General features: G+C 38.1%; 3 protein-coding genes and 1 pseudogene across 7 annotated transcripts in view; 2 read left to right on the forward strand and 2 right to left on the reverse strand.

The window, feature by feature from the left end:
• Positions 1–208: 208 nt before the first annotated feature.
• Positions 209–91,321, forward strand: ZDHHC2 (zinc finger DHHC-type palmitoyltransferase 2). Of its 3 annotated transcripts, none has more exons than XM_015144810.3 (13): positions 209–327; positions 50,386–50,412; positions 51,894–51,988; positions 61,018–61,138; positions 62,731–62,800; positions 63,527–63,559; positions 70,815–70,935; positions 73,108–73,240; positions 78,589–78,715; positions 79,060–79,152; positions 83,852–83,964; positions 85,789–85,863; positions 88,857–91,321. In XM_015144810.3, the coding sequence occupies exons 2-12, from the start codon at positions 50,391–50,393 to the stop codon at positions 85,827–85,829; spliced, it is 969 nt and encodes a 322-aa protein (XP_015000296.1). In that variant the 5' UTR covers positions 209–327; positions 50,386–50,390; the 3' UTR covers positions 85,830–85,863; positions 88,857–91,321. The 3 variants fall into 3 exon arrangements, with proteins under 3 accessions (XP_015000296.1, XP_015000295.2, XP_077799174.1); XM_015144809.3 differs by lacking the exon at positions 209–327 and adding an exon at positions 23,029–23,386; XM_077943048.1 differs by lacking the exon at positions 209–327 and adding an exon at positions 48,377–48,488.
• Positions 16,727–17,422, reverse strand: LOC114680191 (large ribosomal subunit protein uL6 pseudogene; annotated as a pseudogene).
• A 7,118-nt stretch (positions 91,322–98,439) lies between the features above and the next one.
• Positions 98,440–115,465, reverse strand: CNOT7 (CCR4-NOT transcription complex subunit 7). The gene is made up of 7 exons (NM_001266847.1): positions 115,322–115,465; positions 113,682–113,893; positions 111,644–111,837; positions 105,828–105,989; positions 103,320–103,464; positions 101,033–101,143; positions 98,440–99,481 (listed from the first exon to the last, which is right to left on the reverse strand). The coding sequence occupies exons 2-7, from the start codon at positions 113,796–113,798 to the stop codon at positions 99,353–99,355; spliced, it is 858 nt and encodes a 285-aa protein (NP_001253776.1). The 5' UTR covers positions 113,799–113,893; positions 115,322–115,465; the 3' UTR covers positions 98,440–99,352.
• A 107-nt stretch (positions 115,466–115,572) lies between these two features.
• Positions 115,573–144,179, forward strand: part of VPS37A (VPS37A subunit of ESCRT-I) — a 49,980-nt gene continuing 21,373 nt past the window's right edge. For 2 of the 3 annotated variants that reach the window (XM_015144813.3, XM_015144812.3), the window contains exons 1-5: positions 115,573–115,991; positions 134,750–134,824; positions 137,070–137,184; positions 137,665–137,765; positions 144,018–144,179. The exon at positions 144,018–144,179 is cut by the window's right edge and continues 64 nt beyond it. In XM_015144813.3, coding sequence (XP_015000299.2) covers positions 115,867–115,991; positions 134,750–134,824; positions 137,070–137,184; positions 137,665–137,765; positions 144,018–144,179 — 578 coding nt within the window. In that variant the 5' untranslated portion in view covers positions 115,573–115,866. Of the gene's footprint in view, positions 115,992–134,611; positions 134,659–134,749; positions 134,825–137,069; positions 137,185–137,664; positions 137,766–144,017 lie in introns of those variants that run through there. The other variant, XM_015144814.3, reaches the window with a different exon arrangement.

Below are 144,179 nucleotides of genomic sequence, written 5' to 3' on the forward strand. Positions count from 1 at the left end.
AGACTATTTTGTAAGACTAGTGTGCCTGCGTCTTCAATAGCCACACTTAAATTCCTCTTCTTTATAATTTTTAAAAACCATTCGTATTGGCTTATCCTTTCAGATGAATATTAGAATTGTTTTATCTTCTCCAAATGGGATTTGTATTTAATCACTTTAAAATTATAAATTAATTTGGACTGATTGACAATTGTATTATGGTTCTCCAGAGAAACAGAACCAATGGGATGTACATAAAGAGATTTATTATAAGAAATCGGCACATGTGATTACGGAGGCTGACAAATCCCAGGATCTGCAGGGGGAGGTGGCAAGCTGGAGACTCAGGTGAGCAGACTTTATCTTTCCTGTTTCAATCCTAAAGCCTGAGAACCAGGAGAGCCCATGGTGTAGTTCTAGTCCAAAGGCTGGCAGGCTTAAGATCCAGCAAGAGCTCATGTTTCAGCGTGAAAGCAGTTGGGCAGAAGGAATTCTCTTAGAAGAAAGTCAGCCTCTTTGTTTGTTTGTTTGTTTGAGACGGAGCCTCCCTCTCTCTCTCTTGCCCAGGCTGCAGTACAGTGGCACAATCTCAGCTCACTGCAAGCTCCGCCTCCTGGGTTCACGCCATTCTCCTGCCTCAGCCTCCCGAGTAGCTGGGACTACAGGCGCCTGCCACCACCCCCGGCTAATTTTTTGTATTTTTTAGTAGAGACGGGGTTTCACTGTGTTTAACCAGGATGGTCTCAATCTCCTGACCTCATGATCCGCCCGCCTCTGCCTCCCAAAGTGCTGGGATTACAGGCATGAGCCACTGCGCCCGGCCGAAAGTCAGCCTTTTTGTTCTCTTCAGACTTTCAAATGATTGGATGTGGCCCATCCACATTAGGGAGAGCAGTCTGCTTTAGTCTACCAATTTAAATGTTAAACTCCTCCAAAAACACCCTCACAGACATACCCAGAATAATGTTTGACCAAATAAATATCTGGGCACAAAATGGCCCAGTCAGGTTGACACATAACGTTAACCATCACAACACCTTTATACTATACCATTTCATTCAGTGGTAATTAATTGAGTTTAGTTATATATTCTTCTTGCAAGCCAAGATTTATGGGTTTCATTATCCAAGTCATGCCTGCTTCTTACAATTATGGTCTTTCCTAGAATATGCATACCTATTGTTGCTTTTAAGAATGGACAGTTGGCTGGGCGCGGTCGCTCATGCCTGTAATCCCAGAACTTTGAAAGGCCAAGGCGGGTGGATCACAAGGTCAGGAGTTTGAGACCAGCCTGGCCAAGATGGTGAAACCCCATCTCTACTAAAAATACAAAAATTAGCCAGGTGTGATGGAGGGCACGTGTAGTCCCGCTATTTGGGAGGCTGAGGCAGGAGAATTGCTTGAACCTGGGAGGTGGAAGTTGTAGTGAGCCAAGATTGTGCCACTGCACTCCAACCTGGGCAACAGAGCAAGACACTGTCTCAAAAAAAAGAATGGACATTTTTCTCACTAGATTTTCTGTCTTATTTTTGTTGGTATACAGAGAAGCAGCTGATTTTATTTGTTCAACACTTAACTCTTGGTAGTTCTGAAAGTTTTTCAGTGGATTCTCAGGTTTTCTGGTGGGCAGTCATATTACATGCAAACTAGGGCAAATGTGTCTTTTCCCTATCTACATTATTGCTTCTATTTCTATTTCCTGTATTATTGCATTGATCATAGCTTCCAGAAGAGTGTAAAATACTAATAGAGGTAGCAGAAATCTTTTGAATTCCCGTTTTAATAGGATGACCCCTATAATCCTTCAAATTAACATTTTGCTGTTGATCGGAAGAAAGTATCCTTTATTTCCTGGATTTGGAAGATAAAGGAATGAGTGTTTAATCATCTAAAATGCCTTTCAGCACTCAGTGATAAATTGATTATATCATTTTTCCAATTTGATCTCCAGATGTAATATATCTTTTTATAGGCTTGCTATATTAAATTATTCTACATTATTGTAATAAACTCAAATAGATCATTCTTTTCATTTTCTGGTCTTGGACAAGTTGACTTCTCTATGTTAGCTTCTTCATCTATGAAGTAGAGCTAAAAATTGTACTCACTGCATGTTACAGGACATAGTTGAGATAACTCACATAAAGTAAATTCATATAAAATGCCAAGCACAGTGTCCCACACAACACATAGGGTATGTTCAGCTAATATCATCATCATTATTATTAACCAGTAGGCTGCAATATGGTTACAGTAGGGAAAATTCTATTTCCCTAAGAGTTTTCTTATATTCATGAGAGGGACATTTCTCATATATTTTTAAAGAAAATAAAATAGGTATTTTTAAATTTCTATGTATGGACAGCAACAATAAAAAAGTTATTTTTCATAATTTCATTGTAAAGCGATGTTGTTTGCTTATACCTATCTCCTTGGGTTAAATACTAAGTCCCTCATACAGTTGGGTTGGGTTTATGCCCCTGTGACCAGTGCAGTTGCACAAAGCCCCATGTCAGAAGGGCCCCACACATGGGTTATAATCCTCCGCAGTCACCCTTTTGAAATTCTTAACAATTTTTAAGTCAGTGGGAAAATGGAGTTTGTGCAGGGGAATAGAGCCTCTGCTCACTCACAGCTCTCCTTCCCATTCCCTTCCCACCTTCCTAGGATTCTTGGCTACCCTCTGCCTTGCCAAGGGCCTCACCCTTGCCAAGGGCCTCATCCTCCCCACCCTGTCCAGCTACTGCCTTCAGTCTCCATCCCCTAACAAGGGCCTGGGTACAGGTATAGATAGGAATCGGGTAGGACATACATGACCCAGAAAGTCTTCAGGCAGAGTATGGTGGAAGCCATTCTATCCTAGGCTGACAGTGCCATGGTGCATAGGCTGTAGCGAACTGGGTACTACAACTCAGTGGAGATAAACCTCTTTTTTTTTGGTGGGGGGACTGAGTCTCACTCTGTTGCCAGGCTGGAGTGCAATGGCATAATCTCAGCTCACTGCAACCTCCGCCTCCTGGGTTCAAGCGATTCTCCTGGCTTAGCTTCCCAAGTAGCTGGGACTATAGGCATGTGCCACCACGCCCAGGTAATTTTTGTATTTTTGGTAGAGACGGGGTTTCACCATGTTGGCCAGGATGGTCTTGATCTCTTGACCTCGTGATCTGCCCGCATCGGCCTCCCAAAGTGCTGGGATTACAGGCATGAGCCACTGCGCCCATCCAAACCTTTCTTTCACTCATCTTCAATCCAAGTACTTAAGGGCTTCTAGCCCGAAGGTTGTAATACCCTTGGGGTTGCCCGTCTACTGTAGGTTGGGTTATCAGTGCCATGAGGTATCAGTTATGTAATTTCAGTGATTCCACATAGGAGTTAAATGTTCTGATATTTGCATTTAAAACTGGCATTGCCCAATATAAGCAATAAACATCATACTAATTTTTTTTCTCCCCAGTGCCTGTGAAAATATTGTATTAATTTTTTTTTAATTTGATTTACTTGGAATGACATTAAATAGCACATAAAAAACCCTATGACAAGTTGAGAGAAACCACAGAAGGAAGGAAAAAGGTTTATATTTAACACCTTAAACCACACTATTTCCTGCCTTTTTTTTTTTTTTAAACTAAGGGCCCTGTATTTTCATTTCACACTAGGCTTCAAAAACTATGTAGCCTATCTTTTCCTGGGATACGGAAATTTGGGCCAGTATGCAAGTATGTCTAAGTTTGGATAAATACAGGATGGTAAGAAACACATAAGGGAAAGAGTAATATTTTCTTTTCTTTTCTTTTCTTTTTTTTTTTTTGAGACAGAGTCTCACTCTGTCGCCAGACTGGAGTGCAGTGGTATAGTCTCGGCTCACTGCAACCTCCAATTCTCAGATTCAAGCAATTCTCCTGCCTCAGCCTCCCAAGTAGCTGGGACTACAGGTGCACACAACCACACCCAGCTAATTTTTTGTATTTTTAGTAGAGACAGGGTTTCACCATGTTGGCCAGGATAGTCTTGATCTCTTGACCTTGTGATCTGCCCACCTTGGCCTTCCAAAGTGCTGGGATTACAGGCATGAGCCACGACGCCCAGCCAAGAGTAATGTTTTCTATTACATGGAAGTGGATTTTGATTTTCTCAAAATTATAATGGAGGAAGGAATATTAAGATGGTAAAAAGGCTCACGATACCAAAGACGTCACCCACATAGTGATAAACTCTGAGAGAATTTGATGTTTAAAGAGTTATGATTAACTGTCTCATCGATTTCTTGACTTTCTTTTTTTTTTTTTTTTTTTGAGACGGAGTCTTGCTCTGTCACCCAGGCTGGAGTGCAGTGGCCGGATCTCAGCTCACTGCAAGCTCCGCCTCCCAGGTTTACACCATTCTCCTGCCTCAGCCTCCCGAGTAGCTGGGACTACAGGCGCCCGCCACCTCGCCCGGCTATTTTTTTGTATTTTTTAGTAGAGACGGGGTTTCACTGTGTTAGCCGGGATCGTCTCTCGATCTCCTGACCTCGTGATCCGCCCATCTCGGCCTCCCAAAGTGCTGGGATTACAGGCTTGAGCCACCGCGCCCGGCCAATTTCTTGACTTTCATCAGTAAGAATTAGGGACTCAACAACCAAATTCCAAATAGGTTTGCGTTAAAAAGGGTGTAACTCCAGCAGAATGTAAATGTATATAAAATAGATAATAGCAAGATGTTATAATGTTTTTATTTTGCATGAGGCAGAAGCTATTTGGGGGAAAAAAATTGGGGCTTTAAAGAACACAGAACATACCTTCAGCTGTCATGGCAGAGTGGTGGAGCACGAGGAAACAACCGTGACAAGCCAGCTAGTCTTGGAACAAATTAGGGAAGGAAATGATGAACAACAGCTGCAAAGAAAAAAAATGCAAGAATTTGCAAAGGATGTCCACTTTGTCTTTAATTTACCCAATGCTGGAAAGAATACTGGTCACCTCACTTTTCGGTAATAAATATACATATCATCATCTTCAGACACAGAAAAATGAGAAATAATTGTTTAGAAGTGACTGAAATGGCTCTCACCTCCCATACTTCATTATCACACAATGTCTTGCTAGAGAGGCATTTTCAGTCCAGATGAATATGTGCTTGATTAGAGCTTTTCCAAAAGCAAATTGTCTGAGGTTCTCTGTACTGGATTTCCTGGTACCAATTCCTCATTAAGGTGATTCATGAATTTTTTTTCAATTAGGTTCCTATGTCTTTTTAAAAATCAATTTGGTGTCTACCTTTCAACTAAATGAATGAGCCAGTGTATCATTCAGACAGGTGTGGACTTGCATAACTATAAAGTTAAATGAGCCTTGCATAGAATTGAGAAAATGGGCAAGGATTAAAAGTGGAATCCGAACAGGAATAACTATTTCAAAAAGAACAAATTAGAAAATATGAATAAACAGGTGAGCTACATGAGCCCTTCCATTAAGAATAGCATGTCGGGTAAGCGTGGGCTCTGGAGTCACACTTTTCCAAGCTCCAATCTTGGCTGTTTTGCTAACTTCCTTTGTAATTAAACAAGGTCGTAACACTTTCCACCCCTAGCTTTTTCATGTGTGAGATGAGATCATGATAGCAGCTGTGTCCTTGGGTGGTGGTGAGAATTAAATGGGAAATTGCCTTGAAAGCACCGAACTGAGCACATAGTAAACATTTAATAAACGTTAGTTACTATTATTCCTGAAATAATACTATTCATTTAGAATCAGCTTATTAGTAATCAATGCTAACTTGACCTTAACGATTAAAATAAAGATAAAAATTCATGGGCTATCAAAACATATAATGTGGTACTCATTATTTAAGTGGAATGAAGACAGTGAAAAGATGTTTTTTCAAAATTTCATCTGGCAAATGCTGCCAAATAGTTTACAGCAATCCTATATATTATTTCTATACCTCATTATCCTGTTCCATGAGGGGGAAGAAAGGATGTATTTTAATTGTTGTGACCACCTTCATCTATTGAGGTCTCGATTTTTCAGGCACCTCCTTCGTTTTATTAAATATTTTATGCTGTGCATGTAAAATATGTAGTCCATGTAACCAGGGATATTTCTGTCCACTAGTTTTCCTTGTTCCTAAAAACAGAAATGAGGAATGCCTACGGCTAAAAAGAAAAAAAATGTCTTCCTGTCAGCAGCTCCTTCTGCTGATATATCACCGATGCCAAATTATATATTCACATAATTTGCATTTTCCCACTCTTAGGTTCCTCTGTTTTTTAAATCATTAGGTCAAAAGCTAAAATACATTCCTTTTTATAGCCGAAAATTGCTCCTGCTGTTCAAAGTCAATTTGAAAGATTTGATCATCAGAAAAACATGTGTGTGTGTATATATAATTTCTCAATTTGGCTTCAAATCCCTACTTACTTAGTACTGCCACACAACAGCCTTTTTTTAATGTAAGATTTTCCTTTAAGAAATGGGAATCAAGCTTTAGGGTATTTATTTATTTTTTGAAAAGTGCTGTTTAATCCTGTGCTTAGCATAGTGCCTGGTATTTGAAAGATAACCAATATATATTTGTTAAAAAATAAGTGAATGAATGTGTAAGTGAATGAATGAATGAATAAGCAAAGTAAGGCATATCGAGCCTGAAGGGTTGATATTGTCTGCTTGACTTTTCCTTTACTGCTTGACACATTTCCTAACATTTTCTGCCTCCTAACATTAAAACAAATAAATACAATGACATACTTGAGAGTTTTCTAGTAAGGTACATGTCCCAACAACTAAAAATCATCTCCGGCTGGGCGCGGTGGCTCACACCTGGAATTCCAGCACTTTGGGAGGCCAAGGCGGACGGATCACAAGGTCAGGAGATCGAGGCCATCCTGGCTAATACGGTGAAACCCCATCTCTATTAAAAATACAAAAAATTATCCGGGCATGGTGGCACGCGCCTGTAGTCCCAGCTACTCAGGAGGCTGAGGCAGGAGAATTGCTTGAACCCATGAGGTGGAGGTTGCAGAGTGCCGAGATCACACCACTGCACTCCAGCCTGGGTGACAGAATAAGACTCTGTCTCAAAAACAACAACAACAAAAAGCATCTCCATGAGATGGATTTTTTTCTCGGGTACTAAATGCTGATAGTAGCTAACATATAGTCATCACATATATTATGCATATAAAATGCTTAGCATATGTATACATACATATATGCCAGACAGTATGCTGAGCATTTTATGTACATACTCTTATTAATATCCTCAACATTCCTATGAGAGAGTAGATAATATATGCCCCAGCTTATACCTGAGGCATAAAGAAGTGAAATAATTTCCCTAGGGTTATATAGCAATAAATATAAAACCAAGACTCAGACCCAGGTTTGCCTAATTCCTAAGCCAAGCTCTTCACCACCATGATGAATTCCTGACTGTGATGCAGGAATACTGGGAAGTAAACAGAGGTGGCTTCTAAGCCATGGAAGAGGTGCCAGTGAGACTGTGGTTTGCTGGGAAATTTAGGACTCTGAGCAAGTGCGGTGGAGCTGGAGCAGACTGGGCAAGAGGCATCAGGGAAAGACAGAGTATTAAAGTGAAGAACTGGGTTGGGGGAAGGCGTATTATTGACCTATATCTAGGGTCATATAATTTATCATCCAAACCAGGACACTTTTGAAAGTGAAAAGGGACTCTATTCAGAACCACATCAAGACAGTGCTACAAACTGGGACTATCCAAGCTAAACTAGGACACGTAGTCATCTTTCCCATGTCCCTCTCTTGCTAACTTATTTTTTCCTTTTTTTCCTCTCTTTTTCTCTTCTCCCTTTTCTCTCCCTCTTCATCCTTCATGTGTCCCTCACTGGCTCTTTGCATGTCTCTTAAATGGCAGTAATTTGCTGTGATTAACTGGAGTTGGGATGCTCTTTAAGTGCCTCACATTTGAACTGAGTTAAACAAATGCTCCAAAACAATAGTTCCATTGTTGCTCTATTATTTATCTATTGATGCATTGCAAATTACCCCAAATTGCAGCAGCCGAAGAAAACAAGCTTTCATGATTTCACACAGTTTCTGAGTCAGTCAGGAGCAGCTTTGCTGGGTGATTCAAGCTCAAGGTCTCTGGTGAGGATGCAGTCAAGCTGTTGGCTCACACTACAGGCATCAGAAGGAATGACTGCGGTTTGGAGGACTGACTTCCAGAACACTCACTCACATGGCGACCCCCATCCTCTGCTACACGGCCCTCTCCGTGGGTCTGCTCATGACAGGGCAGCTAACTTCTAACAGGGCAAGTGATGTGAAGCTGAGGAGGAAGCCACGGTGTCTTTTTATGAACCAGTCTTTGAAACTGCCCACTATTAATTCTGCTTTATGTTATTCATTAGAAGTGAGTCACTAAGTGCTATGGTCTGAATGTTTGTGTTCTGCCAAAATTCATATGTTGAAACCCTAACCCAGGTGATGGCAGTGTTCAGGGGTGGAGCCTGTGTTAGTCCATTTTCATGCTACTGATAAAGACATAAGACTGGATAATTTATAGAGAAAAAGAGGTTTAACGAACTCACAGTTCCACGTGGCTGGGAAGGCCTCATAATCATGGCAGAAGGCACAAGGCATATCTTACATGATGGCAGGCAAAGAGAGAATAAAAGCCAAGTGGAAGGAAGTTTCCCTTATAAAGTCATCAGATCTCGTGAGACTTATTCACTACCATGAGAACTGTAAGGGGAAACCGTCCCCAGATTCAATTATCTCCCACTGGGCCCCTCCCACAATACGTGGGAATTATGGGAGCTACAATTCATGATGAGATTTGAGTGGGGACACAGCTGAAACATATCAGAACCTTTGGGAGGTGATTAGGTCCTGAGGATGGAGTCCTCATGAAAGAAATTAGTGCCCTTATAAAAGAGGCCCCAGCAAGCATGTTGGCCTCTTCTACTATGTAAGAGTCCAGAGAAAAGGCATCTTTGAGGAACCAGAAAGCTGGCCTTCACCAGACATCAAATCTGCCAGTGGCTTGATCCTAGACTTCCCAGCCTCCAGAATTATCAGAAGGAAATTTCTGTTGTTTAGAAGCTACCTAGTTTGTGACACTTTATTATAGCAGCCAGAATGGACTAAGACACTAAGTCCACTCATCACTCAAGGGTAGGGGATTCGCCTTCTTGAAAGGCGAAGTATCAAAGAACTTGTGCACATATTTAAAATCATCACAGCTACATAGTTTTGCAAACTGTTTGACTCTTTGATTTAATTTTACTTCTGGGGCCCTGTCCAAAGAAAACAACAAAATAGAAAGGGAATGTTAGATGAGCCAACTTATTTATGGTATGTTATACCAGTGAAAAATTAGAAAACACTTACATAATTAGCAATAGGGTAATGGTTTAATGAATTATAGTACTTCTACAGAATAGAATACTATGCAAACATTTAAAAGTATTCTAGACTGGGCATGGTGGTAATCCCAGCACTTTGGGAGGCTGAGGCAGGAGGATCACTTGAGCCCAGGAGTTGGAGGCTGCAGTGAGCTATGATCATGCCACTGCACTGCAGCCTGGACAACAGAGCAAGATCCTGTCTCAAAAAACTTTTTTTTAAAATTTTAATAAGATAATTCTGAAGCCTGTATAGTAGCACGAAAAAAATGTTTGTAATGAAATATTTATGAGAACACAAAATTGTGTGTAGGCTATCATTTCAGCTCTAAAAAGAAAACACACAAAAAGAGACCAGATGGAAACAAGCTAAAATAACAATGGTTGTGCTAATTGGTAAAATCATGGGAAGATTTTGCCTTTCTCTGTTTTCAAAGTTTCTACTCTATAACTGTTATGTATTGTTCTGCTATATATAATTTTGTTATTTTTTATTTTAAAAGAGATAATTAAAGATAATATTGACTTTCTAAATAAGGAATTTAGTAGGCTTTTTTTTTTTTTAGACAGAGTCTTGCTCTGTCGTCCAAGCTGGAGTACAGTGGTGCGATCTCTGCTCACTGCAGCCTCTGCCTCCTGGGTTTGAGTGATTCTCTTCCCTTAGCCTCCTGAGTAGCTGGGACTACAGGTGCCTCCCACCACACCCAGCTAATTTTTGTATTTTTAGTAGAGACTGGGTTTTGCCTTGTTGGCCAGGCTGGTCTGGAACTCCTGACCTGAAGTGATCTGCCTGCCTCAGCCTCCCAAAGTGCTAGGATTACAGGTGTGAGCCACCACGCCTGGCCAATGAGGTATATATTTTTTTCTATTCAGCAAAAATAGACTGTACTGCGATTGACAGGCTGTGGGGGTGTTATATTAGTAAGAGAAGAGATGATGCACTCAAGCGTGGCAACTGAGAAGAATTTAATTAAAGGAAACTGACAGAGTGTGGTTGAGCACCCTTGGGAGTTAGGTGCTCACCCCCACCCCAGGCCTGAGGGACAAAGAGAGACAGGTACTGTATCCCACAGAAGCTGTGATCTTCGGTGTCAGGCTGGGGGAGGTGGAACGAACGAACATCCTCATATTCTTGTCTGGCCTCTGATCCACTGCCTACCTTCCACTGGTTGAACCAACCAAAACCCAGAACACAAAGGAGCCCTAGATCTTAAGGGGTGAGCCTTCCATAACACAAAGAAGGGTGGAGAAGGCATCTAGAGGCGCAAATGCAAATATCCAATAACGGGACTGTGCTACGGAGCTGGACCATGTGCTGCTTTGATGAGAAGATTCCAGAGCTCTTACTTACAATCTGTACCTTTATACTAAAAATTTACATCAGCAGTATTTGAGGAATATATATTTTGGCATCAAAACATTCACAGAAACATGTCCAGGTAACCCACTAATTAAGGATGATTGCGCTTTTAGACACAAACAGACTGCCTGTGGTTTAGGTCATGGCATTTCAAACTGATTCTTGTATCTGAATATATTAGGTTGGTGCAAAAGTAATTGCGGTGTTTGCCGTCAAAAGTACTGGGATGGGCCGGGCATGGTGGCTCACACCTGTAATCCGAGCACTTTGGGAGGCCAAGGAAAGTGGATCATGAGGTCAGGAGTTCCAGACCAGCCTGGCCAAGGTGGTGAAACCCCATCTCTACTAAAAATACAAAAATAAGCCAGGCGCGGTAACGGGTGCCTGTAATCCCAACTACTTGGGAGGCTGAGGCAAGAGAATCGCTTGAACACGGGAGGCGGAGGTTGCAGTGAGCTGAGATCTTGCCATTGTGCTCCAGCCTGAGCAACAGAGCAAGACTCCATCTCAAAATAATAATAATAATAAAAATTCAAAAAGTACTAGGGTTACAGGTGTACGCCACCACTTTAAAAGTAATGGCAAAAACCACAATTACTTTTGCACCAACCTAATACACATCTCATAGCAAGTGTTATTTAAGCAGAGACAGTGTACAAACCAGTAGGACATCTTCAATGATACTCACACCAGTGGACCTCCTGACAGAATTATCCCCATTCAAATAAAAGCTGTAGAAGCAGACATTTTCTTTATCTGTACTATGAACTTCACGAAGGCAAGCCCCTTGTTTTTGGTTTGGTTGGGCTTATTTTTTTGCACATCATATAACCATCGCCTAGCACAATACCTAGAACACAGGAAGTCATCCAAATGTGTTGAATGGATGAATGGATGGACCTGTTAAAAGACTTTCGCATGTTGCTTTCCCTGTTTTCTTGTTTGGGAAACAAGAAATGTCTCAGGAAATGTTGGAAAATTTAAGTAACTTGCTCAAGCTCAAACAGCTAGCAGGTGACAGAAGTATAATTCAAACGCAGATGTTTCCGTTGCAACCCTCCGAGGAAAATCAGACTCTTACACTGGTAGTTCAGTTATATTTCTAAATATCTAGCCTGAAATATGACCATTCCTTTGCAGTGCAAACATGATAAAACTTTATCTTCTCTTCACTGTCTCTGGAAACCAATTTAATGTTCTTCCAAATGAGACCATTTCATTATATAGTTGACATGAAAGTATTCTTTTTCTGTGTGAGAGAACATGATGGTAAAAATAACCCCACCCACCATTGCCTATTTAAGATGGAACTTCTGTACCATTTTTTTAGTCTATCAGCAGTTGTCTAGAAGCCGGTACTCTTTCCAAACCCCCTCCCACCTCCAATCCCCACTCAGTAGGAGGATGGTTTTGTTTGCCATACTGCCTAGGAAAGGGGGTGGCCCTGTATTTAGTTGTGCAGAGGAACCAGATGTGCTGAATGGCCTGCAGTGCTCAGGACAGCCCCACACAATGAATAACTGTCATGCCCCCAATGCCACAGCATTGTAGCCCCTGAGTGATTCTTCTGCTTTTTCTAGGTTAGATCTTTTACTCAAGAATATCAACTATCCTGGGTATACTTTATATATATATATAATTATTTATTTATTTATTTATTTATTTTTGAGACGGAGTCTGGCTCTGTCGCCCAGGCTGGAGTGCAGTGGCGCGATCTCAGCTCACTGCAAGCTCCGCCTCCCGGGTTCACGCCATTCTCCTGCCTCAGCCTCCCGAGTAGCTGGGACTACAGGTGCCCGCCACCATGCCCAGCTAATTTTTTGTATCTTTAGTAGACACGGGGTTTCACCGTGTTAGCCAGGATGGTCTCGATCTCCTGACCTCGTGATCCGCCCGCCTCGGCCTCCCAAAGTGCTGGGATTACAGGCGTGAGCCACTGTGCCCAGCCACTTAATATTCTTTTAATAAAACCTAACCATGACATTTTACTTGGTTCCTGCTGTGAATTTTAAATTCCTGGGCTTAGCTTCTTTGATGAAGCCTGCCACGCTTGGAGTCTAAGAGATAACAAGCTGATCCTCTTGTGCTCGTGGTGATGTGGGAGGAACAGCAGGCTGGACCTCAGGAGACCTGGGTTCTTGGCTTGTCCACATAGCTGTGTCACCTTGAACAACTCGTCTAATTTCTTCGTGATCCTGTATTCTCATCTGTAGCATAAGAAAGGATGCACAGAATGAAATAATTTTTCAAAGCCGCAGCCCTAACCCTCTCCGATTAGCTGCAGGGCTAAGCAAACCAGAGCCAAACGAAAGAGTTGCTGTTAAACACTCAAAGGAATGATAGAAGGATCAAATCCCCAAAGAAAACTTCAGATGTGACCTCAGTTAACACCCAAATGGGCTGGGCTTATGTACACTCTGCTGAAGCAGAAATAACCATTCCTACTTCCCAAATCTGTGTCTCTTTTCTGCATCTCACTTGGAGGTCACAGTCTCATGAAGGTTGTAGTTAACGGTAGATGTGGTGGCCAAAGACTTTTTTCTTCCTTAGTTGATGGTGAGCCCCATGGAGTGTGATGGGCCCATTTACCTTGAAAGCCTTTCCTCTGGATTTCCTTTCTGCAGATTTTTCCTTTCCAGAATCTAGAACACCTGCTCCTTCCTGTCTTTCACATCTGTTAGCTAACTGGTCTCTGGGCCTTTCCTAGAATCTGTTTCTTCCTCTCCATCCCTCTTGCCATTGTCCCAATTCAAGATTTCATTTTTTTTCTATTCTTTTTTTTTTTTTCTTATCAAGACAGAGTCTCCCTCTGTCTCAGAGTGGAGTGCTCAGGGTGGAGTGGCTCACTGCAACCTCCGCCTCCCAGGTTCAAGCAATTCTCCTCCCTCAGCCTCCTGAGTCGCTGGGACTAACGGCACCCACCACCACACCTGGCTAATCTTCATATTTTTAGTGGAGACAGGGTTTTGCCATGTTGGCCAGGCCGGTCTGGAATTCCTGACCTTAAGTGATCCACCCGCCTCAGCCTCCCAAAACCAAAGTGCTGGTGTTCCAGGCGGGGATTTCTAAGCTCGCTTGTTCTAGTCGGTTGTCTGTTTGGTCTTAGATTGTTTATTTTTCTTTTGCTTCACTTTATACACAGGGCACTGACCCCTGCAAACAACACTTCCCATGCTCTCATACTATCTGGCTTTCAGGTAAACTTGCATTCTCTCTCTCCTCTTTCTCTCGTCTTTCTCTCTTCTCTCTCCTCTCTTCTCTCCTCTGTCTCCCTCTCTCTCTCTCTCTCTCTCTCTCTCTCTCTCTCTCTCTCTCTCTCTCTCTCTTTCTCTTTCTCTTTCTCCTCTCTCTCTCTGTGTCTCAGGCTACGTCTGTAGTAGTGGCTAAATCACCTCCATGGTCCCCAGCAACCACCAGGCGACCCATCATTCATCTTGGGCTGCAGTGACACCACCTTCCCTTTGTCCTTCCAGCCCTGGAGGTGGCAGTGACTTTCTACAATTGGTCATCTTTGTGTTTGTTTCCCCTCCTCCTAATTGTTCATTCAACTGCTCCAACATCTTTGAATTTTATTTCCTATTTTAAATTCCTCCCATTGAAATCCCTAGTGTGATATTTTCTTCTAGTTCTCAAAATGCGCCTCTCAGGAAGAGAAGGCATTCCCTGCACAGGGAAACCATCCTTCCTCTCTCCATGATGCAAACTCCTACATGTTTTTTAAGCTTTAGCACAAATTCTACTTTTCTCTCCAGGCTTTCCTGACTATTCCAGGCACATTGAGTCACTTCTCCTTCGCTGCCAATGTACTTATTATTGCAGTGTGCATTTATCTTATTATAGAAAATGTTTGCACATTGATCTCCTTACTAGACCAGAAGCTCCTTGAAGCTAAAGACTAAATTTTTAATTTGTGTGTGTGTGTGTGTGTGTGTGTGTGTGTGTGTGTGTGTGTGTGAGAGAGAGAGAGAGAGAGAGAGAGATAGAGTTTCACTCTTGTCGCCCAGGCTGGAGTGCAATGGTGCAATCTCGGCTCACTGCAACCTCTGCCTTCTGGGTTCAAGTGAGTCTCCTGCGTCAGCCTTTCATGTAGGTGGAATTACAGGCGCCCACCACCAGGCCCAGCTAATTTTTTGTATTTTTAATAGAGACGGGGTTTCACTGTGTTGGCTAGGATGGTCTTGAGCTCCTGACCTTGTGATCTGCCTGCCTCGGTCTCCCAAAGTGCTGGGATTACAGGTGTGAGCCACCACACCTGTAATTTTTAATTTTTAAATTTGAATATCACCAATATCTGGACACATGGCAGGCAATTAGTAAATATTTGTCAAATAATACACTACAAAATTTTGAAAAATTTCTAGTCATATTTAAGCAGCCTCAATAGGGTCATGATTCTGAAATTTTGTAAACATCAGATACTTTAGCTGTTTTACAATGAAAACAGTTATAACTGACCTCTTTATAAAGAAAATAAATTAATAACTTTAACTGAGCTAGATATTTTATTCCAGTGTTGGTAGCATCATACAATTCATTGCAGTGCTTACTGATTTTTAACCAAATAGTGGAATACTAATGTTTTAACTTTAGTTTCAGTCATTGGAATTTGCATTCAGGTTTGTGTATTCATATTCCAAAACGCTGCTTATTAAACAGTCATCATAAATTTCTATAATTAGGAATAGGTCACTGTTGTTACCACTGGAAACACACACAGACATATATATATGTCACGTCATATATATAGTCCAATTTACCTTTTCTCCTCATTAAAAAATATTTTAGAACTGTGTAATTTCTACACCATAATTAAATCAACATATTCTTTCAACAATTCGCAAAGTGATTATGCCAAGTTGTCAAATCTTTTATGATTCCTGAAAGTTAAAAAATGTCATCTTTGACATTTTATTGAATTAAAAAGAAAGCTTAAAGGAATAAAAATGTATTACCCAAACCTCTTATTTTTATGAAAACATAAAATCCCAAATCTCTAATCATTGGTATTCAGATCCCTCAACATCTATACTGAATGTTTGAAAAACAAAAACAGATCCGGTCTCATACTCCAGATATAAAGGTTATTGATATTCCACTAGCAACCTAGCATTTCACATGACATGGCCCATTATCAAAAAGACTGAAATATGAGCAAATAGAGAAAGGTTTTATCAACCAGTGAAATAATCCAAATAAATTCAGAATACACACTGCCTATCACTTGAAAATAATAACTCAAAGTCTTATAGGACATGATTACACTGGATAAATTCTAGTGATGGAAGAATCCCTGATGATAAAACTTTTCTCCTACAAATCCAAAGCCAACATGCCTTTTTTTGTTAAATGCCGTCATTAAATATTTATTCTTTATTTTGCCTGCTCTTTTTGAAGGCCAGAGAAAACTGTGGTTAGACTTTTTTCCTTGTACAGTTACAAATTGTAATTAAACTTCATGTCCAACTTACATTTAAAGTCTTTGACAATACTTGGACATACTTATTAAAATTAAATATTAAAACGTATTTGATGTATTTTCTTTTCTTGCTTTTTTTTTTTTTCCTCCTGGGGAGCGTGTCTTGAACCAGAGCCAATGTGGGTTTCCATAGACCGCTGGGCAAGACACGTTGACTCCACCTCCACTCACATCTGCGGTACAGAAAACCCGACATGACTTATCTAGCGTACAATTTGACAGAGACAGAACTGAATATAACCAGTTATTCTTCAGGTGCCCCCAGTGATTACCTGCTCAACCAACAGAACAGAAAGGGTCTTAATGGCCACTAGATAAAGAGACCATTCTGTGTTTCAAGGCTGGAGTTATCCAGGAATAAAGCTATATCTTCAAGCACTGTTGGTTTAAAATCTAAATTTAATATTTAGCTTTATGTAGAGAAATTTGGACCGAACATTCTAAGTTTCTCCGTGCATGTACTTTTAAAGTAATCACGTGTATATAAGCCTTGGGTTGAAGAAATCTATGTATAGTGTTTTTTCTATGATCCAACTGGTACCTTATTCTTCTTTTTTTCCCCCAAATCAATAGGTCTTTTATTGCATCATTTAAATATCACAAATAGGTCTTAGGAATCATCCGGCATCTTGTTTCTGTAGCTGGAGAACTCTTAGGTCTTATTCAGCAGCCTGCTTAACTGTTCCTTTTTCAGAGACATAAATACAATCCACGCATTTTCTGATATCCTTGTTTTTATTTAATTGTCGTGGCTGGCTGAATCAAAGCAGCCTAATTTGCAACAAGATCAATGTCATTTCCTTCAAGGGTGAATTCATCTTTCTGGGCTTGAAATACTGAACAAGCAACACCCGGCCTCCTCCAAACCCTGTAGATTTATTTTTCAACCAGGAAATTTCGGATCTCAACCAGAGACCGATTCTTCTCGATAACGACATTGATGGAGAAGTGAGTACACACAGAGCTCATCTTGTAACGGAAGCCCAGCGCAACATCCTTGACCATGTCCTGTGCATGACTACAAATAGTGCAGACAGCAGCCCATTCCTTTCTGTTCCCCCTCCATTTTTTGTCAATCCCGGAGCCTCATTTTTTTCTTTCTAAGGAGACTGAGGTCTACACTGATGTGATTGAAGTCCCTCTACAGGGTTCCTCTAGGGCCCTTCGCAATTACTGGGCATCCCTTTGAAGTGATATCTACATTTTCTGGAATATGGACAGTCTGGTTGCAGAGAATGGTCTTCATTCTCATGGTAGACACAGCGAAAAGGTGGTTCTTTACTCTTTAGATTCATCTTCAAAGGAAGAAATCTAGTACCAAAAACGTAAAATTGTGTTCAACTTCCTGTTACCTCTCATTTTTGTTTCTATACAACAGTGAAGGGATTATTACATAGGGGACTTTTTGTTCCTTACATTTACAAATATAAAGCCTTATGAATATTCAGACAAGATAAAACGTCTAACCAATTCTGTCCAACAGAACTTTCTTCAGTGATGGAACGTTCTAGATCTGCAGCATCCAGTACAGTAGCCACTAGACACATGTGGCTACTGAGCATTTGAAATGTGGCTATTGCAACTAAGAAATTTTTAATTTCATTTCATGTTAATTTCAACAAATTTGAATAGTGGCAACAAATGTTGCTAGTGGGTACTTATTGGACAATGCAGGTCAAGAGAGTGATTTGAATGGCAACAAGTAAGCTTCTTCACTCCCAAATTCCTGTATCCCTATTTCTCTTGGTGCCTTTGTCTCCTTGAGCTGAAACTGACTCTTTAAGCAATGAGATGCAGAATGAAATTAAAACTACGTGCCAGTCAGAGTTCTTGGTTGTAAACACAAGTCAACTCTAGTTGACTTACATAAAAAATGTTTTGCAATTATATGGGCACTCCTCCAAAATCAAAAGGAAGCCTGGCAAGTCAAGCTTGAGCTGGAACAAAGGAAGCTGGTGCATGGCCAAGATCTTGCCACCAAGAACAGTCAGCCCACGATGCCATTGCTGGTCTTACCATCCCTGGACACTTGCCACTACACTGCAGAATTCTGCTGCCCTTGGTCACTCTCTGCTGGCTGTTCAGCTTTCAATTCCACAATGGCCACTTCTAATAATCTGCAGTTGAACTTGGGTCATTGTATCACCCCTTAGAGATCCACGGTATAGCTGTGTCAGTCCATTGGAAGGACATGTCTGCTTACCTTTTGGGTTCATAAACAGTGCCCCTCCGCATTTAGGGGCAAAGAAGGGAATTGGTGTAAGCAAAAGTATTTATTCCAATGAAAATTTCCTGTTTTATTTCCAAAGAGATTGACTTTAGTGCAAATTCTAAAGAAGTGGGCGCAGAATCAGAACGATTTGCTATATAGAAAAATGTTTTAAGTTTTTAAAATTTTTTGAATATGGTTGGCATTTTTATTAATCGTTAGCCATTAAATTATAATATAAAAATTGTATAATTATAACGTAACTTTTTGTTGTCTTGAGAAGGAGTTTCGCTCTTGTTACCCAGGCTGGAGTGCAGTGGTGTGATCTCGGCTCACTGCAGCCTCCGCCTCCCAGGTTCAAGTAATTCTCCTGCCTCAGCCTTCTGAGTAGCTGAGATTACAGGTGCCCGCCACCACACCTGGCTAATTTTCTGTATTTTTAGTAGAAATGGGGTTTCACCATGTTGGCCAGGCCGGTCTCAAACTCCTGACCTTAGGTGATCTGCCCCGCTTGGCCTCCCAAAGTGCTGGGATTACAGGCGTGAGCCACCGGGCCTGGCCAATTACAACATAATTATAATTAGTTACAATGATTTATAATTGGTCATGAAGTTATAATTCACATTTATAATTGCCTTGCTTAAGCTAACGGTTGATACTATTGAAATCTATGGAGCATAGGTGAAGAGTGCGGCACTGCTTAGTGTGTGCCTGCCATCTAGTGGCAGGACACATTAATGCTACCGTGGAAGCCCCAGTGTGCCTGAAAGGCAGGTTTGCCAGGAACAGTTTGCTCCACTTTACATTTTCCCAATGTTTCGACCCAATCAACTGTATACAGAGACATCCTGAGGCTTTTGAAATTATCTCCCATTTTATTCAGTATAATTACAGCTGAATTGCAAACATAAATCTCTGAGAGCCAAAATATATCTAAGCATTACTTCATTCCTACATTCCCTAAGCACGATTCCTTTTATTTTACATTATCTCCAGAAACACAATGTGGTTTAGTCATGCTATTATTCTCCCATAGAGAATGTTTTGACCACTATTATAAACATGCACATTGACACTGGAGTCACTGATGTCATGGATTGCTGGCTTCTAAAGAGCTCTTCTCCCCTAAAAGAGTGATAAGATTAAGTTTGAGAAAATAATGAAAGAGAATCTATCAGTATTTATGCAGACCACTCTAGTAAGGATGGGAGAGCCATGAATAAATAAGACATAGATCCAGACCTCAGCTTCATTGCTTCCAATCCTTGTAAGATTTAGAACTCCTTGAAGTGTTTGTGAAGTATCATACCCTCTTAGCAAAATCAGGACAATCAACGTCTCATATACATGAGACTAATACGACTGACCTCATATTTAAAAGATAAATTCTTGTTGCAATGTTGCCTTCTAAGAACCCTCCCAAAAGGAAGGAGTAAATATCCAGCAGTGTCCTAATAAAGTTTCTGGTAGGTGGTTTGGCTGAAAAGCTTGAGATAAGGTTGGTGTAGGCGACATTCAGGGGGATCTGTGCTCTCTAGAAGCGGGTGCGTCCATGCCTTCTTGGGCTTGGCTAGCATGCTATGTTTGATTCATACTATGCAAGGGACTATGTTAAAATGTTCATCTGGATCTGGAAGCAGAAGGAAGATTAACAGTGTTAATCATGAAAGTAAGGTAGACTTGAGGTTTGGGAACTCAAGAATTTGGGGGACTGGGCTGCAGGGAGAGGAGGGACGTTTAAGATTCCTGGGCTGGGCACGGTGGCTCATGCCTGTAATTCCAACGCTTTGAGATGCCGAGGCGGGTGGATCACAAGGTCAGGAGTTGGAGACCAGTCTGACCAACATAGTGAAAATCCGTCTCTACTAAAAATACAAAAAATTAGCTGGGCATGGTGGCAGGCACCTCTAATCCCAGCTACTTGGGAGGCTGAGGCAGGAGAATTGCTTGAACCCGGGAGGCGGAGGTTGCAATAAGTTGAGATCGCGCCATTGCCCTCCAGCCCAGGCAACAGTGCAAGACTCCGTCTCAAAAAAAAAAAAACAAAAAAAACCAAAAAAAGATTCCTTCATGGGGCAGGATCAGTTCTGGAATTTTGAGAGTTGAATGACGTTGCTAGACCCCTGAGTGCAAGGAGCATACAGGCGGAGGCCTAGTGAGGATGGAGTCATGGTCATTAGGGACTGGGTGAACCCAGCAAGAGTCTTTCTCCCGTTCTCAGTCACTCCCCTCACCCTCCTTCTTGCCTGGCTGTCCGCTCGCCTCTTCTTTTCCTTAGCGTTGCCTTCTTCCTCCTTTGCTGTGGCTGGCTTTATTTTTCATAAATGGTCATATCAGTTTAATCACAGTTATACATGAAACGTACAATTTCTTATGCTTATTAAACATCTAAATTAAAATTTGTGAGTTGAATCTTCTGTATTTCTAAAGAGTAAGTCTCTAGCGAAGTTTCTTCTTGTCTACAACCTTCAAATTATTTTTTTTTGTTGTTGTTGTTGATGTAAAGTCCTAAAGAAAAAGAAAATAAATCAAAGGCTCTCTATACCTCAAGATAAAAGTTACCTTTCCACTCTCATCAAAGCCCAGTATCTAGAGACTGGCTACTCACCAAAGAGCTTACATTTGTGCATGCGTGCTTACGCCTAATTAGAGACTACGCAGAGATCAATCCTGCTATCTTGTGGCTTTGGAGATGTTTCTTCCTACTCCATCCTTTTTTTTGTTGTTTTAAGATAAGAGAGCTTGAAAAAACCAGTAAAAGTAGTATCCTTAAAATGGCAATAACAGAAAAGGTTGAAAATATTTCCCAAATATTTATTACAAATAGGAACAATTAAACAACATCTTAGATGAGTAATAAAAATGTAGCTCCTTCAAAGATATGGTATCTGCATACTTTTCCAAAAGGGTAGAACATGTGAAAACTGGGCAGAATGCTATTCCGTTTCCGATTTCAAAAGCCTGTAAGACTGTGAGAGGAGGAAGAGCACAGGGCATTGTCGCATTCAGGATCTACAGAGGCACTATTTGCAATTTCTCCACTGTTTCCAGTATGAAAAATCCGACCCCTTCCTTTTCGTTCCTTGATCGTCTCTATTGACCTTCAATCACTGATTTGCTTCTCTTTGTGAGGGTCTTTCAGTCCCAGGAGGAACTTTTAATTCCTGTTTTTTACTCTCTTTTGACTTGGGGGAACACAGGATTCATATCCATGAAAAACATTAAGGCATCCAGAGAAGTTATATTTTCATATTAATATACAGAATACCCAAAAAGAATATCAAATGCTAAAGCAAAATCAAGTGATTCACTGGGAAATAATGTCTCTCAATTATTTAAAGTCCCATAGAAACTTGACTGGCATTTTCTATGCATTTTTGAAGAGAAATGGAAAGAGATGTGGAGTGTGTGTGTAACGTAGTAGCTATTTCAGGAGAGATTAGCTTGTTGTGTAATCCAGTCACAGAAAGATAATCGCAGACACCAGAGCTAAATTTCTTTGACTGAATTCATGTAAATCAGTTTTTTTTTTTTTAACTTCTATACATGAATAAGAAGTAATTTCATTCACTATGGTTGCTGTGTGGTGTAAATACACATATTCACTAATGTTAAGAAAAATTGTGCCTATTATGTATAGTAGTGATGCACATAATTTACATACACTCATTGATTGAAGTGTTTCCCTGTGGGATCAGGTGCGTTCATAATCAGATGAAGGAAAAGCAAAGTAGGCATTTGTCTATTTTCCATTTCATGAATCGTAAAATCAGAGGTTTGGGCTACCTTTAGGTTCCCTTACGGTGTTTTTTGGGAACCGCTTTGGAATAAGCTATCTGCTAAGTTTGGAATTGCCACCACGAAAGTAGTGACGAGCGGGTTGAGGAAAAGAATAAATACTTGGTGGAAGGAACCACCGTACTCCAGGGAGGGGACAGTGGGAACGGCCCCTGTCACAGTCACTCAATCACTTATCCAAAGAATCAACATTCTCAGAGCAAAGAACTTGTGTTTCTAACTCCAGAGGTGCCTGGATTCACAACCAAATATGCTTCTTCCTCGCTCTCCACAGCCCCTCCCATGCCAGACGCCGGCTCGGCACCCCCTCTTCGCTGTGCATTTCTGCTTCCCCCCAAAGCCCGAGTAGTAAAGGGAGGCTCCTCGCGGCCCCCGCGGGCTCCCAGGGACCCGCAAGTTGAAGCGCGAGGTTTCCACGCCGGCTGCGGGGACGCGGGCCTCCGCGCTGCAGACTTTCTCAGGGCGCCTGGGTCGCGGCAGGTCCCGCGCGCAGCAGCTGCTCCGCCGGCCTCGCCTCCGACCCCAGCCCTGCGCCAAGCGCAGCAGCGCCCGCGACCCAACTGCCCCGAGTGCCAGGCGCCTGGGGAGGGGCCGCCGCTGCCCCTTCCGCCCCGGGGGCCAGCGCCGAGCAGCCGCCGCCTCCCCGGAATCCAGAGGCCGAGCCGGAGGCGGCGGGGCCACGGTGGGAGCCCCCGAGGTGGCCCGAGCGAGGGCCCCGGATCCCCGCAGAGCCCGCCCGAGGGCGCAGCCGGCCACGCCAGGGGAGGCGGCCGGGCGGCGGGGAACGGCGGGGGCGGAGCACAGCCTCCCGACGCCGCCGCCTCGCCGCCCCCCTCCGCCTCCTCGTCCTCCGCTCGCAGCCGCCGCCTCCGCCGGGCTGAGGAGCCGGGAGTCCGCGGCGCCGGCTCGGGGCTGCGGGATGGGGAGTTAGCGCCACGGCGGCGGCAGTGGCCGCAGCGCACCCCGCCGCCGCCCAGGAGCCCGTCCAGGCAGGGGTGCCGGGCGCGCCCAGCCCGCCCCGGAGCCAGGCCCGCGGGCGGCGGCGGAGCTGGGCAGGTGGATGCGGCTGGAAGATGGCGCCCTCGGGCCCGGGCAGCAGCGCCAGGCGGCGGTGCCGGCGGGTGCTGTACTGGATCCCGGTGGTGTTCATCACCCTCCTGCTCGGCTGGTCCTACTACGCCTACGCCATCCAGCTGTGCATCGGTGAGTGTGCCCCCCGCCGCGGCGCCCTCAGCTCAGCCCACCCCGACGGTCCCGGGACGCTCAGCCGCGCCTCCGCTCTCGCCCCCCGGATGCGCCCCTGGCGCCGCCAACCTGCCGCGTCCCGCCGGCTCCGCTGCCGAAAGCAGCCTCGGGCAGCTTCTTCCACGCGCACGCCCCTCGCCCTCCCCCCCGCCCCGACTCTCGGGTTACGGTGTCGCCTCCGCCCCGCACTCGCCGCCGAGCCTCCCGCCGCCTTCCGCTCACCGCCGCCGCCCCGGCCACACCCCCTAGAGGGGCGGACGGTCCCCAGGACCGCGGTGGACAGGGGAGGCCGAGGCCGGCGAGGTGAGCCGGGGGCCGAAGGGCTCCGAGCTGGGCCCGGCCCCGAGCTGCGCCAGACCCGCGCGGGGGTGCTGGCCTCGGCGGCGGAGCTGGATCCCTTGCTGGTTGGCGTCAATCCACTCGTTAAAAATTTGTGACAGCGCTCGGGCGTTTTTGCTGCTTTTATGATTTGAGGATTGCCAGTTGGACACTTTTCTAGTTAAAAAGGATGTGGAGGAGGTGAGCTACTAGAAAGTATTTTTGAGGACATGTGCATCACACTAAACCATAATTTAGTTGTTTGAACAGTAGGGAGAGAAAAAAAGAGGTGATCGTCTGAGGTTTTTTACATCCAGAGAGCCAGGTGGCTCCAGTCCGAGTTCTAGGTTCCTGAATTGGTGGGTAGGATACTTCTAATGCTGAAGATTAAATTTTTTTAAAAAGTTGATTATTATGCCCAAGTAGGGAGTACAATGATGTCACTTAATGTAAGCTGGTTTCTACCTACAGAGGTTTTATGAAAACTGGTCTGGGTTATCAGAAAAAGATGTTAAAGCAGAGAATGACGTTTCTGACAGTGACTTGTGAATGCTTTCTGTGTTTGGTGCTCCACCTAACCAAGTGTCTATGTTTTTGCCCTACCAAGCGCTAGCTTTGGGTGGGACAAGGGAAAAGATTAAATATTGGCCTATTATATTGAATCTTCACAACCTCAGCATTTTCAAAGCCTCAAGATTCAGACATAAAATCTTGTCTGAAGCTATCTGACCTCAAAATGTTGCTCCTTGTGAGAAAGTGTCATAATGATACATCAAAATAATCACTGATGTAAGTTTTAAGAGAACCGAGACTAACTTTTATTTTATATGGTTTTGATAGCTTTGCAATTTGCTATTATTACTTTAAGGGATTTAGAAACAAGCTTAATAATCCAAAAAAACCTTGAGTCTGTTAGGAAAAGATGAGGCTGTACAGGCATCATCATGAGAATGCATTTAGGTATGTGGTCGTCAAGTCATCTAAAATATATAGGAAAGGACGTGTGGTAAATTTTGTATTGACTGTTAATATTGAAATAGCTTGCCTTATTGAGATAGACTGTATATGTTACATAACTGTTGGGAACCTTGTTGTATTTCATTCCTTCATCCTCTTAAAGACAATGAACAGTATCATTATAACCTGCAAAGAAGGGACATGCTAGAAGGGCTTCATTATCAAAATAGCTTATTCTCCTGTATTATCACATTAAGCTAAGACGCTTATCTTGGCAGTGTCTCATGTCCATTTAGAGGAAGCATTTGAAGGGAGAGAGAGCTTTTCTGCCCGTTAGAAGGATGTCTGCTCCTAGCTGAGGTGCTACATGGCAGGCCTTACTATTATATTGGGTAGACAGGTGATGGAGAAGGAAAGAAATGGAAAATTGCTATTATATATGAATCATGTGTTTATATGTACTTTCCGTGAATATAAGACAAATCTCGAGTGTCCATAAAATCCACATCACTATTTCAGTAAGTGACGATTTGACTAAGAGGAAGAATGCTTCTTTTAAAACTGCCTAATTGTCATGGCCTATTATTGATACCTTACCTATCACTTCTTGTCCCTGCCTGCCTGGCGCAGTGCCTGTCTGCCTGGCCTGGCGCAATGCCTGCGACATTGAAAGCAACAGTAAGTGGTCTTGAATAAACAAATAAATGATTCAGAGGCAATAGCTCCTAGGTTTTCAGAAAGTAGCTTTTATATGTTTATTGCTGTAGAAACAAAAAGTAATTGTTATGAAAGATCCAGATCCTAGAGTCTAAGAAGGAAGAACAAGTTGAAGCTGAATTTGATTCTAGAGACCATGGCAGTTTATGAGTGGCAAGCTTTGCATAGCCTTGGTTGAGTGGGAAGTTGAAATTAACTGTACAGTTTCCTCATAGGCACTGGGAAAGATGGCGACTAGTGTGACTGACACACAAAACCAGCCCCCTTTCCTTTTCACAGACAAAGCAAATGGAAATACCAGCCCCCACCCCACCCCCAGCATTAATCACATCTCGGACTGCCCTGCCTTTTGAAGATTCTTTTCCTCTTGGAAGTTGCCATTTACAAGCAGATTTTCCAAATGTCTTGCATAAAACATTGGCCAAGGTTGGGACCAGAGTGTGGGGGTCGGGTGCTGGGAGCTGGATGAGGTAGCAAATGGAATAGAAGAAACAAGGTGATTTACCCTGGTCCTCCTTCCACATCTGCTCTCAGCTAGGGATGACCCTGAATATAAATTATTCTGTGCCCTTTGCTGAATGAACTGCAATTTAGGAGTAGTGCTTATCCTGGTATCCTTGGAAACTGGAGATAATGATTCTCATTACAGTTAGTTTCTATATTTAACAACGTGGATGTATGTGGCTCTCTAGGCACTTTTTCAGTTAGCATAATTTTTGCTTAGTGTTTGTATTTCATAAAAATAACCGCTCTTTGTGGAATATGTGTATATGTAAAATATATGGGATGTACATATATTGTGTGAGAGTCAAGTATTTTTGGTTAAGTCAGCTTCCTATTCTGCCAAAGAAAAGATCACAAAAGACAGTTCTACTGCTAATCCTTTGGACCACGTTTATCTTGTTTGTTGATTAACAAGGCTCTTCTATTTGTACTCCTCCCCCTCCATCCTTTCCTTCCCTTACCACTCCTTTTCCCTCTCCCCTGTCCCTCTAGTCCCTCTCTCCACTGCTGGCTTCTTTTGTGTCTTAACTGTCTTTGCTCTCTTTAGATAGGAGGTTGATTTCCATCAAGTAAGATAAACTCGAAGGTAACATTTGTAAGGGGAACTTCAGGATGCGCTATGGGAGGGAGTGAGGGTGGTCTGCATCTTTCCCAGTGCCATTCAGTCAGCACACGACATGGTTTGGGTATGTTTTCACAGATCCCTCAGGGCTGCCGCTGTGTTAACTTTACTTGAAGAAGGGCACTGAAGTTTCCCCTTTTAAGTGCTAACGTTTAAATTGTTTTAAGTATTTCATACCATTTTCTTTATTTCAGATTTACTGAAAAGTGTCAGTAGTACACAAGAAACTTCCACATACCCTTGTGTAACCAGTTCAATTCCCATTTTTCTAAAATGTATTACTTTCCTGCTCCTTAGGCAGGTGCTATGGGACATTTATTATGATGTTGCACTCACATGGTTCTGAGTTTGCGTATGGTTTTAGTTACATCATTTTAAACAATCATGAAGATTGAAAAGCTTAAAGGTCATCCAGGCTAATCCCTCCTTTATTTTTAAATGAAAGAGTTAAAACTAAATTCCACAGTTGCCACAAGTTCAATGTTCTTCCTCCAAGTTACCTAGCGGCGGTGTCAACTATGACTTTAGCTGCTGTGATGTGGATATCCAGATGTCTCCTTTTCCCAACAAACCCCTCTCCAAATCTCTCAGCCCAATGAAGTTATTCAGCATCTCTTTTTAACTTTATTATTGTTTACAAAGAGTTGACAGAGCTCTGCAAATAAGCCAGCAGTCTTTACACAATTTCAGAGTTTTAAAGGGCTTTGTAGTTTGGGGCTATATAGTAAATATTTTTGGCTTTGCAAGCCATGTGTTCTCTGTTCCAGTCACTCAGCTCTACTATTGTAGAGAGCGGCCATAGAACAGACTTTAACAAATGGGCGTGGCTTTTATTCAACAAAAATATTTGGCCAACCTTGGCCCTTGGGCAATAGTTTGCTGAGCTTTGGAGTACGTTGGAAGTTAGACCACTGGGCTGTTGAGGTTTTACTCACAGTTTTGCTGTCTTTATTAATAAACATCCCTCAGCAATGATTGCAGCCTATTATATTCCACAGTAATTATAATACCTAGGGATCAGTTTGAGAGATACGCAGCCATGTTTTCATTCCTTTAAACAAACAAGCAAACAAACATCCCTAAAAACAAAATACATAAAGCCTCCCACTTGGATTCTGTGAAGTTATGACCTTCCATTCATTCAAGGCCACTGCAGGCTCCAGGATAGAGTCTGCTGGGGCTCTCGATTGTTTTCCACCATGAAATGAATTTGAGTTGCACAGAAGAACGTATGTATTCTTGTTATTGATTTAAACTGTCACTTTATATTATTAATATCTTGATATTCCTGATACTTAAACTATTACTTTAAAAACTGTGTAGGACAATGAAGCCTTTTTTACAAAAAAGGACAGGCAGTAGATCCTGGGAATACAGATGTTCTATTAGGTTGATGCAAAAGTAATCGTAGTTTTTGCCATTACTTGGTTTTGCCAACTGTTTTAAATGTTAAAATAGTGTAAAGGGGAATATAAGGCACATCCATAGAAAACTGATGCATGTAAAACATTTAATGCCCAAATCACCTTAGAAGTGATTACTGGTTGGCCAGCACGGTGGCTCACACTTGTAAACCCAGCACTTTGGGAGGCTGAGGTGGGAGGATCACTTGAGGTCAGGAGTTTGAGGCCAGCCTGGCCAACATAGTGAAACCCTTTCTCTACCAAAAAATACAAATATTAGCCAGGTGTGGTGGTGCCTGCCTGTAGTCCCAGCTGCTTGGGAAGCTGAGGCAGAAGAAATTGCTTGAACCCGGGAGGCAGAGGCTGCAGTGAGCTGTGGTCACGCCACTACGCTTTAGCCTGGGTGACAGAGCGAGACCGTCTCAAAAAAAAATTAAAAAAAAAAAAAAGAAATTATTACCTTGGGCATGATGATTCTAAATATATTAGTTCTGTGACTTTTCTTGATATTGTTGAATATTTTAAAGGTTTGAATTTATGTGAATAGGGTGATAAAAACTCAACATTTCTTCAAATTAAAAATTCAAATGGATAAAATATGATGTATTCCAAACCCTTGATCTGTGCTGCCGTTTTAATTTAATATAAATGGTCAGGTCGGAAGGGGAGTCAGAGAAAAGACTCTGCTTAATGCTTTCTTGGCTCCATTTAGTGTGTCAGACACTTCCTTTTCTTTTGATGTACTGGACGATGCGGCATTACTATTTGCTATTAAACCCTATTAGAGAGAAACATGTAAGGCAATTAGCACAGTCTTAGCATGTACAGATGCGCAATAAATGTTGAATGAATTAATCTCGTGGTTTCTACCTAGTCTTATTCAGTTGTATAATGCAAATAAGTGAGAGGACAGGATCTAGGGGTCAAACCTCAGTTTAAACTGAGGCTTATTGTAGAAAAGTTTGCTTGCAATTGCTTACTAAGAATGTCATCCCTGCCGTTAAATTGGTACTTGCAGGAATGTTTCCAGTAATTAAACAGAAGCTGACGGGATGGTTTCTTAAATCAAGATAATTAACTGTCTCTAGAGAAGGTGTGTTTCCATGAGCTTAGAAAGAAGGCAGCTGCTTAAGGGCTTGAGTAGGGTTCATTCAAAAGCATTTACTTCCCAGGCATTTCCCGCCACAAAAATGATTTAAAAGAGAACTTAATAGAGATCTTTTCCTAATAGCCAAGAAAAAAAAAAACACAACCTCTGGGAAAAAACCCAAAACCAAAGCTTTCTAGCTGGCTTGGGCATGAGGAGAGGGGTTGCCCCCTTTCCGGATGCCGTTTCCGCAGCAGAGTGGTAGGAAAGCAGAAATGGAAAGCAAAACGTCTCACTCTAGACATGTAAGTGGGCTGCCGAGCCAGTGGAGAAGGATAAACAATGAGGGAGGTATAAAGAGCTTTTGGGGGGCACCTAAGTAGAAGTGAATTTTAAGTCAAGTTACAGATCTGACCACATATATTTAGTGGTTGACGTAGCCTCAGAGTAAGATTATAAGCAGCAGTGTTTGCCTCTGCTATGAAGTAGGAGGTTGTTTTAGCTCCCTCGCTTCTTACCCAATGCTCGGGCCACTTTTACTCTGCTCTCAGCCCAGGGCCTGTGACCTGGCAGGTTAAACTGGGCGTGAATGCAACTCTCTGACTGCACGGCGAGCCTGGAGAGCTTAGCTTAGAAATGGACAGAAACCAAGGGCAGGTGGGTGAAGTGGAGCTGACGTTACACCCGAGGAACGGCCTTTGGAAAGAGCTGCTTCCCTGGCAGGGTCATCACAGAGCACTGGAACCACCACTGCTCCCCCAACCTAGTAACAGCGGGTGCAGTGTTCCAGCCTGGGCAGTGTCCAGCTGGCAGGGCTGAGGTGGTTGCGCCCACATCTGAGGCTGCATGGTCCAGCGAGCTCAGGTGTTTGATCTTTATTCGTTACCGTGGTGAGAAGTGTGCTAGCCGGAGAAAAAAGACAAATGTATCCCAGAGATGAGTATATATGGGGGCGAGGGGTTCTCCATGAGATGAGTATATATGGGGGCGAGGGGTTCTCCATGAGATGAGTATATGTGGGGGCAAGGGGTTCTCCATGAGATGGTCCTCATTGATTTTCTTGTTTCATTTGTTTTTATTTTTTATCTTGATGGAGAATTTGTGATTTTCCTTCTCAGAAAAATAGAAGCATACTTACATTTCATAATTTATACTGCTGATTTATACCACGGCGTTTTGACAGATGTATCACATCACCCAGCCTTCTCTTCTCCAGGAAGCGATGGATTCATGGGCCCCCTGAGACTCTAGCACTGTTCGTGATGAGTGTAGAAATTCTGTCTTGTCTAACTTGCAGAATGACAGATTAGAATATGGCATAGATTCTTAATGCTGTCTGTTGGGAAAACAATATTCCAAAGATCATTAGAAAGACAGTTTTAATATTATGTGGAATTCTGTTATTACATATTGCCATTTAGAAATACTACAGAGAATTTATAATGAAAGCATAAAATAATTGAATGAGGTTTTTAATAGTCCATTAGAAAATTGTTGAAAATTTTTTCCTAATTCCTTTAAGGGAATTTTTTTATAATTGTCTTGATTGTTGTTTCAATCAAATGCCAAAAGCGAAAAGAGTGAAATTATCAAGGCAGGGGGTAGGAGGAGGGGTGCTAAGGAGGAGGTAGATGCTCTGATTTCTTAAGAAGAATAGGATAGCTGTAAAGAAACCAGACGTGATTGCTTGAGAATTTTCCTTTCAAAATGATAATATCACACTTTATATCATTTATGTAGCATTTTTCCTAATTTGACGTTTTGTCTGGCTATGACTTTTAAATTCAGTTATAAATATTAGTTGCCTGAAGTGTTATAAAATCCATTTTTGTTTGAGAGATACTCATAAGTGAAAATATATGCTGCATTTGTCACCTTAGCACTTGACTCTAAAGTGCATCCTTAATGGTAGTTCATTCGAGGTATGTTATTGATTGGATTACATTTTAAAAATGCCAATGAATAAGTGCTTTTATAGTTGGCTGGGTTTTATTTCTTTGCCAGTACTTCTTTGTGGTATCCTGAAGTTTCTCCTCATGTGAAGTGTACAATTAAGCATTCCTGCCATATTTAAATTAATTAGGCCTTTTATTCCCTAGCATTGCCGCCCCAGAGGCACAGAACGGTGCGGAGGAGTTCATCAGCAAAATGTACACCAAACAATAATAAAAAAAACTTTAATTCTTTTAAAACCAAACATTCAAATGATAAAAGAGTTTCAAGGTAGTTGTCTATCTCCATGATCATGTTATAAAAGATATAATCCTTATAAAACTAAGGTCATATAGTGTCAAGAATTTTATGTGATTATAACTCAGAGAAATTTGGGAAACCAGAATGGCTTTGTCATGATTACCTATTTTCTTATGTACAGATAACATTAAATTCTGTCCCTGTGTTTATTGCATTATGTGAATGGATTTTCATCATATTTGAAGGGTGTGTGTGGAGTAGGGTGACTTAAAATTCAGACTGAACTATATCCCTCAACCCTTTGGATCCCATGAGTCCTCTCAGAGAGGTAGTAGCTGAATTGAAGTATGGCTTTTCACTAGATTTGTAGGGGTGTGAGGAATGGTGTGATTTGGCATTGTGTTTGTAATGTACATAGCCTGTTGGCAGTATTTTAGTGGGAAGGACAGTCCAGTCCGGAACAGCCGAGCTGGAGCTGTGATGAGGGACACCTGAGGCCAATTGCAGAGCATGAAAAAGATTTCAATTATGAGCCTCAAACTGAAAGTCATAAGCTTGCTCCAAATTCCAGGGGCTAATTTGTGATCAAGTTATTACTAAGTGGGCAACTCCATGTGACCTGTTTTAGGAAGAAAGGCAGTCAGGGATTTATGTACTTAACTATGACTAGTGATTAGCCAGGGCATCTCCAGAGAGGTCAGTAAATGGGAAAAGATATAGGGCAGGGACCAGTTTGACTTAATCAAGGTCTTAATTACAGCATATTTTAATAAAATGCAACTTATTCCAGAACTGGTACCTACTGAAAATTAAGATATGCAGAACAAAGAACTGTATGCCAGTCAAAGAGGGAGGAGGGTAGTGATTCACCGTAGCCTCCCATAAACTTGCCCTTTAACAAATCCAAGAACTGAATGCATTTTAACCATCCGTAATTCACTGGACACCCTATTAATTTATTCGTTCAAAAAATATCTATTGACAGATGTTGGAGCTTACATTTCTTATTAGGGGACAGAAAACGAATAAAAAACGTAAGTACATTAGATAATTTGTTAGAGGATCATCAGTGGCATGACACAAAGCAAAAAGTAGGGCAAGAAGGACTGAGAATGCCAGAGGAAGATTTCAATTTTAAATACGGTGACCAGAGAAGGAGAAGGACTCATGAAATTTAAGCAGAGAACTGAAGGAGCTGAAAGATTTAACCATGCGGGTATTGTGGAGAAATGTATCTCAGGCCAAGGGACTTTGATTTACAAGCATAGAGGCAGGGGTCAGCCCAGCATGTTTGAGGGAGAGCAAGGAGGTCATTTTGGCTGAAGTGTAGTAAGCAAGGGAAAGGGAAGTAGGTGATAGGTCAGAGATGTGGGGAGAAAGCAGAGATCTTGGAGGGCCTCAGGCCAGAGGCCACTGTGAGAACTTTGGGTTTACTTGGAGTGACATGAGAATCCACTGCAGGGTGTTGAGTACAGGGGTGATGTGCGGCGACTTAGATTTGAAAAGATCTTTCTGGCCACTGTGGACCTAGGCTACTGCATCAATCCAGGTGAGCGATGATCGTGTCAAACCATGGCATGGGCATTGGAAATGGTGAGAGGTGATCAGATTCTGGACGTATTTTTACAGTAGCAACAGCAGAAGTTACAGACAGATTTGAGTTGTGTAAGAAAGAAAGGAGTCAAAAAATTATTCCATTGTTTTTGACCCAAAAAACCGAAAGGGTGATATGCAGAAGGCATCAGTTAGGTGGTGTGGAGGGTTGCATTAGATCTGGAATGGAAGTGCTGTCGTGAAATAGAGATGCTGAGTGAGCGGTTGCACACATGAAGTTGGCATTTGGGAGAGAGGTATAGAATGCGGGAATAAATTCGGGAGTCTTCGGCATATAAGTGGATTTAAAGACTTGGCACTGGGTACATTTGTTCTACTACATGTGAGAATGCAAATGAGCAGAGAAATGGACCAAAGATGACCAACACTGAGAGTTCAGGAGATGAGTAGGATCAGGAATCAAAGAAGACTGAGAAGGAGCGCCCAGTGAAGGAAAGGAAAACTGAGAGAGTGTGGTGTCCTGAAGCCTGGGGAGGAAAGGGTATCAAGGAGGAGGGAGGAATCAACATTGCCACATGTACTGGCCCATCAAGTGGGGGAGGACTGAGAATTTAACAGTGTGCACATTGAACCCTTGTTTTGAACTTATTACTGACTCTGATGACTTTCAGTGTAACTTACAAGGTTACCAAAAAGAATCTCGTATACCAGTGTACGAGTTGCTGGGATATCTGAATTAATTCAATCCAAATTTAAAAGACTTTACTCTGTTAGGCAAGCTTAACTTTTCTTATTATCTGAAAATAATTTACAGAAAATTTCATGAGCGGTAACCATATCTGGTTTATGCACCCTTATAGCCCGGGTGCCTAACATAAATATTAACACGTAATAACATTTGGGACGTATGTTTCTTGGATGAATCAAAGGATGAGTGCCAGCTGAACTTGTTCAGTTCGAACTGAGCAGGGTGGACATCTCAAGCAACAAAGAATGTTGAATCCTACGTGAGGGGATTATGTATTTTGGCTTTTTACTGTTTGATCATCCAGATGTTTATAAACAAGCTGGTAATATTTGTATGGTTTCACATATAACAATAAAAAACCTTTTTTTCTTTCTGGACATTAAAATGTTATCTGTAATGAGAATTTAGACGATAAAATTAATTGTAGAACTCACTTGAAAATTTAAAAGATAAATTATCTTTATAAGTGTAATAGAATAAGTAATATCCTCATATATCTATAGTTAAAAAAAAAATAAGAACAATTTAGAATGTAAAATTTTTGCCCCAGTGTACTTATAAAATAACCACAAAAAAAAGTGAAATGCATTTGCAGGAAACACTCCAACAGCATTTCCTAGAGATAACTGTAGTCCATTTTAGTAGTTTTCAGATAATTAACCCCCACCCGCCCTTAATGTGCTAAAATTGTTACCCTTTTTAGATTTAAAAAGACCTTCTAACATATGTTTCAATTTTCTTTTTCCTTGTCTCAGCTTTCTTAGAGTATACCTAATATAATTTAACTCTGATTTAAGGCAATATATCCAAGATAGATACACGTATCAAGCTACTATCCAAGACCCTTGGAGTTTGAGGATTTTACATTCTCTTTCATCTATTTCCTGTTGACTGGAAAAGGTCAAGGAAGACTGGAATTTTGGCTGGGCATTCTTTTGAATCTCAAGCACTGATAATCTGGGGAGACTCATGAATGAGCCACTTAGCACGCAGAAATGCCTAGCTAGGCATACACAGCTCAACAAAGCTTTGTTTTTCTCTGCTTATCACTTCGGTTATTTTTTTGAGATATTAAACAACAATGAAAACTTTTCAGCATGGAAATGACCAGAGGTGAGAAAACTTTAGATAATGTTGATTTTTAACTTAATTTGTGGTTTGAGAATAAGCTCTAGAGCAGATGATTATTTTATTTTTTATTGTGGTAAAATATCGATAACATAAAAAATTTCCATTTTAACCATTTTTAAGTATACACGTTAGTGTCATTAAGTACATTCAAAATGCTGTGCGATCATCACTACCGTCCGTTTTCCAACTTTGTCATCTTCCCAAACTGCATTGCTGTGCGGTTAACACTAACCCTCATTCTCCCAGTTAACACTAACCCTCATTCTGCCCTCCCCGACCCCTGGTAGCCACCATTCTACTTTCTGCCTCCATGAGTCCGACTGTTGCAGGTCACTCCTACGAGTGGAATCATACAATATTTATCCTTTTGAGTCTAGTTTATTTCACTTATATAATATCTTCAGAGTAGCATATGTGAGAATTTCATTTTTTCAAAGGCTGAATAATATTTCATGGTATGTGTATATCAGATATTGTTTATCCATTAATGGTGGTTTGAGTTGTGTCTACCTTTTTGGCTATTGTGAATAATGCTGCTATGAACAATGTATAGAAATACCTGTTGGAGTCCCTGCTTTAAATTCTTTTGGTAGATACCTAAGAGTGGAATTGGTCAGTCATCTGGTAATTCTGTGTTTAATTTTTTGAGGACACCATACTGTTTTTCTGGAGCAGATGATTTTTGATGGAAGTGTCATTCCAGAGAAACCTATATATGCCCTTGTAAACATGTCCAAATTTGAAGGTCTCTAGAGGTATCCATGAGATGTATCAATGTCACTGCAGCAGGTTTTTGGTTTGTTTTGATTTTTTGTGTTTTTGTTTTTACCATCTTGCCATTTCGTGGTTCAGCAGAAAAGCCGATGGGCAGGGGATTGTGAAGAATCCCGTGTTGCCCATATGGTGGCCTTCATTACTGGGTAGTGTGTTCCTTATGAGACTGCTGGTCGTCAGGCATGCCCAGGGCAGAAAACTCGAGAGCCTGTGGCTTACTGTGCATAGGCAGGAATTCAACAACAGTTTTTGAGTAGCCAGAGAGTCCAGAGCACATAAATGACAGATGGAAATTTAATCTTCAAAGAACATATTAGCAAGTGGAAGTGGTATGCAAACTGGTAAACAGGAGCGGGTGAGGAGGAGGGGGAAATATGACGTGAATGCATCGTGAATGTATGGTGTTAATCATGAACTAGATTCTGATCCACAGCACAGGGACTGAACATGGTTTATAAATGAAGAGCGAGGTTTTTGTTTTGCCCAAAGACCCAGAGTAAGTGAAATGATTTTAGTGAGAGAAAGCATAAATCCATACGTAAAATTAGGGGAGAGATACAGGCGGGAAACCTGAGATGCTGCTTACACATTGAGCAGAGGAAGAGGCTCATTCCAAATACTGATGACTGGATTCTTCAATTCCTTGCATAATTTTTTTAGAACTTCTCACTTACGTTAATGAATACATCTCGTATGTAAGCAGGTGGTACTTGTATAACGTTACACTATTAAAATATGTTGTGTCTTTAAGCAGTAGTCTTGGAAATCTTTCAACTGTGGGTAGCCAGATAATGACAATGTCAAATTTATTTTGGCTGTGACTGAATATACATACTGTTTCAGCAATTGCTGTCAGAGAGATTGGGCTCATGCTGTAGGTGAAGGCAGTGTTGGGCGAGAGTATGATTGGCTGCAAATAAGAAGGGAAAGGCATTTTATAATTCCAGCTGGGATCAAAGAAAAATTGTGTATGTTTACTTTATGAATGTATGACAGTGAAGTTACAGAAGAAAATGGTGCTTCTCGATGACCCGATACTGAAGAGTGAGCTAGTGAATAGCTGGATACTCTTGAATGTTTTAATGGATATTGTGACCTAGTGCTATCGTGCAGCAGTTACTGCTGGTGCTAGTGTTGGTTTAAATCTTTGAATTCATCTCTTCAGGTGTGCTACTGGAAATTTTATTCCAATGAACTCATAAATACAAAGGTTGGAATTACATCCTTACGTAGTCTCTTTCTCTGGAGAGTTGTAAAGTACTCATAAGTGTCAAATAGTTTTATGAACCTAGAAATAATTGGTTTAATTTTTAAATGTGTTACGTGTGCGTGTACTCTGGTCGTATAGCACTCAACATATAGCTCCTAACCCTGTGAGATGGTTTTAGAACGTTGCCTGTTTCCTTGGAGATGCAGAAAAGACGCATTGGTTTTTCTGCTTAATAAATCAAATAGCTAACGTTTGATCATGAAAAATAAAGAACTCTCAACATTGTCCTCTATGATACTTCTGAGTATACCAGATAATAAGAAACTGATCTAAGGACATTAAAAAATACTCTATAAAAATTATTTCTACTTGATTGTATATATTTTTTAAATGATGAAATAACCAATATACATGTGAAAATATACATATACCGTGGCAGCCACCATTCTACTTTCGGTCTCCATGAGTCCGACTGTTCCAGGTCACTCCTATGAGTGGAATCATGTGAGACTTTTTGCATACTACCAATAAATAAATACATCCACACATGTATAAGAAAGCTGACTGTTACATTGGACAAAATAATCATTGAGGCACTTCCAAGTCTAAAATTTTGGTTCTGACTAATAAGGGGAGTATTTCAGGACATGAATCTCTAGTTGCCATTCGCCTTGATCATAGACAACCATTATGTGAAAAGTAGGCAGATCTTTGTTGAGGGTGTTGATCCACTGTAGACTTACATGGTTCTAAGGAGTCAGTCATGGCCTTGCTGGTCTTTCCTCAAGAAGGGCATCTGGAATTGGAAAGGAAGGGGGTGGGAGCTGAAAAGATTCAGTGACTATAGGAACTTGGAGTTGAGTTGTAGCCATGTGTAGAAAAGGAAGGACCCATACAACTGTATCTAAACAGGAGAAGTAAACTTAAACCTGCTCTCAGATCTGCACAGCTTGCTGGCACTGGGAGCCTCTTCTATTTTAATCTGAGACAGGGATTATAGGATTCCATTGAGTAAGCTTTGAAATGAGGACACTAAGATCAGGGGACCAGCCCTGAGATCAGATTTCCGTATTTATCTACATTGCTTAGTGCTAGTCAGTGATTCCGAAATTGTCGTTCCCTTTGCCAAGATGAAAGTGGCAGTGAGTTTTTCAAGGCCATCATTATGAGGTGATGTCTTTATTCCTTTTTCAGAACCGATAGATTGAAAGACCCACACATTGCTAATGATTTAAATACAAACTTTCAGTAAATGTTTACCCAGCCTTCAATTAGATAAGTTAGATTTTGCACCATCTGTTTCTGTCGGGTGGAGCTATTTAGAGCAATGATTTGGTCATCAAATTGCTACAGAAATGATGTTGAATGCCACCACGTGTGACAACATGGATGAACCTGGAAGACATTGGGCTAAATGAGAAAAAGCCAGTCACAGAAGGACAGATGCTGCATTATTCTACTTGTATGAGGTATCTAAAAAAGTCAGTTAAAAGAAACAGACCGTCTGGTGGTTGCCAGGGGCTGGAGGGAGAAGGAGATGGGGGTGGGCTGCGGTTCAGTAGGTATAAAGTTTCAGTTGTGTTAGGTGAATAAGTTCTAGAGAGCTGCTGTACATCCTTGTGCCTATACTCAACAATACGATATTATGCACTTACAATTATTTAAGAGAGTAGATCTCAAGTCTTCTCAACGCAATAAATTATAATAATAAAGAAATGATGTTGCTGATTGGGTGGGGAGAGAAACACTTATAACCTGGAGACTTTCATAAATGTAAGGATTAAGAGTTACCATCCAGGACAGATCCATGTTCTGTCTCCCTTAATGTCATTGTCTCCATGTGAGGTATGTGTTTTAGGAGTGTGCCTGTGTAGTACAAACTGGAGTAATTATCATTCCTCCTCTCTTCTGCTGAGGATGGAGGTCAGGAAGCCCCTATTCCATCTCTTATTCCATCTCTTAACTCTTTCTAGTATCATCATTTTGCTGTTCCTCTAGGAACCCAGAGCCCTGTTCCTCCCCAAATTCTTGAAGTGGGATGCTTAGGCAAGTCCGTATTCAGGTACTATCCTGAAATATGGCCAAATATTTGAATTTTTTGTATCCAAAGTTTGTAAAATTATATGTTTGCAGAGGTTTTAAGTTGATTGGTGGAGCAAGGGTGACAAGAAGAGGACATTTTAAACCCTACTTTCTAGAGTGACCCAGATCAGAAGTAGCAGGGAGTGGCAAGAGTATCAAACACAGACCAAGAACTGGGAGCAAGCAAGGAAGGGAACGGCTGCCCAGGACAAAGCAACCCAGTGGCTGGGAGGCATCCGATGTCACAGATCCTGGGAGGCCACACAGAATCCTTGCATGAGTTTTGCGGCCAAACAGGACCATCTGTAGATCCTATCATGAGTTGGGTGACTTTAGAAGTCATACCGCTGTGAGACTGTCTTCTCAGCATTTGAAATGATAATAATACCAACCTCACAGATTGTTGGAAGGTTTAAATGAGATCAACATTGAAAGAATTGAGCACAAGGCCGGGTGCAGTGGCTCATGCCTGTCATGCCAGCACTTTGGGAGGCTGACGCCGGAGAATCACTTGAGCCCGGAAGCTGGAGAACAGCCTAGACAACGTAGGGAGACCGTATGTCTACAAAAAATAAATAAAATTATAAATTAGCAAGGTATGGTGGCATGCACCTGTGGTCCCAGCTATTCAGGAGGCTGAGGCAGAAAGATTGATTAAATCTGGGTGGTCGAGGCAGCGCAAATTCCTGGCATAGAGAGCGTTCAGCAAATGCTCCTGTAAAGCTGCAGTCTGATTTTGGAGGATGCTGCAAGCTGTATTCCGTGCCTCCAAAATTCTTAGGTGAAAGTACTGAACTCCAGGACTTCAGAATGTATTTGGATAAAGGGTCCTTAAAGAAATAATTAAATTAAAACGAGGTCATCAGAGTAAGCCCTTACCCAACATGACTTGCCGTCTTTAAAAGAAGAAATTTGGATACAGAGAGGCATCGAGGGAAAAGACGTGAACATGCAGAGAGTAGGTGGTCATTGCAAGTGAAGGAGAGAGACCTAGGAAGAAACCAACCCTGCCGACACCTCAATTTGAACTCCATTCTTTTTCTTCTTTTTTTTTTTTTTTTTTTTTAACAGGGTTTTGCTCTGTCTCCCAAGCTGGAATGCAGTGGCGTAATCACGGCTCATGCTGCCTCGACCACCTAGATTTAATCGATCTTTCTGCCTCAGCCTCCTGAGTAGCTGGGACCACAGGTGCATGCCACCATGCCCTGCTAATTTATAATTTAAAACATTTTTTTAAATTTCCGTCTTCTAGAGTCCAGAAATGTGAGAACAGAGATTTCTGTCTAGGGCACACAGTCTGTGATACTTTGTTATGACAGCTGTAGCAAATACAGGTATTATCACCAAAGACTTGGAATGGGAGGAACACCTGATCTCATAGCCCAGCAGGTAAGGGAGGAAAATCAGGGCAGCCTCGGGTCTGCTGTGCTGGAAGGGAGATGTGTTTGGATGTTGCACTCAGTAGGCTTCCCTTAACACAGAGTCACTAGTTTTTGTTATATTGTTAATGATGTTATGCAGAAGCTTTTGATGGCTGATCTAGAGGCCAAACCACAGAAAACGAATATTTTGGATCATAACCTACCCTTAAGAGACTTCCCATACCTTGGTTTATATGATTTAACTTAGTATTGTTCATTTTTGTGTTTGGTATTGCGCAATTCCTTTTTTTTTTTTTTTGAGACATAGTCTGGCTCTGTTGCCCAGGCTGGAATGCAGTGGCATTATCGCAGCTCACTGCAGCCTCCGCCTCCTGGGCTGAAGGGATCTTCCCACCTCAGCCTCCTGACTAGCTGGCTTCACAGGCGAGCGCCACTGCCCTCAGCTAATTGTGGGAGTTTTTTTGTTTGTTTGTTTGTTTTGGTAGAGACAGAGTTTCACCATGTTGCCAAGGCTGGTCTCAAACTCCTGGGCTCAAGTGATCCAGCTGCCTTAGCCTCCCAAAGTGCTGCGATTACAGCTGTGAGCCACCGCGCCCAGCCACATTGTGCTAGTCTTCAGGAAAAGGTTGCCAGTAATTTCTGGGCCATTTTCCATAGTTCTTTGATAATTTCTAGCACATAGTTTAGCTCCGTATAACTGTTTAGATATGTGTTCTGAGGTAGAGGCTGGGGAAATTATCAAACGCCATAGGGTGTTGGCATAGGACCAATGCATGCCAGACCCTATTAGAATCTAGACGGGGAGTAGTGGGTTGCGGGTATGGGTGGGGTTGACAGTAAAGGAGCTCTGGGAGAGGTAGGGCAAAAGTTTACAAATTTACTGGTTTAGTTTTTTCTCATTCTACTAATTCGCCCACATTGTAATTTATTTGCATTTTTCTGCTTATTCACCCTTAAAAGGTCTTCCAGCAGTTTATTCCTAACAACCTGGCATTTCACGATGCAGAAAATGTTAGCATTACTACATGCTAATTATTCTCTATGTACTTCTTCCCTTAGATTGTTAATAAACTGTTAGCACTAAACTTTAGGGAACTCCTACTCTTAACATGTCACAGTTTAGTGATGAATTTATCCTCCATATTTGATGAACAGTCCTAAATAATGTGCCAAATTCTATTCTAGGTACTTTTACCTTCTAGTTTAATTCTCAAAAGAGCTGGGTGAGATAAACATTGCGATAATGTTCAGAGAGTCTAAATAACTTGTTCAAGGTAAAACATCAGACAGGATCAAACCTCAGTGTGGGGCATGGAAAAGAAACAAATAGATGAAAATACAGGTTATGTGAGATGCTAAGGGAGAAACAATGTATTGCCGTAGCGATTGCAGGGTCTAACCAGACAGGAAAAGCTGGTATTTAAACTGCAACCTGAAGGATGATAAAGAATGAGCCAGGCGTGGAGTCAGGTGTGGAGCTTTTCAGACTGGGCAAAGACGCTAAGGTTTCGTGTGTTTTCGAAACAGGAGCTCAGTGTGGCTGCAGCTTAGTGAGCAAAGGGACTAGTGACCAGAAGTGGTCTTGGAGGACAGGGAGGAAAAGCCAGATCATGCTTGACCACTGAGGCTGCAGTAAGGAGATTGGACTTTATTTTACTGTAAATTGAGTGCAAAGCCATTGGGAGGGTTTTTAGTGAGATGATGTCATTGAATTGCGTTTTAAATTAGATCATGATTTTCTTACTGCAAAATGAGTTTTCAAGGAACTGTGTGGGGATCCAGTGAAGAACTCAATTGCCTCGCCCCTTGTTTGTGGTTAGACTGTTAGGAATATCGGGACTGGCTTATATGTTAACTGAGAAGGTACAAACTGAAAACCATGTGTTTGAGATTCAAGTTTTGCACCATTGAAGCCTTTATCCTTAACTGTTGCTTCTATTCTGAAGCTGCTTGTCTTGTCCTTGACAAAGCAGTTCCCGCTAATTTACTGATCAATTTATTGTTAGAATGACTTTTGCCTTAGGCCTTTAAAAGTCAAGACTTTTTCCCCAAGAATACATCAGGGTAGGATTTAAGATAATTTTGTAGCCAGAGAAACCTTCAAGATGAAGTGAAAATTTTTGTTGAAACAATAAAATTAAAGCACCACTTAGCTGAGTGCCGTGATCAAGATCACACACATTGGGAGGATTGGGCTGGAGTCCACGTCTCCCACCACCCAGTTCACTGGCAGTGCAGAGGATCAAGGCAGGGTACAATGTTAGCTTGGTTAAGATGTAAAAAAGCCCAGAGTGACAGAAGCATCATGCACAAGAGGAAAGAGGTGTGAGGTGAGACTGGAGAGAAAGGCAGGTGCTTAAAATCACAATGACATATGAGGACGGCAAAGAAAAAAAAAAAGAAACAGTTTGATAAAGACTTTTAAAACTATAAGTAGATAGGTTATAGAGAAAATAAATTCAAAAAACGTAATAGGAAGAAAAGGGTATGGTCGCAATTAAACGGAGAATGTTAACGTGAATAACATTTGTCTTGCATGTCATTAAATAAGGTCTGGAAGCAGTGTCATTTTTTATCTCTAATACACTAAAAATGAACCGGAGATTTTTGGAAAGTAGCTAAAAGGACAAAGGATTTGGCTTCAAGGGGTTCCCCTGGCCAATTTTGTCGAATAATTCACTATGAATTTGACAGACTGTTTCCAAAAGAAGAGCATAATTAATTCTGTTAGAGTAATTTGAGTACAGAAAATTAGCTTAGGGAGGGTGTTGGTGACCTTGACACGAGTGATTGCAGTGGAATGCTGAGGAATTAGACCAGTTGGAGTTGAACGAGGAGGTAAAAGGAGGTTGGGGGTAGGGACAGTGATTTTGGATGATTGTTAAATTTTCCTGTGAAAAGGTCAGAAAGTGGGATGGGCAGCTAGAGACATGAAGTCAAGGGACAGATTTTGTTGGGAAAGGAGATGTTAAAGCATGTTATAAAGATATTAAAGCAGAAAGTATTTTTGTCATAATGTTTTAAATATGAGCTACTTATGTGAATTAACTGAAAATGTTTTCATAAACATGTTTTCTCAGTTAGTTTTTATTTCTAACTAAAATATCACAAATGCTAAGCTTCAGCATAGAGGTAAAATCTTATTTACCATTTTGTTCTCAACAGTGTAAGCATGGTATAGTCAATTAATGTTCCTCAGTAAATGAGTTAAAGATAAACAGAAAAAAAGTGGAGCTTGGCTATAAAATTATCCTTAAGATTCATTCGTTAGAACCAAGTCTCTGTTTTGGGATGTGTGTGTATGTGTGTGTATGGTATTCTTCACTATCAGATATCTTAGCTGAAGGTAGGGTGTACCTGTGTCAGAATGAATCTGGAAACTGCATAGCAGTTTTATATTGAAAAGTTACTGTGTGAGCAATAAAGGTAAATTATTCTTTCAAAGGAGAGAGATTGAATTTGAAGACAAGAAAAAGAAAATTCAGATTAAGAAAATAAATTTTAAAATCACAGCAATATAAATTTGCAATAAAATATGCCAAAATCACATGTTTAAAAACACTTACGTAACTGTTCTTTGCTAATTCAAAGGGGGGAGTACACTTTTTTGTCTGTTATGAAGATGTAGTTTGGTATCTGAAAGCTTTAATTTTGGATGTATTTGTGAATAAAAGTTCAACTACATTTAAGTTACCATCAGTTTACTGGGCTGCTGCATCTCAATAGATACCATTTAGGACAGTAACACTTTATATCATAATAAATAATCTTTGAGATGATCCCCTGCTTTTAATCCAGGTTGAGTTTGAATCACTCTAGACTAAATCAGTTCTAATACAGTATATACATACACATGCACACATATCCTATTAAATGTCTTTCTGTGGAGAACCCTAATACATAGAGGCTGGACTACTTTCTTTATAAAGGGCTAGACAGTAAATATTTTAGGCTTTGCAGTCCATACTGTCCCTGTCTCAGCTACCTAACTCTGCTATTGTAGCACACAGGTAGCCATGTGAGTGAATGGATGCATACATGTTTCAATAAAACTCTACATATAGAAACAGGCATCTAGCTGTATTTGGACCAAGGGTTCTAGTTTACCGACACCTGGATTAAATGATTGCTTGATAGTTCAGTCAAAAGAGATAAGGGAGGTATACATTTGAAAGGATGTTTCATTTAAGCCAGGTTGTATTAAGAAGCAGTTTGTCATCCTTTTCTATATTATTGGTTATTACTTTGACAGTCTCACTCTTTAACTTCAGTTTTACCTGTTTTATTTTTACATAAGCATTTCTTAAAGAACAATTAATGCTGTAACAAAAAAAAACTATCACTCTTATCAGTCTTACCAATTCTAAACTGAGGACTGACTAGTTCAGCCTTTTTATCAAACAGAGTTGTCCTACTCTGTTTCTTTCTCTCTTTTTTTGAGACAGGGTCACACTCTGTTGCCCAGGCTTGAATGCAGTGGCAGGATCACAGCTCACTGCAGCCTCAACCTCCTGGGCTCAAGTGATCCTCCCACCTCAGCCTCCTGAGTAGCTGGGACCGTGGGTGGCCACCACTTTGCCTGGCTAATTTTTAAAGTTTTTGTGGAGATGGTGTCTCACTATGTTGCCCAGGCCAGTCTCAAACTCCTGGCCTCAAACTGTGTTCTCACCTTGGCTTCCCAAAGTGCTGAGATTACAGGTTTAAGCCACTGTGCCTGGCTCTCCTCTGTTTCTTGTAGAAATGATTAGTGGCGGTGGAGGAGGTAAGCATAAAGCGCAGCCAGAGAATACAACTGGTGACCCAAACTACAAGCTGTGTGGTATTGATGATGTTTCTACATTTTAAGATGAAATTCTTTTTTCTTTTCTTTTTTCTTTTCTTTTCCTTTCCTTTCCTTTCCTGTCCTTTCCTTTCCTTTCTTTGCTTTTCTTTATTTCTTCTTCTTTTTTGTTTTGAGAGACAGGGTCTCGCTCTGTCGCACAGGCTGGAGTGCAGTGATGTGATCATAGCTTACTGCAGCCTTGAACTACTGGGCTCAATCAGTTCTCCTGCCCCAGTCTCCCAAGTAGCTGGGACCACAGGCAGTGCTGCCACACCCAGCAAATTAAAAAAATTTTTTTTTGTAGAGACACAGTCTCAATATGTTGTCCAGGCTGATCTCCAACTCTTGGCCTTAAGTGAGCCTCCCAATTTGGCCTCCCGAAGTACTGGGATTACATGCATGGGCTGCCCAGCCCAAAATGTGATTCCTGAAGGCCATAATTTTACTTTGGGCAAACAGGAACATTATTGGTAACTACAGTAGTAATTTACCTTTTTCACTTTGTCTCTTCCTATATACCATCAGGGCCAAGAAAGTGCTGTAATTCCCACAATTAATCACAGAGGAACTTGAAGTTCTGGAGGTATATTAGAAGATTAGAAATTGCTAAAGCAAAATATTATCATTGTAGGACATGGACCAAAAAGAAATTAGGCTAATCCAAGATAAAACCAGGCAAATAAGTGTTTGAAATTAAAATTAAAATTGTGATTCACAGTGTTATGATTGTGTGTATTTAGATGATGTGAATGATACTATCCACAGATGTAGGATTGGTAAATATTTTAGTGTAATAATAGTAATGCTCTTAATTCCCAGGAATAAACTGCACCTGACTTCTTTGGGGTGAATATAAGATTTAGGTTTTTATTTTTATTTTTTTAAAAAGTAATTGTTTTTATTCATTAAGTTAAACAGTGCTTATCCAAAATAGATTCACATTTAAGTTCTCAAAAGGACTAACTGGCACATGAAGATCGAAGTTTTAATGTCTCATCATTACTCTGTTAAGAATGAATACCACCTTATTGGTTTAAACAAGTTTCTGAAATGATACATCCGTATAAAAAGGCAATTGACTTATAAGATGATTCAGATTTACATTATTTTTCACCTCTTATGTTCACTCGCAAAGTCTATTTTTCAACATTTTGCAATTAATTATTTCAGGAGCCTGTACAAATATTACTTTTCTCTTTGTAATTTTTCTTCATTTTTTAGCCCCCTTTCCTATATGTTATACATTACCATTAATATTATCGAAATGAAAGATTATATATTATAATGGTACATTCATGGGGGCTTACTATACACCGGGCACTATGTTAAGTATATTCTTTTTTTTTCCCTTTGAATCCTCACTGCAGCCCTAATGCTATTGCTGCGGCGATCACCCTCACTTTGTAGTGGAGTAAGTGGGATAGCTTGTGTGAGCAAGCAAGTGGCAGAGGCAGGGTTGGACCTTGCCTTCTTTATCCCAAGCCGTTGCTCTTTGGCGCTGTTAGGCTTAGTAATAGTCTCTTTTCCAATTTGACAAATTCAACTATAAAAAAGTACAGTACTGAGGAAGAGCCAAAACCAAGGTGGGGGTGGAGGGAACCCTGTAAAGTTACAGACCCTTTCTGTTTTCAAAGTTGCTTGAAGCCCAGTTGAAGCAAGTATCTCCCTCAACCTTTTCCTTTTAAAAGGGACAGGAACTATTTTGTCTTCTCCCTCTCTGTCTCTTTAGAGGGGCATTTTCTTCATCTCACGGAAGAGATTACTTTCGCTTTTGTCAACTATGAGTTGAGTTCTACAGTGTGCTAAGCTAACATGGTAATAGAGATAACTTTTCTCTTGAGTTTTCCATGCCCACACACACACACAAAAATACATATGTCCGCTTTGATATACCACTTTTATGTGATTCAGATTAGTTGTCATGGTCTGTTTGTCTAAGTCAGTCTCTTACTCACATTTATGGGGCAGATGCTATGTGTTTCAAAGAGGAATTAATTTTAATATGATCCAGCAGAGCTCGAAGTTGTAACATATTTGTGACATGCAGGAAATGTTTAAATTGAAAATAAAAGAATTTCTAAGGTAGAATTAATGTACTACTCATTGTGACTTTGAGAATAAAGCTCATTTGCTTTAGTAAAAACTGAGTAAACCTCACTTTTCTGTTGACTAAAATTGAAGTAACTATTAATTTATCTCAATATGTGATTTAAAGGAAATGGGATAAAGAAGGCTATGCAACTCTTGAAATTTCTGTATGGTAAAATTGGAGAATAAATATCAGCATCACTGTTAACCAAACTGAAATTCTGTCTGTGAAGTAAGAAAATTAAATAATCCTGAATTAAAACTCAAAATCCACATAAAAACCAATAGTTATTTTTAGAAGATCTGTCCCAATTATGTTCAGTATTGCTATTTAGTTTTTGTATTGTTATAAATAAATGTATTATATTTGATTACTATCTATATTGTTTCAAAAATGAGTCTCTATTTTTCATATATTATCTTTATATACATATGTATTAGAAAAGTGTTTGAGGCTAAATTTGAGCAATCTTAAACAGTAACTTTTGAACAAAAATATTTGCATTTGACAATAACTTTGTATGTGTTTTTACACTGTGAGAAAGGAAACTTTGAACTTGACAACTCTGCCATTAAACTGAAAATTACAAGGTAAATCACTAATTTACTAACTAAGTAAACATGGTTGAGAGAACATTCATTTCCTGAGTATCACAAAGCAAAACCTTGTATAGTCTATATCTGTTAATGAAATAAGTTAATTTGCAAACTTTGATAATGTTACTTAACCAGTGGCAAGTGATAAAAAATGTTGCTAGTACTTATTAAATCATTTAAAATAGCTATATGCAACTTTATTTGTAGTATACATAACAGATATGAGATTTCTGTCCAGAATACATAAAAGGCTCTCAATAACTAAGTAAGCCAACAGAAAAATAATCATTCACTTAGAAGAGAAAGGAAATCCCAGTCATCATATTTTAAAAATAATGCCAAACTGCACTAATAATAATGGTAATGAACGCTAAAATAATGATTTTTATTTTGGCCTATGATGTTGACAAATATCAAGCAGGCTTATGTTTACAGGAAATTGAACAGGCTCATAATCTTGGTGAAAGTGTAATTGGATACAGCCTTTTGAACTGTTCCATTCCATTCTACAAATGTTACAGAATTATTTACTATAAGCATGTATTTATGTATAAGTTGTGTACTTTTTTAAAAATAGAACTTCTGTGGATTTTGAATTACATTTAGGGAAAAGCAAGCTGTGAATGGCAAAAAAAAAAAAACCTTAAAAACAAAGTCTTTGAATGCATATCAAGCTAATAAAGTATTGGTCCAGGTCAAAAAGATTAGCAACTCATACCAACTACACCTTTCCTTCTGTTTTTTTTCGAGACAGAGTCTCGCTGTGTCGCCCAGACTGGATTGCAGTGGTGCAATGTTGGCTTACTGCAACCTTCGCCTCCCAGGTTCAAGCGATTCTCCTGCCTCAGCCTCTGAATAGCTGGGATTACAGGTGCATGTCACCACACCCAACTAATTTTTTGTATTTTTAGTAGAGATGGGGTTTTTGCCATGTTGGCCAGGCTGGTCTCAAACTCTTGACCTCAGGTGATCCATGTGCTGGCCTTGGCCTCCCAAAATGCTGGGATTACAGGTGGGAGCCACTGTGCGCAGCCCCCAACTATACCTTTTTTAAAATGTCATTTTGTTTTACAGTTTTCAGTTCTCTCAACTCGAGTCAGTGGAGTAGCAAACACATTTTTATGAAAGCACCAGCACCTCTGGAATGGTTAATAAGGGTTGTTTGTATATAAATGCACAAATGGAGTCAAATTGCTTTTCCTTTCCTTGGATTAGCTCCCCTGAAGGATTGGAACTTTTGATCCGGAAAAGAGTTGTCAATTTTGGAGCGCTTTTGAAAACAGGGTAGTCCGTGTCTAGAGGGAAATGCATAGCTGGGGCAGTAGGTTCAGATATTAAAAAACAGACTTGCCTCAAGCCTTTCCTGTGCCCTCAGCTGAGCCGCTTCAGGGATTCGATGGGAAAGCAAACTGACTAGCCTCTGATTTACAAGCGGGCTTGTAGAACAGGCCATTTGTGAGTCACAGATCATCCACGCCTGCCTGTCTCATTCTGGAGATCAGAAATGTTAAAGGGAGTGGAGAAGCTAGGAAGCATTTACAGATGCCACATCTAGGTTGGTAAGAGATCTGGAAACCATATATTAGTTGGTTTAAACTAGAACGTTTAAGGGGGACACAATAACGTCAAGTATGTGAAGATTTGTCATTTAGATTTTCTGTTTATTGCTATGGTTTGGAAGCCTTGATATCACAGGCAAAAGTCACAAAGCAGCAAATTTCAAAACACTGGAAGGATGAATTTTCTTATTCTTAGGGCAATCCAATAATGGAACGGGCTGCCCTCCAAAAAACTACAGGCTCCTGCTAGCTCTAGAAATGCCTGAACTTATATTCAATAGCTGTCTTGGGCAGGAGATTGGTTGGACTGTGCAATCTTCAAAACTTCTCACACTACCCTCTGGTTCCAGACTTCAGAAGGCGGTGGCATTTCATTCCAGCACCAAGTCCTGAGATCCTGTGCCATTTTGAAAGCTGAATAAGGACAAAAATATACAGAGTCAGACTTGGTACAGCTGAGATAGGGCAAAACTTCCAAAGACTCTTGTACAAAGAGAGAGACCAAATGGGAAAACACACAGACAATACAAAAGGCATACAAATGTCTCGATTACTAAATACAGCTTCTCGTTGCAGCTTGCTTTAGCACTTGTGGCCCCTGTCCTAATCCATAATACCTGCTAGCTTGGAATATTTACAACAACCCCTGAGGAACGGCAGTTTCCCAGCACTGCCTGGCCTCTCTCTCATTGTGCAATAGGGAGCACGTAAAATCACTGTGCATAAGCATTTGTACTTTTAGAAATTAGGGGGGGAGAAAGAGTATCTGCTGCGGACACAACATTTTATTCTTTGTGGAAAGCTCACCAGGTGGTTGCCAATGTATCAAGAGCAATAAATGCCTGTGGAAATGTAATGACCTGGAGAGCACTGCTTTTATCTGAACTCTATAGTTGGAAGGAAAACCAATCAACCAAATGATACAGAAGAAAGACCCCCAAGGGGCACACTTGACAAGTTTTGTTCCGCAGCGCAGGAGCCAGGGCTGAAGTGTGCAATGGAGGCATGGCTGATTGCAGCCTCCAGCCTTTTCCTCCACCCTCTCTCCAATCTGTGCTCACCTCTCCTCCAAATAAAATTGAGTAAATGTTTAGAGAATGTTGGTTTGAAGGGAAGCCAAATTATTAAGCTAGTTAAATGCCTTATGTCTGTGTCAAGCCCTGTTTGCTATAAGCTTCATATAACCTATTACATTTTTTCTATTTCCAGTGTCCATGGAAAACACTGGTGAACAAGGTAAGCTAGATGACATTAATGTTATAGATTTTTAAAATAATTTGAAAGAAACAATTGTATTCACTTAGATTTGGTTGGGATTAATAAATTATTCTTTGAGAATGTGAAGACAAGCTAGAGTTAAAGATATCTCATTTCTCTTAAGTTTGCAGATTGAATTCTGTCAGACACTTGGCAAATTCTATCCTGAAATGGCTGTCATTGTGCCAGAGATTCTTAAGGCTTTGAGGTATAGGGATATCAACAATTTCCTTTCGTAATTTGGACTATTAACTTGTAACTGACTCACCTACATAATTTATGAAAAGTATCGTGGGCTTTAGTCATCTCACACTGATTTAAGTGCCTTATTGAATAATTCAAATTTTTAATGATTCTGTAAGTATCATCATTCTTTAGAAAAATTAAAAATTGCTATTAAAGTTTTAAAATGCCAAATATGCTATATTTAAATTAGCATATTTTGTTCAATGATGTCTTATAGAATTAAATTGTGTATTAATGTATTACCCAGAAGGAATCATTATCACCATATACAAAATTAATATTTAAAATTTGGGCTGGGCACAGTGGCTCACGCCTGTAATGTCAACACTTTGAGAGGCCAAAGAAGGCAGATCATTTGAGGTCAGGAGTTCAAGACCAGCCTGGCCAACATGGTAAAACCCTGTCGCTGCTTAAAAAAAAAAAAAAAAGAAAAATACAAAATGTAGCCAGGTGTGATGGAGCATACCTGTAATTCCAGCCACTCAGGAGGCTGAGGTAGGAGGATTGCTTGAGCCCCAGGGTGCTCTCCAGCCTGGGCGACAGAGTGAGACCCTATCTCAAAAAAAAAAGGACAGAAAAGAAAAGAAAATTTTGCATAGTATTTGAAGACTTTCTAACACCACCCAGAATGTGTTTATATGCATTACTGAAAAAAAGCATTCAGAACACTTTTTTAAAACAATTGTCCCGTGTGATAAATAAGACACTTGAACTCCCGCTTATCCAGAGGTTCTCCTTTTAAATATGTTATCATTACACCAGCTTTGACTAGAGCCAAGGAAATAAGCAAACAGCTTCTCAAGTAGGAACTGCCTTTGTTATCTATGTCATTAAAGCAAAGTTCTTAAAGCCTGAGTGCTTTAACACTTGTTTTTAATGCAGTGTTTGCTAATTAAAGTTGCAGGCGTAACTGCCTTATATTTACAATTTAGAAAAGGTCCTTGTCAGTGATTTTGCCAATAGATGGTCTGTCTACAGATGGGAGGCTTTTATTCATGGGCATAGATCTCATTATGCATTTAGGAATTTTTTTTAAAAACTCTTGGCTTTGGAAATCATTGAGTTGTGTTTATTCTAGTGTGAAGTAAAGGAACTTTCATAATTTATTATAATTGGTAATTTGGTTATTTTAAAACAAGCAGATCTTTTGTGAATACCATAATTTTAGTCTGTATTTGCATATTATAATGATAATTATGTTTCTCTCATTTTAGTTGTGTGCCTGATGGCCTATCATCTACTTTTTGGAATGTTTGTCTGGTCTTACTGGAAAACTATCTTTACATTACCAATGAATCCTTCAAAAGAAGTAAGTTAAAATATTAACAAAATTATTCTAAAGATAGAAATCAATAATACTGATGTATTATTGAAGAATGAATTTTATTTTTAATGTTGCACACTTATTGAGTGTAGTGACTTTTTAGATTAAAAAATTAGTATGTCTTAATAAATACTTGAATTTTCACTTGGAAATACTATTTTTCACCCGATGAGCACTGCATTCTCTGTATTAAATCTGTTATGAATTCCATTTCCACTTTACAGTCATACATCAGGATGGATGGATAGGTAGACAAAGATAGATAATAAAATAGAGCTGGAAGGTAGACATAATTCTGTGATAATTATCATATTAAAGGTGTATTAGTTGGTTCTTAGCCACCAGAAAAACAATAACAACAAAATAATGGCTTAGTTAGTTTTCTCTGCATTGAAAAAGTCCGTAGCTAGTCCACAGCTTCCAGGTGCCCACACTCCTTCTGTCTTGTTTCTCTGCCACGTGTAGCCTCCATTTCCAAGGCCCCCTCTTGGTCTAAGACGGATGCTGCAGTTCCAGCCATCGCATCTACATTGCAGCCAGCAGACTAAAGAAAGTAGGAAAGAGGAGAAGTAAATGTCCTTCTCTTCAAGAACACTTTCTAGACATTCCTGATGTCATTTCCGCTTACATTTAGAAGTTAGTTATATGGCCACATCTACCCACACAGAAGATGGGAGTGCAGACTTTCTTCTCGATGGCCATGTTAAACATGAGAGAAGAAGAGAAAGCTGGTTACTGAGAGACAGCTAGCAATCTCTGCTCCAGAGGGTTTTAAGTAGAGTGATGGATCAGATTTACGTGTTGAAAAGATCATTCTGTCTGTCTGTGGATCATTCATCCTGGCTAAACATTCTTGGGGCAAAGAATTGTGTCTCACTAATTTTTGTGTCCTTGGCAGATAGCCCAGTACATTGTTGAATAAAAATATACTTTGCTAACAGTGGTATTGGTGTAGTTTTAGTAAGCCAAGGTAAAAAGAAAAAAAAGAAAAAAAAAAGCATCACTGTAGACAGTTTCCTGAAGTAATCAGTTTGAAATGAAACTTTGGTCAAAAAAAGCCAATAAATATGCTATTTGGCTTGGGAGAGGATAGTAAAAACCAGATATTTGCACAGAATTAATGGTATGCCTGGCTTAGAATGCTCTATCTATCTATCTATCGCCTGTTTTTCTTCTATTCTCCACTTCTTTTTCTTTCCCAGTCTGTTTTTTTTCTTTCCTCCTACCACATTTGCTTCTTTTCCATCATCTCTCTTACCTTCATCCTGTCCTTAGTAGTAGGTTGGAAAAAAAATACTAACTTCTATCATAGGTAATCTCATCCACTCTGGTAGTTTACATACAACCTCCCTATTGATAACTCCCAAATCTATTTTGAGTTCTAAACTGCCCCTTAAATTTCAAACTTATGTGCCCCCTGCCAAGCATAGCTTCTTAATAATTCCACTGACACCTCAAATACAAAACATCAAAAACAGGAGTCATCACCTTCTCCTTCCCCAGACTGTGACTCATCTCTTGCTTGTGTCAGTTAATGGTCAGTTTATCACTGCTCTAATTCTGGGTCTTCATCGTCTCCCTTGTCTGAGACATTGTATTCTTCTCCTGGTAATTTGGTTATTTTAAAACAGATCGTTTGTGAATACCGTAATTTTAGTCTGTATTTGCATATTATAATGATAATTATGTTTCTCTCGTTTTAGATCTGTGCCTGATGGCCTGTCATCTACTTTTGGCCATGTTTGTCTGGTTATACTGGAAAACTATCTTAAGGTTTTCTGTTTACAGCCTTGCCTACCTTTCCTCCCCAGAACCCCGCATAACTTCATCCAATACCCTGAAGCTGGAGTGGTCCACCTAAAAACCGATGTACCGCCTTCCCTCTACTGCTTGTGTCTATTGCGATTCCACATATCCCACAGGGGAAAGCTCAGTCTGTCCTGCCTAGCAATAGCAGCTCTTATCTCAGTTTCTGACTTTCCACTTTATACTCTAGTAGTTCTTAACTGCACGTAGTTTCCTGTGTACAACATGGCATTATTTCCTTTCCAAAATATTCTTACCCCTTTCTCACTGAAATAATACATTTTTTTTCCATTCCTGCTGGCAGCTCCTTCTTGGTCTCCTTTGCTGGTTCCTCTTCAGCTCCTAGACTGCCAAAGCATGGGAATGTTCCAGAGCTTAATCCCTGGACCTCTTTTCTTATATATCTGCATTTATTCCCTTGTAGATTTCGTTTATTTCTCTGACTTACTGTGTCACCCCAGTACTGCAGCTCTCAGATTAATATGTTAGCCTGGTGCTTGCTAATAAACACCTGACACATTTCCAGCTACCTATTTTCACATCTAATAGAAATTTCAGGGTCAACAAAACTGAAAACAAACTTCTCATTTCTTGTTTCATTCCCCAGTTCTCCTAGTCCTAAAGTTTTCTTATCTCCGTAATGACGATTTCACTCTTCTGTTCAGGCCTGAAACATTGGTGTCATCCTTGGCTATGTTTTTTCTCTCAGATGCCACATCTAGTCAATCAGAACATTCTATACCGTCACCCTCAGGGTATGGCCACAGTGTGAACTCATGTCCCGCACTAGTCCCTGCTCCCACCCTGGTCCAAGCCACCGTCCTCTCTCGTTTATACATTTGCAGTAGCCTCTTAACAGGTTTTTGTTTCTGTTTTTGTTTTTGTTTTTGGCCTCCTCTTGTGTATTTTCAACACAGTAGCCAAAGTAATCCTTTCAAAAGACAAGGCAAATCTCTCACTTTTTGGATGTCTTTTTACAAATGATACCTTATCATTGAGGCTATCTGTGATGACTCAGCATAGAATAGCAACCCCCCAACCCTCGGTATTCCCTGCACCTTACCTTCCTGGATTTTTCTCCTTACCATTTACCATCATGCAACACGCTCCATATTTATTTGTTGAATACTTTTAAAAATACACCATCACTAGAATGTAAGTTCCATGAGGGCGTGAAATTTATCTTTGTTCACTGCTTCATCACCGGGGCCTAAAGCAGTGTCTGACCTGTAGAAGGTACTCAGGAGATATTTCTTAAGTGACTGAAAGTGGGGAAGAAGTTATGCATACAGAGGCAGGTTTATTTTTATGGCTTTGGCAGGAAGTTGAAGTGACTTCTAACTTCTCTCTAACATTATATATGACATCACTGGCTAACAATGAAGAGGTAAGTGGGTTAATTAAGGGTTGGGAGAGTAGAGAAGGTTTGAAATAGTGGATTGGACAGAGTGTCAAAAGGAAATGAAACAAACACAGAAGAGAGCACACAGCATTGAAGGAGCAGTCAAAACTGATGACAGTCAGTGACATTATAACAGCATCAGGCTTTGTTGCATGATTTTTCTACAAAAGATATACCTTATTCATACAACTGTGTGAGATAGATATTATTTTTTACTATTTTACAGATGGAGCCATTGGCTTTGAGCAGGAAATAATTAAGGTATCTAGTGCTACTGTGTGGGAGAGCTAAGTTTCAGACAAAAGTCCTTTCAACCCTCAGGGACACTTTCTTTCCACTACACCATGCTCTAGTATGGAGAGTAAGCACAATGGGGTGTGAGTGCCCAGGACTTCAGTTGCAGCATGGGGGAAAATATAGCAAAAAATTTTGTACATATGATTTAATATTTGTATTTTTAAAGTTTTGTATATGAGGTACATAAGATATTAGCTGATAAAGTATATACCAATACACGAACCTGGGAGGCGGAGGTTGCAGTGAGCTGAGATCGCACCATTGCACTCCAGCCTGGGCGACAGATCGAGACTCCGTCTCAAAAAACAAAAAGAAAAAAAGAATATTACCAATAAATACTCATCTGTTAGCAGCGTGATCTCGCATAATTTTTTAATTTTTTGCAGTTAGGGGAACATGATCAAAGGAGTTTGGAGACTACTGTTAGGAAGAAAGAGCCCTTGTTTGGTGGTTAAGAACCTTAGAATATTGCCTTTATAAAATGCAAGGTCTTGGGCTATTCTTTTAATTGATCAGCTGTTAGAGACCTCTCGCTTGTAAAATGAGGGTCCTGAACTTAGAACATGTGAATTAAAATTTGCCTTTTTCATAGCAAGATTGTTAAAGTGATAATAGTTTTTCATTGGTAAGGTTTTCTCCATGTAAAAGTAATATAACTGCACTAAATTATATTTTGAAAATAGAGACCAGGCAAAAAGAAAAAAAAGAGAACAATCCATTACACCAATTCAAGCACTTTACATTCTAAATTTCTTTGTAATTAAAAAAAAATCGTGAGTACCTAATAGGTATATATATTTATGGGGTACATGAGGTATTTTGATACAGGCATGCAATGTGTAATGATCACATCAGGGTAAATGGGGTATCGATCACCACAAGCATTTATATTTTGTGTTAACAAATCCCATTATACTCAGTTATTTTAAAAAGTACAATTAAATTATTATTGACTGTAGCCACCCTATTGTGCTATCAAATACTAGGTCTCATTCTTTCTTTTTTTCTTTTTTTCTTTTTTTTTTTTTTGAGGTGGAATTTCACTCTGTCACCCAGGCTGGAGTGCAGTGGCACAATCTCAGCTCACTGCAACCTCCGCCTTCCGGTTTCAAGCGATTCTCTTGCCTCAGCCTCCCGAGTAGCTGGCATTACAGGTGTATGTCACCACGCCCGGCTAACTTTTGTATTTTTAGTATTTTAGTAGAGACGAAGTTTCACCATGTTGGCTAGGCTGGTCTCAAAACTCCTAACCTTGTGATCTGCCCACCTCGACCTCCCAAAGTGCTGGGATTACTGGCGTGAACCATGGCGCCTGGCCCTAATTTTTGTATTTTTAATAGAGATGGGGTTTCGCCATGTTGACCAGGCTGGGTCTCGAACTCCTTACGTCAAATGATCCGCTGGCCTCGGCCTCCCAAAGTGCTGGGATTACAGGTGTGAGCCTCTGTGCCCAGCCTTATTCATTCTTTCTAACTTTTTTGGTTTTGGTACCATTAACCATCTCCACTTCTGTCCCAGTTCCTCACTACCCTTCCCAGCCTCTGGTTGCCATCCTTTTATTCTCTATCTCTATGAGTTTAGTTGTTTTTATTTTTAGCTCCCACAAGTAAGTGAGAACTTGCTAAGTTTGTATTTCTCTGCCCTGCTTATTTTACTTAACGTAATGACCTCGAGTTCCATTCATGTTGTTGCAAATGATGGGATCTCATTCTTTTTTTTGTGACTGAATATATTCCATTGTGTAAGTAAACACCACATTTTCATTATCCATTCATCCATTGATGGACACTGAGGTTCCTTTCAAATCTTGGCTATTGGAAATAGTGCTACAATAAACATGGGTGTGCAGATTATCTCAACATACTTGTTTCCTTTCTTTTAGGTATACACTAACAGTAGGATTGCTGGTCATATGGTAGCTCTATTTTTGGCTTTTTGAGAAACCCATTGTAGTAGTTCTAATTTACATTGCCACCAACAGTATACAAGGGTTCCCGTTTCTCCACTACCTCACCAGCGTTCGTTATTGCCTTTATTTTATTTTATTATTATTGTTTGAGACAAGGTCTTGCTCTATTGTCCAGGCTGGAGTGCAGTGCTGCAATCACAGCTCACTGCAGCTTTGACTTCCTGGGTTCGAGCAGTAGTCCCGCCTCAGCCCCCTAAGTAGCTGTGACTATAGGCATACATCACCATGCCTATCTTTTTTTATTATTATTTATTTTTTGTAGAGACGAGATTTTGCTGTGTTGCCTAGGCTGGCCTCAAACTCCTGGGCTCAAATGATCCTCCCGCCTTGGCCTCCCAAAGTGCTGCGATTATAGGCATGAGCCGCTGCACCTCCCCTTTGCCTGTCTTTTGCATAAAAGCTATTTTAACTGGGGTGCGATATCTCATTGTAGTTTTGATTCGCATTTCTCTGATGGCCATGGATATTGAGCATATCTTCATATTACCTGTTTGCCCTCTGTGTATCTTCTTTTGAGAAATGTCTATTCAGATCTTTTGCTCATTTGTAAATTGGACTATTAGATTTTTTCCTATAGGGTTGTTTGAGCTCCTTATACATTCTGGATATTAATCCTTTATCAGATGGGGAGTTGACAAGTATTTTCTCCCATTCTGTGGGTTGTCTTTTCACTTGGTTGATTGTTTCCTTTGCTGTACAAAAGCCTTTTAACTTGATGCGATCCCATTTGTCCGCTTTTGCTTTGGTTGCCTGTGCTTGTGGGATATGACTCAAGAAATCCTTGCCCACGCCAATGCGTTGGAGAGTTTCCCCAATATTTTCTTTTACTGGTTTCGTAATTTGAGGTCTTAGATGTAAGTCTTTAATCCATTTTGATTTTTGTGTAGGGCAAGAGAGATGGCTCTCATTTCATTCTTCTACATATGAAGATCTGGTTTCCCCAGCGGCGCTTATTGGAGACTGCCTTTTCCCCAGTGTGTGTTCTTGGCAGCTTTGTTGAAAACGAGTTTACTGTAGATGTGTGGATTTGTTTCTGGGTTCTCTCTTCTTTTCCATTGGTCTACCAATACCGTGCTATTTTGGTTACTCTGTGCAAGTGCTAGTCTTATGCCAGTACCATGCTATTCAGGTTATTCCCTTACACTAAACTCTGTAGTGTAATTTGAAGTCAGGTAATGTGATCTTCCAGTTTTGTTCTTTTTACTCAGGATAGTTTTGGCTGTTCTGGGTCTTTTGTGATTCCATATAAATTTTAGTATTTCTCCTCCTTGGGAAGGCTTTCCAGGTTAGGTGTTGTGATCTAAGCTGTATCTGCATTAGGAGGTACCCCAGTCCTAGTAATACTGTGGTTCTTACAGACTGGTAGATGTGTACTGCCTTGGTGGTCTTGGAGAAGATTTAGAAGAAGTCTCTGGATTACCAGGCAGAGACTCTTGTTCTTCTGCCTTACATTCTTTTAAATAAACAGAGCCTCTCTCTCTCTCTCTGCTCAGCTGCCAGGAGCTGGTGGAGGGGTGACATGGCATCTCTGTGGCCAACACCACTGGGACTGTGCTCAGTCAGACCCAAAGTCAGAATAGCATTGGGTCTCGCCCAAGGCCCGCTGTGTCCACTACCTGGCTCCTCCATCTATGTTCACTCAAGGCTGAAGGGCTCTGCAGTAAGTAGGTGGCAAAGTCAGTTAGGCTTGTGTCCTTCCCTTCAGGGTGGAGAGTTTCCTCAGGCCCTGGGCGGGTCCAGAGCTGCTATCAGTGATACAGATACTGCAGACAAAAACCTTTCTAGTTTTATTTTGATATTCAGAGTGTACCTGTTCCCCGTTTTTTAAATTTAATAGTCCGTCAGTGGCTTATTAGCATTTTTTATTTTTCTTTAAGTTCTGGGGTACATGTGCAGAACATGGAGGTTTGCCATGGTGGTTTGTTGCACCCATCAACCCATCGTCTACATTAGGTATTTATCGTAGTTCTATCCCTCTCCTAGGCCCCTACCCACTGACAGGCCCTGGTGTGTGATGTTCCCCTCCCGGTGTCCATGTGTTCTTATTGTTCAACTCCCACTTATGAATGAGAACATGTGGTGTTTGGTTTTCTGTTCCTGTGTTAGTTTGCTGAAAATGATGGCTTCCAGCTTCATCCATGTCCCTGCAAAGTACATTAACTCATCCTTTTTAATGGCTGCATAGTATTCCATGGTATGTATGTGCCACATGTTCTTTATCCAGTCTATTATTGATGGGCATTTGGGTTGGTTCCAAGTCTTTGCTATTGTGAATAGTGCCGCAGTAAACATACGTGTGCATCTGTCTTTATAGTAGATTATTTCACTGACATATCACTTTTTAAAAGTTTTTTAAATTGTAAAATATTTCATGCATATTATTGCATATATACAAAAACATATATATAATGCACTTCTTAAAGAATAATCAAGTGAAAACATGTGAGCAGTCACTGAGCCAGTATGTCAAACACTGTTCACATTTTCCATCTCTGCTGTGCGTCTGTCAGCTGTTTCCCTTTATTCCTCAAAATGTAACAACTATCCTGCATTTTCTATTCCTTTTTCTTTATAATTTTTTCACATGTATATGTATCTCTGAACAACAATGTATATGTTCTTTAGCTTGCTGGTTTTAAAATTAGATGAATGGAATCATTGTATATATGTTCTGGAAGATTGTTTAATGTTCATTATATTGAGGTTCTTTGCTTTGCTGTACACAACTATAGTTTATTAACTGTTAAATGCCAGTACTATTCCATTATTTGAATATATCATACCCCAGTTTATCGATCATCCTTTTGATGGATGGACATTTGAGTTGTGTTTAGGTTTTTTATATTTCAAGCAATGATACTGAGATTTTTCTTGTACATGTCTCCTGACACACATTTATAGAAATTTATACAGGGGTGTGTGTGTGTGTGTGTGTGTGTGTGTGTGTAAGATATATATTTATATGTATATTATTAAACAGGAGCCAAAATTTTATTTTTCTCAAATATTTTAAAATTAGCTGGACCAAATTGTCAGTATAAGAAGTAAAATAAATAATTAGACCCTTTAGAAGTGCTGTGGGAGATTTCATGTAAGGATTATCGCTAAGTTAAAACTCACTTAAATAAGAAAATATGCTTAATGGATTTTCTACATTTGTTCTTAATGATCTAAATGAAAAATTTATTCATTGAGTTTTATTTATTCATTGGGCCATTTTATCTATCAGTATAACTAATATTTTGTTGGAACTCTGTGGTTTATAAGCATTTTTATGTACTCTGTTCCTTTTGAGTTACACAAACACCAGAGGAAGTAGGTATAATGGTATTATGATTACTAGTATTATACCCTTTTACTAGATGCATAAGTGAATGACCTGTAAGGTGAACAGACTTGCCCAGATTTCAAACTCTATTGTCTCTTTGAATGTACAATATACCATTAATATTTTATAAATACCCTTTTCCGGGTGTGGTAGAGAAAACCAATATGTTATTTCTTTGAAAATACTGATTAAAATTTAAATGTATTCCACAGTTCCATCTCTCTTATGCAGAGAAAGAATTGTTGGAGAGAGAGCCAAGAGGAGAAGCCCATCAGGAAGTTCTTAGGCGAGCAGCCAAGGATCTTCCCATCTATACCAGGACCATGTCTGGAGGTAAATGTCAATAATGGGTGCTTTGCAATGGTATGCAAATAACATCATTAAGGTGACTGTAAGAAAATGTGTTTATATACTTGAAATGGTAAAACACTCATTTCAGAATACTGTGTTATTTCTTGCACTGCTGTTAAATCTTTCCTGAATGATTCCATAAAACAGAATGGAAACCTGAATAACACTGTGGGCAAAGAGATCTCAAGGAAATCAGAACTGACTTTAATCCTGTTCTGCCTACTTAGTTATGACTCAGTGAAGATGTGAGAACTGCTGAAATCTTGATTTATAGTAGTATTCATGTTTAAGGTTTTTATTGTAGACTTTCCTATACGTATTTAATTTAAGGCAGCAGTGTCTGTAATGAATATAAAATGAATACTTTTACAAGTATTTTTTCATAAATTTAGAACAGTCATATAGGTGATGTAAAATTTCATTTAGGTATTGGTATAATTTTTTATCTCTCTTTAAAATTTTCTTACAAATGTAGTAAATTAACAAATCTCTTACTTGGGACATACTTTAAGGTAATTTGACAACTATCCAATTAAATAATTGTCTTACAACTGATGTCCATGGACTAGTGATGCTTACCCACCAAGACTTGCCCAGAACTTCTGTGGCTTCAGACCTGTGCTGCCCATTATGGTAGCTGCTAGCCCCATGTGGCTGTTGAGCACTTAAAATATGGCCAGTTCAAATTGAGATGTGCTCTAAGTATAAAATACACACTGGTTTCAAAGACTTACTATGAAAAAAATATGTAAAATATCTCTTTAATGGACAGATACAGTGGCTTGTGCCTATAATCCCAGCAACTTGGGAACCTGAGGTGGAGGATTGCTTGAGCCCAGGAGTTAGAAGTTGCAATGAGCTGTGATTGCACCACTGCACTGCTGCCTGGGTGACAGAATGAGACCCTGTCCCTAAAAAATAAAATAAATAAAAATGTAAAAAAGAAAGAAAGAAAGAAAAACTCATTAAGATTTGTGACTCTGTGTGGTGACTCATACACCTATACTCCCAGCACTGTGGGAGGCTGAGGCAGGTGGATCACCTGAGGTCAGGAGTTCGAGACCAGCCTGACCAACATGGTGAAACCCCATCTCTACTAAAAATACAAAAAAATTAGCTTGGGCATGGTGGTGCACACCTGTAGTCCCAGCTACTCAGCTCAGGAGGCTGAGGTGGGAAAATTGCTTGAACCCAGGAGGCAGAGGCTGCAGTGAGCTGAGATGACACCGCTGCACTCCAGCGTGGGCGACAGTGAGACTCCATCTCAAAAAAAAAAAGATTTTTATATTACTTATATTTGTTTCTGACTCACTTATTATAACTACTGACAATTGAAAAAACATCAGAAAAATTTCCTTAGGAGATTCTCTGTTCTTGTGAAACCTCCAGAGAACTGTGGCTGTAGGCAAGTCATTCCATTTTTGTGTTTAAACAGCATCAGATATCTTATTTTTTACCAGATTTAAATTTTATATGCTTTTTAAAATTTAAATTTGAAGAGATGATAAAAGCCATTTAATTGTATATTCAATTCAGTGTTAACTCTAAGACTAAGTGGAGCTTTTTGTCCCTAGCCATCCGATACTGTGACAGATGCCAACTTATAAAACCAGATCGCTGCCATCACTGCTCCGTCTGTGATAAGTAAGAGAACCTTTAACTTCTAAAATATCTACATGCTGGTGGTCTTTTTCTTCATTATGTTTCTTTTCTCACTGTTTTCCTGATTATCTTCTCCATATTCTCGCTTCTCAGCCCTTGATTTAGGAAATACAGTTGGGATAACCCGCTGGCATTCATGCCAGTGAGGCCTGAGGCCACAGTCAAGTGTCAGTTTGCCCCCAGATTCACGGTGCCCTGAAGTATGTGATTTTTAGCAGTTCTGACTTGGCTAGTTCAATTTAGGAAATACTTCTATGAGTGTTTTCCATTTTTAAAAAGATAACTCAGTTGACTTCATGACAGTCAGATGTTGTTATATATTTAATATACTCCAAGAACAGTATGACTTGGTGTCAGGATTGATATTGAAGAAGTTTTATCCAGACTTTCTGTAAATCCATTGCAGTTTTGTTCTTTCTTTAGCATAAGATAGTTGTATATTAATACATTATATTGTTTTTAGAAAATGAGTTGCTTTGCATCTTAAGCATGTATATTTCAAATTCAAGTTACCTTATTATAAGAATTGGCTATAGTGTTTATTTTAGATGAGAACTTCTGATATTATCCAATTTTTAGATAAGTAAATAATTTTGCAATATTTTACTTGCCACAGCTCTTTGAACTAACCATAATTTATATTTTTATAATGTAATATGATTAAAATTTCATGGGGTATTGGGTTTTCTGTTTTGCTTTGTTTTTTAGATGTATTTTGAAGATGGATCATCATTGCCCATGGTGAGTTGACTGTATATTTAAACAAGTTTGTGTCCCTTATAAATGTTAATAAATTGAATCACCCATGTAAATCTTTTCACAAATGAAATATTACTTGAGTTGACATAGCAGGAACTTTCAGATTTAGTTTCTGATATTTGTTTGATTAACTTAAAAGAGCCTTTATTTAAGGGAGTTTCCATGAAATACTTTTAAAACCAGTGGTTAACAATATAAAAGTTAATATCACATGTTAGCTCAGAACAAAGGATTTTCTTTGTATGCATGTGCATAAACATAGAGATTCCAGAATACTCCACAGAAATATACACAAAGATGTACACGTAAATTAGACCTAGTACCTCACTGGAAGGTTTTTATAAAGAATTACGTCATCTAAAGCTTTTTAACAATTTATTTTACGCAAAAGTTGACATTAAGGAGTAGAATACCAACTACACAGATATACAAATGCACACATACATTTAAACAAGATTTTCCACATAGAATTCATTAATATTTGTTAATATTTCTCAGTCACGAAATTAGGTAATTTAATAGAGGATTATTTGAAAGATCTGATTAGTAAGGTTAATTTTCCTTCCTTTTCCTATAATTTTTCATCTCAGTGTACACATGTCTTTGATAGTCATGCCCAAGTTGCTGGCCAGGTTGGATTTGGGCATGAGTATTACTTACTCTTCAAGCCTTCTTTCAGGGATGGCTCTACAGAAAGGTAGACATGCCCACAAGTCCACAGTAGGTATAGGGGGAAATATATGTAGGGAACAGTTCTCTTAGCAGCAGGAAAGAGTCCCAGGGGAATGTAGGGATTATGGTATCTCGCATCTTTCACCATTGTACCTCTTTCTTTTCTCCACCTCGATTTTCTCCTTTAAAGTATTCAGGCTAGTCAATCCATACAAGAATGGCATTCTTCTTACAGGTCTCGATAAGTAACCCCCCTTTGTACTAACTGAAACTTGCATTCATTCTTTTGCACTCGCCCCCCGCCCACTTTTCTTTTCTGTTTTTTTTTTCTTCTTCCAACAAGTGTTCCCCCTCCCCCCGTGTCTTTAATTAGACGCCTTCTTCTTCTTCTTCTTTTTTTTTTTTTTTTTTTTTGAGACAGAGTCTTGCTCTGTCGCCCAGGCCCGAGTGCAGTGGCGCGATCTCGGCTCACTGCAACCTCTGCCTCCTGGGTTTAAGCGATTCTCCTGCCTCAGCCTCCCGAGTAGCCGGATTACAGGCACCCGCTACCTCCCCTGGCTAATTTTTGTATTTTTGGTAGAGACGGTTTCACCATATTGGCCAGGCTAGTCTCGAACTCTTGACCTTGTGATCCGCCCACCTCAGCTTCCCAAAGTGCTGGGATTACAGGCACGAGCCACCACGCCCAGCCAACGTCTTCTTCATTCTCCTTACATTCATATGTTGACTTCCCCTGCAGTTGCTGTCAATGCCCCACCTGTATCCCCATGACTCACCTGTTGAGTTCATGGCATCTTGGTGAACAGCTCCCATACTCACTGGCAGCTCCCCATTCAGGCACCTGTGTTTCTTTTCTTCTCTGCCTGAGGGGTCTCTTCTACCTGGGTAGTTTTGTTCAGCTCTACAAGCCAGGCAGTCCAGAAGTGCCAAGGCATTCATACCTCCAGGAGCAACCCTCATCCAGTGACAGCCTGGCCAGTAAAAAATGCTTTATCCTTCTGTCTCAAATGAACTGTATCCAAGTTCTTGCCTCAGGGTCTGCTTTGGGGTAAACCATATTAAGCACCCTCCTCTCTGGATAACTGTATACTCCAGATATATTCAGCAGAGTGCTAGTCATCAGAGGCATAGCGTTGATTTTGATTTTTCTGACCTTTATAAGGGATTGTGATGACAAGGAGTGGAGAGGCGGGAAAAAATCAGGTCAGTACATACCTATAAAGCTTCCCATGCCCACGCTGTATTCATAAAATTACAAAAAGAGAAAATAATAATTTACCATTATAGTAATCTTTCTAAATCAACAGTTCATTTGGCCTCGTGAGAAACTTACAATTTGATAGCCTTTCCAGTTTTCACAGGTCCTGTTAAATAAGTGAAGGAGAATAACAGAAATGGGACCCTAGTATTTTTAAAAATAGGTTCACGTGGCATACCTACACACCACCTGCTGTTGCTCCACCCTTAGCTGGCAGTGCGGGAAGGTGAATGGACTGACTGCGGTACCTTTTAACCCGTGTCATCGTTCTCTTCCCCATCACTTCCCTTGCTGCATCCACTGTCCCCGCCATGGTTGTAGCTCTGGGTACTCCCTTGCAGAAAGCAGCAGCCGTGTTGACTTGTGAAGGATTTGATGCCAAGGGTCTAATACTCACTTGGTGCCAGCTGAATGGAGCAGCCATTGTATGTAATTTTAAAATTTCAAATTAAAATTTTAAATTAGGCCAGGCGCGGTGGCTCAAGCCTGTAATCCCAGCACTTTGGGAGGCCGAGACGGGCGGATCACGAGGTCAGGAAATCGAGACCAGCCTGGCTAACACGGTGAAACCCCGTCTCTACTAAAAATACAAAAAACTAGCCGGTGAGGTGGCGGGCGTCTGTAGTCCCAGCTACTCAGGAGGCTGAGGCAGGAGAATGGCGTGAACCCGGGAGGCGGAGCTTGCAGTGAGCTGAGATTGCACCACTGCACTCCAGCCTGGGCGACAGAGTGAGACTCCGTCTCAAAAAAAATAAAAAATAAAAAATAAAATAAAATAAAATTTTAAATTAAAAAGTCTATAGCTGATAACATGCTTTTGGTTCCAAATTCAAAAATAAAACAGGTGGCCATGTTCTTTCCAGTCCCTCTCCCACCTTCTTCCACTACACACAGAGAATCAGGGTCGTCAACGTCATGGCACTTTTCAGATCTCAACGTATGTGTGCGTATGTGTGCGTCGCCTACCAACCCCCTCTCTTTTTTTTTTTTAGTACAAGTGACTACATTATTGACTGAATCTGTTTCTTTTTATTTTCTTCACTTAATATATTCTGGAAATGTTTCTATATGAATACATAAAAAGTCTTTTTCTACAGGCTTTGTGTGAATGTATTCGTCTAATGACAGTTACTTATAGTACTTTTAGGATGTTTTCAGACCCAGGCGCAGCCTTTCTTTTTTTTTGAGACAGTCTCGCTGTTCTCCCAGGCTGAAGTGCAGTGGCATGATCTTGGCTCACTGCAAGCTCTGCCTCCTGGGTTCACGCCATTCTCCTGCCTCAGCCTCCAACTAGCTGGGACTACAGGCGTCCACCACCACGCCTGGCTATTTTTTTTTTTTTTTTTTTGTATTTTTGGTTTTCACTGTGTTGGCCAGGGTGGTCTCGATCTCCTGACCTTGTGATCTGCCCGCCTCAGCCTCACAAAGTGCTGGGATTACAGGCGTGATCCACCACGCCCGGCTGGGGCAGCCTTTTTATACAGGTGTTTTAAACAGGTCTTTTGACCTTAATATCTGTCAGCTTTGAACATTTGACACATTGAATCAATAATACCTCTCCATTTTGCAATGATTTCTTAGTCTCTGCTCTGGCCACTGAAGATTACCCACCAGAATTCCGGGGATCAATCTCATACTTGTGTTTTAACTGAAACAGATTCCATAGTATTTGCTTTATTGGATTTTCTATCAAAGTATTTTTTCCTTTAGTGTAAAATTTTGGTTAATTAATTATATCATATTAATAATACTTTCACATGCTTGCCAAAGGTTAAGTAACACAAAAACAAATTATTTGAGCTTCCATTTATTGAGTGCCAATTATGTTCTAGAGGCCATATGTATAGTCTGTAATACTTGAAACAGTGAAGAAAGAAGTAGAAATTATTTGTCTCATTTTATTTTATCTTTTTTTTTTTTTGAGATGGAGTCTCGCTCTGTCTCCCAGGCTGGAGTGCAGTGGCGCGATCTCAGCTCACTGCAAGCTCCGCCTCCTGTATATTTGTCTCATTTTACAGGGGAAAAAAAATGAGGCTCAGAAAAGAGAAAGAGTGGGCTCAAAGTTTCATAGGAAATTTTTTTTTTTTACTTCGAAGGCCACGCTCCTTCCAGTGTATTATGTTCTTTTTCCAATTTAAAGTCAGAAAGCAATTGCCTGGAAACAGGACCAACAGGTGTGTTTTACGCTGAACTTAACGTAAGAAGGATATTTACCTAGAACGCGTTTTGTTTCTCCATGTGAAGTCATTCCTTTTCTAGATGGAGAAGTAGATTCAGAAGTCTTCTTCCTTTTCAAATTGAGTCTATAAAGCAATCGGCAGTTAAAATGTCTAGCCAAAAGTTGTCTGTTACGAAGACGGTAAGGTATTATTCAAAATAAATGTCACTATATTTCTTCTAGTTTTATATATACACACACACACATATACACATACACATGCACATACTCTAGGTATATACATATTAAACTCTAAAATACATGGTCTTTACTTACTGACCTCCTGTGTCCCTAGCTCTAACATGGCAAATTGTACCATCCTCTTAAGCAAAGCTAAATTAGTTGTTATAAAATCTGTGATCAAAATCATTTTCTTTCTATAAAAATACTCTTTCTTATTTAATACAAAAGCTACTTCTATTCCTTCAGGAAGAGAAACAATCTTTTCTATCCCTTCCAATCTCTTCCTAGTCCACAAGTCATTATTTACACCTATGTTGTCCGAAGTCTTTTTTTTTTTTTTTTTTGAGATGGAATTTCACTCTGTCACCCAGACTGGAGTGCAGTGGTGAAAACTTGGCTCACTGCAACCTCTGCTTCCCGAGTTCAAGCAGTTCTTCTACCTCAGCCTCCTGAGTAGCTGGGATTACAGACGCGCACCACCATGCCCAGCTAGTTTTTATATTTTTATTTTATTTTATTATTTAATTTTTGAGATGGAGTTTTGCTCGTCATCCAGGCTGGAGTGCAGTGGCGTTATCTCAGCCTCCTGGGTTCAAGCACTTCTCCTGCCTCTGCCTCCCGAGTAGCTGGAACTACAAGCACACGCCACCATGCCCAGCTAATTTTTTGTATTTTTAGTAGAGACAGAGTTTCACCAAGACCATGGCAGGCTGGTCTTGAACTGCTGACCTCAGGTGATCTGCCTGCCTCAACCTCCCAAAGTGCTGGGATTACAGGTGTGAGCCACCGTGCCCACCCATGTTGTCCAAAGTGTTAAAGCACCCCAGCTTTTGCCTACACATTCTTTCCCCCTGAAACCAACATAAGTATGCAAAGGGAATATCCTGTATCCTTTTGAGACAGGATACAATTAGACTAGACTCATTGTTTACAATATTATTTCCTGCCAGATTCCATTCAAACACCATAAAAGGCAACCTCAGCAATTGGCTTGCATCCCCCCACTGGAACCTCTAGAGATGCAGATGTAACTGTTTCCATACAATGTGCACCCACAATTTGTGGCTTCTTTTTTTTCTTTCTTTTCTTTTTTTTTTTTTTTTTTTTTTTTTTTTGAGAGGGAGTCTCACTTTGTTGCCAGGCTGGAGTGCAGTGGCGCTATCTCAGCTCACTGCAGCCTCTGCCTCCTGGGTTAAGTGATTGTCCTTCCTCAGCCTCCGGAGTAGCTGGGACTACAGGCGCATGCCACCATGCCCACCTAATTTTTGTATTTTTAGTAGAGACAGAGTTTCACCATGTTGGCCAGGATGGTTTTGATTTCTTGACCTTGTGATCTGCCTGCCTCGGCCTCCCGAAGTGCTGGGATTACAGGCATGAGCCACCGCGCCCAAAAGACCTTTAAGTTTAAAAATTACTAAATCTAATGCTATTCCCTTTACCTCATATTTTTTGAGGGAGATGATGTAAAAACATTTTTTTCACATGAACATGGTTTCATTTTTACAAATCTAGAGAGAAAAGTGTTTCATCTTAGTAGCTAAGTCAGTGGAGAGTGAGGTGATTTTTACCTACATTAGAACAGGAACAAGGACATTTGAGAAAAGGAAACAATATGTGTGTGTTCTATGCAATAGGCTGAACACTGGAAAAGGAAACGTGTATGTTCTATTTAATAGGTTCATTATACCGGTTAACCAAGAAGTTACTCAACCCATGAAGCTATTAGCCAATTCCACATGGGTGTTGTATCACATTGACACAAGGTCATCCAGTAATGCCCTTGTCTTTAAGAAAAGGAAACCAAAAATTTGATAGAAAGAGAGTGAGCCTATAAGCCTATAAGCCTATAAGTGGGAGCTAAATGATGAGAACACATGGACGCAGATGAGGGAACAACACACACTGGGGCCTTTTGGAGGGAGGAGGGTGGAAGGAGGAAGAGGGCTAAGCAAAACAACTAATGGGTACTAGGCTTAATACCTGGGTGATGAAATAATCTATACACCAAACCCGCACGACTCACGTTTACCTATGTAACAAACCTGCACTTGTATCCCAAAACTTAAAGTAAAATAAAATAAAATATAATTTCTTAAAAAAGGAAAATCTTAACAAAAAGAAAGTGAGCCTATAAAAATGAATTGTAGTTGTACTTATGTTTATTGATACAGTAGTTTGAGTTATCCCCCCTCAGATAACGACTTTGGAGTGAGAACTGAGATTTGTAAATTTCCATGTTTGGAATTATAGCATATTTAGAGCCGACTTTTGGAAATGACCTCAGAGTGTTTAACTTACAGATAAAGAAATGAAATTCTAATTGATGATTTCCTCAGGGCCGCATCATTACTTAGTGTTACATGGGCATTCTGACCCAGCTGTCTAACTCTCTGGCCTACTTCTTTTCTTAAAGCTCCAATTTAATATGCTTTGACAGTCCGCTTGCTTCAGTGATGGCATGCAAAGAGTAATCTGTGAAGCTATTCCATCTAATCTGGGAACACTTGAAAAATGTTGACTTAATTAATCATAGTTGGAAATCAAACCCAAAGATAGCATAGAGGAAGGGTTTAGTAAATTTACCTAAACTGCCTGGCCTGATGAGGTTTCTCACGGGCTCTGTGCTTTGAGGGATGTGCACACTTGCGTAATTTGACATGACATGCAGTTACACTGTTTATGATTGGCTAAAGCAATATTAAATATCATGTTTTAAAAATGGAAGCAAATTTCTCTTTAGTGAAATGGATTTTTAAATGATTGTATGCATGAAGAAATATTGTGAGTTATATTTAAAGAAATGCCAATAAATTAAAACCGAGAGGAAGCTGAACACTTGCTTGAGCATATGCACACGTAGGTTGAAGATGTAAAACTCACTGGAAATGTTTTTGTTTTGTTAACAGGGTGAACAATTGTGTTGGATTTTCAAATTATAAGTTCTTTCTCCTTTTCTTGGCTTATTCTCTGCTCTACTGCCTTTTTATTGCGGCAACCGATTTACAGTATTTTATCAAATTTTGGACAGTAAGTCATTAACTCGGTAACTCTTTTTTTGGTATACAATAATGATGTAGGCTTTGCAGGACAGAATTATTTCAGACAGAGATTTTATAGACTAGAGCTCATTGACATGCAGTCAGTCCTCATTATTCGCAGATTCTATATTTGTTAATTCACTAAAATGTAATTGTAACCCCCACATCAATACTGACAGCTTTCGTCATCTGCAGACATGTGCAGAGTGGCAAAAACATTGAGTTGCCCCCGTGCCCGTTCCCAGCTGAGGTTGAACAAGACGACGCTTTTGCCTTCTTGCTTCAGCTCTCATACTGTAAACAAGTGTGCTTTCCACAGTCTATTTAGTGCCATGCTTTTTTCCATTTTTGTGCTTTTTGTTGGTGATTTTGCTGTCAAAAAAAGGTCTTCAAGTGTAGTGCTGAAGTGTGGTCTAATGTTTCTAAGCAAAAGAAAACTGATGTGTCTTATGGAGAAAATACATGTATTAGATAAGCTTAATTCAGGCATGAGTTATAGTGCTGTTAGCTATGAGTTCTATATTAACAAATCAATAGTATATATTAAATAAGGTTCATTTAAGCAGAAACACACATAAAACAAGGTTACGCATTGATCAGTTGTCAAAGATGTTGTGACCAGAAGTTCATAGAAACTTAACCTTGTATTTTCCCTAGGAGCAGTTTTTCAGTATTCACAAATTCAATGTTTGTGGAAACTTTATAAAACAAAAGTACTGCGAATAACGAGAATTGATGACTATATAAGATTTTTTCAGGATTTAAAAATAGAAGTATTTTCTTTATGTTTAAGAAGATTATTTTTTAAACTATTATGCCTATAATGTCCTGAGTTTTTATTCAATATTTCTTGATTAGGCTTTATACACTATATATTTTAAATGTAGGCAAAAAGAAATTAACATTGAGGATTTAGGATATCCAGAGGTCCTCCTTGTGAACACCAAATGACAGTAAAAAATCAATTTATCTGCTGCCAGGATTGATTTATTATTTTCATTAAATTAACTCTATTATGGTAAGAATTTCTAAATTGCTAGATTACTTATGTGAGATCTGAACCAAATTAAATACCAAAGAGTTATGGAATGCCTCCTATGTGCCAGTTCTGTTGCTAAGCATAGAAAGACATGAGTGAAGAGGCTTGCTGCTAGTGTTCAAGGAGTCTTTCAGTGTCCAGCTTGAAAAATGATCCCTACTGAATGTCTGGGAGAACATTACCTCACTGCTTCTCCTTCCTGCAGATGACTTTAGTTTCAAACCACAAATACATTTGAAAAGGAATGATCAGAATTTTCACTGTTTGTCAAAAACAAAAACAAAAACAAAAAAAAAAACAAAACAACTGCTGCTGTTGAAAACTGTCAGTGAGGTCTTGTGACCTGTGTCAATCGGTCAGGTACTCCAGGGTATTGAAACGTGAGGAAAAGCCACCTCCTGGCAGCCATGGTGCTTCACTATGTGTCCATAGCCCCATCCCCTCCATTCTAGAGCCATTCCAGGTCTCTTTGGATTTATAAACAAGGAGAGTCTAACTGGTTTTCTTTGAGATGGACTGTTTCAGCCCATGGATATTAAGATTTATTTTAGACAGGTGTTATGCACTGGTGTTGATCTTTTCTGTGGTCCTATTATTTAAGATAGCTTGAAGCATTATTGTGAATGTGTTGTTACATGTATTCATTTAGGTGATGCTGTTGTTTGTAGTAACGTAAAACATTAATAAGGATAGTAACCAAATTGTGCCAGTTAGCCTTCATTCTCTGGCATTATAATGAAACTTTTTAAACATTTGTGATTCTGTAGTATGTTAACAAAACATACTCTGTTAATAAATTTAAAACTACATTTTATAGTTCCATTTATCTTGCTTCTTACTATTACAGTTTATACATATACTACCATAAATTTTCTATGATTTGGTTATGAAAAAAAGTTAATATTCCAAATTTTAATATCATTTTCATATACATATTCTGGTAAACATTTAGTCTGACAAAATGTATACATATTTTTCCTAAACTTTTAACAATAGAGCCACATATTTTTTCATATTAAATTTAAGAAAAATTTTAAGAAAAAATCTTACTAATTTACTTATAAAAGTAGGGGAATACATATCCCTTTGACAAAACATTTTATTTTCTTCCTTTCTTTGTAGAATGGCCTACCTGATACTCAAGCCAAGTTCCATATTATGTTTTTATTCTTTGCTGCAGCTATGTTTTCTGTCAGCTTGTCTTCTCTGTTTGGCTATCATTGTTGGCTAGTCAGCAAAAATAAATCTACATTAGGTGAGTATCCAATTATTGTAGTTGACAGAACTTTAAGTACATATACCAACATTCATTGACAGTTGCTATGTGATTAAATGCCAACCTGCCCTGAAGTGGTAAAAATCATTTTTATTTTCCTCATTATTTTTTTGATATATCACTTAGACACATATAGGTTTGTTCATTCCATATATTGATTGTCTCTTATATGTATATATGCATATATATATACACACACACACACGCACGCACACACACACAGTGGTGAGCAGGGGCAAAACAGTCTAGTGAGGGGCACAAAAATTAATAGCCAAACATAAAAGTGATTACAAAATGCAAATGCTTTGAAGAAAATAAAAGGATGCTGAGGTATGAATAAAAGGATGGGGATGGTGGAAGGAAGCCTGTGTAGAATGAGTGGTCAGGGGAGAGCTTATCACAACAAAAAGTACTTAACCTAAGAAGTCAGCTATAGAAAAAGCCAGAACATGTATGTTTAAAAGCCATACAGATATCGGAGGCAGCAAAAGCAGTGCTTACAGGGAAATGTATAGCTGTAAATAACTATATTTAAAAATGAAATACCTCTATTAATAACTTTATACCTTAAGGAACTAGAAGAAGAGCAAAGTAAAACCAAAGTCAGCAGAAGGAAGGAAATAATAAAGACAGGAGATAATAGAAATAGAGTATTAAAAAATAGAAAAACAATAAAATCAATAGTTGGTTCTTTTTTAAAAAGTCAACAAATATGACATCCCTTGGCTAGCAAGAGAAAAAGAGAAGACTCATCACAGAAATCAGAAATGGAGGTGAGGACATTACTACTGACTTTATGGAAATAAAAAGGCCAAGAAAATACCGTGAACTATTGTCTGTCAAAAAATTAGGCAACCTAGATAAAGTGGACACATTTCCAGAAACACACAGACTACCAGATTGACTCAAGAAGAAGTAGAAAATCAGAGCAGACCTGTAAGAAGTAAAGTGATTGAATCAGTAATCAAAAAAACTCACAACAAAGAGAAAAGCCCAGAACAAAATGGCTTAACTGATGAGTTCTGCCAAACACTTAATGAAGAATTAACTTCTTCTCAAACTCTGCTAAAAATTAGAAGAGAAGGGGACACTCTCTGACTCATTCTATGAGGCCAACATTGCCCTGATACCAAAACCAGAGACACAAACATCACAAGAAAACTATAGACCAATATGAATATAGATGAAACGATTGTTAACAAAATATTAGCATACCAAATCCAACAACATATTAAAAGGCTTACACAACCATGATCAAGAGGGATTTATCCCAGGAATGCAAGTAGGGTTTAATATATGAAAATCAATCAGTGGTAATATACCACATTAATAGAATGAAGGAAATAAAAATGGAAAATCTTAAGGAATTCACAAAAATGATTAGCTAATAAGCAAAATATGAAATTTGCGTGATTTAAGATCAGTATGGAAAAAATTAATGCAGAAAAAGTACTTGACAAAATCCAACATCCTTTCAAGATTAAGAAAAATTGTACTTAGACTAGGAAAAATAAGGAACTCCTTCAACCTGATGAGGAGATAAAGGGCATTTGTGAGAAATCTACACCTAACATCATACACAACAGTGTAAAACTGAAAGCCTTGTTTCTAAGATCAGAAACAAAACAAGGATGCTCCTCTTCACTACTTCTGTTCCACATTGTACATAAGTTCTAGCCAGAGTAATTAGTCAAGGAAAAGAAACAAAGGCATTGAAAAGAAATAAGTAAAACTATTTTAATTTACAGATAACATGATCTTATGTATAGAAAACCTTAAGGAATTCACAATTAAAATGCTTAGCTAATAAGCAAAATATGAAATTTGCTTGATTTAAGATCAGTATGAAAAAAATCAGTTATATTGCTGTGCACTAGCAATAAACCACCCAAAAAGGAAATCTAGAAAATTCCATTTGAAAAGGCATCTAAACAAATAAAATAGGAATAAATTTACCAAGGAGGTGCATATAACACTACTAGCACACTGAAAACTACAAAACATTGCTGAAACAAATTAAAGAAGACATCCCATGTTCATGGACTTGGAAGACCTTATATTGTTAAGATGGCAGTATTACCCACCCAAAGTGATTTACAGATTCATTGCAATTTTAATGGCTTTTTTTTTGCATCAATGGAAAGGCCAATTCTCAAATTCTTGTGGAATGGCAAGAAGCCCCACATAGTCAAAACAGTATTCACCAAAAAAAGAACAAACCTGGAAGACTCACATTCTTGATTTCAAAACTTACTATAAAACATACAGTAATCCAAACAGTGTGGTGTTGGCATAAGGATGGACATATAGACAAATAAAATAGAATTGAGAGTCCAGAAATAAACCCATACATCTTTAGCAAATTGATTTTCGACAGGGGTGCCAAAACCATCCAGTGAAGAAAGAATAATATATTTGAGTTGCACAAGGACAACTCATTATCCACATGGCAAAAAATAAACTTGTATTCCTACCTCACATCATACAAAAAATTAAGTCAAAATGGATCAATGACCTAAATGAAAGAGCTAAAACTGTAAACTCTTAGAAGAAAATAGAGGGATAAATCTTCAGGACTTTGAATATGACAGTGAATTCTTAGATATAACATCAAAAGCATGAGCAACAAAGAAAAAATAGGAAACTTACACTATCAAAATTAAAAACTTACATGCATTAAAAAACACAAGAAAGTAAAAAAACAAACTGCAGAAGGAGAATAGTATTTCCAATTCATTATCTGATAAGGGCCCTACTATCCAGAATATGCAAAGAAATCTTGTAACTCAACAACAAAAAGATACAAACACACCTGTTAAAATATTGGCAAAAAATTTGAATAGACATTTAAACAAACATTCCTCCAAAGAAAATATACAAATGGGGAAAATAAAATTTTAGGTTTTTCATTTCAGCATTATGCAAGAAGAATATGTAGTATTATGAAAGGAATGTTGATGACCTCGTTCACATCTCACTCCATCATTTATTTGTTGTTTGAGAAATCCCAGCACAGAAAAATATGCTCAACATCATTAGTCATTAGGAAAATGCAAATCAAAATCACATTGGGGTACCACTTTACACTCACTAGGATGGCTACAATTTTTTTTTAAAAAGTCTTGGTGAGGATGTAGAGAAATTGAAACCTTCCTACTTTGCTTGTGGGAATATAAAATGGTGCCACCACTGTGAAAAACAGTTTGGCAATTCTTTTAAAAGTTAAACATAGAATTACCATATGAACCAGCAGCTACACTCCTAGGTATATACCCAAGAGAATTGAAAACAGGGACTGAAAGAGATACTTGTATACCATTGTTCATAGCAACACTACCCACAATAATCAAAAGGTTGAAACAACCTAAATGCCCATCCAAGGATGGAGGAAATGTGGCATATCTATACAATGGAATATTAACCATAAAAAGGAATGAAGTCCTGATACACATGGATGAACCTTGAAAACATGCTAAGTGAAAGAAGTCCATCACAAAAGATTACATATTATGATTCCCTTTTTTATGAAATATCCAGAATAGGTAGATCTGTAGAGGAAAATCACATTAGTGATTACTAGGGAATAAGGAAATAGGGGAGTAGGGAGTGACAGCTTAATGGATATGGAGTTTCTTTTGGAGTGATGAAAATATTTAGAAATTTGATATAGGTGGGAAGTGCACAAAATTGTGAATATATTACATTCTGTTGAACACTTTAAAAAGTCTAATTTTACACTCTGTGAATTTCACCTCAATTGAAAATAAAAGACCCTACAGGAAAAGAGAAAAAAAACTAGGAATATTTGAGAAACACTCCATGTGGCTGAAGCATAGAACGCTAAAGATTGAGAAATACATTAATGAGATTTGAGAGGCAATCAAGGACTAAGCTATGTAGAGTTTCTAGGCCAAAGTTAGGAGTTTGAGAATGCAACCAGGACCACAAATGCTTATGATCATAAAGGACACTCCAAGCTGTGAGCTTCGGTTATTATAATATGCAATGAGGATTAATTACAGTGCGTAGTCAATTAGTGTTCATTTTCAGTATTCTGAAATGAAACATTACAGAATTCTGAAATTAAATCATTACACCAAATACTATTAGGGTGAAACTACTGATAAAATAAAGTAATTTCTAAGCCCAGGAATTTTATTTCAAATTATGTGTTAGGCAGTTAAATTATAATTCGTCAAAAGTAAATTTATTGTTTCTAGAGGTTTTTAACTTCTGGAAACTTCTAGATTTAACTTGTAGCACTGAAAGGACTTCCCCTGGATAATATGGTCCTATGAAATGTTTTAGAAAAAACTGTATATCCTGGGATGAAGAATGCTAAGGATCTTGCAAATGACCACATTTTTTCATAGTGCCTAATTCTGCTGGTTAGATTTTCCTTTTTAACATAATGGAGAAAAATCATTATACCTCCATGTTCATATTCCAAAAATAAAATGTTAGATTTTGCATTTCAGCATGATTCAAGAAGAAAATGTAGTATTTTTGAAGGAATGTTGATGACCTGTATTCAAGTCTCACTCTGTGTGTGTTTGTTGTGTGACCTTAGGCAAGTCCCAGAGCCTCTTTGAACCAGCTTTCATATGCAGAATGAGCATCACCAGATGCAATACATGGTTCTGGACTGGATCGTGGTTTGGACAGACTAGTTCAAAAGTACATTTTATAGTCAGCTGGAAAAATTGTATTAGATGAGAACCAGTTTCAATGAAATTGTAAAATGCTTAGCCAGACATGGTGGCATGGCACCTGTTATTCCAGCTACTTGGAAGGGTGAGGCAGAAGAATTACTTGAGCCTGGGCATTCGAGGCTACAGTGAGCTATGATCATACCACTGTACTCCACTCTGGGCAACAGAGTGAAACCCTGACTCAAAAAAAAAAAATGGATTTACTGAAAAACAAGTGGAATGTGTGTAAAACATTGTCTCATTTTGGTTTTCTTAAAAAATACACCTGTAGATTTGTATATCTATATCTGTGGATCCATCCATTTATCTATCGTTCAAAAGATTCAGAAGATGCAGTTTTAATTTATTTGCTAGTTTGTATTTTCTGATTTTCTACAATGCATATGTACTGTTATAATAAAAAGGCATATTTTACAATTAAAATAGATACATCTTATGATATTTTAAAACAGAATGGACACCCTGTATTTCATGGGTGTTGATAGGCACATAAGCACTCACAGTCAGCTAGCCATTGATTTGCAGTTTCTTCATTTACTTCAGTTATTGCTAAATATTCAGGATTACTAGTAAATATGTTCTTTACTCATGTGATTCCTTTACCATCTTTTTTAGAGGCATTCAGAAGTCCAGTATTTCGACATGGAACAGATAAGAATGGATTCAGCTTGGGTTTCAGTAAAAACATGCGACAAGTTTTTGGTGATGAGAAGAAGTACTGGTTGCTACCCATTTTTTCAAGGTACTCTTTTGTGAAAATTTTCAGGCTCTAACTAATGAAAATAATATAGCAAAAGATAGTTTCAGGAAAAGCCTCTAGTTCCATAGACTTGCAATTCTGTGTAGGAACTCTTATTTTTTAAAAGTATTGTTCTGTGATTCACTGTAATATCACGTAGAAGTCAGTTAATTCATCATCTTCCTAAACACTATGTTGAACTCAATGTCTAATACACAATTTTTTTTTTTTTTTTTTTTTTTTGCCTATAGTATAGCATGTTCTACTCTCAGACATCAGCATTTTGGCAGGGTTTCACTCTGTTGTCTTTCGTATGGTTCAGTTCTAAATTTTTGTTTTAATTCTAGTCTAGGTGATGGCTGCTCCTTTCCAACTTGCCTTGTTAACCAGGATCCTGAACAACCATCTACTCCTGCAGGGCTGAGTTCCACAGCTAAAAAGTAATCTCATATATTTTTTTTTCATTTTACTTTCAAATAATGTATTTTACCATATTGTGTCTTTTGGTTACATGTTCCTTTGAAAAAAAATTAAGACCATAAGAGAATTTCCTGCAATAGTTTCCACTTGAAATGAGGGAAAAAAGAAAGTATGATTGAGGAGGGATACATTAGAAGCTTCAATTATACTTGTAAAATGGTATTATTAATCTAAGTGTGAGTAAAAAGGTGTTAATTCTCTATACATTTTGGTTGACTGAAATCTTATTTTATGAATGTAGTGCTTAAAAGAAAAAAAAATGTAAGTCAAAGTTAGCTACCCACTGCTCAGTTAGGCAGACAGGGTAAAATTGCCCCTGACCCGCCCTGTCTTTCCTCTCTGTGGTAACTGGTAAAGAAACTTGAGGCTTTTGGAGATCAAATGGACAATTCCATTTTAATGTATATTATGGGCTTAGTGCCCTTGAGAGACCTCTAAAGATTATCTGAGCCATTTCTGTGGACAGAGGAGCCAGAGTCTTGGAAATTCATTGTCTGGAGGATTTTGCTCCAGCTTTAAGTTTGTTTTGATTCCAGACTATCAAGAATTTGAGGTTGGCCTCGGAAAGACCTTACATTTGATTCTGAATGTGCTACTAACTGGCAAAAGGAAAAATTACTTAAACTTTTAAAATGCTATGTATGAATTTCCAATGGTTTGAAACACCAATTTTTATATCTTTGTGACAGATTTGAGTATAACCATTCCTCTAATTTTTAAATGAAAGCCAGTAGCAAAAGCATAACCATAATATAATTCTTCATTAAATGTTAGAGCTTTTTTTAGTTGCTTCAGTGCCACATACACAGTAATCCACACCAACACTCCATATTGAACATTTCTTATTGATCACAGTACCTTTTCCTAGGGAGCCTGGAGTGACCCCATAAACCTCAAGGCGGTGTTCCTGGTAGCCATTCTAAAGTACTTGTTGTTGTTGTTTGTTGGTTTGTTTTAGTTTTAGTTTTGAGACAGGGTCTCACTTGTCACCGAGGCTGGAGAGCAGTGGAGTGATCATGGCTCACTGTAGCATGACCGCCCAGGATCAAGTGATCCTCCTGCCTCTGCCCTTTGAAATTGGGAATTAAATTTAAAAGGAATTTATATTTAAAATCCTTTTAAATTGTCAAAAGAGATGAAAGGTATTTGTCACCCCATCCCTAGAGTGAGCTATGTACAGCCAGACCCTACCAGTTAGTGAAGGTGCCCGGTGTATGTATTTCACAGGGACATTCAAGGGCATCAGAGGTTTTTACTAGATCATGCCTTGTGCATTTGGGCTTGAAAATCCCACAGAGCTAAATGTTTATGGTTTTTCATATACCTCAGTGCAGAAAAATCTAGTTTTAATAAATTATTCAGAATATGTTTCAAGCTTGTACAAAATTCAGTAGTAGTTTATAATACTTTTTTGCCCTTTGTGTTTTTTAAATAATTTAAGAAATTATTTTGGTTTTAGAGATAATATTTCTCCTTCCACTAAGGGCACCATGAGATTTGGGAGAAATCTTAGTTCTGACACTGTTACCCAACTAGGTGATCTTGAAGAAGTAATCTTTTGAGGGCTCTGTTTCCTTTGAATGTTGAGGTCAGATTTAGACAGCTAAAGTCTCTTTCTTCTGTAGGATTGTACTATCTCCCATGTTTAGCCCATATAAAATTTTTGTGGCAAGTTCTGCTCTCTTCTGTACTCCAGAGTTGAATATCTTGCTGTCTACTTGACATATGCACTTGGACACCTAAAAATCATCTCCAAATAAACAGGTTCAGAGCAGAACTTTGAATTTGATTCCCAGCCATGTGTACCCTCATCACCACCCTAAACCGGAATCTCCTCCGTGCTTCCATATATCAGTATTAGTGACCTCCATTTTCCCATGTGTTCATGCTAGAAACTGTGGGGTCATCCTGGATTCCTCTCTTTCAATTACTTTGTATTTACTGCATTTGCAAATCCTATCAGATGTCTCTTTAAAGTATATCTATAATCTGAATACTTTCTAACGACCTACAAGGCGTCTTTCCTGGTCCTAGCCGTCATCCCTGCTCCCATGGATTACTTCAGTAGTTTTCTAACTGGTCTAACATTTTTGCCCCACTCCAATCTATTTTCCCTTCAGAATATAAGTCAGATTGTGTCACTCTTCTACTGAAAGCTCTGTTAGTTTCCCATGTTACTCAGAATAAAAGCTAATGAATGTCCGTTCCATCACTTAACAAGACTGTCTGATCTGACCCCAAACAGTCATTCTTTTTTTTTTTTTTTTTAATGGAGACAGAGTCTTCCTGTCTCTATTAACAGCCTGTTGCCCAGGCCGGAGTGCAGTTCTGTGATCATAGCTCACTGCAGCCTCAAACTCCTGGGCTCAAGCAATCCTCTCCCCTTCGCCTTCTGGATGTCACTGTTTTTTACTTTCCTTTCACTCACAATCCTCAGACACACAGATCTTGCTTTTTCTCACATGGACCAAGCATGTTCCTTATATAGTGCCTTGTCCTTGCTAATTCCCTTTCCTTGCCATTCTTCCTCCAGATCTGAGTGAGCTGTGTCTTCTCTTCATTTATATTCTGTTCAGGCGTAACTTCAGAATAGAGGCAGTCTTTGATAACCCTTTGTAAAATAGTAACTTTCTCTGCCACTTCCTGTTACACTAATTTTTTTTTTTCTTTCTTTTTTTTGAGACAGAGTCTCACTCTGTCACCCCGTCTGGAGTGCAGTGATGCAATCTCGGCTCACTGTAACCTCTGTCTCCCAGGTTCAAGCAATTCTATTGCCTCAGCCTCCCCAGTAGCTGGAATTACATGTATACCACAATGCCCGGCTAACTTTTGTATTTTTAGTAGAGATGGGGTTTCACCATGTTGGCCAGGCTGGTCTCAAACTTCCTGACCTCAAGTGATCCACCTGCCTCAGCCTCCCAAAGTGCTGGGATTACAGGCGTGAGCCACTGTGGCCAGCCTGATTTTTTCAGTTGTTATAGCTCTTATTATCACCTGACTTATTTCATTTGTGTATATGTATATATGTGTATATATAGATATATACATACACACACACAAAATTTATTTTTCTTCCTCAATAACAGTGAAATTTCCATGGAACAGTGATTTTGTTTGTTAAAGTGACAGGTACTCAATAAATATTGTTGAATGAATGGATTCTTGCCCTTTGCTAGAGTCCTGTTAGCAGTAATGAATCTTCAGAGTCCCTAAACCAGGATCTAGTTAGTCTTCTGTACCTGTTATATGGTCCCTTTCTTGAAGAGTAATAATTAAAGTAAGATATTTTGTATAATATATTTAAACCTGTATGGAGATAGGCTGTTTTCTATTTTTTAAGATTTACCTCCAAAATTTTAATAAGGAGTTGTTAAAGCTACACAAAATTGAAATATTCTAAAATTTTAGATATGAGGTAATTAAGAAGAAAAAGCATACCCATATATCCTTTAAAAACATAATAGTTACTATATATAGTTGAACTCAAATATGTGAAATTATTCTTGAAAGAATTTTAAGTAGCTTTTTCTTTTGAATACTATACAATTACTATTTCAGAACATTCTAAAACATCACTAATAGTTTCTATGCCAATAATGTTTCCTAAGTGAAATATTTTTATGTATATTTTTTCATGCCATCCAATATGTTGATGTATGGCATTTCCACCTAAATTTTAAAGAAAATACTTCTTACAAGACTCCTCACTCCCCAGACTGAACATTGGGTTTGTAAGACCTGATAATTTCAGATGTGTTTTATATTCCTACAAGATAGTTTGCTCAAATTTTTTGTTTCAGTTTTACAGAAGAAGATAGAGAAAATCGTGTTCAAGACCATTTAGGCCACTTTAGAAGCTGTAGGCCAGTTTTTCTTCAACTTTGTCTTCCTACCATGACATTCATATTTTCTTCCATATCCACATATCACTTACAAAATTAATAGTTTTCTGTATTTAAATTGGCACTTATGCTTATTTTTAAACCAAAGTTTATACCACTCTCATAAATGAGAAACTGGCATAGCTTTCTATAAATAGAATATAACTTTAAAAATAGGGCAGGCGTGGTGGCCCATGCATGTAATCCTTGCACTTTGGGAGGCTAAGGCAGGAAGATCACTTGAGACCAGGCGTTTGTGATCAGACTGGACAACATAGGGAGACCACTCTACAAAAAAACAAAACAAAATAATTAGCTGAGGGTGGTGGTGTGGTCCCAGCTACTCAGGAGGCTGATAGGGGAGGATTGATTGAGCCAAGGAGGTTGAGGCTATGACTGCACCTCTGCACTCCAGCCTGGGGAACAGAGTGAGAATCTGCCTCAAACATAAATACATACATAAAATTGATAATAAAATACTAAGTTCTAACTACCTGCTAAAGCCTGGGGCTGAGGACTGTTCTCTGGAGATTTGCCACTGTTAGAGATTGTCATCTTACCGTAAGCAGAAGGAAAAGAGACTGAAGAGAGAACGCTTTTCTCACCACTAGTCAGTGCTATTTAATGTCTTCTTCTTGTATTCCCCACATTATTTTGTGTACCTCCTGCAATCATCTTGCACTGCAAGTGGTTTTGCTTCCATACATTGAGAAACAATCAACTTTACTATCAAAAATTAGCTTATGATGATTTTGATGATTATTCAATTATTATTCAGTTCCGAAAACCATCAGTTTCCTGCAAAGCCATTGAGAGAGTCCCAGAGCCACCTTCTTACTGATTCTCAGTCTTGGACGGAGAGCAGCACAAACCCAGGAAAATGCAAAGCAGGTAAGGGTGTGCTTGTTTGGCTATCTTTTGATATATTTTATTTTTAGAAGGTAAACATGGTTTTTAAAAAATCCATTATATTACCCACAGACTTTTTCTTAATTTGGAGTCAGATTCCCATTCTAAATTCAGAATTATTTTCAGAGAACTATTCATGAGGTTCGTTAATACCTGTTAGCAGCAGAAAATCATTTTGTGAAAGATGGATCTGCATTGCCTTTTTTCTGTTTAAAGAACCAAATCTTTATCACATTCCTCAAGTAAAATGATAGAAGTAAATTCAAAATATAAAGTATAAAAGTGAAAAAAACTACAATCAAATCAGATAGTAGAAAAATATCTACTGAAAAGGACCTTAAATTATTCAGTTCTTTTACTCTAAGATTTCTGTCCAATTTCAAAATGTCTGAGTAAAGTTATTGCGTAATTACCATAACTTCAGCTGCCTGAGATTTCTTCATATCTCACTCACATTCCTCTTGTTACTGTTGTTGATTTAATCTTTTGTTTTCTTCAGTCAGTGTAGTTTATTAGCAAGGAACAAGCAAGGCTTCAAAGTCAGACCTGATTTAAAAATCCTAATTTAGGCTCCCAGTAGTGTGTGATATTTGTTACGTTACCCAACATCTTTTAGACTTAGCTTCCTTCTTTTCCAAAGACTACCTATTTCTCAGTGTTGGTAAGGAGTAGACAAAATAGGGTGATCATACATGCATATGTGTGCACGTATGTGTGGTGTCCACATAAAGGAGTTCAAGCCATACATCTATGATTAAGGTGTTATTAGCCAGAAAATCTTCAGACTGACTACTAACCTTTTCTCCTTCATTTCTAGTCTTTTCAAATAAACCGGTCAATGTTTTAAAATGTAGTGAACCAAAGTCAGACAACATGAGAGTTTGAGGAAACCTTTGGGATTTAGTGGTAGTGAAAAACAAATGGATGATCCCAAGTAAATATTCTAGTCATTTCATATATTATCAGTCGTCTTCTCCTAAAATACAAGCTTTCTTTAAATAGCCTTATTTTTAACAAATATATTTTCCTCCCAGAGAGTCCCATGATTTGACTATTCATAATTTGGTCACTCTCTCGACCTTCAAATATGCCATTTCACTTTCTAATCTATGGCAAGGACTAGGCATTGCCTAAACAAACTTTGATGACACCAATTTGTTCTTTGAATCCATCAGTTTCCTTAGAGGCAGAGAGGTGAGAAATAGTTGGGGGTCAATTGTTGAGAAGTGGAAAAAAAGCAACTCCTCTTCATCCAGAAGGGATTCACGTTTCATCTTATATAATTTGTATTAACGTAGCAGTGGTTTCTTAATTTTCACATGCTGTTATAATTCTTCGGCATGTTTGATTAATTTTTTTGTTAGTTGGATGGGTGAAATGAAGAACTACTTAAAAGTTTAAAAGATGGTGTATAGGAAGGAAAAGAAACAAGAAAAATGAGGTGAGAAAGCGCTCAAAGATTGGTTTGACTAGAATGAGGTTGGTAGAGGAAGAATTTGGAAATGTCGATGTAACCTGATGTTAGCAGTGTGGGTCAATATATCTTTCATTATTGTGTTCCTCTACTTCCTCAGATGTATATTTGTTTTTAGTGTTTTGTGTGTGTGGTAGAAAGAGATAGTGGTTGTAACTGACACTGTGTAAGGGGTGTGTGTGTTTCTGTATAACCATCTTATATATACCCTTATTGTGTACAAGGCACCTTTGGAAGTCTACCAAGGGATTCATAATTCTTAGATGAATAACAAGTTTTTGCTTATTTGTTCAAAAGCAACCAAAAATGCTAACTTATGTTCTTTCATTAAGGTATGAGCAATCCTGCGTTAACCATGGAGAATGAGACTTAACTCTTCAAGCAAGATAAATTCATACTTTACAAAAGTACGATAATTTTCCCTTTATTTTGTATTTTTAACAGTCTTCTAATTTTCTTAGGGTAAATAGTTTCCATAAACATTTTTATTAATTTATGAGTGACTTATATAGAAGATATTTTACCTGACTTGTGAGATTGCATTAGCCATGCTGAGGCTTCTGAGCACAGACCTAGCTTCAGTATTAGCTGGTATTTAGGTTAACTTGATGAATTATAGAAATAAGTTGATGAACAAAAGTCATTTTATAGTAATGCATTAAGTGGCAGGGATCAATCCTAAAATCCTGAACTATACGTAAAAATTATCTTGTCACTTATAAAGTGAAATTAGAAATTAGAGTAATTATTTTTAATTTTTCTTCATTTTTCAGAATATATACAGTGGTCATATCCTTGACCATCCATTAGGAAACTCTCACTGAGTCTAAGTGCAATATAATTATATCTCATTAAAGTACTCATTAGCACACTGTCATTCCCATTTTTGGGTCACAGTAGGGCCTTATAGCATATGTTAACCTTAAAATGATAGGTGTTCCAAATCATTTTCTTTAAACCTTATTTTTTTTTAAAAACCCAGCAGTTCCAAATCAGTTTCTTTAACATATGATCTGTTTGTAAGCCTGCAGTCAATAAAAAGCTATAGTAAGGAACCCCTTTGGAACAAACAACTATATAATAAACAATTTACAGAGCTGAATATTAAAGGTAGCAAGATAACTCTCTATTTACAAAACTGCAATCTAGAATCCTAAAGTCTATGAAAAGCAAGAGATTCATTTGTAAAACAAAATGATTTGCATCAAAGTTCATGGATACCTGTTTTTATTTGCTCTGGTTTTGATAAATTAGTCATGTATTGTAATAGCAAAATGCTGATCTGGCAATTTGCCAGCTGACTAGTATCTGATTTTGGGAAGACCAGGATCAGCTCTGAATATCTGATGCTACAATAAGTCAGACTGACCATAACTGCTAAAATAGTAAATTTAATCTGAATTTGATTAAATGGCAAAGACACATTATTATATTTCTGAAAATAATTTTAGAATGGAACTATAGCAAATATGAGTCACTAGCCAATACCACAAATAACATATTAAACAGAACATAGTTCTGTAAAACAGAATTTCACAGGATTTTTTTCAATATTTTGAAGACATCAGTTACAATAACTGTTGTTTTTAAGGTCAGTGCTATTAGGAATTTTTCTGTGTGTTAAGCGTTTTACATAGTTACATGGTAATATATAAAAGCCATCGAGAGTTCCCAGTATTTTGACATAATACCAGCATTGTGTTTATCTCCAACACCTTGCACAATGCCAGACACATAGTAGGTTCTCAACATTTGACGGATAAGTGACAAAATAAAAACATTGAAATTAAAAATCTGACAGAAACTTGATTTTATTAATTCAAATATGACATTAGCAGTCATAATCACAAAATGGCAGCATGAATCAGTGCTATAGATCTAAAAATGCACCCCTGATTTTCTGATGTAATGTTTCTATTCTATTGATATAACCAGTTGCAGTAACATGTTTTGTTTTCTTAATTTTCCCTAAAGTAGCTAATAGACACTGGAGTTTTAAAAATAATTTTTTTCCTGCGTTGCATCTCAGATTTGCAATTCATTCAAATTGTATTTATATCAAATAATAGTCTGATATTGATATGCCTAACTTATATTAAATATCTTCATATTGGCCGGGCACGGTGGCTCATGCCTAGTAATCCCAGCACTTTGGGAAGCTGAGACGGGTGGATCACAAGGTCAGGAGCTCAAGACCAGCCTGACCAACATGGTGAAACCCTATCTCTACTAAAAATACAAAAATTAGCCGGGTGTGGTGTGGCATGCCTGTAATCCCCGCTACTCAGGAGGCTGAGGCAGGAGAATCAACTGAACCCGGCAGGCGGAGGCTGCAGTGAGCCGAGATCACGCCACTGCACTCCAGCCTGGGAGCCTGGGTGACAGAGCAAGACTCTTAAAAAACAAATAAACAAAAAACAAACAAACAAAAAAACTTCATATTTTCTCTCCTATTTTTGAACTACATTAGTAAATGATACCACCTTTTTATAAAATATTTGTTTGTTCAGCAGTTTCCAGATGGTTATAATGTGCCTAAACCCATAGTTAGTACTGAAAAGTAAATTAAATTTAGCTTACCAACCTTTCCTATCATATGGTATAAATAAAAAAATGCTGGCCGGGCATGGTGGTTCACACTTGTAATTTCAGCACTTTGGGAGGCCAAGGCAAGCAGATTGCTTGAGCTAAGGAGTTCAAGACCAGCCTGAGCAACATGGTGAAATCCCATCTCTACCAAAAATACAAAAAGAAAAAAAATTAGCTGGGTGTGGTGGCATGTGCCTGTGGTCCCAGCCACTCCAGAGGCTGAGGTGGGAGGATGAGAGGATGGCTTGAGCCAGGGAGGCGGAATTTGCAGTAAACTGAGATCAAAATCACATCACTGCACTCCAGCCGGGGCGACAGAGTGAGGCCCCGTCTCGAAAAACAACAAAACAAAAAGTTGTGCTTCTATGCACATGAAATTTCAAAATCATTTCGCTAGATGTCCTTCCCGACTCAGTTGCCACTCCTCAACTCCATTCAGCCTCAGATGAATGCAGAGCTAACAACATAGAACCCTGCCACTCACATTGTAGCCCCAAACCAGCAACATTGTCATGCCCTGGAAGACTGATAGAAATGCAGAATCTTAGGCCTTACCCTAGACCTACTGAATCAGAGTCTGCATTTTTTTTTTTTTTTTGCATTTTAATAGGATCCTCTCTTGTATATGCATATTAAAGTTTGAGCAGTATTGATGTAGAGGTGTGTATTCAAGAACACATCTACTGAGCCTGCTAGCATGGTCAACAGTTTTGAATGAGGGATGCTATTGAAACAGATTATGAAATGAGTTGGTTCATTGTGCATGTTTATGGTTAACACAGTAGTTTCATGTTTTCTGTTTCATTTCAAGGTATCAATGCTGCAGATGATGGAAGAGGCTTCCCACAGGAAGGTGCCACTGGTCAGTTATGCCTATATCCCTTTGGCTGGAAATGCAGAATATGAATTGATCAGTTATCTCCAAGCCATTGCTTAAAATATAACATGTTTTGGACCCAATACACACATTGTTACAACTAATGCAAATTCCTATTAAATATTAAAAGTAGTTCTGGTTTATTAATCAACAGGGAAAACATCTTCTCCGAAAAACTTGGAATAAATTCAAGGACCAGTTTTTACCCAAATACATGGGTAGCACAGTTTATGACATAGAAAGTCCATTAATGATCTGATCTTCTGAATCTGAAAATGGAGACTATTAAGATATTAAGATTTCAGAGATTTCAAGTCACATTATAATGATAAGCGTTATTCATAAAACTTACCTTTAAGAAGGTGGAAGTGGCAAAGCATACTTCTTTTTGTTCCTCTGGTGTGAATCCAGCCTCAGACTGAGTGAACTGTGATAATTATGAAAATTCATTACAGAGTCCAGGTGGCCTGCAGTTGAAGATCTTCAGCCATTTTTGCCTCAGTTAAATCCAGCCCTTGTTTTCTGCTGGAAAATGTGTGGACATTGAAGCTTGAGCTCCCTCTTAAAGCAGTTGGCTGGAATACTTTTGTCAGAATACAGTACATTTCTATTACATCAGAAATATATTTTCATCTCTTCTAATCTTCTTAAATTGGGAAATTTACAATAGCAATTATGAAGATTGTTTTATGACATTCTTTTGTCAGTTTGGCTTTTTAAAAATCTCTCTTTAGATTATTTCTCCTGTTGAATATAGTAAAAATATTGAATTTCTCTTAAGAATTCCTAATAGGTCAATAGATTTACCCTCCAGTTATATCTGTATTATTTGTTTCTCATCTCATCAAAATTATGACAGGTAAACTATATTTTTCCTTAAACACCTATTAAGATTAAATTATGCAAATCATCAAATAAAAATCATACAACTTTTGGAAAGTTAGTTCAACATGAACTAAAATGGATGCTGTTTGGAAATTTAGTTTGAGATAAACTAAAATGGTGTGTTTGTTGATGCCAGAATGTTCAGCTTCAGTCAATATAATAAGCTCTTGTGCCTTGTATGCACTATTTTTAAAAAGTTTTCTTGAGTCCAGTATAATTTATGTAAATGTTAACAATTAGAATAATACTCTGTATGTTTTTTTGGTACTGATTTTGAGAATTTAAAGCAGATTACCTTTTAAAACTGGACCAACTAAGTAATTGGTATTTAATCCAAGAGAAAATGGTGATAAACTTTTCAAAATCTTTGTTAAACCAAACATTCAACACAAAATAAACTAGAAGGCCAGAGGATAATGGAATAAAGGATCATTGCAATTACTTATCCTTCCTAAAAGTATAGTTTTATATTAATTGTGCTTATGGAGGAAACAATGTCAGCCAAGTCCATTTTATAGTCAGAGTGCAATTCTTCGAACAGTAGAAAAATCTGCAGTCTTTTACAGATTTGTTTTAAGCTAACGAGTTTCATCTGACAATCTGCTTCAAGAAATCTCAGAAAATATGATAACATTTTAACTTTCATTTTAGAGCACGTTTTGGTCATTTAAAAAAATACCTGAAGTGCCAGACTGGAACCTATAGCTACTGCTAGAAGTCTTAAAACCAACAGCAGCACAGGATGTATTAAGAATTATATGAAGTCAGGTTTTTTTTTTCAAAGCACAGTACTATTAGCTGTTTTGGTGGACAGGATTCGATTAAGCATTCCCTCTTGTCAAACTGGAAGCTAGGGGAAAAAGAGGGATTTTTATCCTTTACTCTGCTAGAGTACTGTTACGCCCTTTTCCCCCAGTCTTTTCTACAATTAAATATATGTCAATGCACATTAGAATCAGATTTGAAAAAGTTAAAACAATTTCATTGTTGTAATTGTTCCCTTTCTGTTTTCATACAGTGAATAACCTTTAAAGGGTTGTTTTGTTTTGTTTTGAATTATAGAAGTTATAATTTTTGGAGATACTTGCATATCTTATTAGATATGCAATATAAATTTATCTGAGAGAACAAAGTGCTAAATAAATAGATCTACATTTTGTACATATTTATATAAAATTTACCTTTAAGTATTTGCTTTAAAAAATTTAATGGCTTAACTCGAACTTGAAGACACATACTTCAACTGTCCTTATTGTCCATTAAACTGGTAATTTTTATTTTTCTTGTTTTTATAGATTTTACTATATAGGAATCAAGATTTAAGAAATTTTGCATTAAAAATAATGTACCAATGCTTCATATACATTAGTTATTTGCTATTATATAAGGAAGAGGATTGTTATTTCAAAGATATATTAACTGTTGCATCTGAATACAATCATGATGCATTCAAGGAAGTTCATATCCATGAATTCACTCCTAATATACCCTAATAAAGTGGTTGATCACCTTCATTACCTGTCTATAAGAAATTGCCTTTGCACTGACAATATAAATTATTTTAAGCATACATTTTCCTAAGAGTTTATTAGAGCTACTAATGGCAAAATTCATGTCTTCAGTGTGGTCATAACATAGGTCTTTGGGGGAGGGGTAGTGAGAAGATAAGGTGTTTACTTCGTAGTAGTTCAGTGATTCTGAGGACAATTAGACTGTAAAACTCAAGTACACTGTAATCAATAGACAACTATTGGAAATATGGCATACGTTGACAAAAAAAACTAGGGAAATCAAAGATATAAATCATATTTATAAAAAATTAGGCACGTAATCGTGATTCATGCTTCAAGAAAACATGAAAAACATGTTACTCCATTATGTTATAAACTAGCAGATTTTCCCTATTTTGAAATACATGTAAACTTGCTCGGCTGATTCTGAACTGTATCCTTTAGTATATACTTACATTGTCAGATACTTGTTTGTAAAAGTGATGGTTCTGATACCTTTGATCAAACATAGATACAAACCTCAGAAAATGGTAAATGCAAAGCAGTTTACATTGTAAATCATGATGAAGGTATACTCCAGCACAACCATCCCACCCACACAGTCAGATTACAGATTCTGATCTGCAAATATTTTGACCAAAGTGACATTTCAACAAGTGGATTTTTCACAAATAACACGTTTAATATCTTTCTGCAGAAATGTGTTCTTCCTAAGCAGATGACCACCTGGCTTAATCCCAAATGTTTTATACTTCTTTTCCACATACTTAGCCAGTTCAGACCGATTTCCTCTTATATGTGGAAGGAGACTATGTTACACACCTGAAGTATTTGTTACTGTTTTACAAAGATACCACTAGGATTTTCTCACTTTGTCTTGGTAAAAATTGCTAGATTCTACTTTTTATTGTGAGTTTTAGCAATTTGATCTTGTAACGCCATGAAAAGCATTAAGTAGAAGCCAACATTAACCTAGATTTCACAACTGAGCAATCTGTTCCCCACCAGATTTCCTCTGGAATTTATTATCAAAGGATCTTATTGTGTTACAGAACACAGGAAATTGTATTATACTTTATAATGTTGCAAACCATGCATTTTCCTTTTCTCTTTTCCATAAGATTTATTTTTTTTATTATGGTAGTGCCCTGGGTTGTAAACAGTGGACATCACCAAAAGGATGAAATCAAGTAGGCTTATTTCAAAGAAACTCCTGTGAATCAAGAACTATGAACATGAAGTATCTCCCAGAATAATGTTCAGTGTTGCAGGAGACTCTGAAACAGGGCACCCATTTCTTTTTCCTTCCTCAAATAGTCCCCTTGAAATGTGAGCAAACAACTACGATGATGCAGTCCAGGTATCTAATAGCTCAATCACCAACACCCTGTGAGAATTGTTCCTATACCAGCAAAAAGTTCAAATACAATAATCTGGGCAATGCCAACAGAAGACACTTAATCATTTGCAGACCTTTCTTGTTGCAGGAAAGTGACGGCAAAAAACAAACTGGTGAAAAATGTTCAAAAATAGATCGTTTTGATGTTCTTGTTCATAGCCAGCTTTCAGTATTTCTGTATTGTTTACATTTGGGGGAAAATGTCTGTTAAGACTAATCTTCTGAGTGGTTTGAGTACCAATTAAACCAAAGGGAAACTTGTTATAAGTTATTTTAAGCCCTGGTTTATGGCTAGTTCCCTATTGCTCAGGAAAAATACTACTACTTTATGGTTTATGAAAACAACCTATGATTTATGTTGCATCTTCCAGGTAAGGTTTAACAGTACCAGGAGCTGAATCCTACCTGAAATTATTAATACTTAATAGCTTCTGTTTGATGGATAAAGGTGCTTAATTGAAAAAAAAAAAAAAAGCATAATATACTTCAAGTAATTACTTCAAACACAAAATTCTGTTGATGCTGAATTTAAAGATAATACAGAATGTGTCAGTTCTCCTGTTGTATTTTACTCAGTTATGAGAGCAAGGCTATTTTGTCAGTTCAGATTTCGTGTCTTTTTTCTGTCAGTATGTATGGCTCCCTAAAGTGTACTATTAAAAACATCTTAAATGAACTAATCAAACACTTACTGTGTGAAAGCTGAGTACTTTAAAAAGCGACCTTAATTATAAAGTAATCTTGGAGTAGCATGCAAATGTGCTAAAGTTATTTTAAAAACATATACTTAGGCAAGAAGTAGAGGACAGCCCCAGAATGGCTACAATGAATGGAAGGAAAGCCTATGTACACACATATAGCTCAAGAACAAGTTGTTATTATACATGGGTTTTGCAGTGATACAAGATACCTGCTAACAACTTACAGTATTAGTTTTTTAGAAAAACAAAACAGGTATATGGCATGAGTGAAACAGTTCCCCGTCAAAAACACTTAAAACCTATGACATGACTAGTAAGATATAAAATATTAAGTCCCCTTGGAGTCTTGCAAACTTGTATTTCCTAACAATTTGGGGGCCATGATGATATTGTCTGAAGCTAAAGGAACTCCAATTTCTTGGTATAGTACCAAATAAAGATTCTTATCTTTTGGGAGAAAGAGCCAAAAAAGAAGAGTGTGAAAGCAGTGAATTTCCCCTCCTTTGACAATAAAGCAAGAGGGCAGATTATATTCATGAATGCTTCTCATGTACAAAAAATTCCTCCATACCAGGAAGGAGAGTATTGACCAGTTTATCTTTAAAAAGAAAATGAAGAGTAATTTTGGAGAAGGGTAGCTTGTTCATTCACCTACAGACTATGACTACAAAGCAATGAAATGGACTTCTAAAGAGAAATTGCTCAATTGCTTTTATACTAAATGTTAAATTGACTAATGCTATAGAAAATCATATAATACAAGTTAGAACAAATGGAAGTTATCTAGTGATAATGTAAATGAATCTTGTTTTTTGGAATTTTCACTCTATGGTGACTTTTTTTTTAACTTTTAAAACCTGAAATGAAAATTCTGCAGGACTTGGATGTGTACAGTCCTACATTTCTATAATGTCTTAACAGAAAAATGAATGACAGGTAACATTGTTATAAATGAAGCTCTCATATAAATTACACCAACGTAGCAAATGGCATGTGTGAACTGGCCTTCACTACAAAGCACTGACACACAATAATCAGTATGTTTCCTATCCCTTTATTTATAAATTCTGACACGTTTATTTTATAGACATGAGATAACATGCATTCATAATTTGATTCCACCTCAGGTTGTCTACCCAGAGGAGCCACTGCATTTGGCAATGTGGATGAAACAGCAAACAGGACAGATACAGACCCTTGAGTTTCTTCTAGGTGGACAAGCCTTTTTTTTTAATTTTTATTTTTTTAAAAAGGCCAGGTAGCAAATATTAGAGGCTTTGCAAGCTAAGATAACATGAAGGACATTACTAAGGTACTCAAACAAGGAAACTTTTTACAAAATTTTTATTCTAAAAATTGAAAACTCAAAATATCGAGTACAGTTTTTTTTTTTTTTTTTTTTTTTTTTTTTTTAGTAATAGAGGTCTACTAATGGGAATAATGGGATTTTTTGGCAGGGGAGGGGAGGTAACACTTTGTTCAACTTGGGCTAAAAGTTGGTATTCCCTCATCGGAATAAATTGAAAATGTTAAATCTGTTAATGCCGATGTGTAATGAGATTTCATGTATTTCATCTTTGGAAGTGTCTTTTCACACAAATAGGTCGAGATACTAAATACTGACACATCCACCCATGAGCATATGATTTTACTTAAGCATATTCATCACTTGTAAGGCATTTGTAGAATTCATCTTTTTGGTATTTGCCCTTTAGCATGTCATTCATTCAAGATGATTCATTTCCAACAGAAGATTAAGAGGAAAGTCTTCAACTGCAATTAAATGCTTTTAAAATTTAAAAATTTTCTTTGCACTGCATCAAGGTCCAAAAAACTGCTACAGGAAAATATATCCACTAAAAATGGATTTGGCAATAGAGCACTGTTTTGACTTCTGATAGCACAGAAAGTATATAAAGCAGCTTGACAATCTTGTTATTTAAATTTTAGTTTTTATTGAAATGAATTTACCATATTATATTGTTTTACCTTGTAATTTCAGGTCAAATCCATTAAGAAACATTTTCAAGTCTGTGGCAAAAGCTAATTTCCAAAGCTACTCAGTGTTAAAAAACAGTGTTTGAGGATGGTTCTTCTCACTCAGAAAAATTTCAATGTCAGCCAAGAACCCAAAAAATAAAAATAAATCTTTAGCACTGCTAAGCCACTGAATGCCTGTGTGGCAAATCAAATCAGGATATTCAGTTTCTGTTTCTCACAAAAAATTTATGGAACTGAAGATGGTTAGGTCCACAAGAGCAAATGAAGTTCACTGTTGACCAGTTCAATAACACCAATGTTTCCTGCAAACTACCTGCTGATGCATAATCAAGTGAAGAGCTATAGGCTTTAAACAACTTACATTTTCACAAGCTTTATAAATTTGACCAAATAAACTTTTTTCCTGCTCCATGCATTTTTTCCCCAGCATCAGTTGCATCACATCTTAGTAGATTCCACTTCAGGTCGTACTGTTTCTCAACTTTTTTGAAAATATTCCCACTTGTAGTTCCATAAATTCTTCAGTCACTTCAAATCCAGCAATGGTTTCTCATAAAATAAAGCTAGGCAGTACTGACTAGTAAGAGGCAAAGAATTAATGGTATCATTTGATGTTGTGTCCAAAATCCTCATTCTTCAAACGACTGTTATCAAAAGGCTGATATCTTAATTTTCTCTGGACACATTTCTTTGGGTTGGTTAGTCTTCAAGCATGATATAATTCAGCATTAGTAAATGGTTTTCTTTGCTTGGCTAACAAATTGGCCACTTGTAAACATTTTGGTTGCAGCCTCATTTTTATTTTGTGAAATTCTATGATGTTTCATTTAAATTTTCTAATTCTTCTGACTCTTGTTTTCCACGAGTTGGGAATATTGTGATGTTTGTTAGTCTGATACTGTCAATCTTCTTTTACCAGTTACAGTGTCATTGCATTATAAACGTAACATACCACCATATAATAAAATAGTCCATATTCTAGTGTGCCTTGAAAACATATCAAAGTATACTTTTCTTGTTCTGAGATACAGGGCATGAACTGGTAGCAGAAAAAGTAACAAATCTAGCAATACACAGGGCATTCTAAATGCTTTCAGGTTATATCTGCATCACCATGATTCTGTAGCTTGCCAAGCAGCAATGTGAAACAAGACAGACTTAAACAGGTTCTGTAGCAGCTACTCAACTTTTCCATTATAGCAAAAAAGTATCCATAGATAATATGTAAATGATTGTGGCTGCATTCCTATAAAAACTTATAGACACTAAAAATTGAATTTCATGTAATTGTCTGATGTCAGGAAATAATCTTTTGAATATTTTTCCCAACCACTTAAAACTAAAAGCCATTTTCAGTTCATGGGCCACACAAAAACAGGCAGCAAGCTGATTCCGGCTGCAGGCCATAGTTTGACAACCCTTGCTCTAGTAGACTTAACAGACTGTATGAGTCTGTAATTAATGGTTCAGGAACACTAAAAAAATTATCCAAATATCTTACATCTAAAACCTAGACTCTACAAACATTCAGACTGTCTGGAACAAAATAAAGTAAAGCTTAGACCCAGTAAAAGTCAAAATGTTCCTCTACAGAAGTTATAAAATACTATACAGGTACTCAACCTACAATGAGGTTACATCTGAAAAAATACTAACATTCATTTAATGCAGACAACAGCATACAGTCCCCCAATTTACAATGGTTCAACTTACAAACTTTGACTTTGCAATGGTGCAAAAGCAATACACATTCAGTAGAAACTGTAACCCCATCATAGGTCCTAAGGAGCTCCTAAACTTTTGATGGGGTTACAATACACCCACTGTAAAGTTGAAAAATCATTAAGTTGAAAGATAGTTAAGTTAGGGATTATCTATACTTTTTAGGGACAGAGCCAGAACTGATACAAGTTATGAGATTGAGCAACGATGTGGCTACTAAAAACGTTTCACATTGATTTCTCAAAGAATAGGTAACTATAAATGTTAGTTTTCTCAATAAAAACACTGAAATCACAAGCGAAAAGAAGTTTCACTTCCTTTTTAGCAAAGACAAAATGAAAAGCAGCCAGTCAGAAACTTGCTACATTGTGTTAGATTTTTTAAAGAGCCACAGTTACACCAGATGTATTTCCTTTTAAGTATATCCTTATGAATAAATGCATTCCTGGAAAGGAGAAATAGAAATCCTTACTTAGCTAGTTGAGGTACTCATAAAGAACAAGAATAAGCCAACACTTGAAATGCAGAAAACTCAGACTGATTTTTCAATTAATGGACTAATAATCATCTAGGGTTAATGAAGGAAGTTACTGAATTCTGTTGAGTTGCCCAAATAAAAATGAACAATATCCCCCAAATGAGTATTTCCAAAACAAAATCACCAGTCATCAACATTTATAAGAAAACATTTTGAAGCCTTTATTTACAAAAGCTTTAAAAACAAATAATACCCTCTGTTTTGCAAATAATGTTTTGTTTAAAAAGGACCACCCAGTTACAGCACTGTAATATCATGAATAAAGAATGTACAAGGGAGACAAACCAATGTGACTAACATTTGAAGATTTGCTAATATTACTGATTGAAGTGTAGGTAACACACATTATAACTTGTAGTCCATCATTTCAGGGTACAGTTAATGATTACCAAAGTCTTCCTACACATGCTCTGGTCTGGTCACATATTCTGCATGGCTAAATATTTCACAGTCTCTTTTGTCAATATATATAAAATAGATTGCAAAGATATACACAAAAAAATAAACAAGCATTACACTCCTCAGGTAATTTTATTAGCTATATATATATATGAGAATATATATATATATAATTTGTTGTTTTGTACCAAATCTCTCCATTATTTACCTTTGTAGCAACTATGAAAGCGCAATTTTTGTCTTCTAATTTAATCTGGTACAAAATATACCTAAAGACTTGTTATCTTTGGATTTTAATAAAATTGATTTGTGTAACCAACAAATCAAAAGCATCATAAGTATGGCTACAAAATAAAATTTTAAAAAAAGACAAGGGTAAATGGTGATGGAATAAAAATAAGCAGATCAAGGGAAGTGTGCTATCATAAAATAACTGTAGCTTCAACATCTTGAGTACCAGTTTCCTGGCAGATACTAAACATCCAATCACAAGGGATTTTTCCTGAAGGGTGTAAAGCTGGTTTGAAAATTCTTCAGTCACAGAGCAGCCTACACATGCCAATTAGAAACTGACAGACACTAGATGTGCTTGGAAGATTAAACACTACGTACAGAAACAGCAGTTACTAAGCTCCTCAGTAGTTTCTTGTCTTTTTTTTTTTAGTTTCGCTGAATCGACAGTTTGCACAATGAATATGCTATATTCTGTGAGTCAAAACCAAGTAAATACTGTGTCAAGGTGGCAGATGGTCATTTTTCCAGCTAAGATCAAGAAAAAACAAAATTTTTGATAAAACAGAGGTTTTGAGTCAGAAACGCTCTCTAAAGTGCAAAACTGATGGTCCACAATCTCAAATAGCTAAAACTCCTGCAGAATGGAAGAGAGAGACATGAAACAGGGAAATAAATTACAGTCAGTGCTAGTCAATTTAGGAAAAGGGAAAAATAAACCAAACTCAAGTAGGTAAAGTTTATCAAAATATTCAGTGATGTAGCTTTCCCCACTCTCTGTCACACACGCTTGCTAACAAGTATATTAAATTAAGGCCAAATTTAACCTGAATGAGTTTTTGTTTTGGTTTTTTGTTTTGTTTTGTTTTTTATTAAGATCTGAGATAGGAACGGTCATACTTAGTAGTGAAAGGTAGACAATAAAATGGGCCATGAAAGGGGGGGGGAAAGGTACTGTCTATTGTTCAAGGGATTCAACCAGAGATAAAACCTATATACAAGCATGTGTGTAGCTCAAAATAAAATAAAAAGACTATTTCATGTCATGACTGCTTGTTGGCTTCCTCTTCATATGCATTCCCTGTGCCATTCTGTACATAGGATGAACCAGAACCAAGGCCATACAAATGACCACAATATTTGGCATCATCAATATGATCTTCAAAGAACATCTAAAAAGGAATTTTGAAGAAAAAAAAAGATAATTTTAACCAAAGGGAACCACTTGTAATTTATATTTCAGCAATGTAAGTACTGACTGTTCACTGAGATAATGATGGCTCTTTTCTATGGTGTTCCTTTGAGGCTACACATTTCAGTTCAATGAGTAAAACTAATGTCCTCAAAAGTACAGAGCTCAGAAACCAAAGTAAGAGACTATGAAAAAAATGTACAAATGCATGTCTTTTCCATTTAGACCATTTTTATAAGAATTTGTCATCGTGGATAAATAAATATTTATTCCATTAATTTAACAATACTCGAGTAAGAATGAAGAAAGCCAATGATGGTGGGGAAAAAAAAGTTTAGGTTCATAATCTGTCTTAAATCTACAGGCAAGGCTGAGCTGGCTATAAATAAACTGTAAAGTCATGGACAGTAAAATCCAAACATTCACACTCTATTACTGTCATTGAAGAAGCCAAGAAAAATAAAAATAAATTAGTGCCAGAAATCCACCTTTAGTTAAATAAACCATTAAGACATTTTTAAAATGCAAAGCTAAAAAATCTAAAAGGTTATTTCAATTATCTAATGAAACAATGGGAAGGACTCCAAAACAAAATGTTTACGTGTCATGAATGGATAGTCCAAATCACTTCTGAATCAACACTACTTAGCAAAACAGCTTTAATGCTTTCTATTATCAATACATTGCTCCAAAAAGTTTTTAAATTCTCAGTCTCAGTCAATTCTTTCATGTCTAAGAGAAAATATACTCAAATCCACAGAGAATTTTTGCAAAAAGGAAAACTTAGAGCCAAGAAAAACCTCACTTGTTTTTGCACAATTTTCCTGTTTACCTATAGCTAGGTGTATCTGTGCATATCACTTAATTACTTAAGAGTGAATAATGGGTTCATTAAGTTCCATTCTTCCATACCTAACATGCCTTTTGCCATTTAAGGAGGGTTTTCCTAATGGGGTTTCTGATTCAACTAGGACGTTGGATTTATTTTATCCCTTCAGAATTCAACTCCCCTCTTAAGACTCAATCCAGTAAAAAGCCTGAGTCCTTCTCTATAAAATCTTCAAAGCACTGAAGAATGACATGAGCAAATAACATATTTATCACCAATTTAAAGCCTAAAAGAGGGCCATGCTAGAAGAAACCTAATACAAAGATTCCTTGCCTTGTAGAAGCAGCACCAATGGGAGTTAGAACTCCGGAGTTTTCCCACTAGTAATGTGTTTGATCATGGAAGTTATCAGCCTGTTTTCTCACCTGAGAAATAATATGGTTGGACCTACATGATTTCTCAGGTAGTTTATGTTTTAAAATTTTTGGTTCTATGATGAACATGTTCTCCCAGTTCCTTCTGAACTACATTTCAAGATGACTTATTTTTGAATACTTTTAAGTGTAGTGGATGTGACTCATATGGTATCTCTAAATATATCTTTACTTAGTAGGTACTTGTTGCCCAAAATCTTTGGCCATAAGATTTTTAATGTTCTCAACCTAACAACCAACTGAGAAAAAGGCAGTGATGTCTTCATACTTCTCTCATTTTGAAAAAGGCCATTCCTGTGAGCAATGAATCAGATCCTGCCTGATGTTGTGGTCCTATCCGTTCCAGCTCTAACTGTTCTGCCACCTCCTGTAATCCACCCTAGAAGAAATAAAAATTGCTTGTCAAAGAGGAAAATACTGCAACGCCTACTTTCACAAATTACAAACTTAGACACTGACCAAAATAAAAATAAACTTTAGTATGTAAAGGTGAATTTTATAAAGATTGGGGGGAAGAAACAGAGAATGTGAATTACTAATGTATTTGTTGAATGTGGAAACAGTATCATTTAATAGAAAACAAGATCCTAATTGGGAAAATGTATCTTCATTATGTTTCAAGGTGTATGACAAGTAAATAACTTTCCTAGATATGGGAGGGAAGCAGACCATATATAGGGTAATATTTATCAAGTACACTCATGGTCTATCAATCCAGTAATAATTGTAAAACTGCATAGCTAGTATAACACCATTGTTTCCATATTTTCTTAAACTTCCCACCATCCATTTGTAGTTTTCACTTAATTTTTACAAAACAAAGCCATTATGAATAACCAAATCATTAAGAATATGCTAAATGCTTAACTATGGTTTTGTTTGTTAAGATGCGTATATGCACACAACTCCTTAGAGTGGTCTGCTATAATGCACCTATGTTAATACTGCTAAGATTAAAAAAGAAAGATGAGAGTGAAAAGAAAGGAAGGGAAAGACAGTAACAGAAGGAAAGAAAGTGGGAGGAGAGGGAAGGAGAGTAAAGGGAGGGGAGAATGAGGATAGAGAGTGAAGTAAAGAAACACCAACAACAAAACAAAAATTCTTCTCTAAATTGTTAAGGCCTCCACCAGCAAAATGGCCCTTCTGTGCATCACAGCTTGAAACAATGCTTTACACAGCAGTTGCTTCTGTGCTAAAAATAGCACGAGGATTAGGTATCATTAGCAGCTGCTCAGGAGAACACAGAATAGAACTGAATAGAACAGCATGGCTGACTATAGGTCAAAAAGCACCTTTGTTGTTAACCTGAATTTTAACATAGCAGCTTACTCAGGACACATTGAGAATATCTGTACTTAGAAACTTCCCAGTAACAACCACGTAACGAGCAATAATTTGGTCCCCTGTTCCTGAAAACTGTCATTATACAGACATGTCAATAAAAAAAAAAAAGTCAAGTGAAAACATGTAGGCCTCAGCATGCAGTGTGCTTTCACAGGGTGGACTGTTTCTCAAGTAAGGGACACCCTACTGCAAGTTCACTTACTGGAAGTCCCCTCAAATTACACAGAAGTCTACTGCTACAAACATAAAGTAACCTTTCTTGAAAATTTCTCTAGTCATATGCTGACCATATCCCTTGTTAAAGGTAAACACTGGCCAAAAGAAAGCTTCTCATCTTATCTGTTAAGACCAGTGTAACCAACGTGGTGAAACCCTATCTCTACTAAAAATACAATAATTAGCTGGGCGTGGTCATGGGCAGTTGTAATTCCAGCTACACAGGAGGCTGAGGCAGGAGAATCACTTGAACCTAGGAGGCAGAGGTTGCAGTGAGCTGAGATCACCCCACTGCACTCCAGCCTGGGTGACAGAGCGAGACTCCATCTCAAAAACAAAAAAATTAATGTTTAGAGTTTAAAAATACACATTATGCAGCGTCAGACTGTTACTACTATCTAGGCAGGACCTACACATTTCCCATCATACTTAACTGTAAGAAGCTGACATCTTTTGGCCAGAAAAAGAACCTTTTAGCTATGTAGTTTTATCCTAGGAACATTATCCTATCACTAGAACTGACACAGTAATTTCTAGCCAAGATAAGCCAAAAGGAAAGAAAAACTCTTTTGCCACATTACTGAATACATCTGCACATCTCTGGCCACCTTAGATTCTATCTTGTAAGAAGAGATTCTATGCGTGCTGGGAGAAAGAAAGAACTCACACTGGTGTGCATATGAGAGCCTCACTGTCCTCTGATGTTTGTTTTTGTTTGTGATTTTCAATCTGGCAAGCAATGACAAGAATCTGACCTAAGCTAGAAATCTGTTGAATATTCTGCCTTCTGCCAAGACATACTGAAGCTCTGAAAAAACAATTCCCTATAAATTACCATGTATGCAAGAAAAAAAAATCACATGACCAGATAATATAATTGCATTTAATGTAATACTGTAAAATATGGTTTAAAACAACATCCCAGCCTAGGCTCTCATGACAGTCCCTTGGTCTGAACAGCATGCTGCTATAGATAATGCCACCTGAAGCCTTACTTTGAGATTTTTGCAGCTCTTCATGAGGTACTTCACATCATAAATTACAGGAAAAAACAATCGAAGGATCTCAAAGAAGTCAAGTTCTTCTTCAGGCAAGTTAGAGTTGGTTAGGATTTTGATTAAGTAGCCAAAGTCGTAACCACTATAAAAGGGTTAAAAGAATAGAGAAGAGGGACACATAAATACCATAAAGATTAAAAAAAAAAAAAGTTTATCTGATTCAAATTTAAGCAAGTCACACTATAGTCCTTCCAAAAACATTAAAGAGAAGTGCACACAAGAACAGAGAAAACAAACATTGAGAACTATAATGGGAAAATGCTGTCATTTTACAGTATTAAGAACTTTATCACTTTATTATTCAGAGATATCAACACAGATCTACACTATCAAACCAAGCCTGTGGTCACAAAAATACTAGTTTGTTGATATTTGAATTGAGAACACCAAAAGAGCATCAAGCTGCCCATAGATGTCTCAAAATACTTTTTTAAATAACTATGGAAATGGAGAAATAAAGATGTATGGAAACTTGGCCAGAGGAGTTAGCAAATGTAGCAAGACAACTGGCATTCGATAGGCAAAAGTAATGCAAGACATCCCATCTTTTTCATAAGGTGGTCATATATATTATCCAAAGAATAAGACTGTAACACGGTATTTTCACTTCTCTTAAATGACTATGTTATTAAGTCGTCTCTCCCTCTCTTCCGTCACAATTCTCTTCCTCTCAGTGTGGCTCCCTAAGAGTCATTATTAATGGAAATGTTGCACATGGAAGAAGTGAAGGGTAGTAAAAAAATAACTACTCTCCTCATCATAAAATGCAAACTCCTACATTCTCAAATCCAGACCTCTTCTCCCTTTGGCCTTTTTTCACAGCCTTCTGTCTCCCTACACTTCCAGGCCACGTAGACACATCCATCCCTTGTCTACTTTTCCTTACAGGACCTCTGACAGGAAGCCTATAAGGCATCTGCTTACTAACATTAAAAGTTTAAGATCATATTAGCACTTAGGATTTATAAACTTCCTAAACTATTCCTTATTACTTGAAATAGATTAGAACATGAGGAAAACAGCTAATGATATTTAATGGAATAAAATCTTGTATCTTAATAAATATTTAAATATATCAGTCTAACTTAGATTCTAAACTCCAAGACGACATGAATGAAACCTGTTTGTTTTCATTCATCTTAATACCCCAGTGCCTAGTGCACTGTATTTTGTCGGAGTATTTTTTAAATGAAAAAGTATGTCATATATAGTAAAAGGATAGGACAATACTTTCCAGTTCTTTTACATCTTCATATCTAGGGAAGAAAAAATGACTAAAAAACAGTTATTTGTATCAAGAGTCTTAAGTTGTGTCTCCTAAGGTATGGGTTCAAGTAGAAAAGAGACAAAAAAAGATGATAAGTAAGAATCAGTGTGTTCACTACCTACAACTCAACAGTTTCTGCTTAGTACACATCAAAGTTGCCCACATGAAATCCTTCACTATAAACATCCCACAGATCAGAGATACAAACTAAACCAAGGAGACTCAGATTTAAAATAAATGTGTGAAGTGGATCAAGTGTAAGAGTATTAACATCTATGTAACATAAAGCTTTTTCAAAACCTAACGAAAGTAACCATTCTGAAGGTTACTTTTAATCCCTGGGTGGTCAGTTTAGTCTACTTAGATGGGAAAACTCTTTCTCATACATGGAAGTCTATTTCACAAAATCGGAACTAGTTTCCTTACCAGAAACACTCTTAAAAAATCTAGTTTCATAACAATAAAGAACTTAAAACCACCAGTTATTGAGAATTTACTGTTTATAAAGTTATCTTAGTGACCATTAAAACAAGTCTTCAATGTATTTCTTCAAAGGGATGCCTTATCACTTTATTTTTTAAAAAATTAAAATCTACCTCCACACCCATCCCTAGCATTTTCTATGCTGTTTTGTGATAGTACTTATCACTATCTAACAAATCAATGTGAACTCCATTTTTAAAAACCATCTGCCCACCCCCATGAGAATATAAACTCCATGAGGAAAATAATTGTTGTCTGTTTTATTCACAGCTTAATTCCTAGAATCTCATCTCAGTGCCTGCCATATGGTAAATACTCAATAAATTTTTGTAAATGTAAATAAATGGTTTCCCCTGTAGAACATTAAAAACTAAGGTGTAGAAACAGTAAAAGAAAACTCTGGGTAACACCAATTCCAAAGGCACTGCTGGATTTAAACCGGGGTCTTTCACTTTGTAGAGAACCCGTACTGTTTCCACTATGCAACATGCTTCTCACAGGCAAAAATGGATCCCATAGTTTAAATTAACCTTTAAGTAGACCAACACTAGCCTCCTCAGAGTCAGGAGACAACTCTATATGGCAGTCAACTCTTTCTAGAATTAAACCTGAAATTACTAACACAGTGCCCCAGGTAAGTGTGGAGCAAGTATGAGATGGAAAAACAAAAGGCATTTTCAATGTAGTCGTTTTACCTATGAAATGACAACCATTTGACCCCTTCACAGAGGACCACTCCAGAAGTCATAAGAAGTTCTGCAAAGTACTGGGTCTCAATTCCTTCCTCCTCATGTTTTTTAAACTGGATACCAGATGTTGTTAGTAGCTCTATAGAGTCCTGGGCATACATATCCTCCCTGGCAGAAGAAAGAGAAAGACAACATTCAAACATGCCATTACTTCAAACAAGCTGTTCTTCTGCTTACATCTATAACTACAGTGCCGGAAAAGAGACAGAGGACTGGCTTGAGTCCAGCTGTTCCAATGCTTTACATATATGCAAGAAAAATGCAATTTAAATACAAGGGTCATTATTTCAGAAAAGTGTTTCAAATAATAAAAAATCATTCAAAGAGTCCAAAGGTGCAATTTTAATCTTTACTATTAACTCTATTAGCCTTTCATACTTAAATACATTTAACTGGGTTTGGAAAAGGGTCTTCTACTCACCAGGGGCTACCATCACAAAGTAACAGACAAGTTTTCTCAGAGACTCTCAGTCTCAGCAGCCACTGTAAGGCTGCCACATGGAGCTGCAGCCATAGCTGCGGGGCACATGCCCATCTCCCATGCTCTCAGCAGCACCAGGAAGGAGACCCGGTAGAAAACGTCTCATGTGGACGAGTTAAACTACACTTCATCTTAAAGAAGGAGATGCCTCCTTTCACAAATGATGAGCCTTGCAAATGGCTCCAATAAGTAACACTGTTTAAAGTTAAGGACTGTGCTGTAACAGCAATAATTTCTTCTGCCAACAATCCAATTCCTAAATGACTGCCTTATAAAATCAAGCCAGGCAATCTAAATATAAACCAATTCTTCAAGACTTCACTTAAGCCAAAAAGAAAGCCATCTCCAACCACAAATATATTTCCAACCTCAAATATATGTGTATCTGAAATATTAAATCAAAAGTTCCCAAAATACAGTATATCTGTATCTGAAATATTAAAACAAAAAAGCTACCAAAATACAGATATATTTTTGAGAATATGGGAAAAAGTATTTTTTTACTTACTTTTCAAATTGTAAGAATACCGGATTCTACCTCTTGGCAAAAGGAATTCCTATTAAACACTTTTGACAAAACTAAACCATAGGGTATATTTCACTTGGGCCAAAAAGTATCCTTATGGTTAGTCCTTTGGAAATCAACTTATTTCTAGGTCTGAAAAATTACAAAGCTAACAATGGAAATACTTTAAAACAGAAGGAAACCACATCACTTAAAAGTCAGTCTCCCCTGGAATATCCTTTAGGAAGAGTAACAGAATAAACCCAATGAAGTAGTTTTTTGGTTTTTGGTTTTTTTCTAGTGACACCATAGCTTTCCTATGCTAAAAATATGTACCTCAAAAAATTAGAATCTCACTCATCAGGTCCCAATGCTCACACTGAGGCATGCCTTAGCAACTATAAGCAACCAATAAAAAACAGATTCTTCTCCAGGCTCACATTATTCTTGGCCACTTGCCAAGGTATAGGTATGCAAGTGGTTTAGCCCTTTTTCTCCAAGTTTCTAGTAACACCCTTCACCGGTTTCCTTGCAGCATATGGCTTCACCCCACACTTGCTTTACAAAGAAATATCAGACCAATATTCCTGTCTTTCTTTACATCTACCTATGTGAAGATTGTTCTCCTTTAGACTCCAAAGACAGCTTGCCTCATCGCCGAAGCTAACTGCTACCAATGCCTTAGATGCTATTCCATGCCATTCCTCAAAGGACTTCTAAAGTGCCTATCTTTATCCTAACATACAACTCCTTAACTCGTGAACACTCAACTGTGTCTGTGTATTATCTGTAAAACAAAATAAAAACCACTATTCTGTTGATTCTGCTTTCCATTCTTGAGACAGGGTCTGGCCATCATCCTGGAAGCAGTGGCTTGAACACGGCTCACTGCAGCCTTGACCTCCCAGACTCAAGCAATCCTCCTTCTGCAGCCTCCCAAGTAGCTGGGATTACAGATATGCGTCACCATGCCTGGCTAATTTTTCTATTTTTGTAGAGACAAGGGTTTGCCATGTTGCCCAAGCTGGTTTTGAACTTCTGAGCTCAAGTGACCTGTCCGCCTTGGCTTCCAACTGGCCTCCCAAAGTGCTGGGATTACAGGAATGGGCTACTGCATCCAGCCTCCCTTCTTATGGCACTCTCCATCTCCTTCTTTACACTGCCACTTTCCTTAAATGAAGCATCAGCATCCTTTCTGTTACCACTGAACCCAAGATGCCCTGTAATTTCTACTATCCTATTAAATAATTCTCTCAAATATCAAGAAATACTGCAATCACCAAAAGTGATTACTTTTTATTTATTTAGAGACGGAGTCTCACTCTATCGCCCAGGCTGGAGTCAATGGCATGATCTCGGCTCACTGTAAGCTCCGCCTCCCGGGTTCATGCCATTCTCCTGCCTCAGTCTCCCAAGTAGCTGGGACTTCAGGCGCCCACCACCACGCCCAGCTAATTTTTTTTTGTATTTTTAGTAGAGACAGGGTTTCACCGTGTTAGCCAGGATGGTCTCAATCTCCTGACCTCGTGATCCGCCCGCCTCGGCCTCCCAAAGTGCTGAGATTACAGGCGTGAGCCACCGTGCCCAGCCTCAAAGTGATTTTTTAAAAATTTATTTTTAACCCTCTTTGACTCATCAGTGACATTATTTCCATGGGTTGCTTTTCTTCTTCACAGCTCATCAGTATTCCACTTCAATTTTCATAGATATATCAACTCCAAATTCAGTTTGGAGAGAATTCCCATACACTGATCAGTATTAATAATTCTAATTCTTAGACTTTGGCAATAGAGAGAAAACAGAAGAGTTACAAAACACTGAGTTATAAAGGCCATGACCAACTTTCCTCAGTACTAAATCCCTAGTGTCTTAGCACTGTAACTGACACGCATTCTAGCCACCCCATTAAGAAGCCAATTTTCTCTTTCTTCAAAATTTCCAAGAATCTCTTCATGGTGCTCTCTCTATATTAGGCACTACTGGTTTATCTTCCAAATGACTTCTTCTACCTAATGTTTTTCACTGTATCCTTCTCCGTAAACATCTCCTAACATCAGCGTAAATCAAGCCTGTCCAACCTGCAGCCAGTGGGTGCCCAGCGCGGCTGTGAACGCAGCCCAATACAAATTCGTAAAGTCTCTTAAAACATTCTGAGAATTTTCTTTTTTGTGAATTTTTTTTTTTTTAGCTCATCAGCTATTGTTAGCATTAGTGTATTTTACGTGTGGCCCAAGACAATTCTTCCTCCAATGTGGGCCAGGGAAACCAAAACATTAGACACCCCTGGTGTAAATGGTAGCAAAACTTGGCAGTAAACTTTAGCAGTCCTTTCTGAGTAAGAAAGAAAAAATGTCACTTAGATGCTGTACTAAGAAAGCAGTTGTTACCAGAACAAAGGTGTTTCTAGAAAAGGAAACTCAATTTTACTCAAACTGAGAAGCTGATGGGTTACCTCCTTCTCACGTACTGAGATCACAATAGTATCTAATTTAAAAACAATGTACTAATTCATTTGAAAAAAAAGTAACATGGAGCAAATGAAATGGTAAAGAACTAATTTTAATAAAGGTTTATCATTTGAGAAAAAGGAGAGCAGGCAATTTTCAGTGTTTCAGAGCCGTAGTTCTTATAAAAGGTTATCAGTCTGAGTGGAGTACTTTTCACCCTTTATAACCAGGGTGTCCAATCTTTTGGCTTCCCTTGGGCCACACTGAAATAACTGTCTTAGGCCACACATTAAATAAAGTAACAACAACAAAAAATCTCATAATGTTTTAAGAAAGTTTATGAATTTGTGTTGGGCTGCATTCAAAGCCATCCTGGGCCACGGGTTGGAAAAGTTTACTTTATAAGGTTCTGTAGTCTGTATGTGTGTAAAGATAGATATAGATATTTTTAAAGACAAAGTATCACCCTGTTGCCCAGGCTGGAGTGCAGTGGTGCAATCTAGCTCACTACAGCCTTGAACTCCTCAGTTCAAGCAATCCACTTGGTTCAGCCTCCCTACTGCTACAACGACAGATACACAGCCACCATGCCTGGCTAATTTTTTTTTTGTAGAGACAGAGTCTATGTTGACCAGGCTGGTCTAGAACTCTTGGCCTCAAGCAATCCTCCTGCCTTGGTCTCCGAACAGAGAGTATATTATTAAACCCAAAAGAATGAAATGGAGAGTCAGGCTAAACACAGTGTAATTATAAGCCATACTACTATAACACAGACATCATTACTCTGCTTTTCCTAAGCCCTACTTTCGTAAAATTGTGTATATTAAATATCTTTATTTATTCGACAAAGAACAGGAAGAAAGAATTCATATATTGGCACTACCATTAATTGCCTACAGCTTCTTTTACTATTTTTCCTATCAGATATTACGATATATGGCACAAATGTGGGATGTCAAATAGAAGAACAATGCAACATTGCAACATACAGTTAAGTACTCACTTAACGTTATCAGTAAGTTCTTGGAAACTGCAACTTTAAGCCAAAAGATGGATAACGAAACCAATTTTTACCACAGGCTAATTGATAAAAACAAAAGTTAAGTTCCTATGGCCTATTGCTGGTCACAAAAAAAATCACCAAACTTCTAGATAAAGACCAAAATACTTCTAATATTAAATACTGAAATAAATGTGAGCTGTATGTAAATTTAAGAACAATAAATAAAAACAAGTAAGATAATTATTTGCTCCATTATTCAGCTGAGTGGTGAAGAAAGCCAGAGCCTATTCTGGCAGCTCAGGGCGCAATGTGGGAACCAACGTTGGTCAACATGTCATTCCGTGGCACGGTGCACTCACAAAGATACACCTACTCACTCACACTGGGACAACTTAGCCACACCACTTCACCTAACGTGCACAGCCTTGGGATGTGGGAGGAAATCAGAGGACCCGGGAGAAAATCCATATACATACGAGAACGTGGAAAACTCCACACAGGTAGTGGCCCGGGTCAGAAATCAATTTTATTTTTTCTGAATGTTACCATGAAACAATGTTGAAAAAAATGACATTTGAGGTCCTGCTATACTGAGAATGTATTAAATATTTTATTCACCCAACTTACAGTTTGCAAATAATCTGCCCTTCTCCAAAAACACTCTTAAAACTTCCCTCAGCTATCAAGACTACTTCTAATAATAATATAGAAATATTAAAACTAAGGAAACTGGGTGGAGACCCAGGGCTTGAGTTAGAATGCAGATTCTGACATACGATAAACACCAGGTCAAGGACACTACTATTTCTACTATATGTAAATTAAGAGAGCTTTTGTGGGCTGAAGTGGCAACATAATGATTATATAGTACTGACTTGAAAGGAAAACGTACCCAAGGTTCCAAAAAACGTCTTACTGCATTTGACATGTAATCTACTCATAAACTGGAATATGACTGCAATAAAAATCTTTACAAGAAGGATAAATATTATAAAAGGCTATATTTCAAACTGCACACAAAATTTTTCAAAGTGAAACTAAACTAATGTGGTAAGATTATTTTTTCTATCAGAAGTACTTTCAATACCCAAAGTTTTCCAAATACAAAAAAAGTTGCAGTCATATTTTAAATGTAAAATCTTTAACATCAAAAGTATTTTTTGTTCCCATAGTAAAAAAGAAAACCATGCTTTTGAAATGTTAAGTTTTACATATTTTCAGTACAACTACACCAAATTCACCTAGCATGTCACCATACTTGAGGAAAATCAATTCCTAAGATTAAAGAAAAAAAAAGTCTGGGTTATACAGTTATTTCCCACTTACGTCAAATTAAATTTAAAATTAAACTGCCAAGTTGAAGTTCCTGGAGGGTATTCTCCTTGCTCATTCATAAATGTCAGTCCTAGCTGAATTATCTTTAATAAGTCTACATTACACCGCAATAGTTGGTATTGATAGTCAGCATTGCTCCTGAATTCTCCAATGGGTCTTGCAACCACACCTGGAAACTCGGTGTCCTGTAAAATAGTTTTAAGATTCATTATGTACTGAACAGTCAAAACTACAGTCCACACATTCTTAACTTTTGATGCAAATCAAAGAATCCTACAGATGATATTCTACACATTTATATTCAATTACAAAGTATCTTTTAACTAGAAAGAACCTCACTTTTTAGAACCATAAAACTCTATAGACTTAATAACCTTTTCTTAAATGTATCAAAAAAATTACTACGTATGAGATACATGTGATAAACATAACCAAATACTTACTCTATACCCAAGAAAGGGGGGAAAATCATAAATGCCTATCTCCCAAAAGATACGTGAAATGATGCTCACAGTATTCCAATGCTAAAACCAAGTTTCTTGAATAACTGGTTCAAAAGAATGGAAAACGCCCTGTACTTTCCAATTGCTTCTCTGAGACAAGGTTTTTCTCAACACCAAAATCCTAAGAAAAACATCATTAGCTTCCTAATTTCTCCGGCTGAAACAATATTCTCTCTATAGTCCACAGAAAGCATGTTGTCAAGAATAGCATGCTACCCACTCACTCTTGTAGGATGTTATCACTTCTCTATGTTGCCACTCTTTATTATCTGAGAAATCAATGATCACTATGAATTTCCACTGGTTAAGAAAACAATTTTAGTTCTAATCATGGCTAAGTATACCTTTATTAAACAGTATGTTACCTACAAACATTCATGTTTTAACCAATCAACCTGCTCCTCCCCAAAGTAATCCATTTGTTTATTTTTATTAAAAATACTGAGACAAAGATACATCAGTTTAGTATTAGAATTCAAACTAGGGCTAAGAATAAAAACTACCTATCAAGTCACTATGAAACAGTAAAGAAATCACTATTTCTCTAAATTCAGTGCAATTCAACAGTCACTTTATTGGATACTATATGTGTTATGCTAGGTGCTGGGAGAGAAAGGACGATTAAAGCACTTGCTTTATGGAGCTAATAATAATCTAGTGGATGCAGAAAACAGGTAGCTAACAGAAATAGTGTAAAGGTAAAGAAGAAAAATCATTAACTGGTTAGACAATCTAGGCAGACTAAACAGCACGTGCAAAAGCAGAGTTGCTTAGTAACACAGTATATTCACAGAACTCCAGTGTTAATTATGAAAACAAATTGCAGACCAACAACATTTCACTGGCACATTTGATTTTTTTTGTTTGAGAAAGAGCTCCCTAGCTTCTGGGAGCTCATGTGGTACTACCAGCTAGGCTTTGGTGTTGCTTGGAGCAGATCTGGCACTCACAGCTAGGCCCTAATGTTCTCCTGTTGAACATAATTTCACAGAAGTTCAACCTCAAATAAGGCTACTCTGTAATCATGTCCAAACAAGGACAAAAAAATAAACAATGTCAAACCACAAAATGACCAAGTATCTCCATCCTGGCTAAATGAATGACTGTTCCTTCTCTGCAGCTTTAACCTCATTCTAGTCTCTCATTTAAGACTTAGTAAGATATCCAATCACAGAATTACCCTGGCTTCCTGACCACATCCAATCCACAGTAAAGCCCTGCTTCCCTTACCTTCCCCAAGACCACCTGACACAAGCCCAAATCCTTTCTAACGCCCTCTTATTCAAATGGCCCATGGTTCCCAGGAATTCCAGTGCGTTTTCCCTCACTGCAGTGAGGGATAAACCCAACCTGTCAAATCACAGGTGTATTCCTGATGGTTTTTGGCTAGAGGGCAGTGACAAATTTTTCTTTTCACGGTGAAATTAATCCCTAAAAATATCAACCAAAAGGGCTGAACTCAAGACTTTAAAATTTCCTTTTCCTCCTTTATATGAAGCGTTTTAAAGACCTGCTTGTGGGCATACCATAGCAACGTAATTATATTTTCGGATAACTTGACGAATTTTCTTCATCTCTTCATCCAAGTTGCAAGCCCAAACTTCACAAATTCTTTGGCTATGATCTACAGTTGCCGCTGGCATAGTGAGGGCACAAGGGAGTCTAGATGCCAAGCATCAAAATGTTATACTTGATTGAAGATTTGTTTCATAAAATATTTTATCCTTTATTTATGTACCTGTCAAAACAAAACAACAAAAAAAACAATATAAAGACCAGATATATCAAATCTGAATCACAGAATGATCTGGCAGGAACCTAAGAGATTATTTATTCAAAGTTCTTAACTCATAAAAAAAAATCAAAGTTTAGAAAGTAACTTAAGGTCACACAGCTAGCCTGTAGGAAAAAAAGGACTACAGCACAGATTTCCTGGTCCTGATTTCAGCTATTTTAAAATAACTTTTTTATGCATACATACTAATCATATTTTTATAACTTTCCGCTGAAGATAATTATCTGAGTTCAGCTACTCTGCATAAAACTTTATAAAGCCATCCATTTCCAGACAAAAATGAAAAATTACTTATACACATGTGACAAGATCAGATGCTACCATGCCAAAGGTGGTATTTACTTTTATTCCTCATTAACAATACAACCAAAATCCGACTTGATTACAAGATCTACTTTACTGCCATTTATTCAAACTAGACTAGAGGGGTCAAAAATGTTTGTAAATGCTCTCAGAAAAAGTAACAGCCACAGAAAACTATCTGAATGTTCGCAGTTGCAGAAGGGAAAAAGAACACAATAGAACGTCTAAAACTCAGAGCATATTCCCTGGTTACCAAAGATACAGCTCACATTTCTGCTCTATAAACAGAGTTCGTGTTGATTCTTGGGCAGAGAAATTTCAAATTCTTCTGCATTTTCCACATAAATTTGAAAAAAAAAAAAAAGGAAAAAAGAGGGTTTTATGGCTGTCTTCTAAACTCTGAAGAATCAGAAATGTAACTTCGAATTCTCCAAATGAAAGTAACGAAAGGAAATCCAGGACACCCCTCCTTCATAACTCTCCCACCCCGATACACACACACACAAGCACACAAACACACAGATTTGGAAACACCCTGTAGTTTAACATTGCTTTCCTCCACCTCTCTCTCTACTGCAGTCCCAGAAGCCCCGAAGAGGCACCAAAGGCCTTCTCATTACTGGAGATAGCATCTCCGTACTGCAGGTTCCCAGAGAAACGAGAGGACGGCACCGACGCATTCAAGTCATAGATAACTCTCTTCCCTGGCAGAGCGCCAGTGCGAAGGTGCTGATAACACTGACTGGAGCTACACTGACTCCCAAGCACTGCTGCGTGAAAGAATACGAAGAGCTGAGGATCTAGGCCACCGCCCTCCACTCCCAATTTCCGTCCCACTTCGAAGCCCCAGGTACAAAGCCTTTGCGTCATCACCACGCGCCAACCCCTTGACAAACCCCCCAGCCCCAGTTACCCAGCCCCCCACCCGCCGCCAGACTCCTTCCTCCGCCAGCCGCACTCCAGCTGGCGCCATCGCGCACCCTCTCAGGTTCATCGTCCCCGCCCCCTTTCTACTTCCCTAACCCGCCCCTCCCCCCGCAAGGCGGCGGCGGCGGATGCAAGATCTACTTGTGTCGCTGAGCTCGCGCTCCTCCTCCTCCTCCTCGCCATAGAGACAGCACCCGGCGGCGGTAGCGGTGGCGGTAGCGGCGGCGGCAGCGGGTGCCCCATAGACACCTCTCGCCCAGCAAGGGGAAAGGCGAGCAAGAGCTGCGCCGTACCGTGCTGCGCCGTCGCTTTTCGCACGTCCTGGCGGGGGCGCTAGATGATGACGCGACACGCAGAGGGGGCGGAGCACGCAGCTGACGGCGGGGTGGGTTGTGGAGCGCTGAGTGGCCAGGCTGCCTGACTGGCCGGCTTGGGCGTCTGGGCCGTGAAGGTGGGATCGCCGGTTGTGGGCGGCAAGTTCCCCTCTCCAGTCTTCCGCCGTTCGTAGCATGTCCCCCAGAACCCGGGGAGCGCAGGTAGGACTGGCTTAGAGAAGACGCGGTCCCTAGCGCTTGGACCACGGACGTGCCACCCCGCTCCTCTGTCGCTGGAGAACCGCCGGGCCGAGCCGCTGGGAGAAGCAGGCCAGAGCCTTCCAGGGCCTCCGGCCCGGGGACCCGAGGAGAATGAGCTGGCTCTTTCCCCTGAGCAAGAGCGCCTCCTCGTCCGCAGCTGGGTCCCCCGGTGGCCTCACCAGCCTCCAGCAGCAGAAACAGCGCCTGATCGAGTCCCTCCGGAACTCACACTCCAGGTGACTGGTCGCTGCCTCTCCACCGGAGGAAAAAGTAGGGTGGGAGGGCGGGCTTGTCCTAACCACCTCGCAGCGCCTCAGGTCTGCTCCCCACCAGCTCCTCATGTGGTTTACCTCCCTTGGTTCTGGGTCTCACGTTTGCTCTGCCACTCCTGCCCCCTTTTACTGTTTTCCTCCGGACCCTCCCTGCCTCCTGCCGCACCACTGCTCAGCGCTTCTAACTCGGATTTCTTCATCCCTCCTGACACATCGGTGCTGACTGTAATCTCTCTGATAGTCTATTTCCAGTATCCCTGCTGCCCCGGCTTCCCCACTAATCTTTCCTGTTGCCCACCTGATTGCCGCGTCGGCAGAATTGTTAAAATACGATTGTGAAGAGTAATCTCCAGGTTTCACAAAGAATGGGAAATAGAACTCTTGCAACATCAAAGGAAAGGGAAGCCAGAGTTTTCTTCAGTGAATACTTCTCGTCTGAGAGTCACGTATCACGTAGTCAGTCTTCTTGAGTCTCTTAAGATTTACCCAGTTCCAGCAGCCTCTCCCCATCTCACAGCTGCCGGTGCCTGTACATTTCTCACTTCTTTCATAGTGCAGTCCCCACGCTCAAGAATTACCTTATGTTCGTCTTGATTGTTCTGTTGTCTTCCTATGAGTTTTTCATTTTATCGTGGTCAGTTTAGAAATGTTTTTACAATTCATATTATTTCAACTCTTACTGTATATTGGTTTGCTGCAGCCTTTTACATTGCCTATGTCTATGGCCTCTAATGGTTTTAAAAAATGAGAACTACTTCTTTATATGCATTTTGCAAGTATATTTACTGAACAGTTTCACACTGTTTTAAATAAAGATTTAAATAAAGATTTAAAACTTAACATTGTTAAGTGTTAACATTGTTAAGTCCCTAACCCTTTTATTTTTTTTGAGGGTGGGGGGACGGGACGGACTCTAGTTCTGTTGCCCAGGCTGGAGTGCAGCGGTGTGATCTCGGCTCACTGCAACCTCCGTTTCCTGGGTTCAAGCAGCCCTCCTGCCTCAGCCCCCGGAGTAGCTGGGGTTTCAGGTGCACACCACCATGCCCCGCTAATTTTTTGTATTTTTAGTAGAGACGGGGTTTCACCATGTTAGTCAGGCTGGTCTCGAACTCCTGACGACCTCAGGTTATCCACCCGCTTCGGCCTCCCAAAGGGATGGAATTACAGGAATGAGCCACCTCATCGGGCCCCTAACGCTTTTGAAAACATTATTTTCGTAGTTAAAAAATATATATCCTGAGATAATAAAATCGAATAATTCATATCTAAAATTGAATACTTTTAAATTAGATGGTCTTGTTAATAGAAAAATTCACTGCAAAATCAGTTTGACTGAAATAAGGCCTGATGCTGACTGAACTTTAGGTGTTTATTGGTTCCTTGTCTCAATTGTTCTGTTTGTTCAGAACTTTCAAAAGGTGAAATTTTATGCTATTTAATAGAAAAGAATGGCAGACTATTATTGGTGGCTTTCGTATTGGAAAATTAACTTCACAAAGTTCTTACAAGTCAGTCTTACTCCAAGTCATATTCTGCACTGACCTTTAAGAGCTACTATCACAAGGTATGCTTATAAAATAAGGTGACTCATTTTTGACATGTTTGTTCCCTTAGAAGTTGTTACCTTGATAAACTATGTATATGCTATACCAGTCCTGCTATAGCAGAAAGACTTTTTTAGAATCACACTTTTGGAATTAATTGGTTTTAAACCTTAGTATGTAGTATTATGTTAAATATTTTCATTGCTGACTAATTTTTTTCTTCGAGGTTGGAGTTTAATTTTTTAAATACTCCAGAGTCTCTTGCTGCTAAGGCTGGTAAGTAAGGGAAGTAATTGATCTGAAATTTATAATTTTGGCCTCCCAAATAAAGTGAGATTCTATAGCAGGAATTGTTAATATAAAAAGTTCTGAAATTGACTTAAGAGGATCAGTAAATACCCTGAATTGGATACAGATTCATTTTATGTATTATTTTTTGAACCAGAAATTATGAACATATGATTGGATATGGTTACATTAGATAATGTAATATATTTTGTAGTGTTACGAACAAATAACTTTATTGTTTTAAGTTCTTCTATAAAAACACTGGAAGTTTTATTTAATTGAGATGTTTCACATTTACAGATTATACTTGAGTAACTCTGGAGACGTTTAAGTAGGTCATATGCTTCCAGTTTTCAAAGAATGGCCCAATCCTGGAAAATGCCATTCACCTATTCTTGTTAGTCCACCCTTTTAAATAATGACATATATTTTTAAGCTAGTAGGTAAAAAATAATCTATCTGTATGGAATCTGATGTTAAAGATGGAAAAGGTGTGATAACTTTCCTCATCAGTCATAAGGGGCACAGCTGACACTCCTATAACAAAAGACAGGTTAACAAGATAAAAGCGTAACAGATTTATTTAATCAAAGTTTTACCCTCCATGGGAGCCTTCAGAAATGGAGTCCCAAAGACCCAAGGAAAACTGTCTATATTTGTGATTAGGTTCAATGAAGAATGGACAGCCTTGTAGAAATGTGATTGGACAAAAAGAGTATGGTAATGGTAATAGCTAAGTGGGGAAAACCCAGCAAGGCCTGTTTGTTCAGATTTTTCTTGGCTTCTCTGTATAACCTCCTCCTCTAGTGTACCAGCCTGGAGTCCTATGGAATGAGGGTCTTCAGGGCGGAAGGGAAAGGGACCTTTCTAGATTTATGTCTCTTTGTAGGGAAGAAAGGTTCTAGTTTGTAACATACTGCCCAGGGGAAAAGGAATTCTCGTTTCTATGACTTCTTCAAGGGAGAAAGAGGAGCAGGAGGTGGTCAGACCAGAGAGCTTTACTTCTGAGGTCCTCCAGACTCTTTTAATTCAAAGTAATCAGCCTGCCAAAGTGCGGTATTTTGGGGTATTGTATTCTGAGCCCCAATACTGGCAATATGTTGCCTGATTTACCTAAATTAGTGGTACAACTTACACTGAAAAGATTTTTGTGCAGACACTGATTGGTTATTCTAGAGGTGTGGTGTGTAAAAGTTGGAAATTTCCAGTTTTTTTTTTTTTTTTTAATAGTGCAAAAACTTGTTACATGAGGAATATCAATATCTTAAGGTGTGGTGTGTAAAAGTTGAAGGAGTTTCCAGTGGTTTTTTTTTTTTTTTTATCAACAGTACAAAAACTTGTTACATGAGGAATATCAATATCTTAAGGTGTGGTGTGTAAAAGTTGAAGGAGTTTCCAGTGGGTTTTTTTTTTATCAACAGTACAAAAACTTGTTACATGAGGAATATCAATATCTTGTTACATGCTGCCCACCTCCCTCGTGTTTCATTTTATGTCTCTTCTCCAAATGTAAGGACATTAGATAAATATCTTTTTTTGGCAATGAAAGTATGTTTTCTTCTGCTCTACTGAGTAACCTTTCTTTACCCCATTCTCATCTCCCTTCCAACTCTTACCATTTTTAACCCATTATAATTCTGAAAATTTCATTTCAGCAGTCTTTTTAAGTCCCTTTCTCTAATGATTGTGAACTTTTTAGTTGCCTTAAATTCTTATCTCCTCATCTTCCTCAGCCCTCTATAAAAAAATAGGTGAATTTTATGTAAATTTCTTCGTCTAAGTCTCACCAATATGCAGGGCAAATGAGATAACTGTCGTAGGTGACAAAAAAAGTGTTTAACCAAAGTGTTTAAGTCAGCTGTGAAAACAGAAACTAGAAATTATGTAGGCTGGGCTCAAGTAATATGTTCTCTCTTCTGAGTAACAGTTATCACAGTATTCGGTTTATCACCAAAATTCCTGACTTTATGGACAGGAGTAGAACTAATTCTTCTGTTTCTTATATTTCCCAAGGAAGCTGACTTTATGGACACTGTTGGTTTTTCCCTTTGTAGGGCCCATACTTTGTGAAGGCTGGGATCTTTCAACCCAGCCTCCACTGGAGGTGAATAAGGATCATTTCCACCAATAATGGTGGTCTCATCACCCTTCCCCCCAAGTTACTGTGGAAGCGGGACTCTTGGTCAGTGGGAGTTGGAGGCGAAGTCTGCTGGGGAGCTGCTCAAAATGTTTTCTCAGTAATAGTAAGAAATGTCTGGGAGGAAGAAAATGTCTCATGTTTTGGATATTGTTACATGAAACAACCCTGATCCTCCAATTCCTATCTGTAAGATCAAGAATTGTGATTGCTGTCATGCAGGATTTTTGATAACTAATATATGTAAGACATTTGGAAGAGTATCCAACACATAGTAGGCATATGACAAATTACATTCCTTCTTTCCACTGCATAGAATCAGTGTGCTTGAAATATTTGCCTCTTAGCCTATAAGCTTCTAGCCAGCATATTGTTTATGGATCTCTCATAAGCCTACCTACAACTCATCTGTCTCTGGCAGGACTACTTCTGACTTTCCATTTAGAAAGCAAGTCCATTCCAGAGAGTTAGTTTCTTCATAAAATTAGGCATGATGCGGGTAAATAACCTAAAATATTATCTTGCACACAGGAGATGTAAACAGCAATTGTTACTGTATTTTGTTCTTGTCCATATCTTTAAAATAATAGTGCTATTCTCCATAGTCTTTAAAATTTGTTTAGTATTTTCTTTTGCTGCCTGTCTCCGGATTCCATTGTTCTTTCTAATTGCCTAAATGTTTAGCCTTAAAACTTTTTGTAGAGTCAGGTCTTGGATAGTTCTCCCCTACAGTTGCTAAGCTTAACCTCTTGATCACAGCTATAAGACTTTGTCCCCCCCATCTCATGAGATTCTGAGTAAACTCAAATTCCATGCTCTTGTTTTTATATAATTGACTCTCAGCTCATAATAACTCATATACAAACTTGGTAACACAAGAGATATTGTGATGAGAGGATATGTATGTGTGTGTTTTAACCCGTCTCATGTTATGTATTTTTATGAAAAGGATTATCAACAGTCAAAATTTGAGATTTTTATATTAAGATTTCCAAGTTTCCTTTTTTATTTATTTATTTTTTGAGACAGGGTCTCACTCTGTCACCAGGCTACAGTGCAGTGGCACAGTCAGAGCTCATTTCAGCAATCCTCCCACCTCAGCTTCCCAAGTAGCTGGAACTACAGGCACACACCATCATGCTCAGCTAATAATTTTTTTTTTTTTTTTTTGATAGAGGTGGGGTTTTGCCATGTTACCCAGGCTTGTCTCTCAAACTCCTGGGCTCAATCACTCTGCCTGGCTTGGCCTCCCAAAGTACTAGGATGACAGGCATGAGCTGCCACACTCAGCCCAATTTTTCTTTATTTAATAGACGTTATTTTTGCTGTAGTTTTATGTTCACAGCAAAATTAAAAGGCAGAAGATTTCCCCTATACCCCCTGTCCTCTCCAACTCTTCTTTTAAAATGGAAAATCTGGAGAGATTGGTTTCCACATAGCAACATTTGCTTCAAGCTGAAGAGTAGCTGTCTCCTTTGCTGGGCTGCCCACTACCCATTTCACTGGTTTGCAATTCACTCCCTGTTAGACTACAAGCAGCTGCCTTCCTTAATGTGTATTACCTAGTTCGTGTACTTATTTGGTACTAAAACTTCTTTATGGAAGGAAATAACATTAACTTTTTGCAATAAAAGATTCTACAAGCATCTATTATGCCTTAGCCCATTGAAGCTACAGAAATCTACAAAATATCAACATTTTGACTCTGTAAATGCACTTTGACCTCTATATAGTGAACTTTAAAATGATGTGTATCAAACAATCCTGTAATTAAGTGAAAACTTTAATTTGACACATTAAATTATATTGTCTATTTGTAACCAGTGATTAAGAGGTATAATTGCAGAGCGTATGATGCAATAAAACATGGTACCATTTAAGAAATATCACACAGCTCAAGTGCTATCTTCAGTTAATTTTCTCATTAGAAATATTAGTCCGTAACTGCTTTAAAAAAAAGTTATGATGAGGCAGTCATTTCTGCATTGCTAGTTAAATCAGCCACATCTGCCCCTCCCCCCAACCTGAACTCCTTCCAAACCATTTCTACTGTTTGCTCACCTAAGCCGAAAACCTGTGCCCTCTTCCATTTCCATTCGGTCTTCCATGTCTACTACCAGGAGGTTCTAACAGTTTTCTCTGCCTCCAGCCTTGTTCCCTCTATCTTTTCTTCCACGTTGCTGCTAGAGTCATCTTTCTAAAATTCAGATTTGACCGTGTCACTCCTTTCAGTAGTTTCCTAACTCTTGTCAAAAAAAGGCCAGCCACCTTAACTTGATTCCTGGTTGTCACAGAAGATGGTGATGTGACTAGTGGAAACATATCAACAAACAAAGTAACGTTTTATGTATGGCAAAGGCTGTGGAGACTTTTAGAGAACTGTATCTGAAGCTTTTCTGATAGTGTTTCTCCATTTAAAATGTACACTTTATTTCCTTGATTCACTTTTCTGAGTATTAACACTTTTAAATGTAACCCAGATATTATTTTTCTCCAGAAAACCCCACTGCCACTAGGTTAGGTTCTTTCTTCTGTGTTTTCATAGCTCTTTGTACATCTCAGTCATTATCAAGTATTCTATTAAAAAAATATAAAGTAAGTGGTCCGTGTCACACAGATTTAGAAAACAAACGCAATTTATTTTGGAATTTCTCAAAGTCTTTAATGTGCTAAAGTGGATCAGCATTCTCCAAAGGACAGCTGTAGTATGAAGGATTTTCCAAATAACACTGAACGATTTTTAAAGCTGTTTGTTTTAAATTTCCAGTTTCTAATTTTTTCATTCTTATATCAACTGTGTATGTATGTGTGTGTGTGCAAGTGCTATTTTCTTTTGTTGTTCTGAGGATATTAATTACATACATTTACAGTCGTCTTTGCTCTGTTAACTGTTTCCTTGAGTTTTTATGTTTTAGTTTCTTGAATTTGGTGCATAGTTTGCATGGTTTTGTTTTATTCAAACCTTTATGACATTCTTATTTCTGTATTTGAGGTTCCCTGTTGACTTGTTTGTGAATACTTACTCTGTTTACCATAGTCTGCTTCTGGTGATGAAGAATAAGAATGAGTCCTTAGGCAGGGCAAGCTGATAGTTATCTTCTGGAAAAGGGGGCTTCCTGGGGAGTCAATAGCTTCCATGGGGTTAGTAACTTCCTGAGGAGTCTTGGAATAGTTATCTTATGTTAAAGGAGGCTTCCTGGGGAGTCAGTTGCTAGTAACTTCCTGAGGAGTCTGGTCTAGCTTAGAGGCTATCTCTGTGTTAATCTGAGTGCAAATATTACTGCTGTTTACCAGTAACAAGCTGGGAACAAGCTAGGAAAAGAGGCTGGTTCCCTAGCCTACCTGCTGCTCCACAGATGTCACCCTGTTCATTCATTATTCTGAGAAATGCTCCTGATCTGCCCTCTTCCCCGCAAACTCTTGGTTTGCATTGACTTGGTTCAAGGGCTTAGAGGACCCTCAAACTGCTCCAGACTTTATATTGGTCTTATGTTTTGGATTGTGATTGTTTTCTTTGTTTACTTTCTTTTTCTTTTCTTCTTTTTTAATGTTCACTTGTTTCCTTACATTTAATCCTTTTTGTTTGTCAGTTTCCTCAAAATTTATCTGTATGTGGTAGCTTTTGCTTTTCAGCACTGTTTCGGATTTGCTTTTTAAAAATCTGTTTTGTACTTCTGTCAAAACATCACAAGTACCCCATAAATATGTATAACTATTATGTATCCATAATAATTTAAAACAAAAAAATCTGTTTTTTTTTTAATCTAAATCATGGAGATTTAGATAGGATGTTTGTCTGTTCTCCATCTATTCTAAGCACTTGAATCTTTTATTTGCAAGATTCACCTATAAACATCACTTGAGTTACCCAACACTAAGGGAAATGCATGACATCATTATCTTGAATTGGTCTTTTTAGTAGCTTGAGTTTCTCGTCACACTGTATGCTCATTCAGAGCACAAACCACCCCATATTCACTCTGTATTTCCATTTCCTTGCAAGATGCTGGATATATGGTTGGTGTTCAATTAAACTGAGTCTTATGAAATCAAAGTTTATACAAAATATAAACTAAGTGGGCTGGGCACAGTAGCTCACTGAGTGCCTATAATCCGAGCACTTTGGGAGACTGAGGCGGGTGGATCGCCTGAGGTCAGGAGTTTGAGACCAGCCTGGCCAAGATGGTGAAACCCTGTCTCTACCAAAAATAAAATATTAGCCAGCCGTGGTGGCAGGCGCCTGTAATCCCAGCTACTCAAGAGGCTGAGACAGGAGGCGGAGGTTGCAGTGAGCTGAGATTGCAACATTGCACTCCAGCCTGGGCAACAAGAGTGAGACTTTGTCTTAAATATATGTGTGTGTGTGTGTATATATGTGTATATGTATATGTGTGTATGTGTATAGATATGAACAAAGTGATAAATTACTGTTTATTCTGTAAAAGGAAGCTTAACCATAACTAATGCCTCGATTGCATTTTTAAATCTTTTAAAATTGATACATGATAGGTGTACAAACACTAGGTCTTATTTCTTTTATCAACTGTATATTTAAACTCACTCATTTCATTTCCCCTCCTGTTTACCCTTCCTGGCGTCTGTAATCATCAGGCTACTTTCTTTCTTTGTGGATCTATCTCCCTTTTTAGCTTTCACGTATGCAATGTTTGTCTTTTTGTGTTTGGTTTATGTCACCTAACATAATGACTTCCAGTTCCACTCATGTTGCTGCATGTGACAGGATTTCATCCCTTTTTATGGTGGGATAATATTCTGTTGTGTATTATGCCATATTTTCTTTATCAATTCATTTGTTGATGTGTACTTAAGTTTATTACATATTTTGGCTGTTGTGAATAGTGCTGCAATAAACGTGGGAGTTCAGCTATCTCTTTGATTTTTTTTTTCTTTATTTTGGCAATATACCCAGTAGCAGTATTGCTGAATCATATGGTAGTTTCATTTTTTTTTTTTTAAGATTCTAAAGTTGCAGAGATATTGTTAGTCTTTTGAGGAACCTCCATACTGTTCTCCATAGCAAACTCCAAATTAGTTGTACTAATTTACATTCCCACCAGCAGTGTATCAAGGTTCCTCTTTCTCCATATCCTTGCCAACATTCGCTATTGCCTGGCTTTTTGGTAAAAGCCATTTTAACTGGGGTAAAATGATTTTTTTTTTCTTTTTTGGAGACAGTCTCACTGTGTTGCCCAGACTGATCTGGAACTCCTGGGCTCAAGCAGTCCCACTTCAGTCTTGCACGTAACTGGGTTTATAGGCGCACGCCACCACACCCTGGATGCTGCGTTTGAGGAATGTTTGTTGAGATCTTTTGCCAATTTTTAAATCACATTATTTGTTTTTCTGCTTTTGAGTTGTTTGAACCTCTCATGTATTCTGCTTATTAATTCCTCATCAGATGGATAGTTTACAAATGTTTTCTCCCATTTTTAGGGTTGTCTCTTCACTTTGTTGATTGTTCCTTTGCTGTGTAGGTTTTATTTACTTATTTATTTATTTATTTATTTGAAATGGAGGTTCACTTTTGTTGCCCAGGCTCACCACAGCCTACGCCTCCCGGGTTCAAGTGATTTTCCTGCCTCCACCTTCTGAGTAGCTGGGATTACAGGCCTGCACCACCACGCCCAGCTAATTTTGTATTTTTAGTAGAGACAGGGTTTCACCATGTTGGTCAGGCTGGTCTCAAACTCCGGACCTCAGGTGATCTACCTGCCTTGGCCTCACTCTGTAGGTTTTTAGCTTGATGTAATCCCATTTATCTGTTTCTGCTTTAGATGCCTGTGCTTTTGAGGTCTTACACAAAAATTATTTGCCTAGAACAATGTCCTGAAGCGTTTCCTCAATGTTTTCTTCTAGTAGTTTCATAGTTTAAGCTCTTAGATATAAGTCGTTAATCGATTCTTACTTGATTTTGTGTATGGTAGGAGATAGGGTCTAGTTTCATTCTTCAGCATACAGTTACCTGGTTTTCCCAGCACCATTTATCAAAAACATCATCCTTTCTCCATTGTATGTTCTTGGTGTTTTTGTTGAGATGAGCTGGCTGTAAATTATATTCGGGTTCCTTGTTTTGTTCCATTGGTCTGTGTGTTTGTTTTTAGGCCAGTACCATGTGATTTGGTTACTATAACTTTGCAGTAAATTTTGAAGCCAGGTAGTGTGATGCCTCCAGCCTTGTTCTTTTTGCTCAGAGTTGCTTCAGCTATTCAGAGTTTTATGGGTCCATATAAAGATTAGGATTTTGAACAGTGAAAACACATGGATACAGGGAGGGGAACATCACACACCAGGGCCTGGGGTCTAGGGGAGGGAGAGCATTAGGAGAAATACCTAATGTAGGTGACGGGTTGATGGGTGCAGCAGACCACCATGGCACGTGTATACCTATGTAACAAAACTGCACGTTCTGCACATGTACCCCTTAACCTAAAATATAATTTTAAAAACATTAGGATTGTTTCTATTTCTGTGATTAATGTCATTGGTATTTTGTTAGGGATTGCACCAAATCTGTAATTTGCTTTGGGTAGTATTGTCGTTTTAATAGTACTTATTCCTCCAGCCACAAGCATGGAATATCTTTCCATTTTTTTTGTACATGTTCTCTTCAATTTCTTTCATCAGTGTTCTATAGTTTTCCTTGTTTAGATCTTTCACTTCTTAGGTAAAATTGTTTCCTAGGTATTTTATATTCTTTGTAACTATTGTAACTAGAATTACTTTTTTTTAGATTGTTCATTGTTAGCGTATGTAAATGCCACTGATTTTTATATATTAATTTTGTATTCTGCGACTTTACTGAATTGGTTTATCAGTTCTAACAGGGTTTTTTGTTTGTCTGTTTTTTTGGTGGAGTGTTTGGGTTTTTCCAATGAAAACATTATGTCATCTGCAAACAAGGCAAATTTAACTTCTGTTTTCCGTTTTAGATGCCCTTTATTTCTGTCTCTTGCCCAACTGCTCTGGCCAGGACTTCCACTATTATATTGGATAAAAATTTGAAAGTGGGCGTGCTTGTCTTGTTCTAGATCTTAGAGGAAAGGCCTTCAGTTTTTCCCCATTCACTATGATGTCAACTATGGTTTGTCATATATAGCCTTTATTATTTTGATGTATGTTCCTTCCATACCCAGTTTGATGAGGGTTGTAATCACAAAGGATTTTATCGAGTGCTTTTTCATCAACTGTTGAAACAATTATATGGTTTTTGTTCTTGGTTCTATTAATGGATATATCACATTTATTGATTTGCGTATATATTGCACTGTCCTTGTATTCCTGGGGTAATCTCGCCTGATAATGGTGAATGATCTTTTTAATGTTTTGTTGAATTTGATTTGCTAGTATTTTGTTCAGGAGTTTTGCATGTATGTTAATTTGTAATATTGGCCGGTAGTTTTCTTTTTTCTTGTTTCTTTGGGTAATGCTGCTCTTGTAGAATGAGTTTGGAAGTAGTCCCTCTTGAGTTTTTTTGAAGCATGAGTAGAATTGTTATTAGTTCTTTACATGTTTGGTAGAATTCACCAGTGAAGCTATCAGGTCCTCAGCTTTTCTTTGATGGGAGACTTTTTGTTATAGCTTTAATCTCATTATTATTGGCTTATTGAAGTTTTCTATTTTGTCATGGTTTAATCTTGGCAGGTTGTATATGTCCAGCAGTGTATTCCTTTCTTTTAGGTTTTCCAGTTTTTTAGCATATAATTCATAGTAGTGTCTAGTGATTATAGTTCTGTGGTCTCAGTTGTCGCATCTCCTTTTTCATTCTGACTTCATTAATTTGGGTCTTCTCTCTTGGTTCATCTAGCTAAAGGCTTGATGATTTTGTTTATCTTTTCATATAATCAACTTTTCATTTTCTTGATCTTTTGTATTACTTTTTAGTCTCAACTTGATTGATTTCTGCTCTGCTATTTATATTTTTTCTTTTAGGTTTGGTTCTTGCTTCTCTAGTTCATTGAAGTGCATAGTTAGGTTGTTTATTTGAAGTCTTTCTGCTTTTTTGATATAGTCATTTATTGATGTAAACTTTCCTCTTTGTACCACTTTTGCTTTATCCCATATGTTTTGGTATGTTCTATTTGCATTTTCATTTGTTTGAAGAACTTTAAAAATTTCCTTCTTAATTTCTTTGTCGACCCATTGGTTGTTCAGCAGCATGGTTAATTTCCATGTGGTTGTGTAGTTTCTGAAGTTCCTCTTGTTATTCATTTCTAGATTTATTCCATTGTGGTCAGAAAACATACTTGATATGATTTCTGATTTCTTTGAATTTGTTCAGACTTGTTTTGTGGCCTAAGAGATGTTCTGTTCTGGAGAATGTTCCGTGTGCTGATGAAAAGAACATATTCTGCAGCAAGTGAGTGCAGTGTTCTGTGAATGTCAGTTAGGCCTGTTAGGTCCAACGTGAAGTTTACCTTTGGTGTTTCTTTATTGATTTTCTGTCTGGATGATCTTTGCATTACTCATAGTAGGGTGAAAGTCCCCTATTGTTATTGTATTGCAATCTATCTTTCTCTTTAGGTTCATTAATGATTGCTTTATGTACTTTGGAGCTCTGGTTTTGGGTGCATAGATATTTGTAATTGTTATATCTGTTTGCTGAATTAACCCCTTTATCATTTTGTATAGTGACCTTTGATTCTTTTTATAGTCTTTGATTTGTAGTCTCTTTTATTTGATATTAGCATAGCTACTCCTGCTCCTTTTGGTTTCCAGTTGCATGAAGTATCTTTTTCTACTCCTTCGCTTTCAGTCTACATGTATCTTTGTATATGAAGTGGGTTTTCTTGTAGGCAACATATTCTTAGGTCTTGTTGCTTTATCCATTCAGCCACTTCATGCCTTTTAATGGGAGAATTTAGTCTATTACGTTAATTATTGGTACGTAAGGACTTCTTCCATTTTGTTGCTTGTTTTCTGGTTGTTTTTAATCTCCCCTCTTCCTTTCTTACTGTCTTCCTTTGTAGTTAAGTGACTTTCTTTGGTAGTATGTTTTAATTTGTTGCTTTTTTATTTTTCGTGGATCTACTATAGGTTTTTGCATTGTGGTTTTTATGAGGCTTATAAAAAACATATATGTAACAAGTTATTTCAAAGAGACGATAGCTTAGATCACAAAAAAAAGAATAGAAACAAAAACTATTTATGCTTTAACTCCTTCTCCCCAACATTTTGACTTTTAATTGTCTCAATGTACAGATCTTTATGTTATCTGTCTCCTAACAGGTTGTCGTAGCTATTGTTGTTTTTGATAGATTTGTGTTTTGGGCCTCATACTGGAGTTACAAGTGGATTGCACACCATAATTACAGTATTAGAGAATTCTGGGTTTCTCTGTGTACTTAATTTTACCAGTGGATTTCATGCCTCCAAATGCACATTTCTCTTTGCACGTTAATGTGTTTTTCTTTCAGACTGATGAACTCCCTTTAGCATTTCTTATAAGATGGGTCTTGGGGTGAATTCTCCATGCTTTTGTTTGTGTGGGAAAGACTTTGACTCTCCTTCATAGTTGAAAGATAACTTTACTGGATACAGTATTTTTGGATGGCAAGTTTTTGTTTGCTTGTTCGTTTGTTTTTTCCTTTCAGCATTTGGAAAATGTTGTTCCACTCCCTTCTGGCCTATATGGTTTTCATTGAGAAGTCTGTTGCCAGACAAATTAGAGCTCCTTTTTATGTTATTTGTTTCTTTTCTCTTGCTGCTTTTAGGATTCTCTCTTTGTGCTTCACCATTGAGAGTTGATGATTACATGCCTGGGAGTAGGCTTGTTTGTGTCAGATTTGTTTAGTGTATCTGACCTTCTGGTACCTAGATATTTATGTCTTTCTCAAGCTTTGGAAGTTTTTCTGTGACTATTTCTTGGAATAAGCTTTCTACCCATTGTTCTGGCTCAACTTCCTTTTGAATACCAGTAATTTTTAGGTTCGGTCTTGTGAGGCAGTTTTCTCTATTTTGTAGGTGGTCTTCATTTCTTTTCAGTCTTTTTTCTTCTTTCTCTGTGTGTTTTCTAATAACCTGTCTTCAGGCTTACTGATTCTTCTGCCTAATCCATTCTGCCCTGGAGAGCCTCTAATATATTTCAGTTCAACAAACGTATTTCTCAGTTCCAACATTTCATTTAATTTTTTATTATTACTTAAATCTCTTTGTTAAATTTCTCTGGTAAATTTCTGAATTTTTTGTTTTATCTTGAAGATCACTGAGTTTGCTTAAAACTCATTTTAAATTCTTTTTCAGAGAGCTCACATATGATTATCTCATTAAGGTCAGTCATTTGTTCTTTGCTTTGTCCACTTAGGGAAGTCAGGCTCCCTCTTAGCTCTTGTTTCCTGTGGATGTGCATCTATGTATTTACTTTGAAGAATTAGTTGTTTATTCTGGTCTGCTCTCTCTCACTTGTTTTGGCTTTATTTAATATATTTGCTTAAAGACTCTTTACTGTTAGGTTGCTGCCTCCTTTTTGGTTCTCAGTGGCACTTTAAACCCAGATTTGCCTTGGCTCTAGTAAATACTTGGAGCACTGCCCATCTCTAATGGGGTAGCTCCCAAAGGGGATATCCCAACAGTGTGGGAAGGCTGGCAAAGGGTTCCTGCCCAGGGGATCTGTGGAACATATCTCCTACAACATGGAGCTGCGGAATAGGCACTCTGATTTGGTGTTTTCTTTGGCTGCCGACAGAGCAGTTTTCAGGGTTGAGGATGGTAGTCTTGCCTCTCCCCTTTGTCTCTGACTGTCCTCAGGAATATTTCTCCCTTCAGTCCTATGATGCTTCCAGTGAGTTGAGGCAGGGATGAGTCTCCTGCCAGGGAACCAAAACGGTGGGGAAGCTGATTGTCCACCTCGGTCTTACTTTTTCCTCTGTAGAAACTGCGAGTTGAGGGGAAATTTTTCGCATGCTTGGTGCTGGGAAGATTATGGGGAGAGTCATCACAGATATGGAAGTCCAGTTCTCTTACCATCTGCTCAGAGTTTTTTCACTTCTCTGTGGCCCTGAGAAGTGACTGACCCTCATATTTGAGTTCTGGGATGCTGGTGTTAATCTTAGTGTTACGTATTTGTTGTTTTCTGTGACATCAAGTGAAGCCAGCTTGCTTCTATGACACCATTTTGGAAATTGAAATCTGTATTGCATATTAAGATCTATTTGTTTCTATTTGGGGGACTATCAAAGAAATGAGGATGCCAATTAATCTATATTCTTATTAACAAAGTTATATATTATTACAGCTTTATTTAGCCCCAACAAATTCAGAGCCACTGAGGTAAAACCATAGTAATTCTCTTCTCCCAGAGAAACTAGAAAATGAAATTATTAATTTATAGGTCATTTAAATTTTCTCTTGTGGTGTGATTAAAATATTACTTTAAAATATATGTGTGTGTGTATTTACATTGTAAATAGTACCACTGTCAGCATAAAGATATGGCTTTAAGAATGTTTATCAAAGCATGTTTTATAAGAATAAAAACTGCAAACAAGCTAAATATCTAATAGTAGAAAATAGCTTAAATAATAGTATGACCATATACTAGAAAATTATGCGGCCATTAAAAATAATATTGTAGGCCAGGTGCGATGGCTCATGCCTGTAATCCTAGCACTTTGGGAGGCCGAGGCAGGCGGATCACGAGGTCAAGAGATCGAGACCATCCTGGCCAACATGGTGAAACCTCGTCTCGACTAAAAATACAAAGATTAGCTGGGTATGGTGGCTCGCACCTGTAGTCCCAGCTACTCGGGAGACTGAGGCAGGAGAATCTCTTGAACCTGGGAGGCAGAGGTTGCAGTGAGCCGAGATCTCACCATTGCACTGCAGCCTGATGACTGGGTGAAACCATGTCTCAAAAAAAAAAAAGAAAAGATATTGTAAAATAATATTTACTGATTTGGAAAGATAATCACAATTGAGTGACAAAAGAGTAACTTATAAAATTGATGGACCATGTAATTATGTTTTTATTTTAAATAAGGCTATGAATGTACAAAGAAGTTTAGAAGATTATACAGCAATATGTTAACAGTGGTTTTTTGGTGATAACTTTAATGAGAATGAATGTTTTGGAATAAGTTTTTAAAAAGTTATTAAAGTAGCAACATATTCAAAATCACATTTGTGATGAATATTTAGGGAATTATTCCTGTTTTAATTAGGTAAAACAATTACATATCTGTTGTTTTATCTAATGCAGCTAATCAAAATGCATTTCTAGATTATGTGATTAACTTGTTTTGGAATTTGATGGTTCAACTCTCATTAATATTATAAGTATTACCTTCTGTTATTTGTGATACCTAGTTTGTAAAGAAAAACTCATAAAAAATTTTTAGTAACTGTCAGCATAACTGGAGAAAATGAATTGGACATTTTTAACCAATTATTTAAGTAAAAATTATTTAAATCAAATTCATTTTAATATGTTTTCAGTGAAAAATTTCTGTAAAAATCTAAACAGCATCTAAAAAACTGAGGAGTTAAAACTTCAATGGAAGGCCAAGGCAGGAGGATCACTTGAGGTCAGGAGTTCGAGACCTCGAACTCCATGCCTAGCCAGCATGGCAAAACCCCTTGTCTGGAAAAAAAAAAAAAAAAATATATATATATATATATAAAAATAACTGGCCGTGGTGGCATGCACCTGTAGTCCCAGCTACTCACGATGCTGAGGCAAGAGAATTGCTTGAACCCAGGAGGCAGAGATTACAGTGAGCCAAGATCATGCCACCACACTCCAGCCTGGGCAACAGAGCAAGACTCTCTGTCAAAAAACAAACAAAAAATTTTAACACTGTAAATCTAGAGAGGGACCAATTTGCATGTTCTAAATTCCTGTTTAATAATAGCTAACATTTATTGAACACTTGTTTGCCCGGTACTATGTTGGGGAATTTACATGCATTATTTTGCATAATCTAACAAATCTTTTAGGTAGATAGATTTTTTTTTAACATCTCCCTTTCCCATTTGAGAGAAAAGGCTTAACTTACCCTTGACAGTAAATAAATGGCAAAGACACGATTGGAACCCAGGAAGCCTGACTTGAGAGGCAATGCACTTAATCACTAAGATGCTCTACTTGGCTTTGAACTGGTGGATGCTTTTGTGACCACTATTTATTTCCTTGAGCAATAACCTCTTCAGGTTCTAAAATAATGTAGAGGAATAAAAAACTTAGCCCATTCTATTGATTATGTGGTTTTCATACAAGGGAGGAGGCTTTTCAGTCCAAGTCTAATTCCCAAAGAAAAACTTCCAGAAAAATTGTTCAAGTCCTAATACTGAGTATCCACTTGAGTCTTTTCTTAATTGTTTCTTCTAAATGATAACTCCATTCCTTAGGATATCAAAGAGGAAAGCTTATCTACATCTGCAGTTTTTCTGTAGCTCCATCCCAACATTTTTGAATCTTTGAAGCTATCTTAAGATTTGTATGTCCTAGAGGCTGGGTTTTTATCAAAGGACCAAAAACGGAGGGAAATAGAGGTTTTATAAAGTTGTTAGAGGAATCATCCAAAAGAACAAAAGGCAAATCGTTTTTCATACGCTAAGCCTTTGAAGGGTATTCATGCTTGAAGAAGTTTCATGTCCATTTCAGTATTAAGCTTCCTCTGCAACCTCACCTCATTGATAATACTTAGCATTTTCCCCCTTGGAAATATCATGAATATTGGTTAGAATTTCAAGTGAGTCCCCAAAAGACTTGCCTAGTGTATTATAGTTGTAATAATGTATGCCTGCAAATAACAATAAAACAAAATTATAAATGTAGAATGTTAAAGTATCAGGGACTTACAAGCCAAGAATTATATTAGCTGCCAATACCAAAGACCCAAGAATGGTGGCTAAGACAAGATAAAAGTTTATTTTTCTTGCACTTAAAAGAAATTCATAGTTTGACAATTTCATCTTCATCAAGGACCCAAGCTACTTCTTTCTTTCTGTCTAACTTTCCTTAGTGTGTGGCTTCAATTCTCACGGTCACTCATGGTACAGAATGGCTATTAGAAGTCTAGTTCCTAGATCCAAGGAGGAAGTAGAAGGAAAACAGGAAGGGCAAAATGGGCTCGTATCAGTTGTCTATTATTTTGTTCCCTTTAAGATATTTTCCTATAATTTCTCCCTGCAAGTTTCCTGTACATTCTTTTGGCTGGGATTTAAGTCTATAGCAACAACTAGCTATAAGAACTAACTAGAATATTGCTACCCAGAATAAAATCAGGCTTCTCTACTTAGAAAAAAGGGGATATTTGTTTTTGGAAAGCAGCCAGCATCCTCTGTCATAAGATTGTAGGACGCATCTCATCTAGACTTTTAAGTTCAAGCTGTTAAGACCCAGACTTCCCCAGCTGCCGATGTTGCTGGATCGTGGCAGTTAAAACCCATATGGCTTCCTGACCTGTAATAACCAGAGAGCACACAATTGCTTCTGCTAATGGTAAATTGGATAGAGTGATAATAAATGAATCTAGCATTAATGAAGAGTTTTTTCTTTCCTCTTTACCTCATCATCCCCCTCCCCCTGGATGGTTCAGAATATTACTGTGTGCTTAGTTGATGGGCCTTTCTAACTATGATCATTTTCCTTCCCCTCAAGATACAAGTTATGCTGGCTATCCAGATTCTGTGATTAAAAATAAAGGTAGTTTTAGTAGATACTAGCACTTAACATTCGTTTTTAACAATAATGTTTTCATGACTTTGGGTAAATTTTTTTTAATTTTCTCCTGCAGTATAGCCGAAATACAGAAAGATGTGGAATACAGATTGCCATTCACCATAAACAACCTGACAATTAACATTAATATGTGAGTAGAATTGTATCCTACTTTTTCATGTAAAAGGAGTTAACAGTTTTTTATTGTTTTGTTTCTTAATTATTAGAAATAAGTTTTTAAGGTGAACTTATTTCAAGTAACTATAATTTATAAAATAGTGCACAATTCAGTGAAATAAAAATATTCGAAAGCTATCACTATAAGTTATAGTGCTATAAGAAAGAACCTAGAAAAGAGAAAATGCAATAGAAATGTGCAATACTAGTACTTAGTACTGTAATTGTTTTTATTGATTAGCACTAAAATCTTAGCTGGAGGTATGCTGAAAAATGATAATAAAAAACAAAGGGGTTATATATATAAAGCCATTAGAGATAGATTCATCTTTAAATCAGAAACAAGTTAAAATATTCCAAATTTCAGCAACAGATACACTGCATCAACCAGAAAGTTCAAAGCTAGATTTGATTTGCTGATCATTTTTAAGAAAAAGAAAAAAGTTAAAAATATGAGATTTTTACTTAAGTTACAGAAGTTGGACAAAGTGATTGCTGAAGTAGCAATTTAGCCTTAAACGCAGCTATGAGGCGCTGTAGTATGAAAAGATTGTGATTACTTCAGGTTGCATTAAGTGGCTGCTGCTAGATCAAGTGTTTGAGCCACGTAAGAAGGCACCTAACTTGAAGACAGGAGCCTTATCTTACTCACCTTCACATTCTCCTTGCCTCACATAGTGCCTATCTGTAGGAGGCCTTATTAAATACTAATTGAATGAGTGAATTAAAGCATGAGTATATAACTGCTACTTTAACTTGATATTTATGAGCTTTTTTTTTTTTTGAGACAGAGTCTCCCTCTGTCACCTAGACTGGAGCTCAGTGGCACAATCTTGGCTCACTGCAACCTCTGCCTCCCAGATTCAAGCGATTCTCCTGCCTCAGCCTCTGGAGAAGCTGGGATTGCAGGCGTGTGCCATCACGCCTGGCTAATTTTTGAATTTTTAGTAGAGATGAGGTTTCACCATATTGTTCAGGCTAGTCTTGAACTCCTGACCTCGTGATCTGCCCACCTCGGCTTCCCAAAGTACTGGGATTACAAGCGTATGTGAGCTTTTTGAATCCTCACAGCAGCCCTGCAAATTAGGGCAAATTACAGAAACATGGTTAGTAAGTAGCATAGTCAAGATACAAACTGGACTCCCAAGGCCATTTAATGCCCTTTTTACCAAACTAGTTTTAAAATCTTCAGCTTTGTAAATGAAGTAGTTTTATCTCTCATCAAATGCCCAGGTAGAGCTAAGCAGGAGAGGCGAACAAGGACCCAGTTTTCTTTTCAAAAGTACCACCAACAAATAGTTTTCTGAACCAACAGGGGAACAAAGAGGCAATTCAAAGTAAAATATTCTTGAGTTTTAGAGATTTGGAAACAGGGTTTCATGTCTAGTAAACTCTCCTTTTTAAGATTTCACTCAATATTCTTGGTTTTGTGGGTAGTTCAAAAGTTAAATTTTCTGCTTTTTTTTTTTTTTGTATTGAAAATTTACTGTTCTTTGCTTGAAACCATGTGATTGACCTCTAACTTGGGAGAGATATGTCATTTTGGGCATTTAGAAGGGAGCCTTATAGAATCAAGTCTTGATGACAGCTAGAATGTTTCAATCCTCCTACTTTCCATTTTAACCTCTTACTCTTTAGAAATACAGTAAATAGTGAAATAATGCTTCTTTAGTTTTTTAAAGATGGGGTCTCACTGTGTTGCCCAGGCTGGACTTGAACTCCTGTGCTCGAGTGGCTTTCCTGCCTCAGCCTCCCAAGGAGCTGGGACTACAGGCATGCACCACCACGCCCAGACGTGACAGCATTCTCAAAGTAGAAAAACCACAGAAAATTGTACGGCTAGAACCTGTGGTCCAATAAATAGCCAGACTGGACTAGTATGGTTCACCTGATAAAAATGCCTTATTTAATTTTTACCTAAGATTTTGTGTAGCTTGGTACATTGTGTTTGAAAGCAGCTAACTGGCATGATATGAAGAATATTCTATAATTCATGTCCATGTTTCACATGAAGATTTTACTGTGTTGAATGACTAGTCTTGTTACCAAATTTTATTCTTATATATATTTTCAGACAACACCATAAAAGAGCACTTATTACAAATAACCCATATCGAAGTGTGAAAATTTAATTTACTTTTAAATAGCTTTATTTTAAGATTTTGACTTTATAATATACCTTTGTTATCTTTGTTTTTGTTTTTCATCTGCTCTACCAGATTGCTTCCTCCACAATTTCCTCAGGAAAAACCAGTGATCAGTGTTTATCCACCGATACGACATCACTTAATGGATAAACAAGGAGTGTATGTTACCTCTCCATTAGTAAACAATGTATGTATATGGGATAATTTATTTCAGGGTAATATAATAGGTGTATTACTTTTCTACTAAATATTTTAGAAATCTGAAATGCATTTAAAGTTTCACTTTGTCATGAGTAATTTTTTAAAAAGTTGAATATTTAAGGCATACCTTAAAGTTCTTACAATATGATATGGTTGATTGTGAGATTGTAACTTACATATACTCTATTATTTACCTTTGAACCCTCAAATTATTGTAAATAGTCAAACAAGGAAATATTTTGGCTCCATTTTTGATTCAATGGACTTTTAACCTGTTTACTAATTACCAGATATTTATGTTATCGATTTTATGAGAAAATGTTATAACTTGTGAATTGCTAATATCCTTTTTCATTTAATTCTTGACCTGCAAAAGTAAGTTACTATTTAGAGTGACATTATCCTAAGGAGACTTTATAATCTTTTTCTGAAAGTGATTTTAAGCATCATGTATTATTACTTTCAGTTTACCATGCACTCAGATCTTGGAAAAATTATTCAAAGTCTGTTGGATGAGTTTTGGAAGAACCCTCCAGTTTTAGCTCCTACTTCAACAGCATTTCCTTAGTAAGTATATTTCTAATAAATAAAAAAGTCTGCATGTATTTTAACATTAAAGTAATCAAAATATAGTTTAAAAATTCAAATGATGTTAAAAATCAGTCCTCTGATTTCTACATCCCCACAAATACATTCACACTTTCAGAGGCAACTGTTTTACTCTTTTAGCTGTTTCTTTTAATGTTTACCTACATCTTTCTGAATAATGTGTGCATACTTCTATCTCTTGATTCTTTCATTTTAGATATTCTATTGGCCTCCTATTGTAATAGATGAAGATTTCAGCTGTTTATCACTGAACTTCCTTTCTCCTCATTGTCTCAGTGAAATTATATCATGATTTTTAATGTAATTCCATATTTGGCATATTTGTTATTGTGACTCTAAATACTGTCCATTCCTGAGCCAAGTATGTTACCATGTTTACATTTCCCTTATGGTGTAATTTTTTGCCTTTTTTCTGGAGTTAATAATTACCTACATTTTGTATTTGGTTTGGTTTTTAGATCATCTTCATTTTCCACATCATCTTAAATTTTAAGATCTTACTAAATTTCCACAGAGCTTTTAGCAACTCTGAAAAATATGCTTTAAACGTTTTTTTCACATAATCAAACCAGTAAGGTAATATCTAGGTTTCATTTTTTCCTTCACATTCAGTGCTCCACTTCTTCCCTCATTCTGAGTTACTCTCTCTGACGTTTGCATAACTCTCAGCAAGGAATTTCCTTTGTTGTCATCCTGGGATTTTCCCTTTCTTGTATTGGATTCTCCGTTTCTTAGATTTTGTTTTTCCCTTTCTCAGGCCATTTCCTAGTTTCTTGATTTACTGCCTTCTAGTAGCTTCCTTAATAAAGTCACGTTCTCCTACTGAGGATGCTGTTTTAGTATTGTTCTTGCATTGCTATAAAGGAATACCTGAGACTAGGTAATATATAAAGAAAAGAAGTTTAATTGGCTCAGGGTTCTGCAGGCTATACAGGAAGCATGGCATTGTCATCTGCTTGGCATATGAGGAGCTTTTACTCCTGGTAGAAGGTAAAACGGGTAGAGGCACATTACATGATGAGAGCAAGAGTGAGGAGGCGGTAGGTACCATATCCTTTTAAACAGTCAGATCTCATGAGAACTCAGTATGGCAAGGACAGCACCAAGAGCATGGCATTAAAGTATTCATGAGAAATACACCCGCATGATCCTGTCACCTCCCAGCAGGCGCCACCTCCAGCATTGGGGATTACAGTTCAGTATGTGATTTAGAGGGGACAACATCCAAACTGTATCACATGAATAACAGATTACCCTAAGAACTTGTGGTTGAAATAATGACATTTATGTTTTTTTAAGAATCTACCATTTGGTTAGGGACCAGTGGCAATCGCTTATTTTTGCTCCACTTTTTGCATTAGCTGGTGTCGTCTGGCCGTTAATGTTGGCTTAATGCTTAGACTTTAGTGCTGATACATCTATATGTGGCGTCTCCATGTGACCTGCGCTTCCTCATTGCGTGGCAAGAGTGAGTTCTGAGGGTCAGGATCCCGAGAGAGAGAGTATTCCAGCCAAACGGAAGCTGTATTACCTTTTTTGGTTTAGTCCTGAATGTTATTCAGCATCATTTCTGCTGCGTTTTGTAAAGTTAGTCACCTAGACCTGCCCAGATTGAAAGGGGAGGGAAAGTAGACTTCAGCTCTCAGTGGGGTAGCAAAGTTCAAGAAGTGCATATGGGACTGGAAATCTGGTTGTGGCTATTTTGGAAAATACAATCTGTCACATTCTTCCTCCTAGCCATAATAATTCACCTCTTTCCTATATGTGAATAGGCACTCTCCTCTTTCCCCCAAGAACTTGCAGAGTTCATCATATTACAAAATCAGGCTTGTGTTCTTTCATCTAAGATTCAAGTACAGATGAGGTTTCTCACTTGTGTTCCTGAAGAACAATTCCTCTTGATCTGAAGACAAGAGAATTAAAGAGACAAGGTAGCTGCCCCTCACACACCCGTTTTACAGTGGTAGAACAAGCCTCAGGTAACCACTATAGATTCCAAAAGAGAGAAAGTAGAAAGCACACAGGAGCCACTGGTTCGTAGCAGTACTGAAATCCAACTGGGCACATTTTTTTTATTAAGACTTAGTTCGTGGAAATGATTCTGCACAGAATAATTCTTGGTTCTTGGTTCTGCCATCTGTGTCATTCTTCCTTTCTGTAAAATGTAGCCCTTGTTTCCAAGTGCGTAGTTTTTTTCAGCCTGCTTCCTGCCTATAGAAATTAAGGGTCTGATAGCCTCTTTTTCATTTGGTACTCCCTGTGTCCCTTTTAGACCCAAGATGACACAATTCCTTTAAAATCCTTATGATTTTCTTATGAATCCATTTTTCATTCATTTCATTAAACAAAAGCAACACCCACTAAGCTCTGCCAAATATGCTATTGGGCTTCCAGTGAGGCTGCTGAGAGACAATGTCTTTAAGAATCTTTGAAGCCCTAAATGGCTGTTTTTCTTACTCGACAGTTCTCTGAGGCACTGCCTTGGCTCTTTCAGAGGTGTTAACAAAGGATCTTCTAGCCCATGCTGGGTTTGAACTTTGCTTTAGAGATGTTTCTTAATTTGAGAATCTTAGGGAAGCTAGGAATGAGAGAGAAATTTATTTTCAAATCCAGGAAATCTCATCTTTTATATTTCGCAGTTCTTTACTTTCTCTCTTCTCACATTTTATACTACAGGCAGCTAGAAATCAGGTGGCACCTTCAGCATGGCCCGGAAATCTCCTTAGCTGGATCATCCATTTCACTAGGTACATTTTCTGTTTTCCATATTATTGCGGGCAACAGTATTGGTAAACTTTCCACTAATATAAAGTTCTCCTTGCAATGACAATCTGCTCAAAGGCCCACCAGGCTCCTCCTAACAGCCTCTTTGAGGCCCATTAGTCCTCCGTAATCTTCTGAGGGAACTTCCAGCCTAGACCTCTGCTTGGTCCAAAAGCTCCTCCCACATTTTAGATTTTTGTTGTTGTTGTTGTCATAGCAACATTCCACTTCCAGGTACCTCAGCTCTCTCCCTTCATCTTTGTCTTTCTGTTATCTATGTTCTAGAGTCCTCAGTCCTTATTTTCAGATAAAAAGTATATTCAAAAACCATACTTCCTATCTTCTGTAGTGATAGGGTTGGATATAAACTCATTCACCTTATTTGAAAATACAAACCAACACGTTTACTTGTTTTCATTTCAGATAAGTTCCGGGATATAGTACACATTATTAAAAATCAAGTTTGATGCATTTCTTATTTTGTGGGTTGTACCTGCTACTGAGTTCAAAACAAAGCAGATTGGTTCAGAATTATTGATTTAAATTCAGAGATATTATAAATACTCTCTCATGTAGGTTATATTGTTTCTAAATAGCTTGTTATATTCACATACATATCACTGATTTCTTTAGATAAAAGTAATTTTAAGATAAAAATGAGCCATCTTTTGAAATGAACAAGTCGATCAGAAAACTTAATTTTTTGTATGGGTCATACATTCACCTGGCTCAAAAAGTATAAAGAAGTATACAGTGAAAATCTCCATGCCACTTCTTTTTCCCTTGCAGCTCAGTATTTTTCCTCATTAACATCTCAAGTTATTTGTTTGGGTTTGTGTATATATAATTCCTGAGCTGTTGTATTCATCTACAAGAAAGTATGTGTAATATTGTATTTTCCCCCTTTTTTTGTATGAATGGTAGCATATTATGCCCTTGTCTTTTTTTTTTTTTTTTTTTTTTTTTTTGCAGGGGGGGTGGTCACTAAATGATAAGGCTTTGGAAAGTTTTTCATGTTAGTACTAAGGCACTTCCTCATTATTCCTTATGGCCACAAAGTATTTGTTTTATGGATGTATTATAATTTCTTTAGCAAGTCTTTGACAGATATTTTCATTTTTTCTAATCTTCCCTAAAAAACCCATCCTTCTTCATTGCTGTCAGTGCTGCTCCAGTAAATAATCTTTAATATAATATTTTGCCTAAATGTGAGCTTACTTGTTGGATAAATTCTAGAAGTGTAATGCACATTTGTAGTTTTGACAAATACTGCAAACTTGCCCTCCAGAGTAGTTGTACCAGTTTCTGTTCCTATACAATCCCTATTTCCCAATACCCTTTGCCAAAATAGTATGTTATCAAATGGATCTTTGCCAATTGATAGGCAGAAAACAATACATTAGTATAATTTTAGTTCTATTTATCTTACTAGTAATAGCTAAACTGAACATTTTTTCCTGTACTTCAGAGATTTTTTCTTTTACTTTTCTGTAATCTGTATATACTATCCTAGTCTCTATTTTGCTCTTGAGTTTTTTGTCTTTTTATCAATTTATAGGAATTCTTTATGTATTAGAGAAATTATACCTCTCTCTGTGATAGAAGTTTTCCCCCAAATTTGCTATTTGTTTCATAAAGGACTTTGTCATGTACATTTTTTTCGGTGTTGTCAGATTTATTATTTTCTCTTTTGTGTGTGTGTGTGTGTGTGACAGAGTCTTGCTGTCTCGCCAGGCTGGAGTGCAGTGACACAGCCTCAGCTCACTGCACCCCCTTCCTCCCAGGTTTAAGCAATTCTCCTGCCTTAGCCTCCCGAGTAGCTGGGACTACAGGCACTTGCCACCATGCGCAGCTAATTTTTGTATTTTTAGTAGAGATGGAGTTTCACCATGTTGGCCAGGATTCTCATTCTCTTGACCTCATGATCCACCCACCTCAGCCTCCCAAAGTGTTGGGATTACAGGCATGAGCCACCGCGCCCGGCCAGATTTATCATTATTTATGTAATGGCTTCTGAATTTGGGTTCACAGAAAGTCCTTTCCTGCCTCAAGGTTATAATTTTTTGATGATGTCTTCTAGTTCTTCTGAGGTTCTTTAAAAAAAACTTAAACTGTGATCCATTAGATTGTTACACTATTGTAAAAATGAGGATCTGACTCCAACCTCTTTTTGGCAGATGTCTCAATACTACTTTTTGACTGTTCTATTTTTCATTTATTTGAGATTCTATCTTTATTATATCCCAATTCCTATAGGTGTTTGAGCTTTTTCTGGATTTTATATCTGGTTCTATTGATCTACCTGTCCATTCAGTAGTACTATGCTTTAAATTTTGTTGGGTTATTAGGGTTTTATGATTTGTTTTGCTTTATTACAGGGCTAATATTTCTGTACCTTCCTTTTTCAGGCTTTTTTCTTTCTACTCTGGCTTATTTTTCCATCTACACTTCAGTGTCATTCATGTACATTTCAAAAAAAAAAAAAAATGTTTTCTTCCCACAAAATTTCCAACTCAGGTTATATCATTAAATGAAATAATAGTACTCTCATAAAAAATTTTACATTTTGAAACATGTTTCAATATAAAGGGAAACATTTTAGTAGTAGTATATTAATATTTAAAACATAACTGTAAGGCCCTTATCCTTTACACTAGAGTGCCTGATCCATATTAATTCACTGTATGATTCATATATTGTATTTAGATGATTTTCAGTCTGCATCTAGGTCTGAATTACTCTAATGCTTTTATGATCTGCTTCTCTAAACTTTGCTAAGGGGAAAAATATTTTAAATGTAAAATATTTGTTATCTTGCAAAAATAAACATTGACTACATTGTTCTACGATTGAATCCCAAGTACATAATGCTATGTAACTCTAATATACATGCATGTTTATATATCCATCTGTTTTTAATATTTCAACATTTTAAAAGCTCATCTGCATACTTAATTTTACTTTAAAATGTTCTAGAAAAGCAGTCTTGACTTTCAGTCAGATTTTGACAAATACGGAGAAAGCTGTTAGCCTCTACTTCAATAAATGTCCTGGATTACATATTGCTCTCCATTCCCTCTATGGAGATACTGATTGATACCACTGGAATGCTGAAAACTCAAAAATGGCCTGTCTATCCATTTCTACTCTCACAAGTTGAATTGCTTGCTTTCTAAAGCATTCATCATCTTTTTTGTAGAAACCACAATTCTACAATTCTTTTTTTTGGAAGGGGGTCATACTTTATCACTTTTTATATATATATCACTTTATATATTAAATATTATATAATATTTAATTCCATTATATAATTTAATAAATATCACCTGCCATTATAAGATTTCATCTATATAGTGCTTGACCTTTGTTATTTAGAGCAATTTAGAAATAATTTGACATGTTGTATCCATAAAATCTAATCTAATGATCTTCTCTTTTTCTCTTCAGTCTATACAGTAACCCAAGTGGGATGCCTCCTTATGCTTCTCAGGGTTTTCCATTTCTTCCTCCATATCCTCCACAAGAAGCAAACAGGAATATCACTTCTTTATCTGTTGCTGACACTGTTTCTTCTTCAACAACAAGTTATACCACAGCCAAGCCTGCCGC

The sequence above is a fragment of the Macaca mulatta genome, chromosome 8, assembly GCF_049350105.2.
Source record: "Macaca mulatta isolate MMU2019108-1 chromosome 8, T2T-MMU8v2.0, whole genome shotgun sequence".
In the NCBI taxonomy this organism is placed as follows: Eukaryota; Metazoa; Chordata; class Mammalia; order Primates; family Cercopithecidae; genus Macaca; species Macaca mulatta.

What these genes read in the sequence shown, in the direction of transcription:
- ZDHHC2 (XM_015144809.3), top strand. Translation starts at nt 23,257, where the DNA reads ATGGCGCCCTCGGGCCCGGGCAGCAGCGCCAGGCGGCGGTGCCGGCGG. An exon ending in CAAAAATAAATCTACATTAG is followed by an intron (nt 73,241 to 78,588) that starts GTGAGTATCCAA and finishes CATCTTTTTTAG; the next exon opens with AGGCATTCAGAAGTCCAGTA. An exon ending in CTGAGTTCCACAGCTAAAAA is followed by an intron (nt 79,153 to 83,851) that starts GTAATCTCATAT and finishes ATTATTATTCAG; the next exon opens with TTCCGAAAACCATCAGTTTC.
- CNOT7 (NM_001266847.1), bottom strand. Translation starts at nt 113,798, where the DNA reads ATGCCAGCGGCAACTGTAGATCATAGCCAAAGAATTTGTGAAGTTTGG. An exon ending in AATATAATTACGTTGCTATG is followed by an intron (nt 111,838 to 113,681) that starts GTATGCCCACAA and finishes ACTATTTTACAG; the next exon opens with GACACCGAGTTTCCAGGTGT. An exon ending in AATTTTAAATTTAATTTGAC is followed by an intron (nt 105,990 to 111,643) that starts GTAAGTGGGAAA and finishes TTCTTCTGCCAG; the next exon opens with GGAGGATATGTATGCCCAGG.